General features: G+C 45.8%; 1 protein-coding gene across 1 annotated transcript; it reads right to left on the minus strand.

Moving 5' to 3' along the window:
• Window positions 1–37,254: 37,254 nt before the first annotated feature.
• On the minus strand, window positions 37,255–113,380 carry slc6a17 (solute carrier family 6 member 17). The gene is made up of 11 exons (XM_078546513.1): window positions 113,023–113,380; window positions 75,711–75,868; window positions 69,778–69,904; window positions 68,655–68,836; window positions 67,938–68,048; window positions 65,611–65,852; window positions 58,471–58,663; window positions 57,279–57,471; window positions 52,768–52,927; window positions 38,541–38,703; window positions 37,255–37,969 (listed from the first exon to the last, which is right to left on the minus strand). The coding sequence occupies exons 1-11, from the start codon at window positions 113,306–113,308 to the stop codon at window positions 37,604–37,606; spliced, it is 2,181 nt and encodes a 726-aa protein (XP_078402639.1). The 5' UTR covers window positions 113,309–113,380; the 3' UTR covers window positions 37,255–37,603.
• Window positions 113,381–144,179: the final 30,799 nt, after the last annotated feature.

Consider the following 144,179-nt stretch of genomic DNA (forward strand, 5'->3'; position numbering starts at 1 on the left):
CCCATGTACAGAGCCCTCCACCAGGAACCCTCGCGACCGGATGGTAGGACAGTACGCAATGGTGAGAGTCCCTCTTTATACTCTTCTGAGTGAAACCGTGAACAAATGAACCAATCCTTAAAGGGGCACTGTAACAAAGGAGAAGATTTTTAAAGGAACCTGATCGAATTAAATTAAATTGTTGTCTGGGGGCTGAGGAAGCTCTTCAACCCCTGCAGTATCCACTGGTCGCGGAAACCTCCAGCGTGGACACCGTGTGCTCCCCCTCCAGGGACACCCGACCACACTTGTAGCCGTGGAAGAGGGGCAGACAGCTGAGCCAGTTAACCCTCCCTCAACCACCCACTGCCTGGATCTATTAATGGCCAACTGGCCAGGTGCAGGAGCAGGCTAAGAGGGAGGTCCCTCCCACCCGCCACCCCAAAGTGGGCAGAGATCAGGAGCGTGGAGCAGAAATGCAGCCAGAACTTGAGGAGCAGCCCCAACAAATAGTTAAAAAGGAGCCGCAACCTCTCACAATCTACGTCCACGTGGAACACGGTCTTCTCAAGGCCACAGACAATACAGGCGACGTGGGAGTCGGTGAATCACTGTAGCCTGTGGTCGTACAGGACTGCTGCGTGCAACACCCTCAACACCAGGCCCCCAGTGGTAAAGGGGACGACTCCCATGTACAGAGCCCTCCACTGGGAACCCCTGCCACCTCTGGACAGCAGAATGGAACACCATGGTGTCTCTCTCTATAAACTCTTGAATTACCAGTCAAATAAAGTGGACTAATTAATCAAATTAACAAATTAACAAGTTAAGTTAAATTAAGGACCAAAAGAGGAAAACCTTAAAGGAAACTTATGTAATCAAATTAAAACGTTGTTGTTTAGGCTGGTGATGCCCCAACCGTGTGCACTGGTCACTGAAAGCCTCAAGCAAACCAGTGGACACCACGTGCTTCCCCCTTCAGGGGCCACAGAAGAGGGGCAGACATTCCAGCTGGAAAACGCCCTTGACCGCCCGCTGCCCGGGCATGTCGATGACCACCTTGGCCAGGCCCAGAGAGGAGAGTCTCTCTTTATACTCTTTTTTGATACCAGTATAACAAATTAACCAATTGGAAAAAAAAGTCAAATAAACCAATTGATGCCCTTAAGGGGCATGGTAACCAGAGGAAAAAGTCAAAGGAACCTTACCAAATTAAAATAAAATGTCATTTTGGGGGCTGGTGAAGCACTCCAGTCCCTGTGGGGCCCACCGGTTACAGAAGGCCTCAAGCATACCAGACACCATGTGCTCCCTCTCCAGGCGCAGCTGGCTTTCCTCCAAAGACAGGCAACTCCACCAAAGAGGCACTGAGACCTCTCGGGTCTATAAACAGGAGCTGCTTGTCATAGTTGAGGCCATGCACCTGGCAGAAGAAAAAGGTCACTAGTGTGCACCACTGGGGAGGGAGCTTGACATAAAGTATCGCTGCAGGGTCTGGAGACGGAAAGTCACCACTTGGGTGCAAAGGCACATCAGCACCTGACCACCCTCCTTAGACGGGCGATGCTGAGTGACCCAGTGCACTCTTATGTCCCAGAAGAAGCCAATGAGCTTCTTCTGTATTTTTGTGACAAACTCCCATTAAGAACACCTCACTCCTTGGCATCAATGACAAAGCCTTTGCCAGAGTCATTCTAGCCATCAAAATCTACCCAGTGCCACAATGTTGCTTTAGAGCAAGCTGATCCATAATAGTCATAATCCTCTCCCTGCGTCAGCTTCCAGAGAAGTGCAGCTAGAGAGCAGCAAATACCCCTCGATCGTTCTTTTGTGGATCTCACGCAAGCTGTTGATCCTGTGAGCAGCACGGGCCTCTACCAGATACTAGAGAAAATCAGCTTTCCTCCCAAGCTTCACAGTCTCATACGGTCCCTCCATGATAACACCCATGGCACCATCCAGCTCGATGGCTCCACTTCTGACAGTTTTGAGATGAAGAAAGGGGTGAAACAGGGCTGTGCCTTAGTCCCTACACTGTTTGGTATCTTTCTCTCTGTCCTACTGACCTATGCTTTCCCAGCTGACATGGAGGGAGTGTACCTCCACACGTGATTGGATGGGAAAACTCCTCAACCTATCAAGGCTGAAAGCCAATACAAAAGTTTGACCTGCCCTGATCAGAGAGCTTCCATAAGCTGATGATGCTGCACTAGTTTCCCAGCAAGAAGACCAGCTCCAAAGACTCATAGATTGTCTCTCCCATGCTTGTGTCATGTTCTCCCTCATCATCAGTGTCAAGAACACTGTAGCTATGGGACAGGGTGTTGTGTATCTGCCTGTGACCAGACTCCACAATGCACCGCTAGAAGCAGTCAGCAAATTCTGCTACCTTGGATCTATGGTGACAGACAACCTGCCTCTTGATGAAGGGCTCAGTGCACGAATCAGAAAGGCAGCCATCAGCTTTAGCCGATTAACAAAACGAGCATGGAGAAACAACAAACTGAGCAGCAGAACCCAGATGATTATCTACAAGACCTGTATCCTCAGAACATTGTTGTAGGACAGCAAAGCCTGGACACCTTACACCAGCCAAGAGGAAAGGCTCAATAACCTCCATCTCCAGTGTCTATGATGCACCTTTAGCATCACATTGAAAGATAAACTCAGCAGCGAAGTGGTCCTTTTTCAGGAAAACATGCCAAGCTTGCTAGTGCTAATCACGCAAAGAGGGCTTTGTTGGCTTGGACATGTGCATGGAGTGGAAGATGGCCACATCCCCAAGGATATGCTCTACAGGGAGGTGACCCGTGCCAAGAAACCAGCAGACACCCAAACCTCCAGTTCAAGGATGCTGCCAAATGAGACCTGAAAGCCCTCAACATCAATGATGACAATTCTAGCTGACGACCGATGCAAATGGCAGCACCAGCTGTGGGCAGGTATTCGCCACCAAGTCGACATGTGGTTTCAGGAGCTCCAAAGCAGATGCCAGCCCCACCAATCAGATATCAGCAGAGATCATCCCGCATCACTGGCAAGGGACAACTTCACGTAAGGCACTTGTGACAGACTTTGCCTTTCCAGAACTGGCGTGTTCAGCCATCAAAAGAAATGCAGCATAATCTCACCTGACCTCATCACAGTCCTGAGGCTGGATTCCTATCATCGCTCTCAGGTGGAAAAATGTCAGCCAGGTGTTGATGGAGGAAGAGCACAGTGGACAATGTAGAGATGCTGGTATGGAAAAAGTTAAACCATTGATATTTATATCACTGTCAATATTAATATTTAGGATATTAATGAGCGTGACGTGTGGAACAGTCAGTAGAATTGTAGAGAATCAATGCAGATCGATTCAGTGACCAAGAAATTTCCAAAACTATTCAAAGTGTGAGTGAGAGGAACAATGGAGAAAGGAATTAGCTACACACACATCGCGGGAAAGAATAAAAGGCGATCCTGTTGAATTTAGTGGAGCAGAAAGGCCAGGATAGAAAGAGATGGGAAGGTTGGGACTGAGGGTGATGAGAAAGCCTGGGTGTGTGGGGAACACTGTTTGCACACACTGGGGGTTGGGGTGGTCGTGGAGGGTGGGGGTTTCTGGAGGCCTAGGACTTGGACAGCCAGGGAGAGATTTAAAATGGAGTTTAAATGTGAAACACGCAACCTCATTATAATTTATTATTTCACCCCTTTCCTATTTTTACTTAGTTCTGTTGAAGGGTCATGAGGATTCGAAACGTTAACTGTGCTCTCCTCCACCGATGCTGCCAGACCTGCTGAGTTTTTCCAGGTATTTCTGTTTATGTTTTTGTTTTGGATTTCCAGCATCCGCAGTTCTTTGCTTTTAGCCTCATTATAATACTTAAATAACCAAACCGCCCAGCGCCCCCCACCCACACCCCCGCCCCCCCACCTCCACCATCCACTCTCTCATCTTCTTTAAAACCAGAAGCGATGATTTTGATGCAAATTGGATTTGCTTTTTAGATTTTTAACCGTTTTATATCCCACCCAACACAACCCGTCCGTTCTGGGGGCTCAAATACACCCAGACGTGCTGTACAGTGTTACGCAACACGAAAAGGAGGCCATTCAGCCCACTGATCCTTGCCGGTGTTTATACTCCACATGAATTTCCTTCCACTCGAATCACCACCTCTCACCCTGCCCTATATCCCTCTCCTCTCCCTCGTCCATACACTAAACCTCCCCTTAAATGCATCGGTTCTCTCTCCCTCATTCACTCCCTGTGGCAGCGAGTTCCACAATCTCAGCTCTACCTGTGCAAGGAAATTCCTCCTGAGCTCTTTACTTGTTCTGTTAGTGGCTTTTTTTATATTGATGCCATCTTGTCCTGGGCTCACCAACAAGTGGAAGCAATATCCCTACATCCAGCCTTAATACCTCTGCACAATTTAATGATCTCTCTCAGCTTTCTCCTCAGTTTTCCCTTTTTCAGAGAAAAGAACTGCAGTCAGTTTAATTCTTCCTGTCAGTTGCATCCTCTCAAATTCTGATTCTATTAGTTCAGATCTGATGATAGGTATACACCTGAAACGTGAACGGTTTTAATGTGGTGTCGCCCGTCGCAGCAAATCAGTCAATTGTGACCCAACAGCACCACCTGCAGGCCTGTCTGAGAAGCTTTCGTGCTGGAATCACAAAATCAGTGATTGATCTGCCTGCTGTCGTTTATCTGGTGACGAGTCCTGATTCTCATTCTGTGTTCCATTTGTTCTAAGCCTGCATTTGGGGTAGTGGGATTTAAACTGGAATCCCTGTGGTGAAGGGAATAATCAGCCAGGGATTCTGCCCTTGACCGAGAGACCCCCCCCCCAGGCAAGCAGAGTGCATTGAGACAGTGTTGAAGGGGGGTGTAGGGAGGAGGGAGATGAGAGCATAGAGAAGAGGAAGTCAGACGAGGGAGGGGGAACAGAGGGAGCCAAAGACATGAGGAAATGGAGCTGGATAAATGAGGGTAAGAGAAGGGGGAAGGCTTTACAGGCAGGTGATGGGGTGGGAGAGAGAATGTGGGAGAGACAGGAAGAGATGGCAAGCTGACTGGATGTGGAAGATGGCCGGGTGAGTCAAGGGGAGAGGGAGATGGGCAAAACCGGGAGAGATGAGGGAGATGGAGTAGGGGGCAGAAAACAGAGCGAGAGAGAAGTAGGGAGCTGGGGGTGGGGTTGGGGGAGGAGAGTGTGGGGGATATGAAACATGAGAAAAGAGTGACCTAAGCCAGGAGCCTGTTGTAATATGCCTTTAAGGGATGTCAGCATGACATCACTAGAAAGGAAGTGTGTCATGCGATCCAGTTTTAGTTTTACTTTGACTTTTCAGCAGAGTATGCACAGACACTCTACAGCTCTGATGTCTTCAAGCTCTATACCTCTGTATAAATGTCTCCATGTGCCTAGTCTCAATAAATGAACCCACAATTTGTTTTCACAATCCCGTATGAGCGATTGGTACCTTTATATCATTAGAACACACATGACGTGGTGTGCTGCAGTGGCTCCTTATAAACGACAAGATGCTCAGCCTGGCAGCAAGATTCAGACAGGTATGACATAGTGAACAGTCTTAGGTTGTGCTACATGGCATGAGATGACCCTAGGCCTTCTGGTCCGACTGCAGATAAGTTGTAGTGTTGGAGGGTTGAAATCGCAGCATGTTGACTGCATAGAAAAGCTTTGAAACACAGTGGCCAGAGTGCTCAAGTAAAGAGCTGGCAAGCAGATGGACCTCTCGTAGTGAGATTGCAGCGCATAGCCTGTCAGTTCCGTAGGTGAGACAGTGCATTAAGAGGACCAGCTCTGGGTTAGCTCAGTTGGGAAAGGTGAGTGACCAGGGTGTGGGCCAGATCGATAGCGAGCGAGGGGGAGTCAAACAAAAAAAGTCATAAAAATCAAGCCAGAGAATGTTGTGATTATAATGGACAGAACTTCAGAAAAGTGCGTAAAGCAGCTACAGCGACACACATCCCAAGTACTATAGGAGAAGGAAGGTCAAAAGGATACTGTCGAAATGTCCACAAAGTTCCCCAGTCTGAATTGGGAAGCAGCTGACCTACTATCTGAATTCAAAATGTTTAAACAGCGTACAGAGCCATGATTTTTTTGATTCCGGTGTGTCTGAACAGATTAGCAAGTCATAAAAATTTGCCTAGCAATTGGGAATGAAGCTCTAGACAGGCTGAACACTTCAGGATTAACAGCAGAAGAGCTTAAGGATCCCCAAAAGATATGAATTACTTTGGAAGACCAGTTCAGAATCAGGTTAAACTTCCGTACTCATTGACTAGAGCACCGAAGAGCTACTCAAGGATGGACATAAGCTCAAAGCGATCCTGCAGGTCAACAATGCTTACAGGTCCTAAGTACAACCCCAGTTGTGGACGCACTCACTAAAACACCTAAATCTAGAGAGGCATATGGGAGGTGTGGCCTTCTGCACACACCAAGGCAATGTCCAGCTTTCCATCAATTCTGCAAGGCGTGTGGCAGAAAGGGCCATTGGCAGTGGCAGTGCACTAGAGCAAAGGCTGATGCAGCTACAAAGAGCCATGCACTGATCCAAACAGACCGTGTACAACAGGTACCTTCAAGCAATAAGAATGACCATTCAGTATCCCATCAGAAACATATACATGAGGTGATTGACAAACCAGAAAATGACTCTGATGTGCATGATAAGACGATGGGTGGTGAATACAGGTTTCACACTGTCAATTCTGTAGAAAACAAAGACACTGTCACACCATCTGAAGTGTTTACTAAGATTCAAATTATCTGCCCTAAGAAAGTTGGTAATTACTCATTATTGACCAAAATTAACACAGCCAAATGCCAATATATATGCTTGCAAATTCTAAAAGACATTTATCTACAGACATGGCCATGGCAAAACCTACTGCCGTGAAACTTTAGCATATAACGGTTCCCTAATTCCATGTGCAGGATCCATAGTCCTGGAATGCAAAGTACAATCAATCCTCCTGAGTGTCACAGATGTCCTTTCTCATGGAGGTTAAAGGCCCAGCTATCGCACGTCTACCGGCACGCCGTGACCTCGATCTAGTGACGACCCATGAAATTAGTCAGACCTCATACGATAGATTAATCTCAGAAGCTACTCCTATCACCTCAGTTCACAATCTAGCATGTAAATACCCAGAATGTTTGAACAAAATTGGTAGTTTTAAGGGAGCTGCTCCATTAGACTTGCAGGAGAATGCAAGTTCATCCATTGATCCACCATTTGAGCATCCTCTTACAAGACAAATTGATGGTCAAACTAGACAAAATGGAGAAAGACAGAATCATTAGATGAGTACAAGAGTGCACAAGTACAGCTGAATTACATGTGTCTTAAAGAATGATGGATCATTGAGAGTATGACTTGATGCTCGACATTTAAATGCAACTTTGAAATGTTAAATCCAAGATTTGCAGGTGCAAAATTCTTCTCAAAGCTTGATACCAAGCATGGCTAATGGTCAGTCCATCTCACAGAGAACTCCCAAGAGTTTACTACATTTCATACCCCATTCAGATGAAACTGTTTCCAATGACTTCCTTTCAGGCTATCTATTAGCCAGGATCACTTTAAAACTCACATGGACCACATTACACACACTGTACCAGGATGCATCTGCAATGCCAATGGCTTAGCTGTTGTAGGAAGAACGAAGCAAGAACATGACCATAATCTGCACTTATTGATGCAAGCGGCACATAATAAATGATGTGTGTTCAATACCTTTTATTATACAGTAAATGGCAGAACCCTTAAGTACATTGACGGGCAGAGGGATCTGGGTGTACAGGTCCACAGGTCACTGAAAGTGGAAATGCAGGTGGATAAGGTAGTCAGGAAGGCATATGGCATGCTTGCCTTCATTGGCAGAGGTATTGAGTATAAAAGGTGGGAAGTCATGCTGCAGCTGTATAGAACCTTGGTTAGGCCACACTTGGAATATTGCGTGCAATTCTGGTTGCCACATTACCAGAAGGATATGGAGGCATTGGAGAGGGTGCAGAGGAGGTTTACCAGGATGATTCCTGGTCTGGAGGTTATTAGCTATGAGGAGAGACTGGAGAAACTCGGATTGTTCTCACTAGAGCGACGGAGATTGAGGGGCGACTTGATAGAAGTTTACAAAATTATGAGTGGCATGGACAGAGTAGATAGAAGCTTTTCCCCAGGGTGGAAGAGTCAATTACTAGGGGACATAGATTTAAGGTGAGAGGAGAAAACTATAGAGGAGATGTGTGGGGCAAGTTTTTTATGCAGAGGGTAGTGAGTGTCTGGAATTCGCTGCCAGAGGAAGTGGTAGAAGCAGGTACGATAGTGGTGTTTAAGAGGCAGCTTGACAAATACATGAATAGGATGGGAATAGAGGGATACGGACCCCGGAAGTGCAAAATGTTTTAGTTGACGGGCAATATGATCGGCGCAGGCTTGGAGGGCCGAAGGGCCTGTTCCTGTGCTGTACTTTTCTTTGTTCTTTGTTCTTTAATACTCTGAAATGTGACATCAAGGTGCAACAGATCAATTTCTTCAATTCAATTTATTCCAGCACTGACAAGTCCTGATCCAAGTGAAATCGAGGATATTAAAGCCAGGCCAACTCCTCAAGATAAGGGCGATCTTCGAAGATGTTTAGGTCTTTTTAATTTCTGAGGTATTTCTCTAATACCTTCCCAATTTCACTCAAAAATCTTCATCGCTAAGGGAATTGTTGAGAAAGGATGTGCCTATCCTGAGGCACGAAGACCACCTCTTTGAAACCGTCGTTATCAGAAACATTGACATTGTAATTTTATGATCCTAGAAAGACAACATCCCTGGAGATAGATGCCTCTCAGGAAGGCTGAGGAGCATGCATATCACAAAAAGGCAAACTGATTGCATTGGCTTCAAAATCTCTATCCATAACACAATCCCACTGCTCCAACACCAAGCAGGAAACATTAGCTTTAGTGTTTGGAATCATGTGTTTTCATCAAAAATCTTTTGCCAAAAAGATAACGGTAGTGACCGAGCACAAGTCACTGGAGATGATTTGGTGAAAACCATAGACCAGTGCACAGTCAGGATTGCGATGTCTCTTGATAAAGATTCCAGGTTATGACCGTGGGATTAAGTACAAGCCAGGTAACTCGATGGTCACATTGAATACACTAAGCAGATTGCCTAACCTTTACTGAAAACAGAAGATATATTCTTAAGTCTACAAGTTGACTTCATTGACATTGAACTTGAAGATGTTCTCCCAATTAATCTGGTGTGTCATGTGCAACACAAATGCCAGCAGTTACAAGAAGAAACGGTGAAAGATTCCACATTACAGAAACTGTAGAAACCCGTCATTGAAGGATGGCCTGACTCAATTCAGCACGTCCACGGGCTGTGATACCATTTAGGCCTTACCAGGACGAGCTAGGCATCTCCCAGGGAATTATTTTTAAAGGCAGGCAGATCATCATACTGGAATCTTTGTGACCTGATATTCTTCAACAATTTCATCACGCACACACGGGCAAAGATCGGACAAGAGGGCTCACAAGAGAGACAGTCTATTGGCCGGGTATGAACAATGACATTGAAGTCGTTGTCATGAAGTGTGAGGCATGTCAGGAGCATATGCCAAGTCAAAACATGCGCCATTGATTCCACATGAAGTTTTTACCCATCACAGAATCTCTCAATTTTTATAGTGCAGAAGGAGGCCATTCGGCCCATTGAGTCTGCACTGGCTCTCTGAAAGAGCATTCCACCTAGACCCACTCCCCTGCCTTATCCCCGTAACCTTGCATATTCTCTCTTTTCAGGTAGCAATCCAATTCCCTTTTGAATAGCTCGATCAAACCTGCCTCCACCCTCTCAGGAAGTTTGTTCCAGATTCCAACCACCCTCTGGGTGAAAAAATTGTCTTCACATCACATTTAATCCTTTTGCCAATTATTTTGAATCTGTGTCCTCCCACTCAAGAGAACATCAAGAATGAAACAGTTTGTCACTATTTACCCTGTCCATACCCTCAGGATCTTGAATACCTCTATCAAGTCTCTTCCCAGCCTTCTTTTCTCCAAGGAAAACAGTCCCAACCTTTCCAATCTATCCTCATAGCTACAGTTCTTTATCCCAGGAATCATTCTTGTGAGCCTCCTCTGTACTCTCTCCAATGTCTTCACATCCTTTCTCAAGTATGATGCCCAGAACTGGATGCAGTACTTCAGTAGAGGCCTAGCTAGTGTCTTATACAAGCTCCCAGTGACCTCCTTACTCTTGTACTCAAAGCCCCTATTAATGAAGCCTAAAATACTATATGCTTTATTAGCTGCTCTCTAACATGCCCTGCCACCTTGAATGAATTATGTACCATTGTCACGACTCACTGGGGATAGTGCGCTGTAATATCAAGCCCCACTGTGCCCCGAGCCACGACCAATGTGAAAAGTTTGACCAAACCACCAGATTGCCCCAATTCTACCTAACTGTTTAATTTAGGTTAACAGAATATGAGCACCAGGTTTGTAAACTTAATAAGTAAATAACTGTTTATTGAACAAAATGTCTTTAACTAGTGGCAAAAGAAAGAAATATGAACTGCTAACTTCTACTTCAATAACTTAAACTCTACCCCTTCTTAAACCCCTACACACACACGCGCACACGCACACACAGACACATAATATACACAAAACATGGATTTCAAGGCTGAGATAAAACAGTTCAATAGCACCAATCTGGGGTACAGGATTAGATGGGGTTGATTTTGATTGATGTCTTCCAAATTCCTTACAGTTTGTTGTTGATAATACGAGGTGGTCTTCTAGGACTTTCAGCCTGTGGTTCACTGGTTGAAAAGCTTGCTTTTCAATGTCTCTCCTGCTGAATTTTCCCCTTTTCCTCTTGACAGGGGTTATCAGAGAAAGCAGGTTACAGGGATGTGAGGGATAGCCAGCTAGCTAATATGGTAGAATTGTTGGAATCTTACAAACACAGGCCAGAGAGGTTTCAGGTCTTCCCTCTTTTCAGGCTAGGAGCTGTTCTGCCTGCACTGTTACCACACAAAACCCTGATCACCTGGTCAGGAGCCAATTAAAATGCTGTCATCAGGCATTTCCCCTTAGTCTAGAACCCCTTTCTGGCACCATCGTGTTCACTTATGGCACCCTATGTTCTAGGATAGTAACATTGCAGATATTCCTCATCCTGCTCCAGTGAACAGGTCTTAAAAACCAGTCTAGTTTTAAAGCCACAGTCCAAGAAAGATTAAAAAATAGGTTCTTTACAACATATACATCGAGGTCCCTCTGTTCCTGCACCTTCTTTAGAGGCTCTCCCTTTATTTTATTCTCTCCATATTCTTCCTGCCAAAATGATTCACCTCATACTTCTCTACATTGAACTTCATCTGCCACTCGTCTACCTAATCCACCAACATCTCTATGTCCTTTTGAAGTTCAAGGCTATCTTCATCACAGTTGACAACTTTTCCAACCTTCGTCAAAAATTGCACCCAACCTCTTTTCAACCAGTGACATGGCACTGACTTCATCTTCATTGTCATCATTGACTGCTTTCCTGTTATGACCCAGCAGTCGGTAAAGCTGAGTTATTTAAAAATCCCAGAAGGAAACTTTAAACAACTGTCATAACCTATATTTTTAAGTGGTATGTTTGAGATGCAACTCTAAATTCAGGAATCAGACCACCAGTTCTCAAGACGTTTTATATTAAACTAAATGAAACATTTTATTAAGTTACAACACATTAAACACATATACATGACAACAAATTATTATCATAACTTTTAACAAACTCCCAAACTAACCTCCATTTAGGCAACAGCACCCATAGACTTAATCAGACACCAGGCAAAACATTTTCACCTTACAAATTCAAAATGAGGTTCTTTTCACTTTTGTTCCTGTGGAGACAGTTGTAGGTTTACAGTTGCTTTGACCCTACATTGCCTCTGCTCTGCACACATGAAGAATGCTATCGGTTATATCCAGCACATCTCATTGAATGTAAATTCTCATTGTATCACCAGCCTCTTGGAACTTCATCTCTTCTAACAATAAAACCTCTTTCATGGTACCAATTTTATTAGTAATATAAACATATTGCTTGGTCTCTGCTAGCTAGGTGCCAGATTTCAACCCCACTTCTTGAATGCTCTATTCAAAAAATGTAAATGCAATCTACCTCTCTTACATCTCGAAACTAGTACACATCAAAGCACCCAGACTAGCTGGCTTTAATACAATTAAGACACACCCACAGGCTAAACCTCTATTATAAAAGAAAAATATTTTCCAATAATATTATATACATTCATAGCTTCATGACGTTTACCAAGTACCCATTATTTGACAATTGCACAATACATCAGGGACAACTGTTGAGCACACTCTTAAATGCTATTTTCCATTTATTTGGTGTGTCTGGAGAGATCATTATGGATAACAGTTTACAATTTATTGGTAAGCCACTTCAGGATAGTGTGAGAAGTGGAACATCGATCACACTACTACTTCTCCTCATTACCCTAGGTCTAACAGCCTAGCTGAACAAATGATTCACACAGTGAAATCCCTAATTCTCAAACATAGACAGATCAAGCAAAATCAACACGTTGCAATGTTACATCCGAGAACGACACCATTAAGTGCAACTATTCCATCACCAGCACGCTCATGTTTGGCAGACCAGTGTGTACCAATCTACCTAGTCTTACCCATTCTACTCTCCCAGAAACAAGAGAACAATTTTTAACACTGCAAGAGAGGATGACCAACATGCATGATTCAGAACTGCCAAGTTTCATTTGGGACATCAAGTGCAGATCCCAGATCCGACAGAAGATACGGGATAACCAAAGTGACAAGGATTTGTTTGGAACCAAGATCCTATGAAGTCATTACACATGGCATCAGCTCAAAGGTGAGCAAGGAAACCTGTTGATTATGACGTACCGCCCTCCCTCAGCTGATGAATCAGTGCTCCTCTATGTTGAACACCATTTGGAGGAAGCACTGAGGGTGGTAAGGGCGCAGAATGTACTCTGGGTGGGGGACTTCAATGTCCATGACCAAGAGTGGCTCGGTAGCACCATGACTGCCTGAGCTGGCTGAGCCCTAAATGACATAGCTGCTAGACTGGGTCTGTGGCAGGTGGTAAGGGAACCAACAAGAGGGAAAAACATACTTGACCTCATCCTCACCAACCTGCCTGTCGCAGATTCATCTGCATATGATAGTATCGGTAGGAGTGACCACTGCACAATTGTTGTGGAGATGAAGTCCCATTTTCACATTGAGGATACCCTCCATCATGTTGTGTGGCACTACCACTGTGCTAAATGGGATAAATTTCGAACAGATCTAGCAACTCAAGACTGGGCATCCATGAAGCACTGTGGGCCATCAGCAGCAGCAGAATGGTACTCAAACACAACCTGTAACCTCATGGCCTGGCAAATCCCCCCTCTACCATTACCACCAAGCCAGGGTTCTCGTTCAATGAAGAGTGCAGGAGGGCATGCCAGGAGCAGCACAAGGCATGCCTAAAAATGAGGTGTCAACCTGGTGAAGCTATAACACAGGGCTACTTGCATATTGAACAGCATAAGCAACAAGTGATAGACAGAGCTAAGTGATTACACAACTAACAGATCAGATCTAAGCCCTGCAGTCTTGCCACATCCAGTTGTGAATGGTGGTGGGCAATTAAATAACTCACTGGAGAAGGAAGCTCCACAAATAGCCCCATCATAAATGATGGAGGAGCCCAGCACATTAGTGCAAAAGATAAGGCTGAAGCATTCACAACAATCTTCAGCCAGAAGTGCCAAATGAATGATCCGTCTCGGCCTCCTCTGGAGGCTCCCAGTGTCACAGATACCAGTCTTCAGCTAATTTGGTTCACTCCACATGATATCAAGAAATGGCTGAAGGCACTGGATACTGCAAAGGCTATGGGCCCTGACAATATTGCGGCAATAGTATTGAAAACTTGTGCTCCAGAATTTGCCACGCCCCTAGCCAAGCTGTTCCAGTACAGCTACAACACTGGCATCTACCGAGCAATTTGGAAAATTGTCCAGGTATGTCCTGTACACAAAAAGCAGGATAAATCCGATCCGGCCAATTACTGCCCCAGTCTGCCAGTCTACTCTCGATCATCAGTTAAGTGATGGAAGGGGTCATCAACAGTGCTATCAAGCGGCACTTACTTAGCAATAATGTGCTCACTAATGCTCAGCTTGGGTTCTGCCAGAGCCACTCAGCTCCTGACCTCACTACAACTTTGGTTCAAACGTGGACAAAAGGGCTGAACTCCCGAGGTGAGGTGAGAGTGACTGCCCTTGACATCAAGGCAGCATTTGACAGAGTGTGGCATCAACCAAGCATTAGCAAAACTGGAGTCAATGGGAATCGGGGAAAACTCTTCACTGGTTGGAGTCATACCTAGCACAAAGGAAGATGGTTATAGTTGTTGGAGGTCAATCACCTCAGTTCCAGGACATCACTGCAGGAGTTCTTCAGGCTAGTGTCCTAGGCCCAGCCATCTTCAGCTGCTTCATCAATGGCCTTCCTTCCATCATAAGGTCAGAAGTGGGGATGTTCGCTGATGATTGTACAATGTTCAGCATCATTCACAACTCCTCAGATACTGAAGCAGTCCATGGCTAAATGCAGCAAGACCTGGACAATATCCAGGCTTGGGCTGACAAGTGGCAAGTAACATTCATGCTACACAAGTGCCAGGCAATGACCATCTCTAACAAAAGAGAATCTAACCATTGCCCCTTGACATTCAATGGCATTACCATTGCTGAAACCCCCACTATCAACATCCTGGGGTTACCATTGACCAGAAACTGAACTGGACTAGCCATATGAATACTGTGGCTACAAGAGCAGGTCAGAGACTAGGCATCCTGCAGCGAGTAACCCACCTCCTGACTCCCCAAAGCCTGTCCACCATCTACAAGACATAAGTCAGGAGTATGATGGAATACTCTTCACTTGCCTGGGCGAGTGAAGCTCCCAACAACACTCAAGAAGTTTGACATCATCCAGGATAAAGCAGCCAGCTTTATTGGCACCACATCCACAAACATTCACTCCCTTCACCACCGACGCACAGTAGCAGCAGTGTGTACCGTCTACAAGATGCACTGTAGCAACTCACCAAGACTCCTTTGACAGCACCTTCCAAACCCACGACCACTACCAGCTAGAAGGACAAGGGCAGCAGACACATGAGAACACCACCACCTGGAAGTTCCCCTCCAAGTCACTCACCATCCTGACTTGGAAATATATCGCTGTTCCTTCACTGTCGCTGGGTCAAGATCCTGGAACTCCCTCCCTACACAGGAATAATAGTATGTAAAGGCAATGACTCAATGGTACAAATGTCTATCTCTGTGCTGTAATGACTCTATGACTGATACATATATTGTGAACTTAGTTGGCCATCCATATCACCGTAGTACCTTCCAAAGGTTTAATTCCCCACATTGGAGGTTTTTGGAAGATGGAAGAAATCCATGTACTGAGAGATGTTCTGCTCTCAGTACCTTTCCTGAAGCTGGTGTGCTGTGAAGATATGTCAATGTTCCTCTGCTAGGTCAGGACTGGGACTCTGGAAGTCTGCAATTGGCCAAGGGTGATTAAGAATTAACCCAGCCATTACTTTGCCAACAGCTGAGGACAATCCCATGCCTCTTAGTTGCTAAATTTCACCTTCTCTCCTTTCTTGAAGATTGTCATCATGGCATTTTTAAGGTCACTTGGAATTTCTGATTACATGTTGTGACAGGTTCTCCAGCAGGTTCATGATCACCGTGGAGTCCTGATTAAGCAGTTTAACAAAGTGCTCTTTCCAGCAGGGGTCCACACAGTCTGTTGTCTTTGAGGAGAGTCTTGCCATCTTTAGATGCAACTGGTGTTGGTCTGTGCACTGAGGGTCCATAGATCTCTGGTTGCCTCCAAAAGGCACACATGTCACAAGCACACAAGAAATAAAGAAGTGCCATACACATCAGTGATGAGTTGAATTTCTTCAGCCTTCTCTGTCCACCATTTCTTCAAATCGTAGGTTCTACTTTGAACTTCAGCTTTGTCTGTCAGGTGGATGGGCTGTTTTATGGTGATATTTAGACCCTGTTGCCAGGTTTGGAATGCTCACAGTTTACAATTGATGAGTTTGCATCAAACTAGACTTGGTATGTTTGAGTGTCATGTCTGAGAATTTCTTGGCATGTATTAGCAATGATGGATTTCAATGATTTCTGGCCATCTTGGACACTGCTTGATGCCCAGATCATCCACTTCTATAGTTGCCAATTGATTTGCTGTTGAAAGTCCTGATGTTATTTGATAGGCCAGAAACCTCGATGTTTCTTCGCACCTGTTGAGGCTGCTAGTTCCTTTCTGGGGGCTTCCCAAGTATCAATATCTAGTGAATGAGTCAGTGATCTGTCCAGCTTTCATCTGCTGTAACCATTGCATATGTAATGTGCGCATCTTTTTGATCCCTTGGTTCTGACTATCACATAGTCTATTAAGTGCCAGCGCTTTGATCTTGGATGTTGCCAAGACGTCTTGAAATTTGGCAGAAAAGTGTGTTAGTCACCACAAGAGTGTGTTCAGTCCACAGGATAGAGAGGCATGCCCTGTTGGAAGTGGAGTTTCTAACTCCATGCTTCTCAATGGTCTTCATCCAAATGACACGTGTCTCCCACCCTGGCACTGAAATTACTAAGAAGGACAATATTTGACTGGAATGATTCCACTGCCAGAGTGTTTTAACTTTGGAATAGGAGATTTCTTTCACTTGGTCCTTGGAGTCACAGGTAGGCATGTATAAGTGCTGATGAGGGTGGCAGATTGATGCCTTTGAGCTTAAGACCGAACGTCACAAGAAGCTCATTGATCCCAACAGGGGTTCATGGACTCAATCTTTGAGAGTTTGTTTTTGATGGCAATGTCAACTCTGTGAATTCTGTTCCTGCAATCTATCTTCCCAGAATAAAGTATAACTTTCCCATGTTCATTGATGTGTTGCTTGTTTGCTCTATGGGTCTCACTAAGGGCAACTGTGTCTGTATCTAAGTTTTGGAGCTCATGAGCTACTATCATTGTTTGTCTTTCAGCTCGTTCTGAGTTACCCATTTATGACCTGATATTCCATTGCCCAATCTGAGTTGTTTTTGTGAGTTTTGATTGCAGGTTGGTGACCCTGCTGGATGTGGTTTTCCAGCTGGGTTTAGAGTGAGGGACACTAGACCCTGGGTGAGCAGAGTCAATCCTGAAGAGACACAGCTACAAACAACAAACCAGCCTTCTGCCTTGATTAGAGTGAAGGGGTTAATTAGGAACCACCTCCTTTTGTGTCAGGTTGTGATGAGAAGCTGCCAGATATCACAATCCTGTCCCGTCTCCACTAGCTTATAGCCAAACAGCTTGAGGAAATTTGTCACCTTGGAGGGGACTGTGTTTGGTGTTTTATTTTTGAGTGGGAGGAGTGTTGTACAGCAGGCCTCTCACTGTCTTGACGGGGTATTGCCTGGTTTCAATGACCAGGCGAGCCTGTGTAATTGACGACAATATCCTGCTGCAACCTTTTGTCTGCCTTCACAGCTGATCCACTGTTGAAGGATTTTGTTGGTGATAGGACTTATTGACTGGCTGTCCTTGCTTGTCATGTTACATGGTGCTGTAATGAAGGTTTATGATGTAGAGGCACCACTCTCTACCTTACCTTGCCCTAAACACCTTGCTGCTGCGGTCCACAACTGCTCATTAATCAGGAGAGCTCTCGCTTATTTTACAGCTAGCCTCCAAATCTGAAGGATGATCGGGCTCTTTGCCACCCACTGACATGGCTGGTGACTGCAGCTTGCCCGAGTGCTGGATTTTACACACTACGGTGACAGTTTAGCCATCTAACTCACTGGGTCAGGCTGCACATTTTCAAACACTCTAACCTCATTCCCAACAGGCAGATTCAGAGCCAAACCTTTTATAAAAACTGATTCAATGGGTTCACTGTTTTCTTTCTAATGTTGATAGTTTCTCCTGACTGGTACATAGGAAATAGAACTGAGGAAAAGGAGTAGGCCATTCTGCCCTTCGAATCTGCTCTGCCATTCAATAAGATCATGGCTGATCTAGTTGTGGTCTCAGCTCCACTTTCCTGCCTGCTCCCCATGACCCTCGACCCCCTTGTCTATCAAAAATCTCCCTAACTCTGACTTGAATAAATTCAATGACCCAGCCTCCACTGCTTTCTGGGGAAGAGAATTCCACAGACCAGTGACCCTCTGAGAGAAAAAAAATTATCCTAATCCCTATCTTAAAAGGGAGACCTCTTTTTCTTAAACGGTGTGCCCTGGTTCTAGTTTGCCCACAAGAGGGAAAACCTTGCCAGTATCGACCCTATCGAGTTTTCCCAAGGATCTTTCACCTTCCAATAAGATCAGCTCTCATTCTTCTAAACTTTAATGGGTATGTGGTCAACCTGTTCAACCTTTCTTCATAAGGCAAGCCCTTCATCCCAGGAACGAGTTGAGTGAACCTTCTCTGAACCGCTCCTAATGCAGTTATATTCTTTTTCAAATAAGGAGATTAAAACAGTGCACCAGATGTGGTTTCAGCTGCAGTAAAACTTCCCTATTTTTATATTCCATTCTCCTTGCAATAAACAACAACATTCCATTTGCCATTCTAATCACTTGCTATACATTCATACCAACTTTTTCTGATTCCTGCACCAGGACACCCAGATCCCTCTGTACCACAAAGTTCTGTAATCTCTCTCCATTTAAATAACACGCTGCTTTTCTATTCTTCCTGCCAAAGTGGATATGTTCACATTTTCCCACATTATACTCCATCTACCAAATTTTTGCACACTCACTTTATCTACAGCCCGTTGCAGACTCTTTACCTCCTCTTAACAACTTTCTTTCCTACCTATCTTGGTGTCATTGACAAATTTAGCTACCATACATTCGGCCCCTTTATCCAAGCCATTAATATAGATTGTAAATAGTTGACCTCCCAGCACTGATCCCTGTAGCACTCCACTATTCTCAGCTTGCCAACCTGAAAAAATTTTCTAAGTCTTCTACAGTAAAGACAGACACAACATATCTGTTCAAGGCTTCTGCCATTTCTTTGTTTTCCATTATCAATTCCCCAGACTCACTCTCTGAAGGACCAACACTACCTTTCGTTACACTTTTTCTTTTTAAATACTTGTATAAACTCTTACTATCTGTTTTTTATATTTCTAGTTAGCTTTCTCTCATACTCTAATTTCTCCCTTGTTATTACTATTTTAGTCATTCTTTGCTGGTTCTTAAAATCTGTCCAATCCTCTGAACCACCACTAATCTTTGCAGATTTGTTCAGTGTTTCCTTTAATTTGATACTATCCTTAACTTCCTTATTTAGACACAGATGATGCATCCTTCTCAAAGAGTCTTTCCTTCTCACCGGGATGCATCATTACTGAGAGTTATTAAATATCTCCTTAAAAGTCTGTCACTGCAACTCTACTGTCCCACCTTTTAACCTAGTTTTCCAGTTCACTTTAGCCAACTCTGCCTTCATACCCTTTTATTACAGTACCATTCTTATACACTTCATTTATTTCTTCTTGTATACTCTGCCCTACAGTATAGGCCAGTGTAGGCCTACACAACCGTAAGTGACCTCTTACCTTTCCTATTTCTTATCTCTACCCAGACTGATTCTACATCTTACTCTTTCGAGCTGGGGTCATCCCTCATTATTGTACTAATGTCATCCGTAATTAACTGAGCTACCCCACCATTTTTTCCTAGCTTCCTGTCTTTCTGAAATGTCAAAACCCTTCAGTATTCAGGTACCTGCCTTGGTCACCATGCAATCAAGTCACTGTAATGACTATCAGATCATTTACTTATTTCCAACTGTGGTAACAATTCATCCATTTTGTTATGATGCATGCATTTAGTTACAGGGCCTTTAACTCTGTCTTTTTACCAATTGCAATCTCTGACCTTATCTGCTAGTTCATTCTTAAGTTTGTACTCTCTCTCCCTTCCTGCCACACTCTGGTTATCATTACCCAGATCACTACCCTGCTCATAATCCCAAAGCAGAACCTGTTTCCTAGTTCTACCTATATCGTTAGTACCCACGTGGACCACGAACACTGGATCCTCCCCCTCCCACTGTAAGTTCCTCTCCTGCCCAGAGCAGATGTCCTGAACCCTGGCACTGGGCAGACAACACAGTCGTCTGGACTCTTGCTCTTTTCTGCAGAGATCAATGTCAATCCCCCTCACTATACTGTCCCCTACTACCACCATATTCCTATTAACTCCTCCCAGTTGCATGGCTTCCTGTACCATGACGCCTTGGTCAGTTCACTCATCCACCTTGCAGCCCCACACATCTAAACAAGTTACAAGAACCTCTAACTTGGTGGACAATTGCAAAGGTTGAGGCTCCTTCACTTCTACCTCCTGCATCCCCATACCTGCCTCACATACAGTCAAACCCTCCTGTCCTGACCACTGACCAAATCAGAAGACCCGAGGCTAAGGGACTTGACTGCTTTCTGGAACAAAGTGTCCAGGTAACTTTCCCCCTCGCTGGTGCATCGCAGTGTCCGTATCTCGGGCTCCAGCTCATACAGATTCTGAGCCGAAGCTCCTCATGCTGCAGATACAAACTGCAGATAAAAGCAAAATACTGCAGATGCTGGAAATCTGAAACAAAAACAGAAAATGCTGGAAAAACTCAGCAGGTCTGATAGCATCTGTGGAGAGAGAAACAGAGTTAACGTTTCGAGTCCGTATGGCTCGCTCTGAAGAAGGGCCATACAGACTCGAAACATTAACTCTGTTTCCCTCCCCACAGATGCTGTCAGACCTGCTGAGCTTTTCCAGAATTTTCTGATGTTATTTCAGACACAAATTGCAGAGGTGTTTGCCCTGGATCACACTGGTGTCCACCAGTCTCCGCATACTACAGTCGCAACACCTGCCTCATCTTTATTATCTGTTAATTGTTATGACCCACATACAGGTGAGGATACCAAAGTTGATGCTCCAGGTGAGGTCTCTGACCATCTGGCTGGGACACCTCAAATTGTTATGCCCCCGGTGAGGAGGGATGAACTCGCTGCCTGTCTTTAATCAGTCTCCCCACCTCCTGTTGGTCCCAACAAGATTTTTATACGGTCCTACAGGTTAAAAGTAAGAATTTAGCTTGAAGTAAGTGAATATATGTATGTGTGTGATATATATCTCTATATAATTCAAGATTCCAGTAGAATTGACTCCAGTCGACGGATAGTCAGTTTCGAAGTTCCAGCAGTGTTGAATTCGATAGAGAGGGATAGTCGTTTGTGAGGTTCCAGCAGTGTTGAATTCAGTAGATAAATAGTCGGTTTCGAGGTTCCAGTAGCGTTGAATTTGGTAGAGAGGGAGAGGAATCGGGCTACCTGCCAAATTGCGATTTGCAGGGGTAGTGTGTGTGGCTGTTACTTCTGAGTCAAACTTCCAGCACTCGCTCTCTCTCAGAACACCCACCAACAGATAGACACCGGGGCAGCTTTTCAGCTCACTTTTATCCCCTTCTTTGTAGATTCCAAGTGGGAAGCAAATTCACAAATCTTTCTGGGCATTGCCCACACGATTTCTTGATGAAATGATACTCATCTCCTATTATGTCCCATTGTCCCTACCAGAGGGAGCAATTAGTTTCTGGATGTCTTTAGAAGTACCTTGTCTGGCAACACGTTGGGTTTCTATTATTTCTTAGGGAGTATCCGTGTAGCATTCTAGCCAATGGCTTGTGAGCATTTTTAAAAACTCAGGTCTTATTTTTAAAGTCTAACATATCCAGACACAATCGGGTGTTTTCCCCTTCATTATTATGGCATAATTAACGTATTTGTCTTAATTATAAATGGGTGATTTTTGGGTTGGTGACTAGTGAAGTGTCACAGGTATTAGTGCTGGGGCTTCAACTATTTACAATTTAAATCAATGACTTGGATGATGGGATCTAATGTATGGTTGCTAATTTTGCTGAACTCTTGAGGTACAGAGGGATCTGGGTGGCCTGGTACATGAAATCACAAAAAATTGGAATGCAGGTGCAGCAAGTTATTAAGAAAGCAAATGGGATGTTGTTGTTTATTGCAAGGGGAATGGATACAAAAATAGGGGTGTTTTGCTAGAGTTGTTTAGGGCCTTGGTGAGACCACATCTGGACTACAGTGTATAGTTTTAGTCTCCTTATTTATGAAAGGACATAATTGCGTTAGAAGCAGTTCAAAGAAGGTTCACTTGACTGATTCCTGGGATGAGGGGGTTATCCTACGAGGAAAGGTTGGACAGGCTGGTCCTGTATCCACTGGAGTTTAGAAGAATGAGTGGTGATCTTATTGAAACATAGAAGATCCTGAGGGGACTTGAAAAGGTGGAGGCTGAGAGGATGTTTTCCCTTGTGTGAGAGACTAGAACTAGCAGACACAGTTAAAAATAAGGGGTCTCCCATTTAAGATAGAGATGGGGAGAAATGTTTTCTCTCTTGAGGGTTGTGAGCCTGTGGAACTCTCTTCCCCGGAGAATAGTGGAGGCAGGACCATTGACTATTTTTAAGGCTGATAGATTATTGATTGTCAAGGGAGTCAAAGGGTATAATTCAGGCCTATGCAACGCATGATCCACAAAGACCCCCAATGTGGCCTCCAGAGGCCGTTTTCAAAATGTTGGTAAGTGGAGTGGAAGATTCTGAAAGAAACTCGTGAGCCTATCAACCAAATGTGGGAGAGAAGCAGTCTGTGATTGGAGGAGCAACAAAGAGAGAGAGAGAGAGCGAGAGAGAGTGTAAGTGTGGGGGAAGGGGAGGAGAGAGAGAGAGAGTGAGTGAGTGTCAGGGGCAGAGTGAGTGAGTGTTTGTCTGGCTCACTCGCAGTTTCAGGATTCCCCCTCACCCTCACCCCCACCCCCACACACCATCACACTCGCACAGTGGGTCAGGGTGAGTGAGCATCAGGAGATTGGGAGTGAATCAGACTCTGTCCCTCTCACACTCTAATTGTGATCTTTATTAATTACTTGTTTTTAATTATCAATTTATTGCTTTGACATTGTTTTACTTTTGAACAGCAAGTTGTTTCTTTTCTTCATACCTCAACTTTATTTTGAGATTCATGTTTAATGTTGTGCCAAACCTTATCTTTCTGAAATTTGCTCATTGGTCTCGAGTGAGCGAAAAATGGAAATGCCCACCACACCCCACCCCCCAACGCCCCCATCCCCCCACCACACCGCCCCCCATCCCCTCCCCCATGCCCCCCTACAAGTGAAGGGGTTAGACAAGCCCACTATAGGGAGTAGGAAGGGAAGTGGAGTTGAGGCCACAATCAGATCAGCCACGATCTTATTGAACAGTAAAGCAGGCTCGAGGGGCCGAATGACCTACTTCTGCTCCTAATTCGCATGTAGAGTCACAGAGGTCTACAGCACAGAAAAAGGCCATTCGGCCCATTGGGTCTGTGCCAGTCAAACAAGTACCTAACTATTCTAATCCCATTTTCCAGCACTAGGCCCATAGCCTTGTATGCCATGACATCGCAAGTGCACATCCAAATACTTCTTAAATGTTATGAGGGTTTCTGCCTCTACCACCCTTTCAGGCAGTGAGTTCCAGATTCCCACCACCCTCTGGATGAAAAAATTCTTCCTCACATCCCCTCTAAACCTCCTACCCCTTACCTTAAATCTATGCTCCCTGGTTATTGATCCCTTCACCCTATCTATGCCCCTCATAATTTTATACACATCAATCATGTCCCCCCTCAATCTCCCCTGCTCCAGCGAAAATAACACCAGTCTATCCAATCTCGCTTCATGACTAAAACTCTCCAGCCCAGGCAACATCCTGGTAAATCTCCTCTGCACTCTGTCTAAGTGCAATCACATCCTTCCTATAATGCGGATTCCAGAACTGCACGCAATACTCCAGCTGTGGCCTAACCAGCGTTTTTTATACTGTTCCAGCATAACCTCCCTACTCTTATACTCTATGCCTCGGCTAATAAAGGCAATTATCCCATATGCCTTCTTAACCACCTTATCTACCTGTCCCGCTACCTTAAGGGACCGGTGGACATGCACATCAAGGTCCCTCTGATCCTCGGTACTTCCCAGGATCCTACCATTCATCGTGTATTCCCGTGCCTTGTTTGTCCTGCCCAAGTGCATCACCTCACACTTATCTGGATTAAATTCCATTTGCCACTGATCAGCCCGTCTATATCCTCCTGTAATCTAAGGCTATCCTCCTTATTATTTACCACCCCACCAATTTTCATGTCATCCACGAACTTACTGATCAACCCTCCTACATTCAGGTCTAGTGAGACAATGTGGTCAGGGTGTCTATTTAAAGATGATGTGAAAGAAAAAGGGCTGTGACAGACAAGAGGAAATCAGTTTAAATATGCATGGTGGGGGGCAGCGGGATTGGGTATGGGGGTGCAGGAGGGGAACTAGGAAGAGATGAAAATAGAGATGGGGGAACCAAAACTGGATTGGGAGGAGAGAGTATGGGGAAGCTGTAGAGAGAGTTAAATAGACATTCCTAGTTTTGCTAATGGACTGTGAATTCTTTCCAGTTGTTAGAGATGAGGGGAAGAGGGAGGGGCAAATGAGACGATCTAAAGGGTGGGGGAGAGTTAATCTGTAGCACAGGAAAGGAGAATGGGTTATTTTCATCTCCAGAATGTTCCGAGAATACAGACTGAGTGAAGCTCAATGTGAACAAGGCAAATGTTCGCTGAAAACATTTGTGCACCAAGTTTACAATCCACAATTTGAAGAGTGGGTGGGGCCATGCCAAGGGCAATGGGTGGGATGGAGGGGGTGCAGCAGAGATTTTACTGTAGAAAAGGAGATCATTGGTGGGGATGGAGGGGAAATAGGGCAGTGGAGGGAGAAAAGGAGGGAGAGGGTAGATGGAGGGAGGGGGAGGTGGAGGGAGTGTTGGGGAGGAGGAGGCAGGATGGGGAGGAGATGAAGGATGCAGGGTAGAGAGGAGGATGAGGGTTATTGAGCAGAAGAATCAAAGCAAATGGAAATCCAAAGGACAGGTAGTTGGGAGTTAAAACATCTAAATGAATGTAAGATTCCCCAAAGTAAAACACCCTCTCAGCATCTACCCCGTCAAGCCCCTGAAGGATTTTATATGTTTCAATTCAATCACCCCTCATTCTTCTAACCTTCAGGAATATAGGCCTAATCTTCCCAATCTCTCCTCATAGGGCAATCCCCTCATCCCAGGAACCAGTCTAGTGAACCTTTGTCACACTCCCTCTAGGACAAATGCAGGGAGGGAAAAACCAGCAAATTACAGGCCGGTAAGCCTAACATCAGTAGTAAGGAAAATACTAGAGTTTGTTACAAAAGATGTGATAACAGGACATTCAGAAACTATCACCGAGATTAGACAAAATCAACATGGATTTATGAAAGGGAAATCATGTTTGACAAACCTAATGAAGTTTTTTTGAGGATGTAATTAGCAGAATAGATAAGGGAGAACCAGTGGACATGGTGTATTTGGATTTTCGGAAAGCTTTTGATAAAGTCCCACATAAGAAGTTAGTGTGTAAAATTAAAGCACATGGGATTGGGGGTAATATATTGGCATGGATTGAGAATTGGTTAGCGCACAGGAAACAGACAGTAGGAATAAATGGGTGTTTTTTGGAGTGGCAGGCGGTGACTAGTGGGGTATCGCAGGGATCAGTGCTTGGGCCCCAGCTATTCACAATATATATCAATGATTTGGATGAGGGGACCAAATGTATTATTTCCAAGTTTGCTGACGACACGAAACTTGGTGGGAATGTGAGCAATGAGGAGGGTGTTAAGAGGCTTCAAGGTGATTTAGACAAGTTGAGTGAGTGGGTGAATATGTGGCAGATGCAGCATAGTGTGGATAAGTGTGACATTATCCACTTCAGTAGGAAAAACAGAATGACAGAGTATTATTTAAATGGTGATAGATTGAGAAATATCGATGTACAAAGGAACCTGGGTGTCCTTGTACACCAATCACTGAAAGCAAGCATGCAGGTGCAGCAAGCAGTTAAGAAGGCAAATGGTATGTTGGCCTTCATTGCAAGAGGACTTGAGTACAGGAGCAAGGATGTCTCACTGCAGCTGTACAGGACCTTGGTGAGACCATATCTGGCATATTGTGTGCAGTTTTGGCCCCCTTACCTAAGAAAGGATATACTTGCCATGGAGGAAGTGCAGCGAAGGTTCACCAGACTGATTCCTGGGATGGCAGGATTGTTGGATGAGGAGAGATTGGGCCGACTAGGCCTTTATTCACTGGAGTTTAGAAGAATGAGAGGGGATCTCATTGAAGTGTATACAATTCTGACAGGGCCAGACAGACTGGATGCAGGGATGATGTTTCCTCTGGCTGGGGTGTCTGGAACAAGGGGTCACAGTTTCAGGAAAAGGGGTAGACTATTTAGGACTGAGATGAGGAGAAACCTCTTCACTCAAGGGTGGTGAACCTGTGGAATTCTATATCACAAGAGAGCTGTGGAGGCCAAGTATATATTTAAGAAGGAAAAGGGTAGGTTTCTAGACTCTAAAGGCGTCAAGGGGATGAGGAGAGTGCGGGAGTATGGCGTTGAGATAGAGGATCAGCCATGATCATATTGAATTTGGAGCAGGCTCGAAGGGCCGAATGACCTGCTCATATTTTCAATGGGAAGGATTTTCGAGTTGGTGAGCAGGGGCGGGCGAGCGTCCTGATGTCACCGCGTGTCATTTAGATCGTCAGTTTGGCGGGCGTGCAGCCGACTCAGCTGTGCACCCACCAAACTGTCAAAGGCCACTAAGTAACTAATTAAAGTTGTTAAGAATGCTGCCTGTTCAACCTTAAGGTCGGCGGGGGGCAGGTGAAGAGCCCAGGCGGCCTTCGCATTTTTCATGAAACCTCATCCACGGGCGGGATGAGGTTTCATGAAGGGCTTATTAATTAAATAAAAATTTTTGAAAAAATTAACGTACATGTCCCAGCTCATGTGACAGATTCACATGAGGGGACATGTCCTTATTTTTTTTTTAACCTTTCTTCAATGTTTCATAAGTGAAAGTAATCTCCCTGAGGCACCTTTGTGCCTCGGAGATTTCAGCACTCTTTCGCACGCATGCGTGAAACAGCGCAGGCCCCGACTCGGAATCACACCCACCCCCCCAGCCCGCACAGGGACCGTTCAGCGCTTTCGGGTGTGCGTCATGCTGGGCAGGCCTTAATTGGCCCACGCACGTAAAATGGCGGCGTGGCCCCAATCGGGTTCGCACCCACCCCCGCCTGACCCCGCACAACCCCCCCAACAGGGGGAAATTTCTGCCCTATGTTTCCTTAGGCAAGGAGACAAAAACTGCACACAGTACAGCAGGTGTGGCCTCACCAATACCCTGTAGAATTGTAGCCAGACTCCTTTGCTCTTATGCTCCAATCCCTTTGCAACAAAAGCTAACATACCATTTGGTTTCCTAATTGCTTGCTGTACCTGCATATTAACGTTTGGTGATCCACACACAAGGACACCCAGGTCCCTCTGAGTGCAAACATTTCCCAATCTCTCACCATTTAAAAAAATATTTTGCATTTTTTTATTTTTCCTACCAAAGTGGATAACTTCACACTCCATCACATTATATTCCATCTGCTATAATCTTGTTCACTCATTTCACCCATCCATATCCCTTTGCAGTCTATTTGCATCCTGTTCATCACTTACTTTTCCATCTAACTTTGTATCATCACTCTGTCCCCCATCATTGATATCGATTGTAAATAGCTGAGGTCCAAGTGCTGATACTTGCAGCACACTGCTTGTTACATCCTGTCCATCTGAAATTGCCCCTTTATAGCTACTATCTTCTTTCTGACCAATAACCAATCCTCAGTCAATACTAATATATTATCCCAATCCCATGAGCCCCGATTCTATATAATAACCTCTTGTGTGGAACCATTTCAAATGGTTTTTGAAACATCACATGCGTTAGACAGAGCTGGTCAAAGTGGACCGGGGATTTGGGTTTAGGGATGGGTCAGTAGAGATGCAGCGGCAGATGTTTAAGGAGATATTTTATAACGTTCAGCAAAGGCACACTCCAGTGAGAAAGAAAGATTCTAAGGGAAGGATGCATCATTTGTGGCTAAGGGAGTTAAAGTATCAAATTGAAGGAGAAAGTGTAGAATTTCGCAAAGCTTAGTGGCAGGTCAGAACGATCGGACAGAATGTAAAAGGCGGCAAAGAATGACTAAAAATGAGGGAGAAATTAGAGTACAAGAGAAAGCTAGCTAGAACTATAAAAACAGATAGCAAGAGTTTCTACAGATAATAAAAAGGAAAAGAGTTGATCTTCTGGGAAATTAATTATGCGGAAATAAGGAAATGGCTGATGCATTGAACATTAATTGATGCATTAGTTTTTGTGTATGTCTTCATGCAGGGGATACAAGTAACATCCCAGAAATAATTGTCCAGATTGGCAGGAAGAATAGAAAAAGCAACATTTTATTTAAATGGGGATTGCAGAACTCTGAGGTACAAAGGGATGTGGCTCTCCTCGTAAATGAACCCTAAAAAGTTAGTTTTGCAGGTACAGCTAAGTGATTAGGAAGACAAATAGAATGTTGTTGTTTATTGCAAGGGGAATGGAACATATAAGTAGGGATGTTTTGCTAAGACTGTACAGAGTCTTGGTGAGACCACATCTGGAGTACCAGGTACAGTTTTGGTCTCCTATATTAAGAAAGGATATAATTGTATTAGAAGCAGAGAAGTCCATTCACCTGATTCCAAGGGATGAAGGAGTTGCCTTATGAGGAAAGGTTGTACAGGCTGCGTCCATTGAAGTTTAGAAGATCGAGAGGTGATCTTATTGAAACGTATAAGATCCTGAGGGGGCTTAACAGGGTAGTTGTAGAAAGGGTGTTTCCTCTTGTGGAAAAGACTAGAACTAGGGAACACAGGTTAAAATAAGGGGTCTCCAATTTAAGACAGAGATGAGGAGAAATTTTTCTCTGAGGGTCATTAGTCCGTGGAATTCTCTTCCCCAGAGAGCAATGGAGGCTAAGTTGTTGAATATTTTTAAGGCTGAGTTTCCTGATTGACAAAGGAGTCAAAGGTTATAGGGGGTAGACAAGGAAGTAGAGGTCACAACTGAGGCCACAAATGACACAAAGATAGGTAGGAAAATAATTTCTGGAGTCTACAAAAAGATATAGCTAGGTTAAGTGAGTGGGCAAAGATCTGGCAAATGGAGCATAATGTGGGAAAATCTGAAATTGTCCATTGTGGCAGGAAGAATAAAAGAGAAGCATATTATCTAAATGGGGAGAGATTGCAGAGCTCTGAGATACAGAGGGATCTGGGCGTCTTAGTGCATGAATCACAAAAGGCTAGCATGCAGGTACAGCAAGTAATTAGGAAAGCTAATAGAATGTTATTGTTTACTGTGAGGGGAATTGAATACAAAAGTAGGGAGGTTATGCTTCAGTTATACAGGGCATTGGTGAGACCACATCTGGAGTACTGTGTACAGTATTGGTCACTTCATTTAAGGGAGGATGTAAATGCATTAGAAGCAGGTCAGAGAAGGTTTACCAGACTAATACCTGGAATGGTTGGGTTGTCTTATGAGGAAAGGTTGGACAGACTAGGCTTGTATCCGCTAGAGTTTAGAAGAGTAAGAGGTGACTTGAATGAAACATAAGATCCTGAGGGATCTTGACAGGGTGGATATGGAAAGGATGCTCTTGTGAGAGAATGTACAACAAGGGGTCACTGTTTAAAAATAAGGGGTTGCCCATTTAAAACAGAGATGAGGCAAAATATTTTCTCTGAGGGTCGCGAGACTTTGGAACTCTCTTCCTGAAAAGATGGCAGAAGCAGAGTCTTTAAATATTTTTAAGGCAGCGGTAGATAGATTCTTGGTAAGTAAGGGGGTGATAGGTTGTTGGGTGTAGGCAGGGTTATTGGATGTAGGCAGGGTGCAGATTTGAGGTTACTATCAGATCAGCCATGATCTTATTAAACAGCAGAGCAGGCTCGAGGGGCTGAATGGCCTACTCCTGCTCCTTGTTTGTAATTAGATCAGCCATGTTCTTACCAAATGGTGGAGCAGACTTGAGGGGCCGAATGGCCTACTCCTCCCAATTTGTATGTTCAGATGTTCGTATTGTACCCACTGGTTTCCCTTTATCTACCCAACCAGTTACAAACTCAAAAAACTAACAGATTCGTCAAACCTTTCTGAAATTGCCCTTTCTGAAATTTGTGTCAACTCTACCTAATCAATTATGGTTTCCTATGTGCCTTGTTATCACATCACTAATAATAGATTTTCCTACCTGTTGATGTTGGGCTAAACTGCTTTACCATTCCCTATTTTCTCTCTTCCTCCTTCCTTGAGTAGGAAGATTCCATTTGCCACCTTCCAATCTGAGGCGACTATTCTAGATTCGAGGGAATCCTAGAAGATTGAAATTCATGGATCCACTATCTCTATAGCCATGAACCCTAGGATCCAGGTCATCAGGTCCATTGTGGTTTGTGTATTTTTACTCCTATTACAAGAGTTATTCTCTCTGTTAGAGAGGTATTTCTAACCTCAGATGTAGCAGGTAATGGGTTGAAGGAGGTAGACAAATAACATTGTGAAGGAGACAAGAAAATTGCCAGGATTGGTCTCACTGGAGATTGAAGCCCTGAGAATAATTAGGCTATGAGTTGGTGAGGTCATAAGGATCCAACAACATAAGAGCCAACCAGCCCTTCAAGCCTGTTCCACCATTTAATAAGATCATGGCATCAACTCCACCTTCCTGCACTACCACTCTCTCTCTTAATTCTCTTAGTACCTCAAGACTGAGAATATGGATAGGAGTGTTTATATCAATTAGAGTGATTCCAGAAGATTTAAACAACTGAGCAAATTGGGCAAAAAGTTCCCAGATTAAATCAATTGCACACAAACGAGGTAACACTCGAGAGAAAGAATGAAAGGAGATTTACATTATATGGTAATACTTTCAAAATTGTGCAGCAGAAAGAAATAAGGATTTAGAAAACAGCAGCCAGGCGCTGGCTTTTAGTAGGAGTGTGGAGATGATGCTAATCATGTACCAATCGTTGATTATCGAACAGAGAGAATCATCGCATGAACATAATCCAAAGAGTGACTCTGTAAACTCAAATACCTCAATTTTTACAGTGACTCCCTCCAGATTGGCTGCAGTGTGTACCAACCACAAGATGCACATCAGCAACTCGATAGCACCTTCTAAACCCACCACTTCTGCTGATCGATCTTCACCGATGTTTCTATTTGACTCACCGAACTCACTTTGACCACTTCCTTCTTCAGAACTGGCCGCAGCCTCAGTATTCCTCCTGCCGCAGACATTAAAATGTAACACTGTGGATTCTTCCCCAACTCCCACACTCAAACTAACATCAGCATCATCGGGGCTGGACTGGACCTGACACCAGAGGCCAGGTGGACACTCTGCCCCTTCAGGCCAGTGAGGACAATTTATTTGTGGACCAGGACTCTTGGCATCAGTGTGCAGTTATTCCTATGAGCTCCCTCCCTAGTCTCGGGAGCTGGAGAATCGAGCACCTACTCCCCAAGAGACAAAATAGTAAATAAATGATAAACACAGATCCACCATAAAAAGACATGAAGCCCCTTCAAACAATATAAAAACAAGAAAATTCTAACTCTTCCCATATAATCATATATTAAATATATAATGAATATATACAGCACCACAAAGCAACTATAGCGTGAAAATATTCAGCATAACATTTGTAAATTTCATAATTTAACAGAATGTACACAGACATATACAGTTTCAATATACAATATAAATATCTTTAGACTATTACTATATTCTCTAAGTCACAGAAATACCAAATTAGAATTCATTGTTGGCCAATATTCTACCTGTAAAGACTAGAGGTGTAACAATTGTGGGTAAATTTTGATCAGGGAGAATCGGGCGTCAAGGGTGAGGATCTGCTCCCAGATAAGATTAAAATGGCAAGGGGAAGTTAACCCTGTAGCTGCTGGCCTGACAATTGTGTGCTTCTCATGTTGCTCCTTTGTTCTAACCTTAGTTACGGTGACCTCGAATTACCCCGAATGACTGTGACCCCAAACACAGGAATACAGAGCAGATAAATCGCTGGGATAGCAAGGAATAAATAACTTGTAAAATAATTCACAAACTTTACTCCGGTGCTGCTCATTTTCTCCTGTTCAATCTGTTTCCCCACATTTAATTCTCCACGTTAAAATTTTGTTTGACATAATTATTTTGCCTGACCTATCTATGTTAAAGTCACGTATCTGCAAAGCCTGTCAACTTTTCTCTTTACAAGTTCCTTATTTGCACCGGAAGGTGCTGTGACCCTCTCTCGTAGTAAGTTCCCAACCACCCAGTAAAGGTGCTGCAGCGTCACATGTCATTCAAGTGTGACCTGTTTACGTGGAGAATTTCCATTCTAAACGTGCACACAGTCATTCAAAAGGAAAATACAGGGCACCAGCTGAAAGATAAGCTCATTCCGCTAGCTGTTCGAATGGAATGCTGCATGAGTTTGATGGCGTTGTGCTGCCAGAACTACAGCAGGGAATCCCGTGAGAAGAAAAAGACGATTAACACTGGAGTGCTGGTAGCTCCAACTAACTGCATCTCTGCTGTCTCCTATTCCTCTGGTGTCCCTGTCCTGATCAATATTTATATAGAGAGAGGGAGAGTAGTCAGTGCTGTCACAGTGACTATATCTCAAGCATTGGTTACCATGTAAAGCACCAGTTAACTGCAGGTAATCTTTTCCCTACACTGCACCATCTAGTGTACAGCTCAGAGTTTTCCATTTTTCACATCAGCCATCTATACAGATCAAAACCTGCAGTACATAAATGCTGGAATTAAACAGCAGCCTTGACAAATGCAGAAAACCCTGGAGACAGTCTCTTTGTCAGAGCTGATGGGTGACGCCCGTTCCAGGTTTAACCCTTTCAGATACATGCAAGCCAGCTTTGTTTTTCCAGAACGTTCTGCTTTTATTCCTGATTGCCCTATTCAGGGGCTGTATTTGGAGGCGTTTGACTTTCTGGAACTGGCATCAGGGTTGGGAATACCCCGACTCCCTTTTCACACAGATGGGTGTGAAGAGATGGTCAGCCTGAGCTTGATATTACTTCCGCAGTATTAACCACACCCTTCACTTTAAACTGCTAACATTAACAGATGCTCCAGAAACCTGTTTCTCCCTTTCCTCCTCCTCTTAAGCAAGTGGTAATCCCAATTGAGGGCTAGCCACACTAGTAACTAGCACAAGTCAGCAGTCAGTGGTCTCGCTCAGATCTTTCCCCAATGGCCATTCTGGTGTGTGAGGTGGTAAGGGTCAACAGAAGTCACTACGGGAAGGAGCAGGAACTCCGTGAATCCCGCAACCCCTAAACTTAAACCTGGTTCTCCAGGTCAATGTGTTTTTACCAGAGTCCTGGCTGAAAGCAGCTGGGTGATCCCAGTCTGAACATCTCGGTCCCTGAAGTTTAGCAAGTCTAGTTAACGAGCCGTGCACTGGATAACTGCCTACAGTACCATGAACCACCTGTAGATGCCCCCAGCACCACACACTGAACAATGCAGAATCTAAATAGCCACAGGCCCCACCTAAGGGCTGTAAGATGGTACTGCAAGCAACTTCCCTCTTTTGCCTCACGTTTTCAAACTTTCAATGCTATTGTCTTAAGTGTAAAGGTGTTAATCTGGAAGCAGATTCAATAGTAACTTTCAAAGACAAATACTTGTAAAAGTAAATACTTGAAAAAGAGAAAATTTGCAAGGCTATGGAGAAAGTGCAAAAGGAGTGAGATTAATTTGATTGCTCTATCAAAGAGCCAGCACAGACATGATGGGCTGAATGGCCCCCCTTTTGTGCTGTATGGTTCTATCTCTGGGTATATTGCTGCACCTCTAGGAATAATAAAGTGCAATGAACGATGATATCTGATCCATCTGATTGTACAATTTATCAACACTTTAAAGCTGAAATCTATAGATCTCTGAAAAAAATCAGGATCTTACTGCACTAAATGGAGAGAAATAGCAACGGTATGTTCCCACTGTGCTCACCATCATGTGCTAAACATTAACTGGGCTCCACAGAAACTCTAAAATAATTCCCTCCCCAAATACACATTCATACTGCTTTACCTAAAGTACCAACAACATACAGAGAACTTTTACTACTGACATCGAACACAAATTACGTCAATCTCTGGACATTATACAGAATGCAACGATTATTCTCCAGCACCAGAAATTTGCTGCTTAATTATTGGAATTGCTGTTAATTCTATGTTTTATGAGCTTTAATACTGCAATTTGTAAACCAACACTGCTATCAGTCAGTGCTGGTGAGACTAGCTGCCATCAACAAGTCAATTGTTACACAACATGGACAAAGTTTGAGAAGCTGTCAGGGGCACCTTAGGCTATGTTGGCACTGCGTGTTGATGCACTGTGTTATGGGCTAGTGCGGGGAATGAACTTTCATCAGCCAGCTGTGGCCTGTATCCTTCTGCCGGAGGCAGGGTGAAACTCAATTTGAACATCTGTATGAGAGGTGCCAGCTCACATCACATTTAAGTCTGGAATGGATCCTGTGCTTGTCTTCATGACTGGGAATTCATTCTGGGTTTGCGAGAACCAGAATGACTGCAGCCAAAATCAACTCACCATCTCAGCTTGGAGAATTACATCTTCCTCAACAGTCCCTCAACCCTAGTTTTTCATCTTCTCCTGAAAATGATAACTATTTTTCTGGTACATTCCCAAGGAGCCACTATTCATGTGTCAGTCTAGACATTGAGTGACGGCTGGCTATTCCACCATGTATGGCATTATAATTGTGTCTGAGGAAATGCAGGAGACATTAAATAGCAAACAGGAGCCAATTCTAATCAGTCTTCCCCTCTGACAGCCAGAGTAACACCTCTTGCTGCACCAACTCAGCATAAACCAGGAGCCCAAGTAATCACTCTACAAGGTGAATATCACACCAATCGGCTACAGGAGCCAATGGGATGTATATTTCAGGGAATAGAAATTAACTGAAACTAGAAAGGAGAGCAAAGACAGAGAGGGTGAATGAAAGGTAGCGTGTGTGGCAGGGAAGGGAGGGTGAGGGTGAAGGCAGGGTGAGTGAGGTGAACAGCAGGAGAATGAGGTGAGTGAAGGGGAGGGGGAGGATGGGTAAATGGAGGGGTGGGTGAGAGGAAGGCAGTTGAACAGAAGAGAGAGGGGAGGCTAAATGGAGAGGTGAACAGAGTCTGGGTGAAAGGAGGGGAGTGGAGTCGAGGCTGATTGATTGCTGTGTGGAGATTGAGCAAGCCTGAGACAAAGCAAGTGGAAACAGTGAATAGTGCAGAAGCCCAGGGACAGTTTGAGCTTCAGAGGTCTGGAATCCCTGCTCATGGGGTAAAGGGGTCAAAGTTGGAGGATTTTCTGTTCAATCTCTGTGGCGAAATTAGCAAGGTCCCATTCATTGCCCATTCCTAGTGCGCTACATCGAACAGCTATAGGAAAAGTGTCTAGTTCAATTTTTGAAAACAAATGTTTGCTCGGAGACATCCACTTTGAACTGTGCCATGGAGTTATTTACAAGCACCTGATATAGTGCTCGATCTACTGTCCCACCTGATAGACAGCACCCTTGACAGTACAGCACTCTCTCAGCACAGCACTCATGTGTCAGCTTAGGTTATGGACTCAAGTCTCTGGAGTGGGAGCTGAAGCCCTGACCATCTCACTCCAAAGTGGGAGCGTTATTACTGAACCAAGGCAGTACAACTGAGTGTGCACTAGGCCCCTTCAAAGAGCAGTTGGTTTGGGACTGGAGTCACATGTAGGCCACACCAGGTAAGAACAGCAGATTTCCTTCCCTAAAGGGCATTAATGAACCAGTTAGGTTTTTGTGACAATCTGACAGATGCATCGTCATTTTTACCGACACCAGCTTTTTAATAAAACTGAATTCAAAACTACCATGATGGTATTTGAACTCCCATTCTCCGGATTATTAGTCCAGCAACATCGACAATGCTCAGCCTTAACTGACATTCAGACTGGCCTCCTTTCAAACTGTATTCTGAACAAGTCACAACAGGTCATTCTATAGGTTATTTGCAAAGTTTATGGAAAGTTTATAGTATGGATTGTCCATGTGACAGAAATGGGGAATCAAAGGGGAACAAGGTCAGGTGTTCAGGGGAACAGTAATCATTAAGAAAAATACAATCTGTATTGAGTGTTACTTGATGCTCTTGGCATTGCAAATTCTCAGCAGCCTGCTCTTATGATTTACTGAATGTGCCAAGGTGCTACCAGCCTTTGTGCTTTGGTTGAGGGTTTTTGCTGTGGATCCTTGGTTGCTGGAGCCTGAAATATAGGAATTAATCTCCCAAGGCTGTGTGCTTTCTGGGGACCTCGAAGCCTGTGTTCCTTATACAGGGATAGTATCAGAACACACATGCTCAACCTCAGGGCCAGTAATAAATCCATAAGAAGCCTGGCACCAGACAAACTATAAGACCATTAATACAGCCTTAGTATTAGTAATGGAAACAGAGACAAGTTCAGAATGGATGCAACATCTGTACTGACACATGGCTAGTACATGCAAGACCCATACTGACACATAGCTGGTACACACAACAGCCGTACTGACACATGGCTAGTACATGCAGTGCCTGTGTTGATATGTGGCAATTATTGGCATGTATGTGCAGATACGGGCCTAATATATAAAGTATTTGTGCTAAATTGGGGCTAGTAGAGATAGTGTGTGATAATATAGGGCTATATGTGTGATATTTGTGCTGATTCAGCTCAGGATATGCATTTTCTGTGCAGTATTTGCATTGTCTGTACTAATATAAAATCAGTGTATTCATATCTGCTGCTGCAGGGGTAGAGTCTTCAGTATTTATCCTGATTCAGGGCTAGTATACTTATGTGTTGATGCAGGTTTAGTATGTGTGGTGTATGTGCAGATAAAAGGTCAGTATATACAATATCTGCAATGAGACAAGGCTGGTATATGTGGCTTTTGTGCTATTATATGTATATGTGAGTCTGTGCTGACGTGGGTGGTATATTCAGTGTCCGCTGATATAGAGCCAGATCGGAGACAGTGATTCCCATTGGTAGCATTGTATACGCAGCGCCTGCACTGCTCCGGGTCCAGTATTGGACGAGCCTATCATTGTCTAGTTTACACAATTTGGATTAGTTTTTTTACCATTGGAGATCAATGTCAGATTGACCTGATTTCAATCGATGGCGCTAGTTACAGGTTGTTTTCTCCAATTACAACTGCTGATTAATCGTTGCACCTCTTACTGTTTCACTTTATATTACAACTGCATTAGGTACTGACTCTCCTCTTCTGATCCACCTTACAGTTCTGATTCTGGAGTGCCAGCTGACAGGTAACCAATGCCATATCGCCCATTAGCAGCAGTCATTTCCATAGGTGAGGTGCTATCAGGCCCATTATAGGAGCGATGGATGGGCATTGGTGAAGGAGTTTCACTGGGAACCTTACTCAGGATGAACCTGGTCTCATCGTGATCATCCAAATTGGACATATCTTTCATCATTCGACCTCTTTTGTACGAAACGGATAAAGTGTTTGACCCATCAGACACAAGATGGAAGTGACGGACAATGAAGACAATCGGAATGGGGAGGACTCCCAGCACAATCAGAGTAACGGTCAACCCAAGGGCCCAGCCTGGGAATATCAGGTACCTCTCCATTGCCTAAACAAAGAAAAGGAGGCTCCATTTCACTGACCAATGCATTTAGCAAAAGGCAACTGGATTATCTCAGGAATATGGGCAGTGTCTACTAACCCTCAACAGCTCAGTGACATCTTAAAACAGAGGCAAACCAACTGAAATCATTGATAGCGCTGGCCCATAGAGTACCTCTGCCCCATTATAGCCTGGTGTTGACTCCTAACAGCTCACTGACACCCCCTGGCAACCCACTGACCACCCAACCCCCAACCCCTCCAAAACCTGCCCGAATCCCCCCACCCACACTGCTCCCAACCCACAAGACTTCTAGCTGACTGACCCGTCTCCCCTCAAAGGCACCTCATTGACCACCCCCCCACCCCTGACAGCTCACTGACCACCACCAACCCCCCTCCACCAACTCCCCCCACCACGACATCACAGTGATATGGTTCATGCCCCTTCTCACCCAGAGTCTCTTCTGTGGAAAATAATCACTTCTCATTGCAACTCTTGACCGACCCCCTGAATTTAACCACCGCGCCCCCATCTTAAAGAACCTTGCTGTCAGAAATATTCTTTTTCTGTTTACCTCCTCCATTATCCAGGCATTGTATCCAGGTGGAGTAATGCCCATCTGAATAATGCTTGCCAATATCAGGATTACCATGGCCAGAGGGGAGATGTACTTCCAGGTGTAATAGTAATATCTATACGGAGTGAAGCCCAACATTTCTGTCAATTCCTGCATGAATCTGGGAAAGAGCATAAACACGTTACACAGCACATAAAACTCTCTCAATATTCAGGTTCCTGCATCTCTCTCTCTCTGTTAACTGACAACACATGTAGTGACAGAGCAATTAGAATATGTACAACTTAACAACACACCCCCCAAAGTTTAATACTGCAACAATATTGGAATGACATAACTGGCCAAGCAGTTTGTAAGTTGGAGGTTGTGCTGAATATAGCTGGATGTAAGTTTCAAATGTTGACAGAAGCTGAATGAGGTGTTTAAAATCATTAAAGGAATCGAGACAGGGAAACTATTCTCTGGATGAGGAATTCAAAACAAGGGAAGGTAACCTTAAAATTAGAGTAAGGGCATTTCAAAGTGAAGCACTTTAATTATGCAAAGGGTAGAGGAAATTTGAAACTGAGGCAGTGAATGCTGCAGGTCGAATGACATACATGACGGAGATGGATGAAATTTTGGTTGGGTAAGGCTTGAAAGGCCATGGAACAAATGTAGGTAAATGTAGTTGAGTGGGGATTGTCCTTGAATGAGGGAATGGGCTTGAAGGTCAGAATGGTTTTCAGTTTTATTTTTTAAGCTTTACTGCAACTGAATGGAGCCTTGCTGGGACCACATCTGGAGGACTTTGCACAGTTTTGGTCTTATTTGAAAATGGATAGAACTGCATTAGAAGCAGTTCAGAGAAGTTTCACATGGCTCATTCCTGGGATAAAGGAGTTATCTTATGAAGAAAGTTGAACAGGTTGGTCCTGTATCCATTAGGGTTTAGGAGAATGAGGGGTGATCCTATTGAAACATACAGCTTAGATACCGGAGGATGTGGGGGGCGGGGGGGACTAGAACTAGGGGGCATAGTTTCAAAATAAAAGGTCTCCCTTTTAAGATGGAGATGAGGAGAACTTCTCACTCTCAGAGGGTTGTTAGTCTCTTTCCCCAGGAGCTGTGGAGACTGGGTTATTGAGTTTATCCAAGGCTGAGTTAGATAGATTTTTGATAAACAAGGGAGACAAGGGCTATGGAGGGAAAACATGAAAGTGGAATAGGCATAAATGGGCCTTTTTCTAGTTGGCAAGATGTAACGAGTGCTGTGCCACAGGGATCAGTGCTGGGGCCTCAACTTTTCACAATTTATATGAATAACTTGGATGAAAGGACTACATTTGTTGATGGCATATAGATAGGTGGGAAAGTAAGTTGTGAAGAGGACATAAGGATGCTACAAAGGGACACATGTAGGTCAAGTGAGTGGGCAAAGATCTGGCAAATGGAGTATAATGTGGGAAGATGTGAAATTGTCCATTTTGGCAGGGAAAATAAAGAAGAAGTTTATTATCTAAATGGTGAGAGATTGCAGAGCTCAGATGCAGAGGGATCCAGGTGTCCTAGTGCAGGAATCGCAAAAAGTTAGTATGCGGGTACAGCTGGTAATTAGGAAAGTTATCACTAAATGTGAAGGGAATTGGATACAAAAGTAGGGAGGTTATGCTTCAGTTATACAGAGCATTGGTGAGATCACATGTGTACTGGTCTCCTTATTTAAGTAAGGATGTAAATGCATTGGAAGCAGTTTAGAGAAGGTTTATCAGACTAATACCAGGAATGGGTGGGTTGTCTTATGAGGAAAGGTTGGACAGGCTAGGTTTGTATCCGCTGGAGTTTAGGAGAGTAAAATGCAACTTGATTGAAACCTTTAAGATCCTGAGGGTGGATATGGAGGGGATGTTTCCTCATGTTTTTTTTATTCGTTCACAGTATGTGGGCATCACTAGCTGGACCAGCATTTATTGCCCATCCCTAATTCCCCTTGAGAACTGAGTGGCTAGGTCATTTCAGAGGGCATCAGCCACATTGGGTCTGGAGTCATATTTTACGACAATTGGATACTAGTTAGGTGGGAATTCAAATTTCACCATCTGCCATGGTGGTATTCAAACCCAGGTCCCCAGAGCATTACCCTGGGTCTCAGGAGTACTAGCCCAGTGACAATACCACTACACCACCACCTCACCCATGTGGAGAAGCTAGAACTCGGGGTCACTGCTTAAAAATAAGGGTCACCTATTTAAAACAGAGATGGGGCGAAATCTTTTCTCTCAGAGGGTTGAGAGTTTTTGGAACTCTCTTCCTCAAAAGGTGGTGGAAGCAGAACTTCTGAATATTTTTAAGGCAGAGTTAGATAGATTCTTGATAAGCAAGGGGGTAAAATATTATCGGGGGGGGTGGGGGGTAGGCAGGAATGTGGGGTTGAGGTTACAATCAGATCAGCCATGATCTTATTGAATGGCGAAGTAGGCACAAGGGGCTGAATGGCCTACTCCTGCTCCTAATTCGTATGTTCGTAGGACTCTAAACCAATATGCCTTTTCATTAACACAGTTAATGTAATCAAATGTTCAAGGCACTTCACGGCAACATTATAAAACAAGATGTAACTTGAGCCACATGGGAGGATATTAGGGCAGGAGACAAATGCTAACTTAGGAATTTGGGAATTCAGTGCAGAGTGGGGAGGAGGTGATGCTTTTTATATATTTTTTTCAGCCTCCAGGAGCTGGTGAGTGTTTATGGTTTTAATCACGTCAGCAAATAGGTGATTGTTTCATGAGTTTTTAAGATTTTATCCCTCTAAAGAGTGGCAGTAGTTTAAACTGGTATTGGTAAGACACAAGTATTGCATTAAATTTATAGCTTAACTAGTTAAACTACTTGGTATAACTGCAGACAACAGTTGAGTAATATTTCTAGGTTTCACACTTAATTAGTTAATTTAAACACAATAAAGCTGGAGGGTAGATGATGTGTTTCATCTGTAGCATGTGGGTGCTAGTGGACATCAGTGTGATCCATGGCAGCCACATCTGCAGGTGGTTTAAGTGTCTAAGTGTTTGCTCCTCAAGGAACTTTGGCTCCAATTTGATGAGCTGGAGTCTGAACTTCCAACACTGCGATGCATCTGGGGGGGAGAAAGTTACCTGAACACTTGGTTCCAAGAGGCAGTCACAACCCTTAGGCTAGATGTTTCTGATTTGGTCTGTGGTCAGGGACAGGGGGGTGTTACTGTGAGTATTGGGATCCAAATGGAAGAGTCTCGACCGTTGCAATTGTCCAACAGATTCAAAGTTCCTGTAACTTGTGTAGATGAGAGCAGGGAGGATGAGCAAACTGACCACAGCACTGTGGTGCAGGAAGACACAAGAGAATGTTGGTGTAGTCGGGTCAGTATAGCTAGGGGATAGATACAGCTGAGAGTCACAGCCCTGAAGGCTGTGTTGCCTGCTTGGTGCCAGGCCCAAGGATATTTCCTCAGGGCCGGAGAGGAACGTTAAGTGGGAGGGGAAAGGTCCAGTTGTCATGTTCCACGTGGGTAGGACTAAGAGGAAGTTCTGTTGAAGGATTATGTGCAGTTTAGGACTAAATTAAAAAGTAGAACCACATAGGTAACAATCTCTGGATTAATTCATGAGCCTCAAGCAAATTGGTCTAGGGTAAGTAAGATCAGAGAGTTAAATGTGAGGCTCAAAGCCTGGTGTGGGGGAAATAGGTTCAATTCATGGGCACTGGCACCGGTCCTGGGGAAAGTGGGAGCTGTACCATTGGGATGGTCTACACCTGAACTGTGCTGAGACCAGGGTCTTGGGGAATCATATAACCAGGACTGTACAGAAGCCTTTAAACTAAGTAGTGGTGGGGGAGGGATAAGGGACATTTCACGCGAGGGGAGATTTGGAAAGTAAAAGGGAAAGGACAAGGCAATAGTGCAGGATAGCGGTACAGGTAATGCTGCCCAGGATAGTGGTACAGGTAATGCTGCCCAGGATAGCGGTACAGGTAATGATGGCCAGGATGGCAGTACAGGTAATGATGCCCAGAATGGCAGTACAGGTAATGATGCCCAGGATAACGGTACAGGTAATGATGACCTGGATGGCGGTACAGGTAATGATGCCCAGGATGGCGGTACAGGATAGCGATAGAGGTAATGCTAACCAGGATAGCGGTACAGGTAATGCTGACCAGGGTAGCGGTACAGGTAATGCTGACCAGGATGGCGATACAGGTAATACTGACCAGGATGGCAGTACAGGTAATGCTGACCAGGATGGCGGTACAGGTAATGCTGACCAGGATGGCGGTACAGGTAATGATGCCCAGGATGGCGGTACAGGTAATGATGCCCAGGATGGCGGTACAGGTAATGATGCCCAGGATAGCGGTACAGGTAATGCTGACCAGGATAGCGGTACAGGTAATGCTGACCAGGATAGCGGTACAGGTAATGCTAACCAGGGTAGCAGTACAGGTAATGATGACCAGGATAGTGGTACAGGTAATGCTGACCAGGATAGCGGTACAGGTAATGCTGACCAGGATAGCGGTACAGGTAATGATGACCAAGATAGCGGTACAGGTAATGATGCCCAGGATGGCGGTACAGGTAATGATGCCCAGGATGGCGGTACAGGTAATGATGCCCAGGATGGCGGTACAGGTAATCATGACCAGGATAGCAGTACAGGTAATGATAACCAGGATAGCGGTACAGGATAGCGATACAGGTAATGATAACCAGGATAACGGTACAAGTAATGATAATCAGGATAGCGGTACAGGGTAGCGGTAGAGGTAATGATAACCAGGATAGCAGTGGAGGTAATGCTAACCAGGATAGCGGTACAGGTAATACTAACCAGGATAGCAGTACAGGATAGTAGTATAGGTAATGTTAACCAGGATAGCGGCATAGATAATAATGACCTGGATAGTGGCACAGTACAGCAGTATAGGTAATGCTGCCCAGGACAGAGGTACAGGTAATGCTGCCCAGGATGGCGGTACAGGTAATGCTGCCCAGGATAGAGGTACAGGTAATGCTGCCCAGGATAGCGGTACAGGTAATGCTGCTCAGTATGGCAGTACAGGTAATGCTGCCCAGGATGGCGGTACAGGTAATGCTGCTCAGTATGGCAGTACAGGTAATGCTGCCCAGGATGGCAGTACAGGTAATGCTGCCCAGGATGGCGGTACAGGTAATGATAATCAGGGTAGTGGTACAGGACAGCGGTACAGGTAATGATAACCAGGATAGCGGTACAGGTAATGATAACCAGGATAGCGGTGCAGGTAATGATAACCAGAGTGTGACAGAAAGGGTCAGAATGTACTAACATAAGGATACACCAGCAAATAAGGTCAGTGTAGGGAAAACCGGTAAAAAGACAAAATTAAAGGCTCTTTATCTGAATGCACACAGCATTCGTAACAAGATATATGAATTGAAAGCACAAATAGAAATAAATGAATGTGGTATGATAGCCATTATAAAGACAGTTGCAAAGTGACCATAGCGGGAAACTGAACATTCAGAGTGTTTGAGGTTTTGGAAGAACAGGAAGGAAGGAAAAGGATGTGAGGTAGCTCTCTGAATGAAGGACGAGATCTGTACAGCAGCGAGAAATGATCTTAGTTCAGAGGATCAAAGGGTAGAATCAGTTTGGGTGAAAATAAGAAACAGCAAAGGAAAGGAGTCACTGGTGGGAGGGTTTATAGACCCCCAGACATTAGGACAGAATACAAATTTTTAAAAATGGGGAGTTTGTAAGGAAGTTACTGCAATAATCATGGGAGCTTTTAATTCCCTTTAGATTGGATGAATAAAACTGACAAAAGTAGCCTGAAAGATGAGTTCACGGAATGTATTCGTGAGTTTCTTAGAACAAACACCATGGGAAGAATAATACGCTCCCAAATCAGGAGCATCCCCTGCTTTCGGAGTTGTATTATTGGGCATGATGATGTCGAGTGGCGTTCCCGACATCATCACACCAGTTTTGTATGATACGGAAAGTGGGCGGGCTTAAATGTTATGAAAATGACATTTAAGAGTGTATTTAAGATTGTGTATGTAAGACCCAATTGACTGCCATAATATGGTGTGAATGCTATAATTTTCCTTTAGAGTTAGATTCAGGCCCATGTGTGGTTCCTGTTTTTTCAGGGGAAGCTTGTTAGGCTGGGTTTAAAAGTCACAGCTGAACCCAGAGTCTCCACTCAGCAGTTAGTAGATGTGTAACTGCTAGGAGTGCTTATTTGAATCAGCAGAGTATCCACTTTAAAATCATACGAGTTAGAGGTCTTTCCCCGGCTGTTGACTGGTCTGCTGAGTGCCATATTTTGTTCCTGGCCATCTCCCAGGGCTATATAGTATCAGGGAGAGGTGGGCATTGAGGTCTCCATGGGAGACACAACAGTGAGGAGGAGAGGAGGGTGAGGTGGAGGAGGAGGAGGAGAATGAGAGGCAGAATAGGAGGTCCAGGATACACTGGTGGTGCATGAAGGGGCCAGAGCTGTGCCAGGCCAAAGGGTCATGAGGGCCTCAGACATCCTCAGCAGAGGCGCAGAAGGTCTTATGCAGCCCCTATAGTCTGCAGACAGAGACTGAGCTATCTGTAAATGTCAGAGATTCAATGCAAGAGAGGGCTCAGGCTAAGAGCCACAGTCACATGCACGCAGGGTATATCGCCACCTGCGTTGGGGGGCACTCAATGCCTGTAGCTCTAAGGGCTAGTGTCACGTTCAGCTTCTTCACAACAGGCTCCTTTCAGGCAGTATGTGGAGACCTCAGTGGCATAATACAGTCTGCTGCACACCACTGTATCAACATCTTCACTGATTCTATGTTTCAAAGGGCAGGCTATTACATCTCCTTCACATTGGATGACCAGAGTCAACTCAAAAAAGCCAGAGGGTTTGCGGCAATTGCAGATTTCCCCAGGGGACAGGAAGCCATTGATTGTTCTCACATCACCATAAAGGCCCCTGCTGGACAGCCTTGCACCTTCTTCAACAGGAAGGACTTCCACTCGCTCAACGTCCACTGGTCTGTGATCATCATCGGTGGGTCAGGCAGGTATGTGCCAGGTACCTGGGCAGCAGCCACAACTCCTTCGTTCAGCCAAACTCACAGGTGCCAGACTAATTCAGCAGCCCTAAAGCCATGGATGGGTGGCTTCTGGGGGACGGGGTTACCCATTGAAGAGATGGCTCATAACGCCAGTGAGGGCGCCCAGAACTGATGCGGAGAGGAGATACAATGACAGCCATGGAAGCACCAGGGCCAGCGTCAAATAGACCATCAGAGGTTCAGGTGCCTTGACAGATCAGGAAGGATATTGCAGCACGCTCCATCATGGTCATGGTCTGCTACGCCCTCCATAACCTCACTATTCAGCGAGGGAATGACCTTGAGGAAATGGGCATGGCAAATAGGGCCATTCATCTGAGGGTGATGGCAAGGACAAGGTGAGGGAACATGGCGACATTCAAGTGGAAGGCCCTGGACGTGATCGCATGGGTGACATTGGTTGCTCCCGTCGGTTTGAAACAGCACACAGAAGGGCTCACAGGGAGTCATCATTAAATTGAGGGTCTGGTTTGCCCCTCCTCCTCTGCCTTTCCCCTCGCTCCAATGGCTCTGACATCTCTGGAGGGGAACATGCAACAAGGAGACAACTTCTTTATGTTAAGATGTGGAAAACTTGTCCTGGTTCAAAATGAAAGCCACAGCTGCTAATTGGCAAACTTTGGACACATCAGATATTGCACAGATGTGCAATTACCATAAAGGCCCACAAATATCTCCTGTTCAAAAATGCTGCAGAACTCTGCTCAGTGCAGACATTTGCTGGGTCCCCATGCCAGTGCACCCTTTAAATTACTGGTCGTGACCTTGTTCCAGGTCACAGCCGATGACCTTGGAGGTCAGACCCGGCGCTTGTAGGCCTCAAACCCACCTGAGTCAATTAGCGGCGAGTTTGAAGGTGGCTCTGGAAGTCGGTAGGCTGCCTACTTCTGGGTGCGGGTACCACCCCCATGCCAGAGGGTATTTTTCAGCCCTGTGTTTCCTGCCAATGCAAAATGGCCATCTGCGCATGCGCACCGGTCTGTGCAGGTGTCACTCTGCCATGCCGTGTCTGCCAGAAAGCTTGCTTTAAAATAGTTTCCTGCCAACAGATGATGGCCAGGCAAGGTGGCCGTTGATATTTGTCTGTGCATGCGCACTTGTCCGCGCATGTGCAGAAAACCAGGAGAAACAGTGCCAGCAAAAACCTGACTGTTATGAGCTTCCTCACAATGGTACTGGCAACATAATTTTCCAATAATGAGTGTTGTATTGGAGTAGCCAGCTGATTTCTGAGATTTACATTTCTTGAAATTAGCAGAACACAAATAAAAACTGAAAGCTTAACCAGCAAAGGGTAAAAGGGTAAAAGAATAATCTGTAAGCTGAAAATGCTGCACAGAATGAAGAGGTCCTGCAAGCACTTGTGTAGGGGTTCAGGTTAACAGGTCAAAGTGCTGAACCTTGTCGAGGACAGAGCTAAATCCCAGATTTCTCACCAAAGATGCAACTGCATTTCCCTTTCCTTTATTTCTGTCCTGGCTGCTGCTTATTCTGTCACTCACAATGACATCACGGTGCAACCAATGCAACTGCACATGCACTGTGTTGGCAGTAAACACAGCCTAGAACAAAACATTCTGTAACCATACAGGAAACAGACTATTTTAGCCTGATAATGTCTAATTCAGTCAGTCTAATCGCCTCATTGTAAAGGATCCTCCTGGTAAAAGTGATCATAACATGATAGAATTTCACATCCAGTTGGAGAGTGAGGAACATGGGTGTGAAACTAGTGTCATATACTTAGATAGGAGCCCAGCCATCTTCAGCTGCTCCATCAATGACCTTCCTTCCATCATAAGGTCAGAAGTGGGGACGTTCACTGATGATTACACAATGTTCAGCACCATTCGCAACTCCTCAGATACTGAGATAAAAGCAAAAAACTGTGGATGTTGAAAATCCAAAACAAAAACAAAAATATCTGGAAAAACTCAGCAGGTCTGACAGCATCTGCGGAGAGGAGCACAGTTAACCTTTCGAGTCCGTATGACTCTTCAACAGAACTAAGGAAAAATAGAAAAGAGGTGGATATAAGTTGGTTTAAGGGGGTGGTGGGACAAGTAGAGCTGGATAGAGGGCCAGTGATAGGTGGAGATAACCAAAAGATGTCGTAGACAAAAGGAAAAAGAGGTGTTGAAGGTGGTGATATTATCTAAGGAATGTGCTAATAAAGGTACAGATAGCCCTAGTGGGGGTGGGGTGGGGGGAAGGGATCGAAATAGGCTAAAAGGCAAAGATAAAACAATGGATGGAAATACATTTCAAAATAATGGAAATAGGTGGGAAAAGAAAAATCTATATAAATTATTGGAAAAAAGGGGGATCATAAAGGGGATTGGGATGGAGGAGAGAGTTCATGATCTAAAATTGTTGAACTCAATATTCAGTCCGGAAGGCTGTAAAGTACCTAGTCGGAAGATGAGGTGCTGTTCCTCCAGTTTGCGTTGAGCTTCACTGGAATAATGCAGCAGGCCAAGGACGGACATGTGGGCATGAGAGCAGGGTGGAGTGTTGAAATGGCAAGCGACAGGGAGGTCTGGGTCATGCTTGCGGACAGACCGAATGTGTTCCGCAAAGTGGTCACCCAGTCTGCGTTTGGTCTCTCCAATGTAGAGGAAACCGCATTAGGAGCAGCGAATGCAGTAGACTAAATTGAGGGAAGTGCAAGTGAAATGCTGCTTCACTTGAAAGGAGTGTTTGGGCCTTGGACGGTGAGGAGAGGGGAAGTAAAGGGGCAGGTGTTGCACCTTCTGCGGTTGCATGGGAAGGTGCCGTGGGAGGGGGTTGACGTGTAGGGGGTGATGGAGGAGTGGACCATGGTGTCCCGGATGGAATGATCCCTGCGGAATGCCGCCGAGGGGGTGAAGGGAAGATGTGTTTGGTGGTGGCATCATGCTGGAGTTGGCGGAAATGGCGGAGGATGATCCTTTGAATGCGGAGGCTGGTGGGGTGATAAGTGAGGACAAGGGGGACCCTATCATGGTTCTGGGAGGGAGAGGAAGGTGTGAGGGCAGATGCGCGGGAGATGGGCCGGACACGGTTCAGGGCCCTGTCAACCACCGTGGGCGGAAAACCTCGGTTAAGGAAGAAGGAAGACATGTCAGAGGAACTGTTTTTGAAACTGGCATCATCAGAACAGATGCGACGGAGGCGAAGAAACTGAGAGAATGGGATGGACTCCTTACAGGAAGCGGGGTGTGAGGAGCTGTAGTTGAGGTAGCTGTGGGAGTTGGTAGGCTTGTAATGAATATTGGTGGACAGTCTATCACCAGAAATTGAGATAGAGAGGTCAAGGAAGGGAAGGGAAGTGTCAGAGATGGACCATGTGAAAATGTGAAAATCTGTCCTCAGATACTGAAGCAGTCCATGTCCAAATGCAGCAAGACCTGGACAAAATCCAGGCTTGGGCTGACATGTGGCAAGTATTATTCGCACCAAACAAGTGCCAGGCAATGACCATCTCCAACAAGAGAGAATCAAACCATCGCCCCTTGACACTCTATGGCAATACCATCACTGAATCCCCCATTATCAACATCCTGGGGCTTACCATTGACCAGAAACTGAACTGGACTAGCCATATAAATACTGTGGCTACAAGAGCAGCTCAGAGGCTAGGCATCCTGTGGCGAGTAACTCACTACCTGACTCCCCAAAGCCTGTCCACCACCTACAAGGCACAAGTCAGGTGTGTGATGGAATACTCTCTACTTGCCTGGATGAGTGCAGCTCCAACAACACTCAAGAAGCTTGACACCATCCAGGACAAAGCAGCCCACTTGATTGGCACCCCTTCCACAAACATTCACTCCCTCCACCACCAAGGCACAGTAGCAGCAGTGTGTACCATCTACAAGATGCACTGCAGAAACTCACCAAGGCTCCTTAGACAGCACCTTCCAAATCCACGACAATCTAGAAGAACAAGGGCAGCAGACACATGGGAACACCACCTGCAAGTTCCCCTCCAAGCCACTCATCATACTGACTTGGAAATATATCGCTGTTCCTTCACTGTCACTGGGTCAAAATCCTGGAATTCCCTCCCTAACAGCACTGTGGGTGTACCTACACCATACGGACTGCAGCAGCTGAAGGCAGCAGCGCACCACCACCTTCGAGGGCAGTTAGGGATGGGCAATAAATGCTGGTCTAGCCAGCGACACCCACGTCCCATAAACAATTTAAAAAATGAAGACTGTTATTTAAAGTGGACTTGGGAAAATATGTTAAAAAGGTGAGATGACAGAGAAGCAGTGTGCAAAGAGATATTTCATAAGTCTCAACAAAGATATCGCAATTGAGGAAGAAAAACGTTACAAGAAGGATACACAATCCGTAGGTAACTAAGGAAGTTAACAATGGTATTAAATTGAACGGAAAGCTACACAGTGCTGCGAAGATTAGTGATAGGCCAGAAGGTTGGGAAAACATTAGAAGCCAGCAAACGATGACTGAAAAATAAAGAGGGAGATATTGGAGTATGAGAGTAAACTCGCAAGAGTTATGAAAGCAGACAGTAAAATCTTCTACAAGTATATAGAAATGAAACGAACAGCTACAGTCAGCATTGGTCCCTGAGAGAGTGAGACTGGGGAATTAATTATGGGAAACAAAGAAATGGTAGAGACTTTGATAAGTGTTTTGTATCTGCCTTCACAGTGGAAAACACAAAAAGCATCCTGAGAATCATTGAAAATCAAAGGCAAAAGGGAGGGAGGAACTTAAAACAATCACCATCACTGGAGAAAAAGTACTGGGATCACTAATGGGACTAAAAGCTGACAAGTCCCCTGTACTTGTTGGTCTGCATCCTAGGGTCTTAAAAGAAGTGGCTGCAGAGATCGTGGATGCATCGGTTGCAACCTTCCAAAATCCCCTAGATTCTGGAAAAGTTCCAGTGGATTGGAAAACCGTAATTGTAGCACTTCTGTTCAAGAATGGAGGGAGATAGGAAGCAGGAAACTATAGACCTGTTAGCCTAACATCTGTCAGCGGGAGAAAGCTAGGATCCATTATTAAGGAGATAATAGAGGAACATTTAGAAAATCATATTACGATCAGGCAGAGTCAACATGGTTTTGTGAAAGGGAGATTGTGTTTGACAAATTTATTAAAGTTCTATGAGGATGTAACAAGCAGGGTGGATAAAGGAGAATCAGTAGATGTGGATGAGTTTCCCAAAGACATTCGATAAAGTGCCACATAAAAGGTTATTGCATAAGGTAAGGTGTTGGGAGTGATCTATTAGCATGGATAGATGAATGGCTAACAAACAGGAAGCAGGGAGTCAGGGTAAATGGGTCATTTTCAGATTGGCAAGCTGTAACTGCAGGATCAGTGCTGGGACGTCGACTATTTACAATCTATATTAATGATTTGGATGAAGGAACTGACTGTTTTGTAACCAAATTTGCTGACAATACAAAGATAGGTAGGAGAGCAAGTTGTGAGGAGGTTACAAAAGAGTCTGCAAATGGGTATGGATAGGTTAAGTGAGTGGGAAAAAAATTGACAGATGGAGTATAATGTGAAACATGTATAATGTGAAATGTGAGGTTGTCCATTTTGACAGGAAGAATATAAAAACAGAAAATTATTTAAATGTAGAGAGACTGCAGAATGTTTCAGGACAGAGGAATCTGGGTGTCCTTATTCATGAATCACAAAATGTTAGCATGGTTGTACAGCAAGTAATTAGGAAAGGAAGGAGTATGAAAGTAGGGAAGTCTTGCTACAATTGTACAGGGCACTAGTGAGACCACATCTGAGTACTGTATACAGTAAAGTAGGGGAGACGGTGGGATATTGGTAATGTCACTGGACCGGAAAACCAGAAGCTGAGATTAATGCCCTGGGGACATGGGTTCAAATCTCACGACAGCAGCTGGTGAAATTTAAATTCAATAAATAAATCTGGAATATAAAGTTAGTCTCAGTAATGGTGATCATTGATTGTCGTAAAAACCCATCTGGTTCACTAATGTCCTTTAGGGAAGGAAATCTGCTGTCCTTACCTGGTCTGGCCGACATGTGACTCCTGCCCACAGCAATGTGGTTGACAATTAACTGCCCTCTGAAATGTCCTGGCAAGCCACTCAGTTCAAGGGCAATTAGAGATGGACAACAAATGCTGGCATTGCCAGAAATGACCTCATCCCACGAAGGAATTTTTAAAAAATTTTGCTGTCTTTACTTATGGAGGAATATACTTGGATTGGAAGGAGTTCAGAGAAAGTTCACTAGCTTCCTGGGATGAAAGGGTTTGTCTTATCTCTCATTGGAGTTTAGAAGAATGAGAGGTGATCTTACTGAAATATTTAAGATTCTACGGCGGCTTGACAGGGTAGATACTGGGAGGATGGTTCCCTTGTGGAGCAATTTATAACTAGGGGGCACAGTTTAAAAATAAGGGGTCTCCCACTTAACATGAAGGTGATGAGAAATTTCTTCTCTCAGAGTCTTTGGAATTCTCTTCCGCAGAGAGCAGTAGAGGTTGGGTCATTGAACATATTCAAGGCTGAGTTAGACAGGGAGTCGAGGGTTACGGGGGAAAGACAGGATGTGGAGTTAAGGCCACAATCAGATCAGCCATGATCTAATGATATGGTGGAGCAGGTTTGATGGGCCCAATGGTCTACTCCTGCTATTTTTCATGATCCTATGACCAAAAGCTTGTTCAAGGAAGTTGGTTTTAATGAGTTTTTTTGTGTATTAAAGAAGGTAGAAGTTTGGAATTCTCTGCCAGAAATGATAATTCATTCTTGATCAACTATAACTTTTAGATCTGAGGTTGACTGATTTTTATCATCCAAAGTTATTAAAAAGGACAGAGGCGAGTTTACGGAGTTTGGTTGTAGATCAGTCATGATCTCATAAACTGGCAGAAGAGGCTCGAGTGGCTAAATGGCCTCCTCCTGTTCCTATGTTCCTTGGACTTTAGCGAGCAGAGATTAGGGCTGTACCAAGCGGAATGGCCAGGGCAGGTAGAGTAATGGGTTTAATGGGAATCAAATACATGGACATGCACCTGGGATTTGTCTTTGTTCATAATTTCATGGGACTTCCAGGAGTAGAGAATCAGAGGAAACTTACTTTTTTGTCCCATAAACCCACGAAACTGAGATGTTTTCCAAAATGACCACAATTGTGAGGGGTAATGTGGCGGAATAGTCATCAAACATTGTGACAAAATAGTTTCCGGATCGTTGGACAAAGATGAGTCCGACTGAGAAAGCGAGGATTGTGCAGCCGACTGTGGGAAAAGAGCAAATTAATCAGAAGCATCAAGAACAGAAATTCAAATGAATCAGAAATATTCACTATAATTAACAGACAAACTTTTTGTAAACAGCCTCAGAAGCATGGATAGTTCAGATCTGTGACAGTCTCTGTTTCACTCAAATTCTCCCATTAAACCCCACCTCTCAGTGCATTGTGAAGTCTCTGGCAGTATATTTTTCAAATATTCTAGACATTTATAGCTACTTTACAATTTTTTAACCATCCTGAACAGTCCTAATATATAACTCATGGTGTGGAGGCAATCCAGTCAATGAGATTATACTGAAGATTCCATCAACATTTTTTTATTATTTGTTCACATGATGTGGCCATCACTGGCAAGGTCAGCATTTATTGCCCATCACCAGTTACACTTGAGAAGGTGGTGGTGTGCTGCCTTCCTGAACCATTGCAGCACATCTCATAGACACACTACTGGCACTGTGTGTCAGTGGTGGATAGAGGGAATGCATAAGATGGTGGATCAGATGTCAATCAAGCAGGCTGCTTTGTCCTGAGTGGTGTCAACCTTCTTGAATGTTGTTGGAGCTGCATTCACCCAACACAACAGGCCATTCAGACCCACCAGTCCAATTGGTTTACCCTCCACACAAGCTCTGTGCTATATCTGCCCTTGGAGTGTTTGATGGTCTATATTCTCTGGAGTTTGGAAGAATGGGGGAGTGATCTCATTGAATCACACAAGATTCTGAAGGGAATATATGCAAAATACTGCAGATACTGGAGATCTGAAGTTCAGATTCCAAAGAAGAATCATATTGGACTCAAAACGTTAACTGTTTCTCTCTCCACAGATGCTGCCAGACCTGCTGAGTTTTTTCATTTCCTGTTTTAAGATTCCGTAGGGGCTTGACAGAGTAGATACTTGAGAGATACAAACAGAAAGTGCTGGAAAAACTCAGCAGGTCTGGCAGCATCTGTGGAGAGAGAAACAGAGTTAACATTTCAAGTCCAATATGACTTCTCTGCAACAGGAGAGAGGTAGAAATGTGTTGGGTTTTATGCTGTTGAAAAAGAGGGGGAGGGGCAGGTGGAGCGAAATGGAAGTCAGGGATAGGTTAGAAGGTGAGGGAAATTAAATGACAAAGATGTTACGGAAGACAAGGCAAAGGGAGTGGTAATGATAGTATTAAAGACTAAAGGTGGTGTTGATCGCAGAATTGTCAGCATTATTACAGAACGTTAACTCTGTTTCTCTCTCCACAGATGCTGCCAAACCTTCTGAGTTTTTACAGCATTTTCTGTTTTTAATTCAGATTTCCAACAGACGCAGTATTCTGCTTTTGTTTTAGATACTTGAGAGATTATTGCCACTGGTCAGGGAATCTAGAACCCGGGATCCCAGTCTCAGGATTATTTAGGACCAAGATGAGTAGAAATTACTTTACTCAAAGGGTTGTGAAACTTGGGAATTCCCACCCCAGAAGGTTGTAGATGCTCCATCATTGAATATATTCAAAGCTGGAAGAGACAGATTTTTGGTCTCTCAGGGAATCAAGGGATATGGGGAATGGGCAGGGAAGTTGATTTGAAGCCCAAGATCAGCCATGATCATACTGAATGACAGGGCAGGCTCGATGGGTCATAGGGTCTAGTACTGTTCCAGTACTGTTCCCATTTCTTATACTCTTGTGTTCTGATTGGACAGTACAGAGGGAACTTCATTCTGTGTCAGTCGTGGCTCAGTTGTTAGCATCTCCTGATCCTGAGTCAGAAGATTGTGCGTTCTGTTCCATTCCCGGACTAACTGGAAGAGGAGGCTTGACAAATATTCCCATCCTCAATGATGGGGGATTCCAGCACATCAGTGCAAAAGGCAAGGCTGGAACATTTGCTACAATCTTCAGACAGAAGTGCCGAGTGGATGATCCATCTCAGCCTCCTCCGGAGGTCTCCAGCATCACAGATGCCAATCTTCAGCCAATTCGATTCACTCCATGTCATATCAAGAAATGGCTGAAGGCACTGGATAGTGCAAAGGCTATGGGCCCTGACAATATTCCAGCAATAGCACTGAAGACTTGTGCTCCAGGACTTGCCGCACCCCTAGCCAAGCTGTTCATGTACAGCTACAACACTGGCATCCACCCAGCTATGTGGAAAATTGCCCAAGTATATCCTGTACACAAAAAGCAGCACAACTTAAACCCAGTGAATTACCGTTCATCAGTCTACTCTCGATCATCAGTAAAGTAATGGAAGGGGTCATCAACAGTGCTATCAAGTGGCACTTGCTTAGCAATAACTTGCTCACTGACACTCAGTTTGGGTTATGCCAGGGCCACTCAGTTCCTGACCTCAATGCAGCCTTGGTTCAAACTTGGACAACAGAGCTGAACTCCAGAGATGAGGTGAGAGTGACTGCCCTTGACTTCAAGGCAGCATTTGACCGAGTGTGGCATCAAGGAGCCCTAGTGAAACTGTAGTCAATGGGAATCGGTCGGGGGTGGGGGGACTCTCTACTGGTTGGAGTCATACCTAGCACAAAGGAAGATGGTTGTAGTTGTTGGAGGTCAGTCATCTCAGTCCCAGGACATCACTGCAGGAGTTCCTCAGGCTAGTGTCCTCGGCCCAACCATCTTCAGCTACTTCATCAATGACCTTCCTTCCATCATAAGGTCAGAAGTGGGGACGTTCACTGATGATTGCAAAATGTTCAGCACCATTTGCGACTCCTCAGATACTGAAGCAGTCCATGGCCAAATGCAGCAAGACCTGGACGGTATCCAGGCTTGGGCTGACAAGTGGCATGTAACATTCGCACCACACAAGTGTCAGGCAATGACCATCTCCAACAAGAGAGAATCTAACCATCGCCCCTTGATGTTCAATGGCATTACCATCACTGAATCCCCCACTATCAACATCCTGGGGCTTACCATTAACCAGAAACCGAAGTGGACTAGCCATATAAATACTGTGGCTACAAAAGCAGGTCAGAGGCTAGGAATCCTGTGATGAGTAATGAGTAACTCACCTCCTGAATCCCTAAAGCCTGTCCACCATCTACAAGGCACATGTCAGGAGGGTGATGGAAGACTCTTCACTTACCTGGATGAGTGCAGCTCCCATAACACTCAAGAAGCTGGACACCATCCAGGACAAAGCAGCCCTATTGATCGACACCCCGCCCAGAAGCATTCACTCCCTCCACCACCGATGAACAGTGGCAGCAGTGTGTACCATCTACAAGATGCACTGCAGAAACTCACCAAGGCTCATTAGACAGCACCTTCCAAACCCATGACCACTACCACCTAGAAGGACAAGGGCAGCAGATAGATGGGAACACCACCTGCAAGTTCCCCTCCAAGCCACTCACCATCCTGACTTGGAAATATATCGTCATTCCTTCACTGTCGCTGGGTCAAAGTCCTGGAACTCCCTCCCTAACAGCACTGTGGGTGTACCTACACCACATGGACCGCAGCAGTTGAAGGAGATGGGTCACCACCACCCCTTCAGGGGCAATTAGGGGCGGGGCAATAAATGCTGGCTTAGCCAGCAATTCCCATATCCCACGAACGAATAAAAAAACCTTGAGCAATACTTCAAGGTTGACATTCTGACGCAGTAGTGAGGGGATGCTGTCAGAAGTGTCATCTTTCAGATGAGATGTTGAATTGAGACCCTGTCTTCTCTCTGTGGTGGGTGTAAGAGATGCCATGGCTCTGTTTCAGAGAGGAGCAGGGGAGGTCTTCTTGGTGTCCAGGCCAATATTTATCTTTGTTATACCTCTGTCTCAGGCATACAAATAGTCGTTTGGTAGTACAGAACTTGAGTATTGCTGAAAAAAGAGACATGTCGAAGCTTGCCAACCAATCAGCACTCTCTTCACATACAGTATAAATTGTTGTTTTCCCCTTATATTGGTATTCATATGGAGTGTCCTGATGAGTGCAAGACGAAAAGCTGCAACACATCTCTTTTTTCAGCAATGCCCAATATTTATCGTTCAATCAACATCTAAAAAACATGTTATTTGCTCATTGGTTGTCTCATTTTCTATATTAAAATGGTGATTACTTTTTCAAAAGTAGTTCATTGGCAGGGTACTTTGTGATGTCCTGTGGTCATGAAAGGCGTTATATAAATGCAAGTCATTCTTTCCTGCATCTAATCCCTGATGTATAAGTGTTTCATACTGATACCACATGACAATACTGGTCCTCTTTCAATTTTACAAGCATAAATATTCACAAAGATAAGTTGAGTAGTACAAAATTCTAATTCTGGGCAATTAGTCTTTACTCCAACATGTAATTGGCAATGTCCCGGAATGCACTGGTGGAGACTCTTACTTGTCAAGAACTCTTTGCGAATTTTAAAAGTGTCAACGATTGGTGAGATGATCCCTTCCATGGTTCCCATCATGCTGCCCAATCCCAGGTTAATGAGCATCAGGAAGAAGAGTACGGACCAGAAAGGAGAGGCCGGGAAATGGGTCATTGCCTCTGTGAAGGCAATAAACGCTAAGCCTGTGCCCTGTACTGACTGCAAGAGATCAAAAGAATGGCAGAAATTTAAAAATCATTATTGCAGCCAGTTACTAAATGACATGTTAATATCAGAGCATTATCAATCAAATATTAAAAACCTAGTCAAAGTTTCCACTTTGGGCACAAATTGTGTTCGTTTACAAAATGACTTTTTTTTTAACTGAAGTTTCTGCTCAAAACCTATTTGCATGTTACTAAACAGAACCTCTTTAAAGAACCAGCAAAACTGGCAACATTTTAGAATTTTTATTTATTTTAATTGTGTTAAATATTTCTTCTCAATATATCTAAACCAGGCTTGTCCAACCATTTCAACTTCTGTCTTGGTCAAGAGGCCGATGAACAAATTTTGGAAAGATAGGATTTGGCACAACATTAAATGCGAATTTTAAAATAAAGTTGAGGTATGAAGAAAAGAACTTGCTGAGCAAAAAAAAAAAGCGCAATATTAAAGCACTAAATTAATAATTTTATAAAATGAGTAGTTAATAAAGATGACCATTAGAGGGTGAGTGTGTCTGTGTCTGGCTCACTCCCAATCTCAGGGTGCTCACTCACTCATCCTCACCCACTGTGTGAGCAAATGAGAGTGTGTGTGTGTGTGTTGGTGTGTTGAGAGGAGGGTGAGTGAGAAACCCGAGACTGGAGGTGAACCAGACACGGAACTAATTTTTCCTTTTCAGTATGGCAACTTTCTCCACTTTTAAATTTACTGCAACAATTTATTTTAATATTCCATTGTTTAAAACCATAAATGTACAAAAGGTAAAAGCTCTCCTCACAGCCCATTAGAATCAGTGATATTAGTGGAAACAACAGGGCATTGTATAAATCATAATTAATCTTAACCCTTCCCATCAGGCAAATTAAGAAGAGTAAAATAGAATATCAGTAACAATCCATATCAAAGATTCATTCTTCATCTTCACCTCACTCTTCATCCTCAGTTGCCTCATTGTTTCCACATTCCACTAATGGATTCCCATAGACTCACCTTATTCAACTCATCCTCCAGCTGACACGTGTCCAACCCGAGTTCACTGAAATGATCTTCCTTTACTGTCTTTATGACACTGTACATCTCCGAGTAATCAGAAGCTGTGAGATGCGAGAAGTTGATGTGCGGTGGAATCAGATCATGGCTCAGGACTTTGGAATTCAGGTATCCAATAATCTTTTCAGAATTTCTGCCAACAGATAAATAGAAAAAGATCCAAACCATATCTTGTGGGGTCAAACACAGGTCAGTGACGAGACAAGGCATTGGTGAAGAGCACTGTCCGTGTCTCACTCTCAAACATCAGTAAGATACCCAACCACGTGAAGTCAATCACAATAGAATCAATTTTATAATATACCACACTTCAACCACATCTCCTAAGTGCAACCAATCAGATCTCAGAGAGCATGATCCCTTTAACCAAGAACACAATATAAGACCAGAACTAGGGGACACAGTTTAAAAGTAAGGGGTCTCCATTTAAGATGGAGATGAGAATTTTTTTCTTTCAAAGGGTCATGAATCGTTGGAACTCCCTTCCTGAAGAGAGTGGGTTGGCAGGGCAATGAATATTTTTTAAGGCAGAGGGAGATAAATTCTTGATTAACAAGGGGGTGAAAGGTTATAGGGAGGAGGGGAATGTGGAGTTGAGACCACAATCAGATCAGCCTCTGATTTTATTGAATAGTGGAGCAGGCTCGAGGGGCCGAGCAGCTTACTCCTGCTCCAAATTCGTATTTAACACAAGAAATAAGACCACACGGCCTGTTGAACATGCTCCACCATTCAATATGATTATGGCTGAACTTGTGCTTCAAGTCCAATTTCCCCCCTGCTCCCCATATCCCTTAATTCCCTGCAAGGCTGAAAATCTGTCTATCCCAGCCTTGAATCAGTGATGGAGCACCCACAACCCTCTCAGGTAGGGAATTCCAAAGATTCACATCCCCTTGAGTGAAATAATTTCCCCTCATCCCAGTCCAAAATGATTGGCCCTTTATCCTGAGACTGCACCCTCGTGTTTTAAATTACCCAACCAGCGGAAACAATCTCTCAGCATCCACCCTATCAAACCCCTTCAGAATCTTACACATTTCATTGAGATTGCCCCTCATTCCTCTAAACTCCAAGGAATATAGGTCCAATTTACTCAGCCTTTCATCCGAGGACAATCCCCTCATCCAGGGACCAATTCAGTGAATCGTTGCTGTACTGCCTCCGATACAATAAAGGCCAATATGCCAGTTGCCTTCCGAATTGCTTGCTGCACTTTTTTTATTCATTCATGGGATGTGGGCTTTGCTGGCTGGGCCAGCATTTATTGCCCATCCCTAGTTGCCCTTGAGAAGGTGGTGGTGAGCTGCCTTCTTGAGCCGCTGCAGTTCATGTGGTGTAGGCACACCCACAGTGCTGTTAGGAAGGGAGTTCCAGGATTTTGACCCAGCGACAATGAAGGAACATTTCCAAGTCAGGGTGATCAGTGGCTTGGAGGGGAACTTACAGGTGGTGGTGTTCCCATCTATCTGCTGCCCTTGTCCTTCTAGATGGTAGTGGTCGTGGAGTTGGAAGGTGCTATCTAAGGAGCCTTGTTGAATTCCTGCAGTGCATCTTGTAGATGGTACACACTGCTGCTACTGTGCATCGATGGTGGAGGGAGTGAATGTTTGTGGATGTGGTGCCAATCAAGTGGGGCTGCTTTGTCCTGGATGGTGTCCAGCTTCTTCAATGTTGTGGCAGCTGCACTCATCTAGGCAAGTGGTGAGTATTCCATCACACTCCTGACTTGTGCCTTGTACATGGTGGACAGGCTTTGGGGAGTCAGGAGATGGGTTACTCGTCGCATGATTCCTAGCCTCTGACCTGCTCTTGCAGCCACAGTGTTCATATGGATAGTCCAGTTCAGTTTCTGGTCAATGGTAGTTCCCAGGATGTTGATAGTGGGGGAGTCAGTGATGGTAATGCCACTGAACATCAAGGGCCGATGGTTGGGTTCTCTCTTTTTGGAGATGGTCATTGCCTGATGCTTGTGTGGGGCGAATGTTATTTGTCACTTGTCAGCCCAAGCCTGGATATTGTCCAGGTATTGTTGCATGTGGACATGGACTGCTTTGGTATCTGAGGAGTCGCGAATGGTGCTGAACATTGTGCAATCATCAGCAAACATCCCCACTTCTGACCTTATGATAGAGAGGTCATTGATAAAGCAGCTGAAGATGGTTGGGCTGAGGACACTACCCTGAGGAACTCCTGCAGTGATGTCCTGGAGTTGAGATGACTGACTTCCAACAACCACAACCATCTTTGTGCTAGGTATCACTGCAACCAGTAGGGAGTTTTCCCCCTGATTCCCATTGATTCCAGTTTTGCTAGGGCTCCTTGATGCCACACTCTGTCAAATGCTGCCTTGATGTCAAGGGCAGTCACTGTCACCTCATCTCATCTCATCTCAAGAGTTCAGCTCTTTTGTCCACGTTTGAACCAAGGCTGTAATGAGGTCAGGAGCTGAGTGGCCCTGACAGAACCAAAACTGGACATCAGTAAGCAGGTTATTGCTAAGCATGTGCCACTTGATAGCACTGTTGATGATCCCTTCCATTACTTTACTGATGATTGAAAGTAGACTGATGGGACAGTAATTGGCTGGGTTGGATTTGTTCTGCTTTTTGTGTACAGGACATACCTGGGCAATTTTCCACATAGCCGGGTAGATGCCAGTGTTCTAGCTGTACTGGAACAGCTTGTCTAAGGGCGGGCAAGTTCTGGAGCACAAGTCTTCAGTGCTATTGCCGGAATATTGTCAGGATCCATAGCCTTTGCAGTATCCAGTGCCTTCAGCCATTTCTTGATATCACATGAAGTGAATCGAATTGGCTGAAGACTGGCATTTGTGATGCTGGGGACCTCCAGAGATGGCCGAGATGGATCACCCAGTTGGCACTTCTGGCTGAAGATTGTCGCAAATGCTTCAGCCTTATCTTTTGTACTGATGTGCTGGGCTCCCCCATCATTGAGGATGGGGATATTTGTGGAGCCTCCTCCTCCAGTGAGTTGTTTAATTGTCCACCACCATTCACCAATGGTCGGACGGCAGAGCTTAGATCTGATCCGTTGCTTGTGGGATCACTTAGCTCTGATTACCACTTGCTCCTTAGGCTGTTTGGCACACAAGGAGTCCTGTGCTATAGCTTCACCAGGTTGGCACCTCATTTTTAGGTATGCCTGGTGCTGCTCCTGGTATGCCCTGCTGCATACTTCAGGATTCAGGGTTGATTCCCCTGGCTTGATGGTAATGGTAGAGTGGGGGATATGTCGGGCCATGAGGTTACAGATTGTGTTCAAGTACAATTCTGCAGCTGCTGATGGTCCACAGCACCTCATGAATGCCCAGTCTGTTCGAAATCTATCACATTCAGTATGGTGGTAGTGCCACACAACACAATGGAGGGTATCCTCAATGTGAAGGCGGGACTTCATCTCCACAATGATTGTGGTCGCTCCTACCAATACTGTCATGGACAGATGTATCTGAGGCTTTGTAGTGGTTTGATGCAACTGAGCGGCTTGCTAGGCCATTTCAGAGGGCATTTTAAGAGTCACATGTAGGCCAGACCAGGTAAAGACGACAGATTTCCTTCCCTAAAAGGACATTAGTAAACCAGATGGGTTTTTACAATGATTGCATGGTCATCATTAGACTTTTAATTCCAGGTTTTTGAATTCCACCATTTACCTTGGCAGGACTTGAAACCAGGTCCCTAGAGCATTACCCTGGGTCTCTGGACTAGTCCAGTGACAATACCACTATGCCATCGCCTCCCCTGCATACTAATTTTGTGTTCCTTGTACAAGCACACCCAGTCTCCTTGAGCATCACCACTTACAAGTTTCTCACCTTTTAAAAATTACTCTGCTTTTCTATTCTACAACCAAAGTGAATAACTTCACACTTCCCTACATTATAATCCATCTGCTATCTTGTTGCCCACTCACTTAACCTGCCTATATCTCTTTGCAGCCTCAGTGTCCTCCCCACAGCTTACCTTCCCAACTAGCTTGGTACCATCAAACTGTGATACATTACTCTCTCTCCCTTCAGCTAGGTCATTAATATAGATTATATATAGCTGACGCCCCAGCACTGATCCTTGTGGCACTCCACTTAGCAGAACTGGAATCAATGGGAATTAGCGGGAAAACTCTCCACTGGTTGGAGTCATACCTAGCACGAAGCAAGATGGTTATGGTTGTTGGAGGTCAGTCATCTCAGCTCCAAGACATCACTGCAGGAGTTCCTCAGGGTAGTGTACTCAGCCCAACTATCTTCAGCTGCTTCACCAATGAACTTCCTTCCATCATAAGGTCAGAAGTGGGGATGTTGGCTGATGATTGCACAATGTTCAGCACCATTCGCAACTCCTCAGATACTGAAGCAGTCTATGTCCAAATGCAGCAAGACCTGGACAACAGTCAATCTTGGACTGACAAGTGGCAAGTAACATTTGCACTACACAAGTGTCAGCCATCTCAACAAGAGAGAATCTAACCACCCACCCTTGACATTCAATGGCATTACCACTGCTGAATCCCCCACTATCAACAACACGGGGGTTACCATTCACCAGAAGCTGAACTGGACTAGCTATACAAATACAGTGGCAGCAAGAGCAGGTTGAGGCTAGGAATCCTGCAACAAATAACTCACCTCCTGACTCCCCAAAGCCTGTCCACCATCTACAAGGCACAAGTCAGGAGTTTGATGGAATACTCCCCACTTATCTGGATGAGTGCAGCTGCCATAACACTCAAGAAGCTGGACGCCATCCAGGACAAAGCAGCCCCGCTTGTTGGCACCACATCCACAAACATTCATTTCCTCCAGCACCGACACACAGTAGCAGCAGTGTGCGCCATCACAAGATGCACTGCAGGAATTCACCAGGGCTTCTTCAACAGCACCTTCCAAACCCACGACCACTACCATCTAGAAGGACAAGGGCAGCAGATAGATGGGAACATGCCAGCTGGAAGTTCCCCTCCAAGTCACTCACCATCCTGAATTGGAAATATATCACCGTTCCTTCACTGTCGCTGGGTCAAAATCCTGGAACTCCTTTCCTAACAGCACTGTGGGTGTACCGACACCACATGGACTGCAGCAGTTCAAGAAGGCAGCTCACCACTGCCTTCTCAAGGGCAACTAGGGATGGGCAATAAATGCTGGCCTAGTCAGCGAAGCCCACATCCCGTGAATGAATAAAAAACTCTCCCCTATTCACTGCCTGCTAACTTGAAAATGCCCCATTTATGCCCATTTATTGTCCCCTGACTGTTGACCGTTCCTCTATCCATGCTAACATATTACCCCTAACTCCATGAGCCCTTCTCATCCATATTAATTGATCAGAACAATTACTGGGGTTTAATTGGTTTCTGGTTTTGAGCTCTGATGAGTTGAAAGATGCTGGAATCTGATGAGTACAAGTTCTGAGGTGCGATTGGTTGAAGAAACTCCACAATGTTGCTCACTGCACTCAGAGACACAAAACGTTTAATAATATAAACAGGAAGATTTGATCTGTGTTCACATTTACAAATTTGACTACACCTAAAGCAAAGAAAAATCTTCAACAAAATGGATTTGATTGGTTACTGTGTTGTTTATAATGGCAGACATCACAAGAGTTATAAGAAATGTGAAATGACAATAGATTTACCTAGAACTCCCTCCCTAACAGCACTGTGGCTGTACCTACACCACATGGACTGCAGCGGTTCAAGAAGGCAGCTCGCCACCACCTTCTCAAGGGCAACTAGGGACAGGCAATAAATGCTGGCCCAGCCAATGACACTCACATCCCGTGAATGAATAGAAAACAAATATCATGATGCTGGGGTTGAAAGTGAGAAAGATAGTTGGGAAGAGTCCAGAAAGATTTACTCTGCATCTCTCCTTCTCCTGGGCCTGAATTTTCAGTTCGGTGGGTGGATGGGCACAATCGGTGGGCCCAGGATCGGCCAGGAAATGGACTACCGACCGCGATTGGCCCCCGACCATGGCCAATTAACGGCCAGCTAGCATGTAACGCACGCTGGAAAGCTCAGCACTGCTGGGGTGGAGGTGGGAAGAGGGCAGGTGAAGATGACGTCAACACGGGCGGGGACCAGCGCTGACAGAAAGCTCCCTGGAGGCAGGGAGTTGCCTCAGGGAGCTGGGGAGCTGAAAAAGCAAAAATAAGGGTTTCAAAAACTGAAAAAAAATGTCTATGTCCATCAGTCACCTAAAAATTTAACAAACGAAAATGCTGTCCACAGAAATTGATTTATATTTTATTTCATTGCTGAAATCTCATCCTGCCCTTGGACAAGGCTTGATGAAAAATGCAAAGGCCACCTGGCCAATTCGCCTGTCCACCAACCGTAAAGTTGGACAGGCAATGAAAAATCAGAGTCAATTGTGCCATTTAGGAGTACTTGAGATTAATAATGACCAAGAGTGAGTGCACAACTCAAACCTCTCATGAATTATTGTAATAAGCTTAGAAGGTGCAAGAGAAAGGAATGGAAGATAGATTCCTGAACATCAGAATTTTTAGGGTAGAAAGATGTTATTCAACACAAAGAGTCCATCCCTCATTGGCTGATGATGGTCTAACCATGGTTGAGCAGTCAGATTCCTTTTTTCTGTAACTCCAGTGTCATCAATTTGCAAAGATTTATTCTTTTCAGTAATTGTAGTGAAGTCATTAATACCCTCTAAAGAACTGCAATAAAATACAGTCACATCAAGAGAAACTCAGGCTTTTGTTGCCAGTATAGTGCTACTCACACTGGCTTTTCAATCTGTCAATCTGAACACTTGCTCCACCAGTAAACATTTGGAAATTCTCAATGATCATAGCTGTGTTTATGCTGTACTTACATCACAGCCCCCAACCACACCTCCATCCCCAAACTGACCTTGAACCCACTTGTATATTGCCTGCCCTCACTCCTCATGCCCACGTCACTAACGGGTTCTCATGGGAATACATGTGATTCGCACCAGGTCAGAAAGCTCTGGACATCATCATTGTTCTAGGTTTTCATTCTGTTCTTCTATGCACAGACTATTCAGTAAAATTCTGACAAACTTACGTTATGACACATTTCTCATTCATCACATTAGCTTTGAATCCCAGGACTGCAAACACCACGAGTGTCGCCAGGACAGAGGTGAAGAAATTAATGAAAGCGACCAGGGCTGCATCAAAGTGACAGTTGTTGTCTTTCTTGTTGTAACTCGAGAATGCGATGACTCCCCCAAAGCCAAGGCCGAGAGCGAAGAAGACTTGTGTCGCAGCTTCCCTCCATACCTGGGATTCCATCATCTTCTCCAGCTGTTAGAAAAACAAAACCAACAACATCCAGAATGGGCAGCTTCAGGTAAAAACAAGGCAGCCTCACTCTCCATGGCAATGGGTAAGGTCAGGGCCTGCAACCAGATAGGTCAAAGTTGCAGGTTCACTTGGTGCTGAGTTAACTGATCTTAGTAAGATAGCAGCTTGGACTTTACGACTAGTCAAAGCAGGAAAGGGGAGATGACTGCACGGGGTCCCTGAACTGAATGCCCATTCATTGACCCACGTGGGAAAGTGTTTGCACATTGTCCAGCTCCACATGGTGAAACCTATGAGAGGTCAGGAAACATGTTCCAGTTTGTTTCAAATTGATCCAGGAGAGAACAGATGCAAAAAGGAGAAAATATTCCAAAGAAATTAAACTATACAGGGCATTGACTTCACCCGGGTGCACCAGCCAGTCCCACGCAAGGGGCAGGATCTTTTGCTCTCACTGGTGGTGAGTTTGGAGGTGGGAAGGGGGATGTAATCAGGTAGGATGGTGGCCGACCGGAATCCCACTGCCTTCCCGTCTCCGCCCGAATTATGTTCTGCTCGAACTTTCCATCCCACTGCCAATTGAGGCCAATAAGTGACAATTAATGACCACTTAAGGGCTTCAGCCTGCCACCACTGATACTAAGCCAACGGCAGACAGGCCTGTCACCATGCAGCATGCAAGACACGCAAACCTGTGCAGGCTGCTTGTCACCCCTGGGGTATGCTGGAGGGGTGGGGGTGGGGGTAGGGGTTGGGGGGAGGGGGAGAGGGGGTGTGGAGGGCGCTGCGGGAATTCCCTTAATCAAAGGCATTCAGTACTTCATCGGGGGACTGGACCTTGGAAAAGAGGGACATGCTGAGAGCCACCCTCTGCCCTTGCTGCTGATGCCCCCACGCCTCTCTCACCATCACTCCCTCCGCCATATTACTCACCTGTGGCCTGGTCACTCCACGATCCTGGGGCGCCAGTTGCCGGTCCTTCCGGCAGCAACCACGAGTTCCCCTCTGGTGCTGCTGAGCACAAGAGCTGCTGACCGCTGACTGGCGAGTTCTTCTGCACCCGGGGTCTTGATTTTAGGGGAAGGCCCACCGCTGGCCTCGCTACTGCCTGATTGGTGCGTGGGTCGGTGGGCTTTTCGGAAAAAGGGCAGCGCGGCTCTCTCGCCAGCACCAGTGTGGCTCTGTCGCCAGCGTGGCTTTGTTGCCAGCGCAGCTCTCTCGCCAGCGCGGCGCTGTCGCCAGCGCCCCAGCAGGCGGGACTCCTGGTGCGTCAACAAGATTCTGCCCAAGGAGTCAATCCCATAGCAGGACCCAATCCGGCCGTTGTTAACTTCAATTTAGTTACCCAAATCTGAACCCCTTCACTCATTGCTGCTACAGAAATTAATACAATTCCCTTTTTAAAGAATCAATTTTACCAATACCAGAACCTTTTTTTAAAAAAAAATTATTCATGGGATGTGGGCGTCGCTGGCGAGACCAGCATCCTTAATCGCCCTTGAACAGAGAGGCTTGCTCGGCCATTTCAGAGGGCAGCTAAGAGTCAACCACATTGCTATGGGTCTGGAGTCACGTAGACCAGACTGGGTAAGGGCGGCAGATTTCCTTCCCTAAAGTACATTAGTGAACCATTACTGAGACTAGCTTTATATACCAGATTTATTTAATTAAATTTAAATTCCCACAGCTGTCATGGTGGGATTTAAACCCCTGTCCCCAGAGCATTAGACCAGGCCTCTGGGTTACTAGCCCAGTGACAATGCTACTGTACCTCAGCAACAAACAATTCTGAGAATGGAAAAAAAGTTATTTTTAAATTTAAACTTAGTTAAATTTACAAAATGATGAACTGAAAGGAATTTCTTCCCGTCACTGTCATCAGGACTGCCCAGCCCCCAGCCTCTCCCCCTTAGCCCAACCTCACCCACCTCGGGCAGCCTCTGACACCCCCAGCCTCCCCCTCCCGAACTCCCACCCTCCATCCCAGTCTCAGCTCCCCCCAACCGCCCATCCTGACCCTTCACCCAGTAATGCCCATTTACTTCCTAAAGTGAATTACAGACCATAATGTAAGAGCCAGAGTACCTTAGGAGTAAACATGTGAAGAATTCCATCAATCGAGCCTCTCAGGAGAAGGCTTCGAATCAGAAAACATATCAGAACGACATATGGAAATAGAGAACTGAAGTACATCACCTGAAAAGGGTTAAAAAAAATAAATATGGAATCGCATCTACTGAGTTACAGGCACAATTACCTTGATCACTGCGAACTACCAGAGGCATTATCAAAACAAAATTTCATTCAACACAAAAATACTGAGTTCATCCAGTTTCAGAATCTAAAATAAAAGCAAAATACTCCAAATTCTGGAATTCTGAAATAAAAACAGGAAGTGTTGGAAAAAGTCAGCAGGTCTAGCAGCATCTATGGAGAGAGAAACCATTTGTTGTTTCAGATCCAACATGTCAGCTTTTTCAGTTCCAAAGGAACCGGCTTGAGTTTTTCCAGAGCTTTGTTTTTATTTCAGAATTGGACTGCTGCACACAGAGCAAAGCTCCCTCTACACTGCCCCAATCAAACACCCTCAGGACAGATACAGCACAGGGTTAGATACAGAGTAAAGCTCCCTCTACACTGTCCCCATCAAACACTCTCAGGACAGGTACAGCACAGGGTTAGATACAGAGTAAAGCTTCCTCTACACTGTCCCCAACAAACACTCCCAGGAAAGGTACAGCACAGGGTTAGATACAGAGTAAATCTTCCTCCACCCTTTCCAAAGCAAACTAATGTACTTACTTTGCCTGATGACTGGATGCCTTTGATTGTACACAATCCTACGAGAAACCAGGCAGACAATAGACACAGAGTCATCTTCCAATTCAGGCCTCCTCCTTCATTAATGTTATTTGCGATATTCAGAGTTTCTCTGTACCAGAAGTAGGTTGTGGCTGAACTCTTTTCACATTCTGGCTCCACAACTGAAGTGAGACACATTCACAGTTAGTGTCATCATCAACTTTATTGAGATTATTTTATTGTCAAATGTTGGTGTGGCTCAGTTTGCGCAAATATATGCAGGCATAAAAACACAGAGTGCACTGGAGGGAGTATGTCTGCCATTGTGCAGCACTGGCGTCCATTAGCACTCAGTGGGATCCGGTCTGGCCGGAGAGACCCTGTGAACGCTGTTTGGTGGGGGGGGGGGTGCTCAATTGGGGGCAGGATAGGTGGGAGGGACAGAGACCCTGTTGGAGGGGGACAAACCCTGTTATTAGTAACACTTCTCTGGTTGATGTTAAGGAAGATGTTATAAGAACACCAAAAGGTCAAAGTACATCCAACTTCCGGGAAACCCTATCTCCTGTTTGTTCATTGACTGATTTTATTCTTTCATTTCTCATAAGAAACATGAGTTGACCAAGTGGCCTTGAATCAAGAGACTAACACATCTCCTCCCTCAAGCCACAGCTTCTTGTCACCACCTAAGTGCAGAAAGAAAGCAGCCTTGAAAATACAGAACATGGGGCACACTGTTCCTTCAAGATCTGTCCCCAAGCTCTGAGACAGCAAAGAGCACAGAGACATGAGAATCTCAAGTTCAGCAAAAATGAAACTGGATGAGGCTCTCCCTGCCAATGCAAGGCCTGACTCCCACTCTCATTTCGCTTTGGGCATCAGTGGCCAGTGATCAGGAAACCATAACAATGATTCAAATAATTTCACATGTTTTTACCTTAGACAAAACTATCCCATTGCTGCACCATTGATCCAAGCTCAATTAATCACACAGAGTGAGAGCCTAACCTGGAATCTCAACATGTACAAGAGGAGAAAGAAATGGAAGAGACAGGACTAAGGTCTATGGAATTACGTTAAAGGTTGGGAGCAAGCCCTCCCCTGAATCAAATATCTTACTTACTGGTAACAGTGCCATTGGTGATCAGAGGACACTCACTCCATGGGAGGGGAGATTGAAACGATTTAAAAAAATAAAAAATACTCCAACCAATGATGACATTGTAATAAAGTCCAACGAAGAAACAAACCTAGGGAGAGAGAACAGAAAGCTCTAACTGAGTAACAGACAGGGCATCAAGAATCAAGGAGGGAAGAAGAGCAAGGGAGAAGGGTTAACTGGGGGAAGGGAAGGAGGGAGGGGGAAAGCAAAAGGGAGAAGAGGGAGGGGTCATTGGGTTGGAGAGGGTTGTTAATGGTTGGTTGATTATGTGGTTAAAGATACACTGATGATGGGTATTGTTTGATTAAGAACTGAGAGCACATATAAGGAGAGTCTGCTGAGGCACTGAGGAGATAGTCAGTAGGCAGAGATCTGTAATGCTGCAGCCTACGAATAAACTTAAGACTGGAGTCTTGTTTCGTACTTCACCATCCAGCTTGGATCCATTAACAAAGGTGATGGCAGGAGGATATTAGGAAAAGAGGGAGCTGGAGAACATATGAACATATGAATTAGGAGCAGGAGTAGGCCACTCGGCCCCTCGAGCCTGCTCCGTCATTCAATAAGATCATGGCTGATCTGAATGTAAGCTCACCCCCACATTCCTGCCTACCCCCAATAACCTTTCACCCCCTTGTTAGTTAAGAATCTATCTGGCTCTGCCTTAAAAATATTCAAAAACCCTGCTTCCATCACCTTTTGAGGAAGAGAGTTCCAAAGACTCACAACCCTCAGAGATAAAAATTCTCCTCATCTCTCTTAAATGAGCAACTCCTTATTTTTAAACAGTGACCCCTAGTTCTCGATTCTCCCATCCTCTCCACATCCACCCTGTCAAGGCCCCTCAGGATCTTAAAGGTTTCCATTAAGTCGCCTCTTACTCTTCTAAATTCCAGTGGATACAAGCCTAACCTGTCCAACCTTTCCTCATAAGACAACCCACCCATTCCTAGTATTAGTCTAGTAAACCTTCTCTGAACTGCTTCTAATGCATTTACATCTTTCTTTAAATAAGGAAACCAGGACTGTACACAGCACTCCAGATGTGTTCTCACCAATGCCCTGTACAACTGAAGCATAGCCTCCCTACTTTTGTAATCCATTCCCCTCACAATAAATGATAACATTTTATGAGCTTTCCTAATTACTTGCAGTACCTGCATACTAACCTTTTGTGATTCATGCATTAGGACACCCAGATCCCTCTGAATCTCAGAGCTCTGCAATCTCTCAGCATTTACATTTTTTTTTTGTTCTTTTTTATTCTTCCTACCAAAATGGACAATTTCACATTTGCCAGATCTTTGCCCTCTCACTTAACCTATATCACTTTATAGCCTTCTTACGTCCTCTTCACAATTTAATTTCCAACCTATCTTTGTCTCGACAGCAAATTTAGCAACCATTCCTTCGCTCCCTTCATTCAAATTATTTATATAAATTGTAAAAAGTTGAGACTCCAGCACTGATCCCTGTGGCACACCACTCGTCTCATCCTGCCAACCAGAAAAATACACATTTATGCCAACTCTCCGCTTCCTGTTAGCTAACCAATCTCCTATCCATGCCAATATGTTACCCCCTGCACCATGAGCTTTTATTTCCTGCAATGACCTTTGATGTGGCGCTTTATCAAATGCCTTCTGGAAATCTAAGTACAGTACATTACCGGTTCCCCTTTATCCACAGCACATGTGATTCATTCAAAAATCTCCAATATATTGGGTAAACATGATTTCCCTTTTACGAAACCATGTTGACTCTGCCTGATTGCCTTGAATTTTTCTAAGTGCCCTGCTATAACATCTTTAATAATGGCTAACATTTTCCCTATGAAGTTGCTAGGCTAACTAGCCTGTAGTTTCCTGCTTTCTATCTCCCTCCCTTTTTGAATAAAGGAGTTACATTTGCTATTTTCCAATCTAATGGAATCTTCCCTGAATCTAGGGAATCTTGGAAAATTAAAACCAGTGCATCAACTATCTCACTAGCCACTTCTTTCAAGGCCTAAGGGTGAAGTCCATTTGGACCTGGGGATTTGTCATCAACCAGCCCCAACAATTTGCTCAATACCACTTCCTTTGTGGTTGCAAGTTTCCCAAGTTCCTCTCTCCTATTTCCTGATTTACAGCTATTTCGGGATGTTACTTGTGTCTGCTATAGTGAAGACCAAAGCAAAGTAACTGTTTAATTCATCTGCCATCTTCATACTTTCCAATATCAATTCCCCAGGTGCATTCTATATAGGACCAATGTTCACTTTGTTAATTCTTTTCTTATTTAAATATAGAAACTCTTACTATCCATCTTAATATTACTAGCCAGCTTTCTCCCATACTCTAATTTTTCCCTCCTTATTAACCTTTTTGTCATTCTTTGCTGTTCTTTATATTCTTTCCAATCCTCAGACCTGCCACTTGTCTTTGCATAATTATATGCTTTTTCTTTAAGTTTGATACTGTCTTTAACTTGTTTAGTTAACCACAGACGGTGGGCCCTCCCCTTGGAATCTTCCTTTCCCATTGGGATGTATATATTTTGTGTATTCTGAAATATCCCTTTAAATGTCTGCCACTTGAACTTATATTGACATATTCCTTAACCTCATTTGCCAGTTCACTTTAGCTAGCTCTGCTTTCGTGCCCTTATAATTGACCCTCTTTCAAGTTTAAAATACTTGTTTTGGACACACTTGTTTCTCCCTCAGAATGAATGTACAATTCAATCATATTATGATCGCTGCTATCTAGGGTTCTCTTCACTAGGAGGTTATCAATTAACCCTATCTCATTGCTCAACACCAGGTCTAGTATAGTCTGCTCTCTGGTTGGCTCTAGAATGTGCTGTTCTAAGAAACTATCCCAAAAACATTCTATGAAATCATCTACGCTACCTTTGCCCATCTGATTTTTCCAGCCTATGTTTAGATTAAAATCCTCCATGATTATTGCTGTAACTTTCTGCCAAGCTCCCATTATCTCTTCTTTCATACTCTGTCCTACCGTGTAGTTAAAATTAGAGAGCCTTACAACATGGTGGCAGCTCATGTACGAACCCAGAACTGAAGAAGCTAGTGATGGACCCAGAACCTGAAAAACTAACGGAACAGCATCCTGACCTGACTGGAGTGCGCCTGCACCCAAGACACAGCTGGAGGTCACCTAAAAAGAAGCTTCATTGCCGACATGGAGGCTGAAGGGCAGAAGAAAAACCCACTGTGCAGCTAAGGGGCTCTGCCAAAGCAGATGGAGGTCCATTGTGAATCCCCATCAATTGCAGAGTCAAGGGACCTAGAAGGATGGGCAAAAATTCATTTCTAAGGCTGAACTAGCGGTCAGAACATCGTGTGGTTTCAGGCCATTAATCAGCCAGAGCAGCCCATTTCTTAATTCACTGTGGCCGGCCCAGTCAGTGCCATAACACGTGGTGACCGAGCTCCGTTAAAAAAAAGCGTTAAAAACTCAACCAAAGCTGGAATGTCTTTTAATCGCACAAAATACTCAGAAAACATTCTAAAGGGCCCAAATCTTGGATTAAAAATTCGCTGCAAGAAATAGATCCCTTTGAGGTCGGGTTCACGCTCGCCATGGGGAGCTCGCCAAAACCTGATGAGCGCGTGGGAAGAAGCACTGATAAATGGTTACTGCAGCGCCATCTTTCACAGAGATACAAGGTTTAAAGCTGTACTCCCCTGTGCTGAAAGGCAGGCATAGATAACACATTAACCCTACCAGATCAATTTGGGTTGTTACAAGCACAGGCCAGGTGCAAAACTGGGGGCTTTGATGAAAAAGATTTAAGATACATGATAGCTTCAGAACTAGTTAAGAAGACAGAGGCTGAACAAGTGAATACCCTACTGTACTCTGTAGGTCTGACAGCTGAAGACATCATGGCGCGGCAAGAAATAAATGATAAGTTTGAAGATGAACTGAAATAGTTGTTTGGCAGTCAATGTGCCTGTTCAAACCACAGAAAATATCTCACCCACTCATGAAGCAGGTGCAGCAACGAGATGACCAAGATGGGGGTCACCTCCCCCGTTACTCAGCTGACCAAATGATGCTCTGGGATGGTCCCAGTTCCAAAGCCAAACGGGTCCATTTGCATCTGTGCCAACCTGACACAACTTAACAAGGCAGTGGGGAGAGAAGTTCACCCAATGTCCTTAATGGATGACAGCCTGGCCAAGCTCTCCAAAAGCAGAGTGTTTTTAACGCTCAATGCTAACAGCAGCTTCTGGCAGCTTCCAATCGTTGAGAAATCCAAATTGCTGACCACGTTTATCACCCCTTTGGCAGATTCTGTTTCAACCGTTTGCCATTCAGCATTACCCCAGCATTCGAGATATTTCAATGCTTGATGTCGTCCATTTTACAAGGATCGGAGGGTGTTATCTGCCATATGGATGATGTTTTGGTCCATGGCACAGCTGTGGAGGAACGCGACAGGGTGCTCACGCTGTCCTAGTGCACTTACAGGAAACAGGGCTGGCACCGGCGCCCGGGCCCAGCCTGCAGCACGGTGCCCGGGCCCAGCCTACAGCGCGGCGCATGGGCCCAGCCTGCAGCACGGCGCATGGGCCCAGCCTGCAGCGCGGCGCATGGGCCCAGCCTGCAGCGCGGCGCATGGGCCCAGCCTGCAGCGCGGCGCATGGGCCCAGCCTGCAGCGCGGCGCATGGGCCCAGCCTGCAGCGCGGCGCCCGGGCCCAGCCTGCAGTGTGGCGCCTGGGCCCAGCCTGCAGTGTGGCGCCCGGGCCCAGCCTGCAGTCTGGTGACCAGGCATATCAAGGGCCATTGAAGAAATGATCTCAAACTGCCAGCTGTGTGCCGGACCAGAGAGAGACCCTCATCCCCACACAGCTCCCTACCAGGCCATGAGTATGGAAGAATTGTCAATCCTCCATGCTGTCTGAATTTATAAAGTCAGAGACTTGAATGGGGAGAAGTGAGTAGCACTTAAAGAAAGATTATACTGTAAATGTGTTGGGTAAAGACTTGGCGGGGGAGGTGTACAATAAGGGTGTTCAGTGTAGCAAGGGTTCATGTGGGACTGAAGAACAGTACCTCCCACGGTAGAGAGACACATGACAGGAGAATGTAGACAGAGTTACATGGAGCAAATCAAGGAGAAGTCAGCATGGATTTAGCTCCTAGTTTGGGCTATACTTTGTACATATGTAAATAGTTATGTGTTACCACTAAACTCTACAGTTCAACATCATGAGCCTCTGAGCTTCTTTGTGAGACCTACTCACAAACCCTTACAACAAGAAAGTCATTTGCACCATCGTGCTATACAATTAGCCCCACTCCCCTGCTCTTTCCCCACAGTCCTGCAGATTTTCCCTTTTCAAGTATTTATCCAATTCCCTTTTGAAAGTTACTATTAATTCTGCTTCTACTGCCCATTCAGGCAGCATATTCCAGATCAGAACAAGGTGTCATGTTAAAAAAACTCTCATCTCTCCCCTGGGTTCAGTTACCAATTATCTTAAGTATATGGCCTCTAGTCATGGACTCTCCTGTCAGTTGAAACAGTTCCTCCCTATCTCCACAATCAAAACCCTTCATCATTTTTAACATCTCCTTTAAATCTCCTCTTAACCTTCTCTGCTCTGATAGAACAATCCCAGCTTCTCCAGCCTCTCTACATAATTGAAGTCCCTCATCCCTGGAATCATTTTGGTAAATCTCTTCTGCACCCTTTCCAAGGTCTTCACATCCTTCCTAAAGTGTGGTACCCAGAATTGGACACAATAATCCAGCTGAGGCCTAACAATGATGTATAAATGTTTAACATAACTTCCATGCTTTTGTGCATAACGCCTCCACTGATCCCACTTGCTTTTTTTAACAGCTTCTCAACCACTAAGCTCAGCAATGGTACTTACAACACAACTTGCAAATCCAATGCCCCCTAGCCTGGGGCAGACATAGTTCCAAACACCAATGCTCCCACGCCTTATTCTCTGGCCCACTGCAAGTTCCAGGAAAAACAAAGGTATTCCAATGATGAGAAGCAGGATGAGGTAGGGAACGAGGTAAGCACCTGCAAATAAGACAGAGATTTAACACGAATTAAAATACATTTTAAAATCCATTAAAGTACATTACACACCGTGCTTGTAACATTCAGGTGAAATGTTCTCAGGTTGATGAGAGTCTGCGAATTCTCTGTTCCTTGCAACTGATTCTGTGTTTGAAGGGCAAGTGTGATCAAAGTTAAGCTCTTTGCTTCCTCCAGAATTTCATCCAGCTTCCACATTACAGGGGCTAAACACCAAAATGTTTCTCGCAGTCTACTCTCTCTTTCCTCAAAAGTATCAATTCAAAGTTCCTTACTCAAGTGTCCATTCCATTAGCCTAATATTGGCAGGCTGACTACCACAGGCTTCACATCAATCCCAATCAGATGCACCATTTTCACATCCCTAATCTTCTATTTTACAGTTTTACGGCTTCGCCTCAGCTTTCACTTCGGTCTGTAATCTACAGGCTTGTATCATCCTGTTCCCCTGAACCCTGACCCTTCTCTAGATCCCAAAACCCTGCCTCCTAACCCCAACCCCAACTCCTCCCCTGCTCTACTGATCCCAGGTCAAAACCCTCATCCCTTACCCCGATCCAACTCCCAGGCCGGGCAACACCCAGATCCCACTGCCCGACCCCTGAACCCAACTCCTGCCCTGATCCTGCTGCAGACTCCCCATTCCTGAGACCACTGCCCATTCCCTAACCTGCCTTAACCTCTCTTGCCTTCCACAATCCTTACGCATGTCTCTAGATTTTTATTTGTTGCACTAGATAGGGTGGGGAATCAGCAGGCACAGACCATAATATTACACTGCTCGTGGTTTCAGCTGTCTGTCTCCAGGGCTCCTCAAAAAGCCTTGCTTTAAAGCAGAAAATCTGAATCTCCAGGTAGGATGGTTCAGCTTTATTATACATAAAGATAATGGAATTCATTCAAGGATTAGCAACTTGCATTGATTAAGCATCTTTAACATAGTTACATTTCCCAAAACAATTCGCAGGAACATTATCAAACAGAATTTGACACTGAGCCACATAAGGAGATATTAGGACAGGTGACCAACGCTTGGTTAAAGAGCTGTTGTAAAGGTTGTTTGGTGTTTCATGAAGAGGTTTGAAGGCTTGAAGGTTGAACATAAATTGTTTATTGGTAACCCACAACTATATACATCTCAAAGGTACAGACCCACATGGGAGCTGTCTCCATGCTGGCTCCTTCCAGACTCCTCTACAGTCTATCATCATGTGACTCTCTACATCATACCGTGAGTGGTACCGTTCTCTAGTCCCACATTAACCCTTGTAGAATAAGGGTGTTTAGCAGAACACCTCTCACCAAGCCCTTATCCAAAAACATTTACAAAACAATCCTTACTTTATATGATAAAAACCTTTCTTTCGCCCCTCAAGTCTGTCTGAATTTATAAAGTCAATCTTGAGGCTTGACAATTCTTCCAGATCTTGTTCTGTCATGTTTGGAGGAATGGTAATCTCAGTTGATTAGAGTTGACTTTGTCAGTTTGGCATTGAAATTGTAGTACTGTGTTTCTGGTATTTGGTTGCCTCATTTGATTCACTTTTTGTGCTCCTTCAAGTTGCATTTCTCTTTATCGACAGCCTGTCTGCTTCATTCGGACACTGTGGGTTTGTCCCATTCCTTCCAAGGGGATATTCACTCTATTCATTCCTAGAGTGGACTTGGATTTTCTTCTTCCGTGGGGTCTGCCATGTTCTTTCTGGATATTGATATTTCAAAAATGGAACTTTCACTTCCACTTGTTTCACAATTTCAGCCATTTCATTTTTCAACAATTCAATGGTTCTCATTACGTTTAAGGCATCCAGTGCTTTTTCTTCTAGTTCCTTGCGCATCAGCATCGGATTTACATTTCCCAATCTTGTTTCTGTCTTTTCTTTCTCTGTCTGCAGAACTTTGTCCTTGTCCTTCATTTTGGTTTCACTGCTAGCCAGGTATGTCTATGGTGAACTCTCAATTTGTTTCAGTTCTGTAACTGTGCTATTTATGGCTTCATTATCCACTCACAGCTTGGAAAGTTCCATGACTTTTCCTTTAAATGCCTCCTCTTTACCATTCAGCTGGTCCTTTAGCTCTTCAGTTTCTTTGTACCTGTTGGCTTGTTCCTGGAATGTAGAACATTGCTGAGTCTTCTCTGCCAAGTGGTTCTTCAGTACGGTCAGTGACAGAAAATTTACTTTCCTTCTCTTTATAATTTTCCTGAGGAACAAACTTTGACTTGAGGGATCCTTGTAACATGGGAAGATCCTTCAACAGGTTTTCCTTTCCTTTGTGGAGTGCAATTGCTTCATCTTGAGCTTTCCTGTATTCAACAAGACTCCAAGGAGAGTGCGAGAGGAGCACCCTGGGACAGGCAGTCAGCAGCACCTAAAGGATCTAGTCTATCTCGAGGGTCTAGCTCTAGTCTAAACTCAAGTAGGAGTAAGGGTAAAATAAAAGCAAGGGTCCATATTGTATGCAGTTAAGATACGTCTGGGGAGCTCAGTTCTGTGATTTGCGCATCCTGCGCTATGTGGGAAATCCTACCTACTCCTGGCGATCTGTATGACCATGTGTGCAGGAGATGCCTCTGAATAGAGCAACTCGAGCTCTGGGTTTTGGAGCTTGAGCAGCAGCTGGGGGCACTATGGTGCATTCACGAGGCTGGGAGGTTCGTGGATAGTACATTTCAGGATGTGCTCACCCCCGCAGCTTAAGAAAGTGCAAGCAGAGAGGGAAAGGGTGACTGCCAGGCAGAAGAAGGGGACCAGGCAGGTAGTGAGGGAAGCCCCCGAGTGCATCTCGCTCGCAAACCATTTTTCGGCCTTGGAAAACGGTGAGAGTGATGGTTCCTCTGTGGAGGCCAACCAGAACCAAGACCACGGCACTATGGGTGGTCCAGCTGCTTGGGGCGGGAGGAAGGAGTATGGAAGGGCAATAGTGGTAGGGGAGTTGTTTGTGAGGGGAGTAGACAGGCGCTTCTGTGGCCGTAGATGCCTCTCCAGGATGATATGTTGCCTCCTGGGTGCCAGGGTCAAGAATGTCACGGAACGGCTGCCGAGCATTCTGAAGGGGGAGGGTGAACAGCCAGAGGTTGTGGTCCATGTTGGGACCAATGACATAGAAAGAAAGAGAAATAAGGTTCTGCAAGCAGATTTTAGGGAGTTAGGTAGGAAATTGAAAAGCAGGACTTCAAAGGTAGTAATCTCCGGATTACTCCCGGTGCTACGCAGTAGAAAGTATAGGAACAGAAGGATAGAGCAGATGAATGTGTGGCTGGAAAAATGGTGCAGGAGGGAGCGCTTTAGATTCCTGGGGCATTGGGACCATTTCTGGGGGAGGTGGGACCTGTACAAGTTGGATGGGTTACATCAAAATCCTCGCGGGGAGGTTTGCTAATGCTGTTAGGGCGGATTTAAACTAAATTGGCAGGGGGATGGGATCCTGAAAAGTAGTTCAGAGGGGAGAGAAGCTGAGATGGAATTAGAAGTTAAAATGCTAGTGAGTCTGGAAGGCAGAGGAAACAGGCTAGATAAGAAAGAAGTGAGTTTAGCGAGTTTAAATGGAATATATTTTAATGCAAGGAGTCTGAGGAATAAGACAAAGGAGCTGAGGGCACAGATAGACACGTGGGAGTATGATCTCATAGCAATGATCGAGACTTGGCTAAAAGGACAGGATTTGCCGCTCAACATTCCTGGTTATAGGGTATTCAGACGAGATAGAGAGGGGGATAGAATAGGAAGGGGGGAGGGGCGGATTTGCAATATTGATCAAGGAATCAATTATAGCAGTGAGGAGGGATGATATCTTGGAAGGATCATCAAACAAGGCCATATGGGTAGGAGTGAAAAAACACAAGGGGCAAACACACTATTGGGTGTGTACTATAGATCCCCAAATAGTCAGGGAGAGATTGAAGATCAAATATGTAATCAAATTTCAGAGAAGTGTTAGAATAATAGGACAGTAATAGGGGATTTTAACTACCCAAGTATTAATTGGGACAGTCTTAGTGTGCATGGTAGGGAGGGAGCAAAATTCTTAAGTTGCATCCAGGAGAAATTTTTTAGCCAGTACACAGAAAGCCCAACAAGGGAGGGGGCAGTTCTGGACCTAATATTTGGAAATGAGCCTGGGCAGGTAGAGGGAGTATCAGTAGGGGAGCATTTTGGAGATAGTGACCATAACTCTGTTAAATTTAGGATAGTTATGGAAAAGGATAAAGTTAGGCCGGGAATAAAAGTTCTAAACTGGGGAAAAGCTAATTTTACTAAGATGAGATGCAATTTGGCCCAAGTGGACTGGGGGCAGCTACATGCAGATAAAACTGTGTCAGAGCAGTGGGAGGCATTCAAGAAGGAAATAGTGAGAAGCAGGGCAAATATGTTCTCGTAAAGACAAAGGAGGGGACCAAGTCCAGAGAACCCTGGATGTCAAGGGGAAAAAAGGTTAGGATCAAGATAAAAAGAGAAGCTTATGGCAGATACCGAGGGCTCAATAGGGCAGAGTCCTTAGGAGAGTATAAGGAGCGTAGGGGGGGAAAATGAAAAAGGAATTTAGGAAAGCTAAGAGAGTGCATGAGAAAGCAGGACAGTTAAAATAAAAGGAAACCCGAAGGGGTGTTTTAAAATATGTAAAGTGCAAGAGAATAACTAGGGAAAGAGTAGGGCCAATTAGGGACCATAGAGGTAATCTGTGCGTGGACCCAGGAGACGTGGGTACAGTCCTCAATGAACATTTTGCATTGGTCTTCACAATGGAAAAGGACAACGCAGATATAGACATCAGGGTAGAGGACTGTGTAGTATTAGAGGAAATTAAGAGAGAGAGCGAGAGTGAGAGTGAGAGCGAGAGCGGGAGTGGTGGCACTGGCAGGTTTAGTGGTCTTAAAAATGGATAAGTCCGCAGGCCCCAATGAGATGTATCCTAGGCTGTTGAGGGAGGCAAGGGAAGAAATAGCAGGGGCCCTGGCATTAATTTTCAAATCCTCTCTGGCCACACGTTGTCCCATTATTAAAGCAGGGAGGAAGGGATAGACCAGGAAATTACAAGGCAGTCAGTCTAATTCGGTGGTGGGGAAGTTACTAGAAAAAATTCTGAGGGACAGAATATATCTGCACTTGGAGAGATAAGGATTAATCAGGGATAGTCAGCACGGATTTGTTAAGGGAAGGTCATGCTTGACAAATTTGATCGAATTTTTTTTGAGGAGGTAACCAGGAGTGTTGATGAGGGTAATACATTTGATGTGGTCTACATGGACTTTAGCAAGGCTTTTGGTAAGGTCCCTCATGGCAGACTAGTCAAGTGCCCATGGAATCCAAGGCAAAGTGGCGCATTGGATCCAAAACAAAAACAAAAATAGCTGGAAAAACTCAGCAGGTCTGACAGCATCTGCTGAGAGGAATACAGTTAACGTTTCGAGTCCATATGACTCTTGGTTCTGATGAAGAGTCATACAGACTCGAAACATTAACTATGTTCCTCTCCGCAGATGCTATCAGACCTGCTGAGTTTTTCCAGGTTTTTTTGTTTTTGTTTCAGATTTCCAGCATCTGCAGTATTTTGCTTTTACATTGGATCCAAAATTGGTCAAGAAGCAGGAAGCAGAGGGTGATGGTAGTGGGATGTTTCTGTGGCTGGAAGTCCGTTTCCAATGGGATCCTGCAGGGCTTTGTGCTGGGGCCCTTGCTGTTCGTGATGTACTTAAATGATCTGGGCTTCAATGTAGGGGGTATGATCAAGAAGTTTGCAGATGACAAGAAAATTGCTAAGATGATAAATAGTGAGGAGGATAGTCGCAAATTGCAGGAGGATATCAATGGACTGGTCAGGTGGGCAGAGCAGTGGCAAATGGAATTCAACCCGGAAAAGTGTGTGGTAATACGCTTGGGGAGGGCTAACAAGGCAAGGGGTTACACTATGAATGGTAGGATCCTGGAAAATACTGAAGATCAGAGGGATTTTGGTGTGCACATCCATAGATCCCTGAAGGTAGCAGGGCAGGTAGATAAGGTGGTTAAGGCGGAATATGGGATACTTGCCTTTATTGGCCGAGGCATAGAGTACAAGAGCAGGGAGGTTATGCTGGAACTGTATAAAACACTGGTTAGGCCACAACTGGAGTACTACTGGAGTTCTGGTCACCACATTATAGGAAGGATGTGATTGCACTGGAGAGGATGCAAAGGAGATTTACCAGGATGCTGCCTAGGCTGGAGGGTCTGAGCTATGAGGAAAGATTGGATAGGCTGGGGTTGTTTTCCTTGGATCAGCGAAGGTTGAGAGGGACCTTGTAGAGGTGTATAAGATTGGGGGACATAGATAGGGTGGATAGGAAGTCACTTTTTCCATTAGTAGAGGGGTCAATAACCAAGGGACATAGATTTAAGGTAAGAGACAGAAGGCTAAGAGGGGAGTTGAGGAGAAATTTCTTCATCCAGAGGGTGGTGGGAGTCTTGAACTCACTGCCTGAAAGGGTGGATGAGTCAGAAACTCTTGTAACATTTAAGAAGCATTTAGATATTTACTTGCATTGCCATAGCCTCCAGGGCTATGGGACAAGTGCTGGAAAATGGGATTAGTGTAGCCAGATCTTTGTTGACAGGTGCAGACATGATGGGCCAAATGGCCTCCTTCTGTGCTGTAGACGTCTATGAGTATATGAGTTTATGAGTCTACTCCGAGTTTCTTCTGTTGTTCTTCCATTCTGCTGTTCAAGAGAGTCTTAATTTCTTCATGCTGCTGTAGGGTTAAGTACTCCTTTTGCATTTGATCATAAAGAACAATCAGCTGTTCATTTTCTTGTTGACCTCTTGCTAACTCATGCTGTGCTTTATTATGTTTTGTCACTATGGTTAGCTCCAATGCTGCATTTGCTGAAGTAGTATTCAACATCTTTTTTTAACCCCTGATGTTTTTCCATGGCTACATATTGATTCTTCAAAGGGTCTTTCAGGGCACTGATTCCTTTGACTACCTTTTCTTCCTGCTGTTGTGTTTAGCTGTACTTGTCATTAAGTTCCTTCAACTCAGCTTTGATATGAACATTTTCCTGTGGAACAGCTTCATTTTCTTGGGTAGAACTTTCTGCTCATCGGGTGGGCGCGAGCTCGACCAGAACAAGCGTAAAATGATGTGCGATGACATCGGGCGAGTGTCCTGATGTCATCGCGCACTCACGTGATATTTCAGTCAGTGGGCGTGCGTAGGAGTTTGAGCCACGCCCACCATAAATTAAAAGGCTAGTTAAGGCCCTTAAGAACCCAATTGATGCCAATTTAACGTTGCCCGTGTGATTTTTCGCTCGGCGCAAGGGCAGACGGGCGGCCGACAATTTGCAAAACCTCATCCATGAGCGGGATAAAAAAGGTCAGCAGCATTGCCAGTGTGAGTAGTGAGGGGTGTTGGAGATAGTTTGCTGCTGGTTGCATATTGGTACTTGCCAGCTTCATCTCTGTTCGGGGCTTCATTCTTAGCATTTCCAGGCTTCATCTCATTGGTGACTCCAAGGCCCCCTAAGGATTTGGAACTTGTGGACCCTTCCACGTATCAGACAGCCTTCTTTTACCCTGGTAATGGGGATTGTGGTCTGCGCTGGAGGCACCTCCTCTGAGGAGGAAGAGAGGGGCAGAAGGGAGAGGAGGCCAGGTGTCCCAATGCAGCTTCCAGGGGAGGGACCTGTGGGAGGAGAGGTGTAGGCACAAGGGGCGCAGGGCCAGCAGGTAGTCCAAGGCAGAAGGTGCTGCAGAAGCTACCACTATCCTGCTGCCAGGGTTTACAGGCAGTGATGCAGCTACCTCAATATGTCCGAGGTGTAATGTCGAAGGAGACTCCACCTCTCAAGGGAGACAGTGACCTCCATTTGTCAGATGATCGGCCCTGAGATCAACTCCGACTGTGCGGGTGGACACCCCATCCCAGTGGCTCTGAAGGTCACAGTGGCCGTCAACTTCTGTGCCTCTGGCTCTTTCCAGCGCTCAGTGGGGGACCTTTGTGGAGTCTCCCAATCAGCTGTACACAGTTGCGTAAAGCTGGTGACAGATGCTCTGTTCAGGTGGGTACTGACCTTCATTCACTACTGCATGGATGAGGCCAGCCAGGCAGAGCGAGCCAAAGGCTTCGCAGCGATTGCTGGGTTCCCCCGCGTCCAGGCTGCCATCGACTGCATACGTGACCACCAAGGTGCCAACGGGTCAGCCAGGTGCCTTCATTAACAGGAAGGGATTCCACTTGATGAATGTGCAGATAGTGTGTAGCCACAAAATGCAGATTCTACAAGTCTGTGCAAGGTACCCAGGCAGTTCCCATGACGCATACATCCTGAGACACTCCCAGGTGCTGAGGTTGTTCAGTGCTCCAGCCCGGCTGGATGGATGACTGCTGGGTGACAAGGACTATTCGTTGAAAAGGTGGCTCATGACGCCTCTCTGCCACCCAAGAACAGAGGCAGAGCAGTGTTACAATAGGAGTCATGCCTCCACAAGGGTAGTGGTAGAGAGAACCATAGGTCTTCTCAAGATGCGTTTCCGTACCTGGACCATTCAGGGGGCGCAGTACAATATTCCCCAGAGCGGGTGTCACTGATAGTGATTGAATGCTGCGCTCTCCACAATCTGGCACTGGCAATGGGGGGACCCACTGGAGGAAGAGGATCTTGACACAGCTGCACAGGCCACAGAGGATGAGTCCAGTAGTGAGTCAGAAGAGGAGCAGGGTGAGGAGAACACTGAGGGTGTGGAGCCAGACCTCAGTAGCCTCCAGGGAGGCAGAGGCACAGTCCTTCAGCTAGGCTGCCAAATAAGAACCACCACCTCATGCCAGGGCTACCTCCATCCTGGATCGCAAAAATAACCCTTTCCTTGGCCTCCAAGGTACACTCAGTGCCTGTGCAACAAAATTTCGAGCCACCCACGTCCAGCATTATATATTGGCCTACCCTGCACCTACAAAACAAATGAAGCCTCCTCAGGCCAATAACACAAAAGCAAATGTAATATAATGTTAGCACACTCAGATTATGAACAGAACATGTCAGGTGTTGCTGGTCACACCAGGCTGTGGAGCCTGTGCTGACCCTGCCTGGGAGAGAGCAGCCAGTGCCATGGCTGGCACCTCCCCATTTGCCGCAGCCTCCTCAGATGCCACGGTCACTGACAGAGGAGCAGAGGGGCTGCTGCCGTCATCCAGGGCACCCTGAAAGGAGCCCAGAGAGATGACAAGCAGCTCATGCGCCAACATGAAGTTACTTTGGACCTCCCTGTTCACCATTGATGGACGGGCATCTAGTTGCCCCATCCATCTCACACACGGACACTGACCACCTTAGGTCATTGCCTGTGTGAGGGCTTGCAGTCCAAGTGCAAGCCCAGGAACCTCTCATTCTGCCCTGGGAGCAGCCTCTCCATCAGAGTCGCCACTCTCTCCATGGAGGAGGCAGTGTGCTCGGCCATGAGGGTCAACACAGTGGTCATGCTCCGCAGGTATTCCTCCACAACAGAGAACATGGCACTTATTCCCTCATGTTTCCCCGCCAGATCCTCCCGTACACCCAGGTGGACATCCAGCATCTGCCGCCTAATGGACGATTCCAGAAACCCATCATCAGCCTTCGACTGAGCATCGTCCTGGTCCTGAGCAGTCCACCGACTGCCGGTGCCCTGGGCACTCTCTACTTCCGCCTGCTCCTCAAGCGAGTGTGAAGGGCCCTCATAAATGTGCACCAAGATATTAGCCTCTGATCTAATGCCCACCGCGGTGCTGGTATTTGCACTGGTGCCTGGTTAAGAGAATGGGTGTGACGCAAGTGCTTCTGGAGCCTGGTGGTCCTCCAGTGTCAGGGGTAACTCCTGGAGGCCCTAAGATTGGTTGTTTGGTGGCAGGTCTAAGGGAGAAGAAGGACATGTCATTAGTTGAAGTCATCACACTGTCACTGTGCATGTCAGGCACCCTGGTGAGACAATAGAGATCTGCATCATGGTACCATCGTCTTTCAATGATCAATGGGGAATCCAGTTTTGAGACTCCCATCAATGAAGACACTACAGAAGATTGTTTGCACCATCCGAAACTCACCTCAGTGCACTGCACTCTTACCTCCACCTGACATCCCAGCCTCTCCGCGGTCGGTTGACCGAGGTGCATGGTGCTTCTCCAGCTCCAAAGCCTCCTGCTCTTACCGAGAGAGGATGAGGTGGCAAGGAGGTCCTCTGCCAGTCCACGACCTCGCAATGTTGTTATGGGATGTCTTCAGATAGGAGAGAGGAGCATGGATTAGTCCACTCTCTACCTGCAGCGCCCTTGCAGCCTGGCCAACCCCACCTGAGGAGCACCTGGCAGGGCATATTAGACTCGTGGCCCTCGAGTCACAAGGCACTCAGTCCAAGCACCAGGGCTCACCCTCTTGGCCAGCTCCAGCGTGATTGACAGTTGGCACTCATACTAAGTGAGCTCCGGTGGGGAGGATGAATGGCTGGCCCTTAACACACAGTACTCATCCTTCTTGAGCGCAGGTCACTAAACCTCTTCTGGCACTGCACCCAGGTGTACCACACCACATTATGGCTACTCACCCAGGCTTCTACCTCCTCCCATGCCCTCTTTGTGAGTTGTGGTGGCCTGCTCCTCCCATCTCTGGGGACAAGGGTGTCCCTTCTGGCAGCCACTTCCAGGAGGGCGGGTGAGGTACTCATCCAACAAACAGGGGGCCAAGTGACCAGCCAACTTCGCCTCCCGCCTGGCATTAACATCTGCATTTGCAGCTATGTCCTTGCAGCAACTCCGCCGTGGGCAGCCTCCCTAGGGCTGCCTGCGCCGCTTTTGAGCCAGCTGCCGGGTCACCTTTGGACCCAACGGCCAACAGGCCCCCACCCACACCTTCTTGAACATTCTGCAACCAGCGTTGGCGCTCAGTGGGCCTTAATTGGTCCGCGTGAAATCGCAGTCACAATCCGATCGCGGGCAGAGGTCTGTTTTGCAGCCATTACCGTTCGCCCTCGCCAAGCCCGAAGGCAAAATTCTGCCCCTAGGATTCTTCTGGGTTCTCAGATAGCTTCCATTCGTTCGAAGCCATCTGTTCATTCCACACTGCCACCTGCTGTTGCAGTTTGGGTACTGCATTAGCATTTTCAAAAAGCTCTATTTTCAAGGCATTCAGCTGCTTCTCAGCCTCTTCTTTCTTCTGCACTAAACTCTTCAGCTCGTGCACTTCATTGCACTGACATGGTCTGCCACCATCTTGCGGTGAAGTTTTGAAACCCCTCACTTGTGAGCACTGCCCCATTATCGGGCACGATTACTTCAGGCAAACCATGAGTTGCAAAACAGTGCCGCAGCTTTGATGGTCTCCATTGATGTCGGTGTCTTCACCTCAAATTTCTATACATTTAGAGTGTGCATTAATTATGAGGAGAAACATCATACCCATAAATGGCCCTACATAAAATCGACATGGAAGTGGACCCATGACCGCCCAGGCCATTCCCAAGGGTGGAATGGAGCTGTGGCTGGCAGGTTTTGCTGCAACTGGCACTGTTGGCAGTGCCTTACCACGTTCTCAATATCAATGTCGATTCCGGGCCACCATACTAACTCCTGGCTAACATTTTCATTTGAGATACCAGGGTGGCCACTGTAGTTCCATCAGGAGTAGCTCCCTGCCCGGCACAGGGACAACCACTCGTGTTCCCCATAGCACAATATCATCTTGTCAACTAAGTTCATGTTTATGGATGGAGTAGGGTTTCATGTCCTCTGAAACTGCCTCATTTCCCCATCCTGTAAGGGTTTTATCTCGTACTCTGGATAACAGTGGATCCCGACGGGTCCAGGTTTTGATTTGTTTCACACAGACTGGTAGTGTATCCAAAAAGTTTAAGGCCAAGACAATTTCTTGAGTAATAGGTGCACATGTAATACTTTCTCTCAAGGGCAGGCGACTCAGGGCGTCCACATTCACAATACAACCCCCCGGTCAGTGTTCGAAGATATAGTCGTACGCGGCCAGGCTCAATGCCCACCTCCGGATCCTCACAGAGGCTATTGGTGGAATAGCCTTGTTCTCCTGAAAAAGACCCAACAGCGGCTTGTGGTCATAAACAATAGTGAAATGTCTCCCATGTAGGTATTGATGGAACGTTTTGACACCGCAAACTACTGATAGGCCCTCTTTTTTGATTTGTGAATAGCCCTTTTCAGCTACTTGTAGGATATGTGTCAAGAAAACTATCGGCCTTTGAGCCATCAACCATTTCATGGGAAGACATTGCCCCAACACCATGTGGACCGGCGTCACACGTCAGTATTAGTTCCTTCGATGGGTCGAGGTATACAAGTAGGCTTGAAGGCTGCAGCAATTGCTTCACCTTGTTGAAAGCCGTTTCGAGGAGTTCCCCAAGGCCAGCAGAGGTGCTTCTTTAGCAGGGTGTGTAAAGGGCCAGCACAGTGGATAGACTTGGCAAAAAACCGCCCGTAATAATTGACTATTCCTAGAAACAATTTAAGTTCAGACATGTTAGTGGGGGAAGGTGCTTCTTTTACGGCCCTGACTTTCTCTTTGACAGGGAGTAACCCTTGAGCATTGATCCTGTGATGCAGGTAAATCACCTCCCTGGCTTGAAAAGTGCGCTTTTTCTTTCTTGAGGTGAACTCCGACCTCCTGAAATCTTATTAACACCTCTTCTAAATTTGTCATATGTTCAGCCTCTGTGGCCTCTGTGATGAGTATACCATTGAGGTATACCACAACCTGGGGCAACCCCTGTAGTCGGCTCTCCGTTGTGCGTTGGAATATTGCACATGCTGACGAGACACCAAAAGGCAGGTGCGTGTACTGAAAATGCCGTTTGTGGGTGTTTGTTGTGACATATCCTCAGGAACTGTCATCCAACTCAAGCTGTTGATAAGCGTGACTCATGTACATCTTGGTGTATGACTGGTTCCCAGCCAGTTTTGCATAAAGATCTTCGATTCGTGGAAGGGGATACTCGTTCAGCTTTACAGCCTGATTGATGGTTTGTTTGCAATCACCGCAAATGCGGATACTTTGTCGGGCTTCAAGACGGGGACGATAGGTGCAGCCCATTCCAAAAACCGAACCAGCTGGATAATACTTAGTTCTTCTAGCCTCTTTAGTTCAGCTTCCATTTCCTCCCGCAGGGCATATGCTATGGGTCTTGCTCTGAAAAATCATGAGGCTGCTTTCAGATTCATGTAGGTTTTGGCTTGTAGCCCTTAATGTTGCCTAACTCGTCCCTGAAGATATTGTCATATCTTAACAATCCTGACAATTCCCCTGTCCTCATCTGGAAAATGTCAAGCCCAATTTAACTTTATTTTCTGGAACCAGTCACAGCCTAGAAAGCTTGGTCCTTTACCCATTAGTACTACGATAGGTAGCTGGGCAGACTATTGTCCATAGCCTACAGGTTTAATGGTGGTACCCCTCACCTTTACTTCTTCTCCGGTGTATGTTTTCAGTTTGGCTGAAGTGCCCTCTAAATTTAAAGGGTGGGCACCCCCTCTCAAATACTGGAATGTGTGCTCACCCATCACAATAACTGATGCACCCGTATCTACTTGCATATTTAGAGGTTTCCCATTTACACAGAGTGTTACGGTGATTGGGTCTGGCTTAACATCCTTGAGGTTGCAAAGAGGGTAAATATTAGACTTACTGGTACCAGGGTCTTCCACAGTGTGCACTTGTAACATCTTAAACAAAAACAGAATTACATGGAAAAACTCAGCAGGTCTGGCAGCATCGGCAGAGAAGAAAAGAGTTGACGTTTCGAGTCCTCATGACCCTTCAACAGAACTTGTAACATCTTGTTGGATTGGTTATTCGGCTGCCAATTCGGACCTCACCCTGCATTGTCTCAAGTGTTTTTTTTCCCCCGCAGTAATAACATTCAGCTCCTTAAAATCAATAAGATTCAGGAGTGTGGCTACTCCCACATCGATAACATTAGACCTTAGGAATCACTGCTGGACTACCTCTGCTGAATCCTTTAGTTCTATAGCTGACAGGAACCACTTTCCTTTTTCTAGTGGCTTCGGCCGATTTGGCTGCCGGTTCCTGCCCTAACTGGTGTACGGCTCCACTTTGCGCACCCTGCAGCTCCAATGCACCTGCCTCAACGCTTTCCATAGCGAGTGCAATCTCCATCACGCATTTGAAATTGATATCAACTTCCACTAACAACCAACATTGTATGGTATCATTGCACACGCCACAGACTAATCAATTCTGCAGCATATCACTCAGGGTCGTACCAAAACTGCAATGCTCTGATAATTGTTTGAGTTCACAACTTACGGCGCAATCGACTACCCCTGGTCTCTCACTTGCAAATTAAACTTAAAGCATTGCATTACGACTGGAGGTTTCAGTTGCAAATGACCCCATTCCTCTGCAGAGGAGTCAAATGGGCCAATCCGGCTGAAAAGCAGCACCTCAGTGAGTAATATAATTTCCTATTCACAGTCGTCGATTAAACACAATACTTACAGATGCAGGCGAGAGACAGCGCCAGGATTGTTTTTTCCTCATTGCCAGTTATAGAAACACACTCTCGGAGGCTTCTTAGTCAAACAAAACAAACTTTATTTATACGGGAGCTTCCGTGGCTGCTTATATCCAGCCAGCCCCTCAGACAGCCATCTTTTCCTAGGGAATCCCTCCCTCGAATTTATTCCCCCCGCGCTAGCCACACAGTGGCTGAACAAATCACGTGACCCCCTACTCAGTTGAACTGATCTTAAAGTGACAGTTATCACACTGCCCGTGATTCAGTGAGTTAATCAGGCATCTTACGCTTGATAACAGTGAGAGAAAGATTAACGGGTTTGATTTAATCTCTGTATTTATTCAGTACATTTAGCCACAGTCTCTGAATGTGTAAATGGACTTGGCTCTTTTTTAATTCATTCACGGGATGTGGACTTTGCTGGCTAGGCCAGCATTTGCTGCCCATCCCTAATTGCCCTTGAGAAGGTGGTGGTGAGCTGCCTTGAACCGCAGCAGTCCATGTGGTGTAAGTACACTCACAGTGCTGTTAGGAAGGGAGTTCCAGGATTTTGACCCAGCGACAGTGAAGGAACGGTGACATATTTCCAAGACAGGATGGTGGGTGGCTTGGAGGGGAACTTCCAGGTGGTGGCGTTCCCAACAAAGGTTACATTGGATCAGGTGAAGATGGTGGAGGGAAAATTCAGCAACATGGCAGAGAAAAGAAGATTTTCACACAACGAGCGGTTCAGGTCTGGAATGCACTGCCTGGAAGTGTGGTGGAGGCAGGTTCAGTCGAAGCATTCAAGAGGGCATTAGATGATTATTTGAATGGAAACAAAGTACAGGGGTACGGGGAGAAGGCAGGGCAATGGCATGAGGTCATAATGCTCATTTCGAGAGCCGGTGCTGACACAATGGGCCGAATGGCCTCCTTGTGTGCCGTTAGGATTCTGTGATTCTGTGGCGATGTGGTGAAGGAGCGCCTGGACCCCTGTATACGCAGGGACGAACTGAGCACTTCACATTCATCTAGAAATGAACAGCTTGAGCAGTACTTCCCAGTAGGGGAGGAGGAGGGGCTGTGAAATTTCCCCATGAAGGGGGAGTTGGGTGTGAAATTTCCCTGTAGTCCAGGGGGGGGCGGGGGGGAGAATGGGTTGTGTAATTTCCCATGGCGGGGGAGCTGTGTAATTTCCCCATGGGGGAGGGTGTGTGTGTAATTTCCCCATGGGGAAGGGCACAGTATAATTTCCCCATGGGGCGGGGGGGGTGTAATTTCCCTGTGGGGGAAGGGCACAGTGTAATTTCCCCATAGTGGGAGGGGGCTATGTAATTTCCCCATGGAGGAGGGTGTAATTTCCCTGTGGGGGAAGGGCACACTGTAATTTCCCCATGGTGGGGCTGTAATTTCCCTGTGGAGGAAGGGCACAGTGTAACTTCACCAAAGTGGGAGGGGGCTGTGTACTTTCCCCAGGGTGGGGGCTGTGTAATTTCCCCAGGGGTGTGTATTTCCCTGTGGGGGAAGGGCACAGTGTAATTTCCCCATGGGGTGGGGGTGTGTAATTTCCCTGTGGGGGAAGGGCACAGTGTAATTTCCCCATTGGGTGGGGGTGTGTAATTTCCCCGTGGGGAAGGGCACAGTAACATTTCCCCATGGGGGTGTGTAATTTCCCTGTGGGGGAAGGGCACAGTGTAATTTCCCCATTGGGTGGGGGTGTGTAATTTCCCTGTGGGGGAAGGGCACAGTGTAATTTCCCCATTGGGTGGGGGGGTGTAATTTCCCTGTGGGGAAGGGCACAGTAACATTTCCCCATGGGGGTGTGTAATTTCCCTGTGGGGGAAGGGCACAGTGTAATTTCCCCATAGTTGGAGGAGGCTGTGTAGTTTCCCAGTAGAGAAGGGGCTGTGTAGGTTCACTGAAGCACTTGCCCTCCACATCAGGAGCTCGGAGGCAGAACTGGTTTAAAATGAATCCGAGCACCAATAGTCTGAGGTCACATTGAGCTGACGGGCTCCCAGACTGACAGCTTTCTCCTCTTCTTTGTTTCACAGAATTCACTGGCCCATCCTCCCCTCCTTAGAATATTAACCCCTTGCTGCTTTAAGTTGCATTAAACACTCTCTGCTTCCTCCATCCTGGAGTAGCAAATTGATGCTAATTTATTATTGATGTATTTTATTGCCAAATTGTTCAGTATTTAATTATTTAAATGGACCCAAACATCCCTAAATTAGTAGGATAAGTTGAATTCTTTTGAAGGGTAATTGCCCTCAGTGTTAAAATTTAACACTCACTGATCCTTTCATAGAGAGCTCTGGGGGTTGGTGATTGTTAGCAATGTTGGACATTCATTCACTCAGAATAATGGAAATCCAAAACAGAATTCCTACCAAGTGGAACATTAAACAATTCCAGAAGCCCAAGATTCCCCTGTTGATGACAATGGACTGTTAATGATTTTCATTGCATGACAGTATTCAAAAGAAAGTTCTTTCATGACAAGTGTATAAGGTCAGGACTCTGCAATAAGCAGTTGGCATTTCATTGAGACAGGTTTGGAATACACAAACTGCTGCAAATAACCAGCAGCGAAGAGATCGGTGAAAAGATCAAAGCAAAAACAAAAACAAAAATTGCTGGAAAAACTCAGCAGGTCTGACAGCGTCTGTGGAGAGGAAGACAGAGTTAACCTTTCGAGTCCGTATGATTCTTCATCCGAACTAAAGAGGAATAGAAATGTGGGGAAATATAAGCTGTTTAAGGGGTGGGGGGGGGAAACAGGTGAAGCTGGATAGAGGGCCAGTGATAGATGGAGGCAAAGGAGAGATTGCCAAAAGGACAAAGGAGCGTTGACGGTAGCAATATTAACTAAAGGATGTGCTAATGGTGACATTAAGGGTAGAAAGCAGGACGAGCAAGGGACAGATAGCCCTAGTGGGGGTGGGGTGGGGTGGGGCGAAGGGATCGAAATAGGCTAAAAGGTGGAGATAAAACAATGGATGGAAATAAATTTTTAAAATAATAATAGAAATAGGTGGGAAAAGAAAAATATATATATGAAAAATATATAATAATTATTAGAAAAAAGGGGATCAAAAAGGGGGTGAGGATGGAGGAGAGAGTTCATGATCTGAAGTTGTTGAACTCAATATTCAGTCCGGAAGGCTGTAAAGTGCCTAGTCGGAAGATGAGCTGCTGTTCCTCCAGTTTGTGTTGAGCTTCACTGGAACATTGCAGCAGGCCAAGGACGGACATGTGGCCATGAAAGCAGGGTGGTGTGTTGAAATGGCAAGTGACAGGGAGGTCTGGGTCATGCTTGCGGACAGACCGAAGGTGTCCCACAAAGCAGTCACCCAGTCTGCAGTTGGTCTCTCCAATGTAGAGGAGACTGCATTGGGAGCAGCAAATGCAGTAGACTAAACTGAGGCAAGTGCAAGTGCTGCTTCACTTGAAAGGAGTGTTTGGGCCCTTGGACGGTGAGGAGAGGGGAAGTAAAGGGACAGGTGTTGCACCTTCTGCGGCTGCATGGGAAGGTGCCGTAGGAGGAGGTTGAGGTGTAGGGAGTGATGGAGGAGTGGACCAGGGTGTCCCGGAGGGAACGGTCCTTACGGAATGCCGACAGGGGGAGTGAAGGGAAGATGTGTTTGGTGTGGCATCATGCTGGGAGTTGGCGAAAATGGCAGAGGATGGTCCTTTGAATGCGGAGGCTGGTGGGGTGATAAGTGAGGACAAGGGGGACCCTAACATGGTTCTGGGAGGGAGAGGAAGGTGTGAGGGCGGATGCACGGGAGATGGGCTGGACACGGTTGAGTACCCTGTCAACCACCGTGGGTGGAAAACCTCGGTTAAGGAAGAAGGAAAACATGTCAGAAGAACTGTTTTTGGAAAGTGGCATAATCGGAACAGATGCGACGGAGGCGAAGGAACTGAGAGAATGGGATGGAGTCCTTACAGGAAGCGGGGTGTGAGGAGCTGTAGCCAAGGTAGCTGTGGGAGTCGGTGGGCTTGTAATGAAAATTGGTGGATAGCCTATCACCAGAAATTGAGACAGAGAGGTCAAAGAAAGGAAGGGAAGTGCCAGTGATGGACCATGTGAAAATGATGGAGGGGTGGAAATCAGAAGCAAAGTTAATAAATTTTTCCAGGTCCAGACGAGAGCATGAAGCGGCACCGAAACAGTCATCGATGCACCGGAGAAAGAGTTGTGGGAAGGGGCCTGAGTAGGACTGGAACAAGGAATGTTCCACATACCCCATAAAGAGACAGGCATAACTGGGGCCCATGTGGGTACCCATGGCCACACCTTTTATTTGAAAGAAGTGAGACAAGTTTAAGGAGAAGTTGTTCAGTGAGAGAACAAGTTCAGCCAGACGGAGGAGAGCAGTGGTGGATGGGGATTGCTTGGGCCTCAGTTCAATGAAGAAGCGGAGAGTCCTCAGATCATCCTGGTGGGGGATGGAGGTGTAGAGGGATTGGACATGCATGGTGAAGAGGAGGCAGTTGGGGCCAGGGAACTGGAAATTGTTGATATGATGTAGGGCATCAGAGGGATCACGGATGTAGGTGGGAAGAGACTGGACAAGGGGAGAGAGAGAATGGAGTCAAGATAGCAAGAAATGAGTTCCGTGGGGCAGGAACAGGCTGACACGATCGGTTTGCCAGGACAGCCATGTTTGTGGATTTTGGGTAGGAGGTAGAAGTCTGAGGTTGGGAGACTGAGGTTGGAAGCCGTGGAGGGAAGATCTCCAGAGGAGATTAGGTCAGTGACAGTCCTGAAAACAATGGCTTGATGTTCAGTGGTGCGGTCATGGTCCAGGGGGAGGTAGGTGAAAAGATCAGCGCAGCCCTCATCTGACAACCCACTCATCCAGGGTTACTGAACAGCCTCAGGAGCAGGAATGATGGCCAATTTTCCCTTTCCCAAACAAGTGGTCCAGGGACTAACTATGAGGCCCATGGTGGAGACTAGCTCATTCACAGGCCAGGGATCAAACACAGGTGCATCCAGGATTTCTCGGATTTCATTATCCGCTGTCTTAACCAGGAGGCCGGGGAGCTTGAAATTACGAATTTAAATCAATTTCTGTTGGCACTGCAAAAGAGTCACTAAAACAGAAAGTCAGACAAGCATGAAGCAGGTTAGTGTTCAAATTAATAGTTGTTCATTAGCTCCAAGTGACAGAGCACCAAGACTGAGAGCAGCAACACTAGGGTCAAACGTTCAAAGTAAAATCTAAGCCTGTTTCTTCTGGCTCAACATTCAGATAAGCTGTCCTCAGCCTCAATCCACCTCTTAATGACTGTTGCTGCTTTGATCGCTCTACAGTCAGAAAACTGACCACAGCTGACAAGGCAGATGCCCAATTTTGTGACTGGACCTAAATCGGCCTTAGGATCTCGATCTGCATGGTCAATCTGTTTCGGGTGTGCTGGACGACTACAGCACGGAGTGTGGCACAGAACCAGTAGAGGAGGAGTACATGGCACAATGGCACGCAATATATTGAACCCTTCAACATCCCCCTGAGAAATCCCCCTGCCCAAACCCATTTATAAACCTGCAATTCTGTCTAACACTGTTTAGGTTCCAGCTAGAGGATTGTGTGCAGTTTTGGGTTTCCCATTATAGGAAGGATGTTGTGGTAGTTGTAGCAACCACTTGTATGTATATAGTACCTTTAACATAACAAAATACCAAAGCAGTGTTACAAAATTAAAATTTGAAACCAAGTCACCTAGGGCCAAAAGTTTTATCAAAGAGGTAGGTTTTAACGAGCATCTTAAATGAAGAGAGAAAGGTAGAGAGGTTTAAAAGGGAATTCCAGAATTCAGGGCCTCAGCAGCTGGACACTATGCTGGAGTGCTCAAATCAAGAGTCCAGAATTTAAGGATTGCCAGCGCCTCAGAGGGGCTGAAGGAGGTCACAAAGGTAGGGAGGGGCGAGGCCATGTTGGGATTTGTAAACATGGGGAAAGAGGTCAGTGAAGGTTCACTAGAATGAGAACAGGAATGAGGAATTTCACTTATGACCAAAGATGTGAAAACGTGTGGTTCCTTTCACTGGAACAGAGAAATTTAAAGAAAGATCAAATAGATGGTTTTTAATACTCTGAAGGTTTCGAGTAGGTAAATTGCGATATTAATTCCAGTGCTTGGTGAATCAGTAGGAAAGGGTGAAATCCTGTGCCCACCGCCATGGCAAGTCTCAGAAACTCTCGTAACATTTAAGAAGTATTTAAATATTCACTTATGTTGCCATAGCGTCCAGGGCTATGGACCAAGTGCTGGAAAATGGGATTAGTGTAGTCAGATCTTTGTTGACTGGCATGGACACGATGGGCTGAATGGCCTCCTTCTGTGCTGTATACGTCTATGTGTCTAGGTTTGGTGGCAGGGGCCATTTAATTGTGCAGGATGGTGGCAGGCGGGGAGGCCGCTACCTTCCCACCTCCTCCCCGATCAAGTCCAGGGTGGGAAGGCCCAGGGGCAGCCTTCCCACCACGTTGCCAATTGAGGCCCTTAAGTGGGCAACTGATGCAAATATGAGAAAGTCACCCCCTCACAGAGGGATGTCAAATAGGCTCCTCAATGAGCCAATTGACATCAATTATCCCTGAGCCCATAGGAGGTTAGTGGTGGCTCAGATATTAAATGGGAGTTGCAAGGCTCTCCCATGCACCCCTATCAGGTTTTTCTGTGCCCTTGGAGAGGTGAGATCCCATGTAGTCAGGCACTCTGTGCACAATCAAGGGATCATGCTTTGAAAAGTGGGGGGGCATTGAAAGCCACACTCCAGCCTTTGCCTCTGATGCCCACCCACAACTACCTCCCCAAAAATCCCACCCTGCGCTCACTCACACGTGTCCAGGAATCCAGCGAGGTTCCCTGATGAGATCTCTGGAGCATTACCAATAGCAGCCACCACTCCCAGTGGCGCTGCTGGCATTGGAGAGCTGCAGGTCTCTGATTGGCTGGCAACACTATGGGCGGGATTTACACCCCCAGGGTCCTAAATTCTGGGAAAGGCCAGATGCTGGTGAGTTAAGCGCCTGACAGGTACTTAATTTGATTGGACCTCCCCCACAGAAACGATATAGGAATCCCATCAGTTCCCTAACCGGTGGGTGAGACTCCACCCACCACTGCCCACATTAAATCCAGGCCCACATGTTGTAAAATATTCCCCTTATTAATAATAGCCCATGTGGATTAAGAGCATTTTCTAACTTCTTTGCTCATCTTCAGCCTGTGTCCTTGGGCAGAATCTCACGGGGACGACAGGAATCTCTGCCGCTGGCTGGTGAGCTGGCACGACCCCTGCATTGCCTCTCTCCAGGAAGGCCTGCCACATCTTGTGCTTCTCAAGCAGTTAACAGGCCAGCGGCAGGCTTCCCCCTGGGATCAAGGGCCCCGGGGGCTGAAGTCCCGCCCACCAAGAGCTGCTGGCAAATCAGAAGACCAACAGCTCCTCTGTACTCAGCACTGCCACTGCTCTGGGCAGCTGGTGGCTACTGTTGGCATTACACTCACCAGAGAATTCCAACTGCGGAGAGGCCCAGGCACAGGTGAGTGATGGTGGGAGGGGTCTCACAGGGTGGTGGCCACAAGGAGGGGGGAGTGAAGTGGGTCACTAGCAAGGGCAGGTGGTTGCCTCTCAGAGGGCCCACCATCCCGACGCCTGGTTCTTTGATCAGGCACTAAGTATCTTTGAACAAGGGATTTCCCCCCACCACCACCCCCCCCCACCACCTACCCCCCAACCCCGTCTCCCAATCCCAAGAGCCCACAAGCAAATACGCCAGGTTCTGCTGTCATGCTCTCACATGGCAAGTGCCCCATCCACCATTGGGTTAATACCAGCAGCGTCAGGGTGAGGTCCTTTAAATTCATTTTTAATCCAAATTAATTGTGGGAGGGTCACCTGCCATTGACAGATTGATGCACCGCTTCTCCCGTCATTAAGTGGGTCGGACACCATGTTTCCTGACTCAACGAGCTGCATTAAATTCCATCTGTGGTTATTAAATGTGACATCAGTTAAAAGTGGAACGGGATAAATATAGAAAAATGAAGAATAGGGAAGGATATGAGGAGAGAGCACCTGTAGCTAAATTCAGTGGAAGAGGAGCACACATTTCAGCCTGGTAATGCTGCAAATATAGCCCCAACAAGAGCACGCAAACAGATGAGTGACAGAAATCAGCACAAAACCTTTCAACAGTATTGCTGCAGAATAACCAGGGCACAAATTGTTTCCAGAAGGTTAGGAAATTATTTCAGACACCCGACAGTGAGGAAATCTCAGTTTCAGATTGCAGGATGCAGAAAAGCATATGATGAGACGTTGACCTAGTTTAACGAGAGTGTTGGCAGCTGCAACAGAGAACAAAGGAAGGACGGCAAAATGGTGAACAACTCCCATAATCATCTCCTACTAAAATCTTCCCCCTCTTTTTACCCTTTCTCCCCATTGCCCTGTAAACTTCAAATTAATCCCACTGTCCCACTCTCCCATCGCCCTGTTCCTTGTGCTGCTTCAGGTATTTATTCAATATTCTAGTAAAAAGTTCCATTCATCTCTGTCTCAACCTTTCCCTCTAACAAAGAATTTCATATCTCGGAGTAGAAACATTTTTCTGACTCGCGGTCTCCTCACTCAATGATAATTTTAAATTAATGCCCTCGTCACTGATCCCCACCCAGAAAAATACGTTATCCCTATTCACTTTATCGAAACCCTTCATAATTTTAACACCTCAACTAAATCTCCTCACTCTTGCTTGTTCTAGTAGAAACAGCCCTTGTGTTTCCAATGTCTCCTCATAATTCTAGTTTTCTATGGCCTGGCATCACCCTGGTGAATCTACACTGTCCACTCTCTGGCTCATGTCCTTCCTATCATGGGCTCAAAACTGAAATTCTAAGTGCCTGGCCAACGTCTTATATCAATTATGGAAAAACTCAGCAGGTCTGACAGCATCTATGGAGCGAGAAACAGAGTTAACGTTTCAAGTCTGTATGGCTCTTCTTCAGCTCCAGCTCTGAAGAGTGATACAGACTTGAAACGTTAAATCTGTTTCTCTCTTCATAAATGCTGTCAGACCTGCTGAGTTTTTCCAGCATTTTCTGTTTTTATTTCAGATTTCCAGCATCCGCAGTATTGCTTTTGCCTTATATCAAGTCATCGTTGCCTGTTTATTGGTATTCTATGGTCTCAGTTATTTACAAAAAGTTCAAAATGCTGTTTACCTTTTTATGGTTTGATCTTCCAACGTCTGCATTTTCATAGAATTGCCTGTCTTTCCTGGGCCAGTTCTTTAGTTATTCAATTAATCTCTAATCCCTGTTGACCTGAAAATGTTTTCCCATTCGAGCATTGAATCAGTGTCGAGAGAATTGTGTATTTGAATCTTTCATTCGGCTGCAGCAGCAGAAGGCAGGCTGAACCTGGATAAACCAACATTTTCCCACGGCTGCTTGGCATGCCAATTTGCCACCACGGTCCTGCCTCCTGGCCGTTTTCATGAAGGCAGGTTCGGGGTGGGAGGAGGGGTGATGGCTACCTGCCCTCAGGCAGCAAGGAGCCAATACAGACAATTAAAGGGAATATCAAAGCCACTCTGCCAATGCCAATTGGAGTTTTCCAATCAGTGTGCGGGCCCCCTGTTGAGGCTGAAACATGGACAAGGGTAGTCATCCGTCCAAGCTAGAAACACCGCCCGCCTCTCACACCCATGAAAACTAGAGGTCACTGCTGCAGCCACTGGCAAGCCAGTGGAGGCATTTCCCCCTATATGCTAACGGTTTGGAAGCTGTGAGCTCTTTGTAACTTAAACTCTTGAAAAATCTTCAGAGGGTGCTCCATTTTAAAGTGCTCTCTCTTTCACTTACCTACATTGACAGCTCTCACCTTTTGACAGTGGAGCTACCGATGTGTCAATATTAATGGGCCCCCTATTGGCCCTCCAGCCTCTGGAGCACACCCGCCGTGCTTAATCAGACTGAGCTCCTGGAGGTGAACACTTAATTGGTCAGATCTTCAAATATCGCTTCCAGGGTCCTGCTGTTGGGAGTCTGGTTCATGAGCCAGAATTCAGCTCGGCAACAGGATCCTGAAATCCAGCCCAAGATCTTAACTCCATTTCCTTGCCCGTTCCCCATAATCCCTCGATTCCCTGACAGATCAAAAATCTAAATAAATGCCAATTTTGCCCATGTCACTCACATCCTGAGATCGAAAGAAATGAACAATGTGAGATTCCAACCCTTGGATAGATGGATGCTGATCTGTCAACTTTGTATGTTAGGGACAGTGATGAACAAGGTACAATGCTGGGTGAACAGGCTGCATTGGGACATTAAAATGATCCAGCTATGGAATCCTTGTCATTTCCCCCTTTCTTTTCTATATCTGCCCTCTTGGTTTCCACAATCCCCATTAAACAGTGCACAGCCATTGGCTGGAGAACACGGTGGGGCGGGATTGAAAAAGTGCACAGCGTTCTCAATGCCTGTCACCCAGGACTGCTCCACTGAAGACATGGCCCCAAAAGCCAAGTAGACGGCAGCCCTCACTGGAACACCTGCTGGATGCAGTTGCGGCCCGCCACAATGTCCTTTACCCCCACTCTGGCCGCAGGAGGCCCAGCAAGCCCAGCAATCCAGCTTGGGAGATGGTGGCAGCAGTGGTCAGTGCCAAAACTGCGCAGAAGAGGTCAGGCACACAATGCAGAAAGAGGACGAATGATCTGATCTGTACCGCCAGGGTAAGTCAACCATCTCATCACTCAACTCACACACTCACAAGCCCATCACTCATTCACTGGCATCTCACTCACTGCAGGCTCAAGGGACATCACCACTCTCTCTCTCACACACACCCTCACATCTCCATCTGCCCTCATCCCCTCTGGAGATCGGGTCCTCATCCCGTCCATGGCTCCCCTCACCACTGACACATGCCAGGCATCCTTATCATAGAGTTATCCAGCACAGAAACAGGCCCTTCAGCCATCATGTCCATGCTAGCCTTCAAGCACCTATCTATTCTAATCCCAATTTCCAGCACTTGGCCCATAGCCCTGTATGCTATGGTGTTTTAAGTGCTCATCTAAATACGTCTTAAATGTTATATGGGTTCCTGCCTCTACCACCCCCTCAGGCTGTGAGTTCCAGTTTCCAACCACCCTCTGGGTGAAAAATATTTTCCTCAAAACCCCTCTAAACCTTCTGCCCCTTACCTTAAATCTATGCCCCCTGGTTATTGATAGCTCCGCTAAGGGGAAAGGTTTCTTCTTATCTACTCTATCTATGCCCCTCATAATTTTGTATACCTCTATCAGGTCTCACTTCAGCCTTCTCTGCTCTGAGGAAAACAACCCTAACCTATCCAGTCTCTCTTCATAGCTGAAACGCTCCAGCCTAGGCAACATTCTGGTGAATCTCCACTGCACCCTCTCCAGTGCAATCATATCTTTCCTATAGTGTGGCGACCAGAACCGCACACAGTACTCCAGCTGTGGTCTAACTAGCATTTTCTACAGCTCCAACATAACCTCCCTGCTCTTATATTCTATGCCTCGGCTAATAAAGGCAAGTATCCCATATGCCTTCTTAACCACTTTATCTACCTGTGCTGCTGCCTTCGGGGATCTGTGCACCACAGTCCCTCTGATCCTCTGTACTTCCTAGGGTCCTACCATTCATTGTGTATTCCCTTGCCGTGTTAGTCCTCCCGAAATACATCACCTCACATTTCTCAGGATTAAATTGCATTTGCCACTGCTCTGCCAACCTTACCAGCCCATCTATATTATCCTGTAATCTAAAGCTTTCCTCCTCACTATTTACAACACCACCAATTTTCGTGTTATCTGCAAACTTACTGATCACACCTCATACATTCAAGTCTAAATAATTAATGTACACAACAAACAGAAAGGGTCTGAGCACCGATTCCTGCGGTACACCACTCGTCACAGGCTTCCAATTGCAAAAAACAACCTTCGACCATCACCCTCTGCCTCCTACCACTAAGCCAATTTTGGATCCAATTTGCCAAATTGCCCTGGATCCCATGGGTTCTTACGTTCTTGACCATTCTCCCATGCGGGACCTTGTCAAAAGCCTTACTGAAGTCCATGTAGACTACATCAACTGCACTACCCTCATTTACACAACTAGTCACCTCCTCAAAACATTCAATCAAATTTGTTAGGTACGATCTCCCCCTGACAAAGCCATGCTGACTATCTGCCAGAGAGGATTTGAAAATTAGTGTCAGAGCCCCTGCAATCTCCTCCCTTGCCTCACATAACAGCCTGGGATACATCTCATCTGAGTCTGGAGATTAATCCACTTTTAAGCCTGCTAAAACTTCCCCCCTTTCAATGCTAATTTGTTCAAGTATATCACAGATCCCCTTCCTGATTTCTACACCTACATCGTCCTTCTCCATAGTGAACACAGATGAAAAGTAATCATTCAAAACCTCACCTACATCCTCCGGCTCCACGCACAGATTGCCACTTTGGTTCCTAAAATGGGTCCTACTCTTTCCCTGGTTATCCTCTTGCCCTTAATATATTTATAAAATGCCTTGGCATTTTCCTTTATCTTGCCCATCAGTGTTTTTTCATGCCTCCTCTTTGCTCTCCTAATTGCTTTTTTAAGTGCCCCCCTACACTTTCTATACTCCTTTAGGGCTTACGCTGTTTTCAGCCCTCTGTATCTGCCATAAGTGTCATTTTTTTACCTTATCCAATCCTCTATATCCCATGACATCCAGCATTCCCTAGACTTGTTGGTCTTACCCTTCACCTTTATGGGAACATGTCAGCCCTGAACTCTCACTATTTCCTTTTTGAATGACTCCCACTGGTCTGATGTAAATTTTCCTACAAGTAGCTGCTCCCAGTCCACTTTGGCCAGGTCCTGTCTTATCATATTGAAATCGGCCTTCCCCCAATTCAGGACCTTTATTTCCAGTCCATTTTTGTTCCTTTCCATAACTACCTTAAATCTTACAGAGTTATGGTCACTATCCCCCAAAAGCTCCCCCACTGACATTTCTACCACTTAATTCTGTAAGATTAGGTCAAGTACCGCCCCTTCTCTTGTAGGACTTTCTATGTGATGGCTCAAAAAGCTCTCCTGGATGCACTTTAAGAATTGCACCCCCTCTAAACCTTTCACACTAAGACTATCCTAATTAATATTGGGGAAGTTGAAATCCCCTACTATTATCACCCTATTATTTTTACACTTCTCTGAGATTTGCCTACATATCTGCTCCTTTATCTTCCCTGACTGTTTGAAGGCCTATAGTACACTCCCAGCAAAGTGATTGATCCCTTTTTGTTTTTAAATTCTACCCATAATGGTCTCATTTGAGGAACCTTCTAAGATACCATCCCTCCTTGCTGCAGTAATTGACTTCTTGATCAATAGTGCAATGCCGTCTCCTCTATTACACCCCCCACCCCACCGACCCATCACGCTTGAAGATTCTATACTCTGGAATATTGAGATGCCAGTCCTGCCCTTTCCTCAACCATGATTCTGTGATAACAACAATATCATATTCCCACGTGTTAATCAACACCCTCAATTCATCTGCCTGACTTGTCAGGCTCCTTGTGTTAAAATAGATGCAATCCAGTCTTGCATTATTCCCTTGTGCCTTAACAGGTCTATATTTGCTCTGCCTTCCAGACTGACTTAGTTTCTCTTCTATATTTGGCTGTGCATCACCCACTACTGTACCTCCACTCTGTATCCCATCCCCTTGCCAAATTAGTTTAAACCCCCCCTTAACAGCACTAGCAAAACCTACCCGCAAGGATGTTGGTCCTATTCTGGTTCAGGTGCAACCCGTCCGACTTGTACAGGCCCCACCTTCGCCAGAAACAGACCCAATGATCCAGGAAACTAAAGCTCTCCCTCCTGTACCATCTCTTCAGCCACGCATTCATCCTCTCTATCCTCCCATTCCTATACTCACTAGCATGTGGCACAGGGAGTAATCCAGAGATTACAACCTTTGAGGTCCTGCTTTTTAATCTGCTACCTAGCTCCCTAAATTCTTGTTGCAGGACCTCACCCCTCTTTCTACCTGCCCTGGCATGTGTCTTCCTCCCACTCTCTCCATCTGTCTTCATGCAGGACAGGATCGCACACAATCGTAGGGAGAGATCCCCGACTGGGGGTGGAATGCCGGAGCTCAAGGTACTCTCTCAGTTCGATAACTGAGCCATTGAGCTGGCCGGAGAGGACGTGGATTGTGCCTGCAGCAACGGTGAGGTTGGCGGCAAACACCCAAGTGGGGATCCTGCACCAGCTCATCCCTCAGACAACCAAACTGTGAGTGCATTAGTCTGTTTTAGAGTCGCCTGCCATGCATTATTTATCTATTTTCTTTCATAGGAACCTCAGCCGAACACCCAACAGCCTCAACCAGCCAGACCCTTAGCTCGAGCCCCGCTGATACCGCAGGTGAGGATCCTGAGGACAGCAGATGCGTCACAGCGCTCACCCACACCCTCCACCAGTGCAGACACATACCTTGGTGGGACCTGGTTCCAGAGTAGGACCAGGGTCACAATCTGGTGAGCACAGCACACAGTTCGGTCCACAGTAAGTGGAGGCAGGGACATCTGAGGTCACCAGCATTCGGAAGACAGCTAGACGCCAGGATTCTACTGAGTCCGAGTCAGATGACTTGATTCCTGACTCAGTCCTAATTCAATTGGTGGAGCTGCAGCGACAATCACAGGAACATCAGGAAGAGATGTCAGCTGCTTTCCTCAGATTGCAACAGATACACAGGTACATAGATCCTTGTTAGGCAAGGGAATCAACGGTTATCGGGTGTAGATGGGAATGTGGAAATCGAAACACAAACAGATCAGCCATGATCTTACTGAATGGCGGAGCAGGCTCGAGGGGCCGAATGGCCTACTTCAGCTCCTATTTCGAATGAGTCTTTCTGTGTTCAGTCTGAGGTGATAGTGTCGATATTGATAGCACCGAGGTGAACACTGGCAGAATGGCGGCCGCCATAACCAACAAAGGGTCCAAGACATCAGTCCTGCAGCTGCACTCCATTGCTGTAGCCCTTGGTGACATCCATCAGTGGTCATGCAAGAGGGGGGCTGGACACCTAGATCTCACTCCAGCTGCCCCTTCTCCTCAAGCCAGGGGTCAGCCAGGGGCCCTCGGGCACCCAGAGGGAGGAGGACCAGCAGCTGGACGTCCCGGGGCCATCCACACAGGTGACTCCAGGAGTGCCCAGCCGATTGCAATACCCTCTTCCTGTGACCCCATTACCTCCAGCTCCAAAGGCCCCACAGCAGGACATCCAAAGCAGGCTAAGGCCCTCCAAGTCTTGGCGCTCCAGAGGACACCTGCCAAAGTCATCACAACAAAGCGTAGCAGTCAGCAGGCTGCCTCCAACTCTGCTGTGGATGTCGGGGATGCACCCAGACGTAGTGATAGAGTTAGGAAGATCAAGAAAGTTTAGGAGCACAATGGTGGCATGGGTGTTCACAACATGTATATAATGTTCACAAATGTAAACAGAATCACTCCCATTTCACATCTCCTCTTGTGTATGCCTCCTTTTTATGATGAGCTGCGTTGAGTGTGCTTGTGGAAGGAACATCTTCACATGCTTTGCAGGGTCACGTCATGTTTATTCTTGTCTGTGTGAGAGTGAGGTATTCTCCCATCTCATCTGCATTCTTGAAAGGTGACGGTGTAGTACACAAGGAGAGATGTGTTAATGCATGGAGACGGGTCATATATCCTGCAACTCCATGTGCTCTCTATCTTCCAGCAGGGTTTTCATGCCTTAAGCCCACACTCAGAGCTCATGTACTCTCCTGTCTGCCAATTGCATTTCCAAGCTAAGCTGACGGTAAGTGGGAGGACCCTGCCACCTCAAGGTGCCAAAGCTCTGACCCTCTCAGCCACATTATTGCCCTGGTGCTCGAACCTACAACCTTGATTGTTTCTCATCCTGTAATTGTTTGTATTGTGGCCACACAGCCCTGCTTCCCTAACTGACAGTGCCGGATGTTAATGTGATGGAGAAGGTGGTGACACAGAGGGCTGAGTCATCTCTGATTAGATCCACACCTGTGGAACATCCTCGGCTGCCTTGGCCCAAGGGTCACTGATCAGTTTCACCATCGTGATTACACAGAATGTGTCGTTCCATTGCTGGAGACGGGTCTCCTTGAGGGGCTTTGTCAGACTGAAGGCAAATAGCTATGAGCCCACTGAGGATAGTGGAACAGCTCCTGGCTGTTTCACCACATTTCTACTTCCCTTTAGTTCTGAAGAAGAGTCATACGTACTCGAAACGTTAACTTTGTCTTTCTCTCCACAGACGCTGTCAGACCTGCTGAGTTTTTACAGCATTTTTTGTTTTAGCTCCTGGCTCTTGTAGGCTGCCTGGAGCTAAAACTGAGGTGTTGAAGAGACACTTGAAGAGGGAGAACCTTTTGACGTTTGATGCCAGGACTCCCTACTCTAGTTAGCGCCTCATCTCAGCAAGGACACACGCTCCCAAGGCTTCATCATTATTCAAAGGATCAGGACAATGTGGGCCTGATGTGTAACTACTCACTCTCAGTCTGAAGTGCCTGGGTGGAATTTGATGAATGGCAATGCTGGTGCTCACACTGGCCCATGACGGAGTGCTCTGGTCCAAGAGGGTACTCACTGCAACTCCTCATCCTCCTCATGGAATCTGGTGGCTATCAGGGCCTCGCGTGCACACCTGCCTCGCCTGGCCTGTGCAATGGTCTATTCCGCTCCTGCCTCGGCTTCCTTGAACTCATCACCTTCATTGCCTCCAATGTGCTCTTCATTGGAGGAGACGTGCAGCTCCTCCATGTTGGCATCTGGCAAGTCCTCCCCACTTTGCAGTGCCAGATTGTGCAATGCACAGCGAGACAGGATGATGCGCGAGATCCTCTGGGGACTGTAATGGAGTGCTCCACCACATCTGTCCAGACATCGGAATTGCATCTTTAAGATGCCAAAGGTCTGCTCCACCAATGCTCGGGTAGCAGGATTCTGAGTTCGCCGCACGGACATCATCAGCCATGTCCTTTGTGGGTACGCTTTGTCACTGAGGAGCTAGCCCTGGATCCTGTGTGGGCCCTTGAAGATGTCTGGGATCTGTGATCTACTCAAGGTGTATGAGTCATGGATGCTTCCTGGATATCTGGCAGAAACCTGCTGGATCAGTTTCTTATGGTCACAGACCGGCTGTACATTGAGTGAGTGGAAGCCTTTCCTCTTGATGTATTAGAGTTCCTGTTGCCAGAGAGCTTTTATAGCCACAAGAGTGCAGTTGATGGCACCCTGCATCTGGTGGAATTCGGAAATCTCAGCAAAGCCCAGCGCCAAGCGCCCTGGCTTGCTTGATCTTTGTCAAAGTTGACGTAATTGTGGGCCTTGGGAAAAAGGATGTCTGTGACCTCATGAATGCATTTGTGCGTGGACACTTGAGAGATCCCACAGAAATCCCCAGTGGAGCCCAGGAAGGAGCCATTGGCGTAGAAGTTCAGAGCGGCCGTTACTTTCACAGCCACCGGCAATGGATCCCCCCTCCCCCCAGTCCACGTGGCACCAATTCCTGGAGAATGTGGCAAATTTGAATCACCAGATCCCCGGACATACAGAGGCATCATTGACACCGTCTCTCACTCATCTGCACATAAGACATGTCATTTCTGTACACCCTTGGTCTTGTAAGACACCTACACACAACATCTCTGTGTGCCTCATCCTATGTGTCTAGAGGGAGCCCCGGTTTTGAGGGTTTAGCTCCCCCCTTTGGCAAGCCTGGCGCCTCCATCGCAATCTTCCCCTTCTCCTATCCTGTCTGTATGCGACTGTGCAGCAGCAATAAATCCAGGCTCCAATTTCCTGTTGGGCTCCTGTCTGCAGCATCAATGAGAAATAGACATGAGTCAGCATCAGTCTCCAAAGGGCCTATTTGTGTCGATGACTCATCAGTGAATCTGGATTCAAGGGCTTTGTTCCAGTAGAACGGAAACTAATCACCCCAAAGTTCCAGCCAGCGCCGGGTCCATTTGAAGGTGCACCTTTCCCTGCCCTATCACTGGCCCTCTATCCAGCTCTACCTTCCCCACCCCCCTCAACCAGCTTATATTTCACCTCATTTCTCTATTTCCTTAGTTCTGATGAAGAGTCATACAGACTCGAAATGTTAACTGTACCCCTCTCCGCAGATGCTGTCAGACCTGCTGAGTTTTTCCAACTGTTTTTGTTTTTGTTTCAGATTTCCAGCATCCGCAGTATTTTGCTTTTATCTTGGAATTTTAAGAGTCAGGCATGGAAACACAGGTGAGTGAATTTAGCATTTCACACCACTGGCTGTGTCATAAAGATATTAATGTGTATAATGTTATTGGAAATTATTTTTTAAAATAGAATTCTAGTGGGGATCTGTGTCTAGGTGCGTGTCTGTGTCTGTCTTAATTGGATTAAAGCCAGCTAGTCTGGGTGTTTATGGGGTATGTGGAACATTCCTTGTTCCAGTCCTACTCCGGCCCCCTCCCACAACTCTTTCCCCGGTACATCGATGATTACTTCGGTGCTGCTTCATGCTCTCGTCTGGACCTGGAAAAAATTATTAATTTTGCTTCCAATTTCCACCCCTCCATCATTTTCACAAGGTCCATCTCTGACACTTCCCTTCCTTTCCTTGACCTCTCTGTCTCAATTTCTGGTGATAGACTGTCCACCAATATTCATTACAAGCCTACCGGCTCCCACAGCTACCTCAACTACAGCTCCTCACACCCCACTTCCTGTAAGGACTCCATCCCATTCTCTCAGTCCCTTCGCCTCTGTCGCATCTGTTCTGATGATGCCACTTTCAAAAACAGTTCCTCTGACATGTCTTCCTTCTTCCTTAACTGAGGTTTTCTGCCCACAGTGGTTGACAGGGCCCTCAACCGTGTCTGGCCCATCTCCCGCGCATCCGCCCTCACGCCTTCCTCTCCCTCCCAGAACCATGATAGGGTCCCCCTTGTCCTCACTTATCACCCCACCAGCCTCCGCATTCAAAGGATCATCCTCCACCATTTCCGCCAACTCCAGCATGATGCCACCACCAAACATGTCTTCCCTTCACCCCCCCGGCAGCATTCCGCAGGGATCGTTCCCTACGGGACACCCTGGTCCACTCCTCCATCACCCCCTACACCTAAACTCCTCCCACAGCACCTTCCCATGCAATCGCAGAAAGTGCAACACCTGCCCCTTTACTTCCCCTCTCCTCACCGTCCAAGGGCCCAAACACTCCTTTCAAGTGAAGCAGCATTTCACTTGCACTTCCCTCAATTTGGTCTACTGCATTCGTTGCTCCCAATGCAGTTTCCTCTACAGTGGAGAGACCAAACGCAGACTGGGTGACCACTTTGCAGAACACCTTCGGTCTGTCCGCAAGCATGACCCAGACCTCCCTGTCATTTGCCATTTCAACACTCCACCCTGCTCTCATGCCCACATGTCTGTCCTTGGCCTGCTGCATTGTTCCAGTGAAGCTCAACACAAACTGGAGGAACAGCACCTCATCTTCTGACTAGGCACTTTACAGCCTTCCGGGCTGAATATCGAGTTCAACAATTTTAGATCATGAACTCTCTCCTCCATCCCCACCCCCTTTCCGATCCTCCCCCTTTTTTGCCCCAATAATTTATATAGATTTTTCTTTTCCCACCTATTTCCATTATTTTTAAATGTATTTCCATCCATTGTTTTATCTCTACCTTTTAGCCTTTTTCGATTCCTTCACCCCACCCCACCCCCACTAGGGCTATCTGTACCTTCCTTGTCCTGCTTTCTACCCTTAATTAGCACATTCCTTAGATAATATCACCACCTTCAACACCTCTTTGTCCTTTTGTCTATGACATCTTTTGGTTATCTCCACCTATCACTGGCCCTCTATCCAGCTCTACCCCCCAACCCCTTAAACCAGCTTATATTTCACTTCTTTTCTATTTTTACTTAGTTCTGTTGAAGAGTCAAAAGGACTCGAAACGTTAACTGTGTTCCTCTCCGCAGATGCTGCCAGACCTGCTGAGTTTTTCCAGGTATTTTTATTTTAGTCTGGGTGTTTGATGTTTAGTATCTTTGAGATGTTAATTGGGTGAACAGTAAGGAGAACAGTAAGGTAAAGTGTACATACGCATTTGTTGAATAAACCATTCGAGACTGCGGGTATAATCTTGCACCTAGCTAGAAGAAGCCAAACAATGTGCTTATTTTTTCAGCTTATTAATAAAATTGGTGCTATGAAAGGGGTTTTATTGTTAGAAGAGCTGAAGTTTCAAAGACCTATTGATACAATGGAAAATTTACATTCAAAGGGAAAGCTAGGTATATAAAGAAAGGAGTTTGTGTGTGTAAGAAAGGGGCATTTGAGACCTAACCAGCCTGTACGCCTCCAACCAATTTGCAAAAAAAACCTCATTCGGAATTCATAAGGTCCAATGTGCTTTGCCTGGTGTCTATTTAAAGCCTATGGGTTACTGTTGCCTTAGGGGAGATTAACCACAAAGTGATGATGGTGATTAATTTGGGGATTTGTTAAAAAGTTATTATAGCAGTAATTTGTAGCCATGTGCATGTGTTTAATTTGTTGCTAAATTAATAAATGTTTAATTTAATATTATATAAAAACCACGAGACTCAGCGGTCTTATCCCGACTGAATTCAAAGTCTGCATCTCAAAATTACAAATTGCAAAAATGGGTTATGACAGTTGTTTCAAGTTACCCTCTGAGATTTGAACAACTCAAGACTTTACCATCGGCTGTGTCATAATAGGCTGGCACACCGGTTCCCCAGCTTCATTCTTCCCCTGGGCCACTTTCACGGAGACAGGATGGAGGGGTGGAGGGGGCAGCAGGGTTACCCGCCCACAAGTAGCAGGTAGCCAACTGAGCTGCTTAAGGGCTGATTAAGGTGCGTTGTCAGAGACCGACTAGGATTTTTCAGTCATTCTCCAGGTCTCCACTGGCACAGGGGACAGGGCAGCTGCCTGGAGATGATAGGCCAGGGCCCAGCACTCCAGGCAGGTTTAGAGGCCCTCCTTGTTTGTCTGGGTTCAGGACAGCTGTAGGTTGCTCCGTGGAGGACTCCCAACTCACCCTTCACCAACCCCCAGAATGTTTTCTTCAATCTTAAATATTAAAGACGTTGGAGGGAGAGGGTGACTTCATCTTGGAGTGCCCTCTCTCTCCCACCTGCTATGACAACCTGCTGCTACTTCCAAACTGGAAAGCCTCCTATTGGCTTCCAATTTTGAGAGCCCGCCACTATCCTTAATTGGTTAATCCAGGGACAATCACAGGTGAGTGATGTTCCCCACACACTACGGGCTTCTTAACCCCCAACTGAGCCTAACGAAAGTTCGCAAAAAAAGTCTGGCCCTCTTTGTCTGGAGTTGAGCAGCAATCCAATGTGAAATTTAACTCAGCAGTCACCGCCCAGAACTGGAAACGCTTATTCCAGGCCAACAAGCTTCACCCATCATTAAAAAAATACCCCACTATTGCACCCCAAACACTCATCGCTTCCTTCCCTTCTCCAATGCCACTGCCACCCCCTCACCCAAAAACGTACCCACGAAATGTACCTGGATGCTGCTTGCCCTTTGCCCTGTTGAATCTGTTCATTATTGGTTGACCTTGCTTTCCTTGGCAGTTGTGGAGCAGTTATTCAATTGTGCGTGCTGATCAGGACAGGTACCCTATCCAGACAATGTTGCTGATGACTCCATGGAACTAAGTCAAGTATTTGCACCCATGTTACACACTATTTTAGCAAATTACTAAAACTATAACCTAGTAAGTAAAGCACAGATGATGAAAAACATCCACAGCCGATTTATTGCCGTAACATTTTACCAATAAACACAGATACTGAGAGATGAGTTTTGAGATCACATGACCAGCACAATGATTCATTTTTAATTACTAATTAAAATGCAATCAGCCACATCTAGACAACCAATTAGCCGTATATGGATAGTAACTAACAACGTTCTAATGGACAGCCCTCCATAGCTCCAGCATCTTTCGTTCCTTACTTGCATCTCTATTTTATCAATATTATTATGATCGTTCCTTCTCCAAAATTTCCTCTTATTTCTTCAAGGCACAATTCTTCCCTTTCTGCCCCTGGGCAACACACTCCCTCCCTCCATCTCCCCCACTTCGTTCAAACTGACTCATTGCATTGCTCCCAAGACCAAACCATTCTCTAGGACCCTAAGTCATGGGAGACTCCACCTCCCTCAGTCTCCTCCCCCACCCCCCTCAGCCTCCCCTCCCAACTCCCTCAGCCTCCCCTCCCAACTCCCTTCCCAATTCCCTCAGCCTCCCCTCCCAACTCCCTCAGCCTCCTCCCATCTCCCCTCCCACCTCCCTCAGCCTCACCTCCCATCTCCCTCAGCCTCCCACACCAACTCAGAGATTTTTATTCCCAGTCTGACCCAACCTTCTTTCCAATTCCACGATGTGTGGAATTGTGGCCCTTGGCTACAGTTAAAAACCCTCAGAAGGTGTATGGATTCCAGAATCTTCTCCTTACCTCCACCATTTTTCTGACACAGGTAGGGGAAACGCCAGACATTTCCCAGGCCCACCGAGTAGCCAATCTGTGCCAGGATGTACTGTAGCTTATTGTTCCAGACTGGCCGATCGTCGCCCTCTATTGCTTTCTCTCCATCCTTGTCCTTCGTCACTGGGACTCCTCCTACATTCAGTACACTGTGTTTGTAGTCAACAGGTTCTTCCCCAGCGAGTAGGTCGGCAACAGATTCTGTGACCGGGTCATTGCTGTGCTCTCTCTGCGTAACTTTACTATTTTTCGGCATTGGGCAGACCTACAGGCCAAACTTCATAAATGAGAAACAGAGGCGGATGCCAGAGGTTCTGGAATATTCCGGGCCTCCCGATATTGCTCTAATCAGTAACTGTCTTCAGCTGGATAATCCTAATTGCAAAAAATATTTACAAGTTAGAACTAATGATGAACACAAATTCCACACTTCCCCCAGAGGATCCCACACATCCCCCAGAGGATCCCGCACTGCTCCCCAGTGGATCCAACACTTCCCCCGGTGGATCCCACGTTGCTCCCCGGGGGATCCCACGCTTCTCCCCAGAGCATCCCACGCTGCCTCCAGAAGATCCCAGGGAATCTCAAGAATCCCACAAATACTAACACACACTCCACTATAAACACCCAGTCTGCATTCCAAAAGGAATATTCATGTCTGAATATTTCCTGTAATGGGCATTTTTGGGAGAGTTGAGGAATGAGGCTCAATGGTGTTTGGAGATACAGGGATGGGGTCCAGAATTGGGCTGAGTAAAGGGGTGGGGTATAATGGTGAGTGGAGGCACAGGGATGGGGATCAATAGAGAGCCAGGGTACAGGGATGGTGAGTGGGGGCACAGGGATGGGGATCAATGGGGAATCATGGCACAGGGATGGGATCGATGGAGAGTCAGGGTGCAGGGATGGGGAGTGGGGACACAGGGATAGGATTCGATGAGGAGATAGGGTACAGTGATGAAAATGAATAGCCAGTGGGGAAACAGGGATGAGGATCGAGGGGGTACTGGGGACACATGGATAGGGAGTGATGGGAAGTTGGGGTATAGGGATGGGGATTAATGGGGAGTGGGATAACAGGATGGGGATCAAAGGGAAGTTGGGGTACAAGAATGGGCTTTTAGACTATAATGCTTTCCTCATGCCCTAATACAGATACATTGTGGAACAGCAGAACTAGTAGATGCTTGGAAGGAATTTGACAGTGGATCAGAAAAAAAGAGAGCTCCTCAAACATTGAAACCTTTCACCAGAAAATTGACAAATATTCACATTGAGGTTAATTTACATTAAATATTTTTAACAAATCCTAGGGTGAAATGCTCATGTCATTGTTGTAGAATAACAGGACATTTCCCCTTGTGGGGGTTTTAATCTCATCTCTGACTAAACAGCTGGAAAAAAGCAGGTTTCTCAGCTGTGGGACAATGTTGAAGACTTTGTCTTAGAGCCATTCACTGAAAATATTACATCAATCAGTCAAAAGTTCTGTATCCTGGAATCCTGCTTTAGAAACGCAATACAGTCCATTGGTTTCTTATCTCCTCAGAATTTCCTGCATTTGTCATTGTCTTAACATCCAATCAAATAACATGTTAAAAATGTTGGCGGAGGTGAGTTCAAAATCTCTGACATTTTCTCAAAGCAGTTTTCCTCAGTCTACCCAAATTAATCATTGTTTGTATCCATCTCCTTGATCCGTTCCTTTTGTTCTCCATTGTCAGTCATTTTGCTACTTGTCATTTATTCCTTTCCTTGGGCTGTCCAGGATTTTGCTTTCACTGAGCCTGTAGGTGTGCAGACTGGGGATGAAACTTCCCAAACTGAGCCCCTGACCTGGAGCCAGGGCTATTGGGAGACTACACTGGGAACAGGCAGTTGGATTCCCTGGGGTTTCCCAAGAACAGGAGGTGTGTGAAACATGCACATAACTTCTGAAATGCATTCCAAGTTGTAAAGCTCCTGCCAAGAGCTCACATTCTCAAAAATTTACACAAAAATTGCAATCCACCTGTATGTTACTTCTTATCAAAACCCTTCATGATTTTGAACCCCTCAGTTAAATATCCCATTAACTCTAACTCTGCTCTAAGGAGAACAAGCCCATCTTTTCCACTCTCTCCACATCACTGAAGTCGCTTGTCCCTGGTACAATTGGGGTAAAATACTCTGCTCCCTGTCCAAGCGCTTCAAACCCTTCCCAAGTGTGGTGTCCAAAGTTAGGCACAATATTCCAGCTGAGACCTAAGCAGAAATCTGTAAAGGTTTCAGCAAGCCATCCTTGTTTTTGAATGTAATGCCCCTGTTTCCAAAGCTCTGCAGTATTTCATTCTGATTATCATGAATGTATGAGGTCAGACAGTAATTCAGAAAAGCAAACAAAGAGAAAGCTGAGAATCATCCAGTGCATAAGAAGTGCTTTGTGTTGAGAGGCAGCACTGCACCATGAAATGGCAATGCATGAGTTTACATGGGATCTTGTGGCGAGCCTCGAACAGCAACACTGCTGATCGGGATTCTGGTTCCACAAAGCATGGGTGAGCAGGTACCTAGCTGCAGATTGGGGATGTGTGTTTGATGGGGACAGTGTAGCGGGAGCTTTACCCTGTTTCTAACCCTGTGCTGTACCTGCCCTGGGGGTGTTTGATTCTAAAAAAGTGGATCATTATTCTCTTTCACCTTGAGAGATTATTTCTGAAGTGAGAGTTAAAGAAGGCAGACGGTGAGAGACACAGTGAGAGTTGATAATTTTCACTCCATCACAGCCAAGTGAGTGAAGGTGACCTCCTGTCAATGCAATCATCTGACATTCCACTGAAGAGGATTCTGAAGGGCCAGTCTGCTGGGACAATGCTGTGACAACCACAGATTTCTCCCCATTACAGACACACAAACAGTGCAGGCTGTGCAACGCTAATATCAGCAGGTGCTGTACTGAAGCTATGCATCATTCGCTTTCCAGTTGTAGCAAATTCTGCTCCACCCACCTTCTATCTCTGGAATGGCGGAGGGTGGGGTGTGGGAAGATAATCTGAGAGAAAGAACCGGACCAGGCTTATTGTCTTTTTTATTCTTTGTTATAAATACATTCCTGGTGCCAGTTGCCACTGCACTGGCTCCAACCTCTTATAAACAGGGATCTTTTCTCCATGACTGAACTGAATGCTGGTTGTAGTGGTACACACAGCAGCTGCGCTCAGTCCTGTTTTCATCTGTTCATCTCACACATGCCACCCCCTTCAAACACACTACACACCGCCCCCTTCACACACACTACACGCCGCCCCCTTCACACACACTACACGCCGCCCCCTTCACACACACTACACGCCGCCCCCTTCACACACACTACACGCCGCCCACTTCACACACACTACACGCCGCCCACTTCACACACACTACACGCCGCCCACTTCACACACACTACACGCCGCCCACTTCACACACACTACACGCCGCCCACTTCACACACACTACACGCCGCCCACTTCACACACACTACACGCCGCCCCCTTCACACACACTACACGCCGCCCCCTTCACACACACTACACGCCGCCCCCTTCACACACACTACACGCCGCCCCCTTCACACACACTACACGCCGCCCCCTTCACACACACTACACGCCGCCCCCTTCACACACACTACACGCCGCCCCCTTCACACACACTACACGCCGCCCCCTTCACACACACTACACGCCGCCCCCTTCACACACACTACACGCCGCCCCCTTCACACACACTACACGCCGCCCCCTTCACACACACTACACGCCGCCCCCTTCACACACACTACACGCCGCCCCCTTCACACACACTACACGCCGCCCCCTTCACACACACTACACGCCGCCCCCTTCACACACACTACACGCCGCCCCCTTCACACACACTACACGCCGCCCCCTTCACACACACTACACGCCGCCCCCTTCACACACACTACACGCCGCCCCCTTCACACACACTACACGCCGCCCCCTTCACACACACTACACGCCGCCCCCTTCACACACACTACACGCCGCCCCCTTCACACACACTACACGCCGCCCCCTTCACACACACTACACGCCGCCCCTTCACACACACTACACGCCGCCCCCTTCACACACACTACACGCCGCCCCCTTCACACACACTACACGCCGCCCCCTTCACACACACTACGCGCCGCCCCCTTCACACACACTACACGCCGCCCCCTTCACACATCACACACACACAAACACACACGCCCATGCACACACAGCACCCACTTGTACATCACGCGTGCACACACACTGACGTGCAGACATGCACACGGACACAGGAAGACATGCACACAGGCAGACACACGTGCACAGACACACATGGACACTTTTCTAATGGAATCAATGCACAGTAAACCGAAACAGTTGAACCTATCTGTTCAATGGGTCCAGCCACATGTTTGATATCACAAAACTCAGCACAGTGAGAGTGGTCAGCAGCAGCCTCCACCACCCCCACCCCCACAGCAAGTCTGTAAAACTCAGGATCACATGGGTGGCGCACTGACCCACTGAAGTAGTGTGACGAGAAAGTGTGGAGTAATTTGGTGAGGTGGGCTGAGGGCAAGCGAATGTTACTGGTTGGTTTTCTGGTAGTCATTGATTGTAGAGATCATCATTGACTTAAACACTGCAGCAGGTTTCTTCCTAGTTCCCCAGCATCATAGGTGCCAGTCTTCAATCAATTTGATTCACTCCTCGTGATATCAAGAAACGGCTGAAGGCACTGGATACTGCAAAGGCTATGGGCCTTGACAATATTCCGGCAATAGCACTGAAGACTTGTGCTCCAGAACTTGCTGCGCCCCTAGCCAAGCTGTTCCAGTACAGCTACAACACTGGCATCTACCCGGCTATCTGGAAAATTGCTCACATGTGCCCTGTACACAAAAAGCAGGACAAATCCAACCCGGCCAATTACCGCCCAACTTGTCTACGCTTGTATACCTGTTAGTAAAAAAGGACAGCTGATCATTTATAACATACTACTTAACACCAGTTCTACTGCTGCACTTCTACACCAGTAAAGTAATGAAAGGGGTCACCAAGGGGTGCTATTATGTGGCACTTGCTTATGCTTAGCAATAACCTGCTCATTGACGCTGATTTTTGGTTCCGCCAGGGCCACTCAGCTCCTGACCTCATTACAACTTTGGTCCAAACATGGACAAAACAGCTGAACTCCAGAAGTGAGGTCAGAGTGACCAACCTTGACATCAAGGCTGCATTTGACTGGGTGTGGCATCAAGGAGCCCCAGCAAAACTGAAGTCAAAAGGAATCAGGGAAAAAACTCTCTACTAATTGGAGTTATGCCCAGTACAAAGGGGTATGTGTGTCAAAATCCTGGAATTCCCTTCCTAACAGCACTGTGGGTGTACCTACACCACGTGGACTGCAGCGGTTCAAGAAGGCAGCTCACCACCACCTTCCCAAGGGCAACTAGAGATGGCAATAAATACTGGCCCCGCCAGCAAAGCCCACATCCCACAAAGGAATAAAAATAAAACAGGTCAAAGAGTACGAGCAGGGAAACAGGCTGAAATGGATGACCTCACAAACCTGCAGCTTTCTAACTCTGAAGTCAGATCTGCATAAAAGAAGGCCAACATAAACAATGACCACCTCATCACTGAGCTGCATTTGAGGCTCCAGGAAATGCAGACAAATGTACCAGTCTTTTGGGGGGAGAGGGTTGGTCAATAGGCACCAGGATCATTGGTCACTATGTTTGTCAAACTGTTTGGCACAAAGAGTTTCCAGAGCAGATCTAATCTCATTCGAATAGGGTGAAGACAGAGCAATGAGCATTGAGGTGAGGTGTAATCTGATTCACAGGCAACACAAGTACATCAGTGAATAGAGACTAGTCAAAGAAAACAAACAGTTTGTCAAAGCCACACTCTGTGACCAAGGGCTAAACTTTACCTGGTAGGAAGTCACGTGGTGTGTCCAACATCTTTCTGATGCCGTGACGGTTTGCCAGCGGCAGACAGGGTGCCAGACAGCCCAAAGCCCAACTAAGCCACGTAAGTGGCCAATTACAAGCCTCTTTCCACTGCTGCTGACATTTTACCAGCTGTGGGGAGGAGAGGGGAGAGGGGTAGGGAGGGAATTGCCCTGTACCACACAGGACACTCCATGGCCTACAGAAGAGCCTCCCAGAGGCAATGGCTACCCCCACAGCAACTGCACTGTCTGCTGTCAGCGATCTGCCTCCCCCCATGCTCGCCAGGGCCTGCCTGATTGACCCCGGTGCCCCAGATTCAGTTACCTGACCGAGGTTGCATGGCCATCAATGCTCCATTATCCTACAGGTGCATCTCAAGCAGCAGCCATCACACCTGGTGGCACTGCTGAGCTACCAGCCCTCTGATTGGCCAGCAACTCCTGGGGGTAGGGAGACTGTTCTTATAACCACTTTATTTGCTGCTGTCAAATGCACCCTGGGTCCCAGTGCCCACTGAAATGGAGTCAACCCCCTACTTTCAGCCTCACCAGCAGGACCCCAAATACCTTTGTAAACTTGAGCCCCAAGATTTATTGCAAGTGCGTGCATGTGTATCTGCCCACACATTAATGAGTCTGCATGCTCATATCGACATGCAAAGTAACTCTTCCATTGGACCTCTAAGTGTAGAATCCAAAGTGCTTCTCTTCAGTAACTTAAATTGTTTTCTGAAATATTTCCAGCAATGCTGCCAGAATATATCAGCCATATATCAAGAGTCAGTCAAACACTGCTTACTACTTCATTATTCACCTTGATAGCTTCTGGAAATGACAAAGTGAACACATCCTCAGCCCCACCCAAGGTCATTTTCCAGTTTGGGAATTTCCTGCTTTTCTTTACAAGTTTTGGTGTTTCATCATAGCCCAGTAATCCGATCAGCTAACTACATCCACATCCTGTTGCCTCCATTTCCACAATGCACCCACTCTTATAATGCTGCATTCTCAACTTTCCACCTCAGGAAACTCCTTTTGCCCTAAAAGCAATCCCAGTAAATCACTAGTTGATTCATAATGTCTCCAATGGCTCAAAGAAGGGCAGGACTGGGTGTTAAATATTCCTGGATACAAGGTGTTCAGGCAAGATAGGAAAGGAAGAAAAAAGGGAGGGGTGGTGGCATTGATGGTGCAGTGCTAGAGAAAGGGGATGTCCCAGAGGGGTCAAAGACACAATCTATTTGGCTAGCGCTAAGGAACAAAAAAGGTACAGTTACATTGATTCGTGTAGTCTTCAGGCCACCAACTAGTGGGAAGGATGTAGAGGAACAAATTTGCAAAGAAATTACAGAGAGTTGCAAAAATTAGAGAGTACTTATAATGTGGGACTTTATCCAAATATAGCCTTGGATGGGAGTACTGTAAAGGATAGAGAGGGGAAGAGTTCCTAGAGCATGTATGTTTCCAGTCCTATAAGGAAGAAGGCACTGCTAGACCTGGTTCTTGGGATTGAAGTGGGCCAAGTAGAGGTTGTGCAGGAGCAGAGTGGCCTGTGTGTATGTGTATATAAGTCATTGAAGGTGAATGGAATAACAGTGGAGGAGAAGCAGAAAGCAATTCTTTTAAGTGTCTGTCGTAGCAAGACATATAACCTCATCCGCAGTCTGACAGTCCCAAATGTGCCCAATTCTAAATCATTTAACAAATTGGTGGATCTCGTGAAGACGCATTTTCAGCCGAAGCCATCGGTAATTACACAGAGATTTAAGCTTAACTCCAGGATAAGGGCCGTGGGAGAGTTCATCGCAACTTACATAGCGACGTTGAAGCAGTTAACTGAGCACTGTGATTTCGGAGTTACTCTCAATGACACGTTGCAGGACCGGTTGGTTTGTGGCGTTCATGATGACACCATCCAGCACCGTTTACTTGCAGAAATTAACACTGATTTGAAGCGCTAGAAATGGAGAGTGCTGAGAGGGACTCGCAGGCTTTACACAGTGTGCAATATGACGCTGTTCTTCAGTTGGGGCAGGAACCTACTGCCAGGTGTGGCGCGAAAACCAGAGAGACAGCCGCGAAGCAGGAGACAGTCTCTGCTGCTCGAAAAACGAAAAGACATAGTGGAAACATTACTGCAACAATTCAAAAATTAATCTGTTAACAATGAGGGGGTAACCATGTACCGGAAACTTACAGTTTTAAGGAGGCAGAATGCCATTACTGCCACAATAAAGAGCATATAATAAAGCAATGCAGGGCAAAATCAAGTCAGCCAGTCAGACAGCAGACCAAGATGATTGAAGTGCACAACATAACTGAACCAGAAGTTGTGATACTGATATCTACTCCCTATACAATGTCAAAGCAGTAAAAACTGAACCAATCACTGTCACCCTTCAAGTGAATGTGAAACCTCTAGTCTTGGGAGCCTCAACCACAGTGGTAGGAGAACACACATTTAAATACCTAAATGAAGGTACCCAGCCACTGAATCCGGAGCAAACCACGGCTCAGCTGTAGGCCTACACTGGAGAGTCAATACAGGTAAAGGGCATCATCACAGTAACTGTGTCCAGTAGGCAACAGACAGCCCAGCTTCCAGTGACCATTGTAACATGTGAAGGGCCTAGTCTTCTGGGTTACAAAAAATTAAGCTCAACTGGTCAGAAGTATTTCAAGTGAGAACAGGAGGAATTCCTGAGCTGTTGAGGAAGTATGACAGCGTATTTCGTGATGAATTGGGAAAGATAAAAGGCCTACAAGCAAAAAGATATGTAGATTCGGAGGCAACACCTTGGTTCTTTAAGGCCAGACCTGTGCCTTATGCCCTAAAGGAGAAGGTGGATACAGAATTGTACCACTTAGAGAAGCTGGGCATTGTCCAACCAGTCCAATTTTCAGAATGGGAAGCGCCTATAATCCCTGTAATGAAACCAGATCAAACTATTCGCATCTGTGGAGACTACAAATTAACTGTGAACAAGGCTGCCAGATTAGATAAATATGCAATCCCAAGGCTAGAAGATCTGTATGCTAAGCCAGCTGGAGGAAAATCCTATACCAAACTGGACACGAGCCATACATACCAACAGCTAGGGCTGGGCAGCATATCTAGAGGATATGTAACCATCAATACACACAAGGGTCCGTATCAATATTCACACCTACCATTTGGTGTACCATCTGCCTGTGCAATCTTCCAAAGGACCATGGAAAGCCTACGATAAGGACTTCCCTGAGTTGTAGTGTACTGAATGACGTCCTGATCACAGGATCAATGGAAGCCGAATATTTGGCCAACCTAGAAGCGGTTTTAAGAAGGTTTTTGGAAGCTGGTGTATGTTTGAAGAAAGAGAAATGCACATTCCAAGCAACTGAAGTCACTTACTTGGGTCACTGGGTGGATGCCAAAGGGTTGCATACAGCAGAGGAGAGAGTCAGGACAATCAAAGAGGTGCCCTGTCCTTCCAGTGTCACTGAACTCAAGTCTTTTTTGGGCATGATAGCCGCTTCTCGCCAAACTTGTCAACAGCGTTAGCGCCTTTACACGTATATTGAAAAAGAACCATCGTTGGTCATGGAAGGCGCAACAGGGAGAAGCATTTGTGAAAGTCAAGAAGCTTTTACACTCATCAAGTCTCCTAGTACATTATGACCCAATATGGAAGATGGTTCCGATAGGACAATATGTTATGTCTCCAGAATCCTCTCTGTAGCCGAGAACGGTTATTCCTTAACAACTTGAAAAGGAAGGTTGGTCAGTAATATTTGGATTGAAGAAGTTCCATCCACACCTGCATGGACAACATTCCACCATAGTGTCAGACCATAATGGGTTTATTTAGTGAAGATAAAGCCATGCTACCAATAGCCTCAGCCAGAATTCAATGTTGGGCTTTGATTTTATCAGCGTATGAGTACACATTTATGCACCGTCCGGGTGTGCATATTGCAAGTTCAGACACACTCAGTCATCTTCCATGGCCAGATGGCATTGTACATGCTCCAGTGCCACAAGAAGTTGTACTTGTGCTGAATTTCTTGGGCTCTTTACCAGTCTGTGCAAAGCAAATAAGAAATTGGACAAACAGGGATCCAATTTTGTCAAAAGTCGAAGACCAGGTATTGCAAGGATGGTCGAACTCATCAGTGTCGGAAGAGATAAGACCATTTCATTCCCATAAAACAGAGTTAAGTTGTCAAGATGGAATCTTGTTGTGGGGATCAAGAGACGTTGTCCCTTCACAAAGTAGAGAAGAGCTTCACAGTGCACATCCAGGCGTACCAAAAATTAAAATGTTTGGGTGAAGCTATGTCTGGTCGTCAGGCGTAGACAGTGACATTGAAAGCATGGTCAAGCACTGTCTCCAGTGTCAGCAACAATAGAAGTTGCTCACTTCAGCTCCACTGCATCCGTGGGAGTGGCCTGCTGGGAGTGGCCTGGTCAGGTCCATTTTTAGGTACCATGTTTTTATTGATCATCGATGTACATTCTAAGTGGATGGATGTGTATGAAGTTAGATCACCAGTATCATGTGCAGCTATTGAAAATCTGAGCCAATGTTTTATTATACATGGTCTACCAGAAGCCATTGTTTCGGATAACGGTACTGCCTTCACTAGTACAGAGTTTCAGAGATTCATGAGTTTAGGTGGAATTAAGCATATTAAAATGGCACCATATCATCCCTCTTCAAATGGGTTAGCTGAAAGAGCAGTGCAACTTTCAAATCAGGAATGAAGCAGTTATCCGAAGGTACTTTAGAAACTCGATTTTTATGTTTTCTTCTCAATTACCATACGACTCCTCGTACAGCTATGGGTTCAACACCGTTTGAATTACTGATGAAATGCCACCTTCTGTACAAGGTTAAGTCTGGTGTTTCCAAACTTAGAGGGAAGGTAGAGAAGAATCAGAGTAGTCAGAAATTTAATCATGATATTCATAACAAAGCTCAAAAACTTACCATGGGAGATACAGTTTTCATCCGGAATTTTGGAAATGGTCCTAGTTGGGTTCCTGGTACAATTATCTCTGAAACTGGACCCTTGTCATTCCAAGTGGAAGTGACAGACCAGATTGTTCGAAAACATGTGGATCATTTTAGGAATAGAGAGACATTCCTACAACCAGCTATTCTACCTGTTATTGATGTCGAACCTTTAACCCTCGAGGTGACAGATTGACCTAGAATAGACATACCTGATGTCTCTGTTGAATTACCTAATCCTTAACTGCAATTGTCTAAGGATGTCCCTGATGCTGCAGTTCCTGGTCATGTCAATCCCGTGGGAGGATCTCGAGTGATAGTGCTACGCCACTCTAACCAAATTAGAAAACCATCTCAGCAGCTTAATCTTTAATTGCATGATCTGTGTATATATGTTTATGTTGTGGATTAAAATATTCTTTGTAAACAGGAAATGAAAAAAAAACTAAAGGGGGAGTAAATGTAGCGATTATAGGTATAACCTTTCCTCCTGCCTTTAGGAGTCATGTGATTGTACTGACAAATGACCCCTAAGTGTGGGTAATCTTAGGGGCGGAGCTTTCTGGTTGTGGAGTTGTTGGTTCAAGCATGTAGTTTCTATAAGAACCCTGTAATAAAGTTACCTGCTTCAAGTAAGAAACCTGTCCAGTACTTCAAGTTCATTAGAACAGCAAGTGGTTAGGGTCTGGAATATACTGCCTGAGAGTGTCGTGGATGCAGATTCAATCAAGGCATTCAAAAGGGAATTAGGCTGTTAAGTGACAAGGAAGAATGTGCAGGGTTACAGGAAGAAGGCAGGGGAATGGTGCTGAGGGAATTGCTGATTCAGAGAGCCAGTACAGAAATGGTAGGCCGAATGGCCTCCATCTGTGCTGTGACATTTCTGTGGAAATTCTGTCTCCCAACTCTCTCCATGGGATCTTGTACCCAGTGCAGCTCTTGCCTTCTGATTACATCACATACTCCAAATCAGTGCTGGGTCTTTGGGCTTAATCCCAATTTTAAGAAAAGTCCCTAAAGGTCAATGGGTAACACAAGATATGAGCCTGTTAAAGGGCATTCTGGGCAACTGTTACTATTTCTTAAACTAAGTATCAATCCAAATGCATGCACTATCAATGCTGCAAAACAAATGGGAATCTTTTAAACCCAAGCATTAATGTTTTATAGTTTTGCTTCATTCTGCAGACATCCAATAGTTTTGTAGTAACCAAGGGTTAGGGTGTGGTGACTGGGTGACATGGGGTTATTTCTGTGACCTGGAGCTAAACCAGGCTGCTAGGACAGGCTCCGGTGTGAAGGTAAACAGAGGTAAACAAATCACTCAAAATCTCATAGCAAATTGGGTGTTGTGTATATAGATCAGAGAAATAAGGTGGAAGAAGTGAAAATACCAAACTTGCACCCAGGGCTGATATTGGACAAGAGGAGGAATATTGCAGCAATGAAATCCTTCTCTGCAATTAACATGCCTTGATTTAGCTGATGAGTCAAGACACTAATCAAATCCTATAACTAGGGGAGGTGCTGGCAGTGTAGTATTGTTACTGGGCTAGTAATCCCGAGACCCAGGGTAATGCTTTGGGGACCCGGCTTCAAATCCCACCATGGCAGATGGTGAAATCTGGGTTCAATAAAAATCTGGAATTAAAAGTCTAACGAAACTATTGCCAATTTTCATCAAAACACATCTGGTTCACTAATGCCTTTTGGGGAGGGAAACCTGTCGTCCTTACCTAGTCTGGCCTATATGTGACTCCAGACCCACAGCAATGTGGTTGACTCTTAACTGCCCTCTAAACAAAGGCAATAAAAGCTGGCCTAGCGAGTGATGCCCACATCCCATGAACGAATAAAAAAAAAATTCTATAACTGACATTACCCCTGACTCTGCTGTCCATATCCTAACAAGCACCAAGTTCTTTACACCGATTACCTCTGTGTTTGCTAATATGCATTGGTTCCCAGGTCAGAAACACCTTGATTTAAAAATTCTCATCCTTCTGCTCAAACTCCTGCCGGTCTTGTCACCATAGTTGTTCCAACATTAGCAGCCATGCCTTCAGCTGCCTGGGTCCTAAATTCTGCCCTTCTCTATCTCTTTCTCACCTCCTAAATCTATCTCTTTGACCAAGCTTGTGGTTACCTGTTGTAATAGCTCCTTGTATCCTGTGAAGCACTATTATAAATGCAAGTTGTTATTGTTTTATTGCTGTTCTTCATGGAAAGCTCATTACTGTTCTTACCATTTCAACAGTTTTTCACTTTGAACTTAGGGTTATCTGAATTGCAATGTTTTTTTATTCCCTGAATTATACCTCTTTTGAAGAACCCATAAACAATTAATGTTTTGGGACACTTCATTAATGCAAATTCTGGCAAGGGCAGGCACTCAAACCCACGCCTCCAGAGCCTTAATCCAGCACCTTAGATCACTCAGTCACACAGTAAAAGAGCGCAACTCCAACAGTGTAGCACTCCCTCAGTACTGCACTGAAGCACTAGCTTTTTGATTTTTCTACCCAAACCCTGGAATGGGACTTAAGCCAGTGGAATTCAAAGACAAAAGTGCTACTAACTGAGCCACCACTCCTGTCTGAGTTATAACCACATGGCATAATTGAGAATTTATACCCCAAGGTTAATGTTTAATTATGAAAATTTATGTGATGGGCGTGGATTTTACCAGTAGCACTGAGAGCACAATAATATAATTAACTCACGATTATCAGCATGACAGGAGATACTCTGACAACTTTAATAACAAAGGGCAAAGATATCACATTATTCTATATTTAAAAACCTTAAACACCTTGATTAGACTCCAGCCTGTAATTCAGTCCCGGGTGTCAGTTATTCGATACATAAACATCACCCTTCTCCCCAAACCCCTCAATTACAGTCCAGTCTTTCAATCACTCCTAGGTATCCGTTCTGGGCAGGACAAGGTGATTTAAACAGCATACGGGTCGCTAGAATTTATAAATAGAGGCAGAGCATGCGATCAAAGAGTTAATGCTCAGAACTTCATAAATTCAAGGGAGTTGTACAGGAACTTGAGGATGAGAAAATTACAGGTTCACGGATAAAATGTGGGGGGGAGGATGGGGAGGTGAGCGGTTAGGGGGTGGGTGGTAGGTGGTTAGGGGATGGGTGGTTGGGGGTGTGTGGTTGGGGGGTTGGGGAGGTGGGCGATGGATGATTGGGGGATGGGTGGTTGTGGGGGTTGAGGAGGTGGGTGGGGGGTGTGGTTGGGGGAGTTGGGGAGGTGGGGGGTGTGGTTGGGGGTTTGGGGAGGTGGGCGGTGGGTAGTTGGGGGGGGTGGCGAGGTGGGTGGTGGGTGGTTGGGGGGGTTGGGGAGGTGTGGGGGTTGAGGAGGTGGGGGGTGGGTGGTTGGGGGGTTGGGGAGGTGGGGGGTGGGTGGTTGGGGGGGTTGGGGAGGTGGGGGGTGGGTGGTTGGGGAGGTGGGGGGGGTGGGTGGTTGGGGAGGTGGATGGAGGATGGTTGGGGGACGTGGTTGGGAGGTGGGCAGTGAGGAGTTGGGGAGGTGGGTGGTGGGTGGTTGGGGGGGGTTGGGGAGGTGGCGGTGGCTGGTTTGGGAGTTTGGGGGTGTTGGGGAGGTGGGCGGTGGGTAGTTGGGGAGGTGGGCGGTGGGTGGCTGGTGGGGTTGGGGAGGTGGGTGGTGGGTGGCTGCGGGGGTTGGGGAAGTGGGTGGTGGGTGGTTGGGGGGGCGTGGTTGGGGAGGTGGGCAGTAGGTGGCTGGGGGGGTTTGGGGAGGTGGGCAGTGGGTGGTTGAGGGGCGGTTGGGGAGGTGGGTGGTTGGGGAGGGCATGGTTGGAGATGTTGGGGAGGTGGGTGGTGGGTGGTTTGGGGGGGCTTTGGGAAGGTGGGTGGTGGGAGGTTGGGGGGGCGTGGTTGGGGGTGTTGGAGAGGTGGGCGGTGGGTGGTTGGGGAGGTGGGCAGTGGGTGTTGGGGGAGTTGGGGAGGTGGGTGATTGGTGGTTGGGGGGGGTGTGGTTGGGGGTGTTGGGGAGGAGGCGGTGGGTGGTTGGGGGGGGTTGGGGAGGTGGGTGGTTGGGGGGTGCGTGGTTGGGGGTGTTGGGGAGGTGGCAGTGGGTGGTTGTGGGTGTTGGGGAGGTGGGTGGTAGGTGGTGGGTGGTTGGGGGGGTGTGGTTGGGGGTGTTGGGGAGGTGGCAGTGGGTGGTTGGGGTGGTTGGGTAGGTGGGCGGTATGTGGTTGCGGGGTATGGCTGAGGGGGTTTGAGGAAGTGGGGTTGGGGAGGTGGGTGGGTACGCGGTGGGGGGTGTGGTTGGCGGGGTGGGTGGTACTTAGCACGTCAGCTCTCTCAAAGAAGTTGCTGCAAGTTTCTATGATTCACTGATGTATAAACCCCTCGAATCCCTCAATAGATTTCAGCCTGAAACTCGTATTGCTGGGTCTCAAACTGCTCATGTGGAGTATTTTTAGAATTCAGTATGTTAATAATTTCAGACATGATGTACGGTGAGTGCAATGTGCTCGGGGCGAGCAGGTGACTTTGTGCCTATTGTTCCCAAAGCTCTGCCCGACTGGGGGTTTTCCTCACCTCATGTCTGGGGCTGTTGTAAACTCCATTATTATTGTATCATATGGCCAGTAGGGTTGTGGAAGGAGAATCTGATAGATCCTGGTCTATTTTCATTCAGCAATTCCTACCTCCCTAGTCACTATCAAAACCTGGGGGTTACCATTGACCAGAAACTGAACTGGACTAGCCACAAAAATACTGTGGTTACAAGAGCAGGTCAGAGGCTAGGAACCCTGCGATGAGTAACTCACCTCCTGACTCCCCAAAGCCTATACACCATCTACAAGGCACAAGTCAAGAGTGTGATGGAATACTCCCCGCTTGCCTGGATGAGTGCAGCTCCAACAACACTCAAGAAGCTTGGCATCCTCCAGGACAAAGCAGCCCGCTTGATTGGCACCACATCCACAAACATTCACTCCCTCCAACACTGATGCACATTAGCAACAGTGTGTACCATCTACAAGATGCACTGCAGCAACCCACCAAGGCTCCTTAGGCAGCGCCTTCCAAACCCCTGACCTCTATAATTTAGAAGGACAAGGGCAGCAGATAGATGGAAACACCACCACCTGGAAGTTCCCCTCCAAGCCACTCACCATCCTGACTTGGAAATATATCGGCCGTTCCTTCACTGTCGCTGGGTTAGCATCCTAGAACTCTCTTCCTAATAGCACTGTGGGCGTTTCTACACCACATGGACTGCAGTGGTTCATGAAGGCAGCTCACCACCACCTTCTCAAGGGCAATTAAGGATGGGTAATAAATGCTGGCCCAGCCAGCGAAGCCCAAATCCCATGAATAAATAAAAAAAATATAAATCCGTGATTAGATTTCAGCTTGTAATTCATTCATGAAATGCCATAAAGAAAAAGATTTACATTCTTATAGATCTTATTTCATGATCTCAGGACATTCCAAAGCCCAACAGCCAATTAAGTGCTTTTGATGCGTGGCCCCTTTAGAAATTTCTGCACCCAAATTTCTCCCACCAAGAGCAATGAGATGAATCATTTTGTTTTGGTGATATTGATTGAGGGTAAATATTGGCCTGACTGCTGGGGAGAACACCCCTGCTCCCTCCTTAAATAGTGTCAGGGAAACTTTTACATCAACCTGAGTGGGTAGACATGGCCTTTGGTTTTAACATCTCATCTGAAAGGCAGCATCTCCAGCACGAAAGTGTCAACTAGGATTTCGTGTTCACCCCGGAGCAGGGCTCCAAACCACCACCACCTGATTCAGACATCATAGTTCTCCCGAATGAGTCAGCAGAAACCTTAATTTATATTTTTATGAGGTATATAATTTGGTATTTTTACAAGTAAAGACCCTGTCTGAAATAAATTCCAATGTGACCTCTGCCCTTCCTGAGTTGATGGTGCAGTTTATAACAAATCACATGATAGGTAGATGACAGAAATATTAAGCAATTATTTTGCTTTGGTATTCAGCAGGGAGCTAGAACAGGTCAACAAGACATTGAGTGATGAGATGAGCAATGATCTCATTAAGGGGATATATTGAATAAACTAATCAAAATCAAAAAGGATAAAGGCCGTGGTCCGCTGGATTACATTCACATATATTAAAAGGATCAAGGGAAGAGTTAGCAGAGGCATTACTACTCAAAATTTAATCATTTGTTAGACAAAAGATGTAGTGCCAGAGGATGGGTGCATAGCTGTACTTAAGAAGGACGACAGAATATGTCCAGGGAATCATTGATCAGTCAATTTAACATCAGTGGCAGGGAAAGCCATTGAATCCTTACTAAAAGAGAGAAGAGAAAAACATCTAGGAAAGAAAAATATAATAATCAATAGTCAGCACGGATTTACATGCGAACATACGAATTAGGAGCAGGAGTAGGCCACTCGGCCCCTCGAGCCTGCCCCGCCATTGAATAAGATCATGGCTGATCTAATTTTAACCTCAACTTCATTTTCCTGCCTACCTCCGATAACCTTTCACTCCCTTACTTATCAAGGACTTCTGTCTTAAAGAATCTGCCTCAACCAACTTTTGAGAAAGAGAGTTCCAAAGACTCATGACCCTCAGAGAAAAAAATCCTCCTCACCCCGGCCTTAAATGAGCGACCCCTTATATTTAAACAGTGACCCCTAGTTCTAGATTCTCCCACAAGAGGAAACATCCTTTCCACATCCACCCTGTCAACACCCCACAGGATCTTGATTGAATGTTTCAATCAAGTTGCCTCTTACTCTTCTAAACTCCAGTAGTTTAGATACAAGCCTAACTTGCCCAACCTTTCCTCATAAGACAACCCATCCATTCCAAGTATTAATCTAGTAAACCTTCTCTGAACTGCTTCTAATGCATTTACATCTTCGCTTAAATAAGGAGAACAGTACTGTACACAGTACTCCAGATCTGACCAATGCCCTGTACAACTGAAGCATGACCTCCCTACTCTTGTATTCAGTTCCCCTCGCAATAAATGATAACATTCTATTAGCTTTCCTAATTACTTGCTGCACCTGCATACTAACCTTTTGCAATTCATGCACTAGGACACCCAGGTCCCTCTGAATCTCAGAGCTCTGCAATTTCTTATCATTTCCATAATATACTTCTTTTTTATTCATCCTGCCAAAATGGACAATTTCACATTTTCCCACATTATCTTTAATTTGCCAAGTCTTTGCCCACTCACCTATCTATATCCCTTTGTAGCCTCCTTATGCCTCTTCACACCTTACTTTCCTTCCTATCTTTGTTTCATCAGCGAATTTAGTAACCATGCCTTTTGTCCCCTGATCCAAATCATTTATATAAATTGTAAAGAGTTTAAGTCCCAGCACTGATCCCTGTGGTACACCAATCATCACATCCTATCGACCAGAAAATGACCCATTTACGCCTACTCTCTGTTACCGGTTAGACAGTCAACCTTCTATTCATGCCAATATGTTACCCCCCCCTACCACGAGCTTTTATTTTGTGCAATAACCTTTAATGAGGCACCTTATCAAATGCTTTCTGAAAATCTAAGTACAGTACATCCACCAGATCCCCTTTATCAAGCATCTGCTACTTCTTCAAAGAACTCTAATAAAATGGTTAAACATGATCTCCCTTTCAAAAAACCATGGTGACTCTGCCCAATTACCTTCAATTTTTCTAAGTGCCCTGCTATAATGTTCTTAATAATAACTTTAACATTTTCCCTGTGACAGATGTTAAGCTAACTGGCCTGCAGTTTCCTGCCTTCTGTCTCCCTCCCTTTTAGAATCGAGTAGTTACATTTGCTATTTTCAAATCTAATGGAACCTTCCCCAAATCTAGGGAATTTTGGAAAATTAAAACCAATGCATTTCACTAGTCACTTCTTTCAGGACCCTAGGATGAAGTTGATCAGGACCCAGGCACTTGTCAGCCCGCAGCTCCAACAATTTATTCAGTACCACTTCCCTGGTGATTGTAATTTTCCCGGGTTCCTCCTTCCCTTCCAATTCCTGATTTACAGCCATTTCTGGGAAGTTACTTGTATCCTCTCTAGTGCAAATCAATGCAAAATACCTGTTCAATTCATCTGTCATCTCCTTATTTTCCATTATTCACTTCCCAGACTCACTTTCTATAGGATCAATACTCACTTTGTTACATTTTCTTTTTAAAATATCTATAGAAACTCGTACTATCTGTCTTTATATTTCTAGCTAGCTTTCTCTTGTACTCTAATTCTTTCCTCCTTATCTTTTAGTCATTCTTTGCTGTTTTTTATATTCTGTACAACTTTTTGACCTATCACCTATTCTTGCGTAATTATATGCTTTTTCTTTAAGTTTGATAATATCTTTAATTTTTTTAGTTAACCACAGATGGTGCGTCTTTCCCTTGGAATCTTTTTTTCTCGTTGGAATATATTTATTCTGTGTATTCTGAAATATCCCCTTAGATGTCCACCACTGCAGCTCTATTGACCTATCCCTTAATCTCATTTGCCAGTTCACTGTAGCTATCTGTGCTTTCATGCCCTCATAATTGTCCATATTTAAGACTAATGTTTTAAACTTAAACCCACTCTTCTCTCCCTCAAACTGAATGTAAAATTCAATCATATTATGATGACTGCTACCTAGCGGTGCCTTCACTATGAGGTTATCAATTAATCCTATTTCATTGCACAATACCAGGTCTAGTATAGCCTGCTCCCTGGTTGGCTCCAGAATGTGCTGATCTAAGAAATTATCCCAAAAACATTCTACGAATTCCTCATCTACTCTACCTTTGCCCATTTGGCTATTCCAGTCTATATATAGATTAAAATCCCCATGATAATTGCTATATCTTTCTGACAAACTCCCTCTATTTCTTCCTTTATACCCTGTCCTAGCATGTGGTTACTGTCAGGGAGCCTGTACACCACTCCCACAAGTGACTTCTTGCCTTTATCATTCCCCATCTCTACCCAAACTGCTTCTATATCCTGGTTTCCTGAACTTAAGTCATCCCTCTCCATTAATGTCATATTTGATTAACAGAACCGCCCATCCACCCTTTCCTAACTTTCTATCATTCCTTAGTGTCACGTACCCTTCAATATTCAGGCCCCAATCTATGCCATCCTGCAGCCATGTCTCTGTAACAGCTTTTAGTGCAAATAGAGATTAATAAGTGCGATCTATCAGTTCATCTGTTTTGTTTCGAATGCTACATTCATTCAGATACAAAGCCTTAAGTTTTGTCCTTTTATCATTTTTGTAACCTCTAGCCTTATCTGTTGATTTACTCTGAGACATGTACCCTCTGTCACGGTCTGTTTATCATTTCCCATGTCAATACTTTTCTCTCTTCCCTTGTTTCTACTCTTTGATATACCACATCTGCCCACATTTGATCCCTTGCCCCTACTATTTATCTTAAGACCTTTTCTACTTCCCTAGTCATGCAGTTCACAAGAACACTGGTCCCAGCATGGTTCAGGTGTAGACTGTGCCAATGGTACAGATCTCACTTTCCCCAGTACTGGTGCCAATGCCCCACAAACCGGAACCCGCTTCTCCCACCCCAGTCTTTAAGCCACGTATTCACCTCTCTAATTTTATGCACCCTATGCCAATTTGCCCATGGCTCAGGTAATAATACAAAGATTATAACCTTTGAGGTTCTGCTTTTTAATTTAGTACCTGGCTCCTCAATCGCTATTCTGAACCTGTTCCTAGTTCTACCTAAGCCATTGGTACCTACACGGACCATGACAACTGAATCCTCCCCCTCCCACTGCAAGTTCCTCTCCGCCAGAGCAGATGTCCCATACCCTGGAACCGGGCAGGCAACACAGCTGTCTGGACTCTCATTCTTTGCTGCAGAGAAGAGTGTCAATCCCCCTCACTATACTGCCCCCTACTACCACAATGTTCCTTTTTGCTCCCCCCACTTGAATGGCTTCTTCAACCACATTACCATGGTCAGTTTGCTCTCCCACCCTGCAGCCCCCATTCTCATCCAAACAAGCTGAGAGAACTTCAAACCTGAAGAAGAGTCATACAGACTTGAAACATTATGTCTGTTTTTCTCTCCACAGATGCTGTTAGACCTGCTGAGTTTTTCCATCATTTTCTGTTTTTGTTGAACCTCAAACCTATTGGACAATTGCAGAGGCTCACACTCCTGCCCTCTGGATCCCCTTATCTGCCTCAGCATCAGTCACACCCTCCTTCCCCTGACCACCTTCCAAATCAGAAGACCCTACCTTAACAGGTATGACCGCTTTCCTTTCCCCCTCCCTGATGTGGTGCAGTGTCCGCAGCTCAGCCTCCAGCTCAATGACTCCTCAAGCTGCAGACACTTATTACAGATGTGCTTGCCCTGGATGGCACTGGTATCCAGGAGCTCCCACATGCTGTAAGCCATGATACATCACCTGTACTGCCATCTTTAATATGTTTTAATTAATTACTTAATTATGTTATTAATTTATTTATGTTGCTTTTTTATATATTTTAATAACTTTACCACCAGTTTGTATGCTATTTTAAACCTTAGGATTGAAGCAGACTATAACCACTTACCAGGTACTCACCAAACTCCTTTTCCTGTCGTAGAGAAAGAACCAATTCCTACAGGGTGAGAAAGGTAGAAAAAGCAAAAGGAAACAAACACTTCCTTCCCGCACCTCACTGAACTCCCCCACTCACCAAACTCACAGGCTTGCATTTAGATCCTCAGCTGCACTCACTTGCCTTAGGTGCACTAAAGAACCCAAAATTCATAGAAAACTGAAACTGGGGCTAGAAAAAACAGATTCAACCAGTTAGTTAATTAACTACTCAACTCTCTCAGCAGAGTGTGTTTACCTGTCTAAGGCTGCAAAATCTTTTCTGACCAACCTCATTGACTATTTAGAGGAGGTAACAGAGAGAGTAGAACATGGTAATGTAGTAGATGTAATTTATCTGGACTTTCAAAAGGCCTCGATAAGGTGCTCCATAATAGACTAATGAATAAGGTCAGGGAATGTGAAACCAGGGCACAAGTGGCAGAATGAATTGCTAGCTGGCATAATGACAGAAAGCAGAGAGAGGGAGTACAGGGCTGTTATTCAGAGTGGCAGAAGTTGAGAAGTGATATTCCAGGAGGATCAGTGCTGGGACCACTGCTGTTCACAATTTACCTTGACAATTTGAACTTGGGAATTTTCTTTTTTTATTTGTTCATGGGATGAGGGCATCGGTGGCAAGGGTCTGTTGCTGAGCCAGATACCCTATATAGCACAGGGCTCAGTTTCCACAGTTTCCAACTTGGAAACAACACCATGCCCACTTCCAACTGTGATTGGTCGCTGGCTAAGTCCTACATTTCTGATTGACAGGGAAAGTAGCCAAGCGACTGAGGGGGCGGGGGGGGGGGGGGGGGGGGGGGGGGGTGGAGGAAGCTCCCGACAAGGAGCCAATGGTGCCCTGGGATGGGGATGTGGGGGGAGTTGAGGGGGATGGACAGGGATGGGGTGGTTGGGTGGATGGGGAATAGGGCAGACATGTGGATGGGAAGGGAAGGGGATGGGGGTGGAATGGGCAAATGGGGGATGGAAGGGAGGATGGTGGTGGTGTGGTGTGGTGTGGGGTGTGGTGTAGTGTGGGGTGGGGTGGGGACTGGATAGCAAGTGAGGATGGTGTGAGGGTTGGATGGGATTAGGATGAGGGTGGATGATTAACTCCAGAGGTGAGAGTGACTGCCCTTAACATCAAGGCCACATTTGACTGAGTGCGGTTAAAAGAGCCCTAGCAAAATTGGAGCTAATGGAATCAGGGGGAAAACTATCCACTCGTTGGAGTTATATCTTGCACAAAGGAATAAGATTGTGGGGCTGTTGGAGGTCAATCATCTCAGTTCCAGGGCTTCACTGCAGGAGTTCCTCAGGGTATTGTCCTCAGCCCAACCATCTTCAGCTGCATCAATGACCTTCCTTCCATCCTAAGGTCAGAAGTGGGGATATTCGCTGATGATTGCACAATGTTCAGCACCATTCATGACTCCTCAGATACTGAAGCAGTCCATGTCCAAATGCAGCAAGACCTGGACAATATCCAGGCTTGGGCTGACAAGTGGCAAGTAACATTCGTGCCACACATGTGGCAGGCAATGGACATCTCCAACAAGAGAGAATCTAACCATTGCCCCTTGACATTCAATGGCATTACTATCGCTGAATCCCCCACTATCAACACCCTAGAGGTTACCATTGACCAGAAACTGAACTGGACCAGCCTGAAACTCACCAAGACTCCTTAGACAGCACCTTCCAAACCCATGACCACTACCACCTAGAAGGACAAGGGCAGCAGATAGATGGGAACACCACCACCTGGAAATTCCCCTCCAAGTCACTCACCATGGTGAATGGGGAAAGGGGAGGGAGATGGAGAAAGGGGGGTGGGAGATGGGGAGAGGAGGGGGGGGGAGATGGGGAAAGTGGGGGGGAGATGGGGAAAGGGTGGAGATGGGGAAAGGGTGGAGATGGGGAAAGGGGGGGAGATGGGGAAAGGGGGGAGATGGGGAAAGGGTGGAGATGGGGAAAGGGGGGAGATGGGGAAAGGGGGGAGATGGGGAAAAGGGGGGGAGATGGGGAAAAGGGGGGGAGATGGGGAAAAGGGGGGAGATGGGGAAAGGGGGGGAGATGGGGAAAGGGGGGCATCTGTTATATTTGGGTTGATAAACAGTTGGATGTGAAACACTCAACATCTGGGAGTTCTCACTTATTGATGCAAAGTGAGAATTGTTTTACCGTCAGTAATTCCAGCTTGAATATAAAAAACCCTGTCTTTTAAATGGAAAAGTTCTGGCAGTCACTGATAAACCAGATTCGGTATACTGGAACCAACTGGAAACTTCGCTGAAGAATAATAACGACTGATGGTTAATGGTCACAAACTGAAACGTTAACTCTCCTTCTCTCCACCGCTGCTCCTAGACTTACCGACCGTCCCCAACATCTTCTGTTGATTGCTGCAGACAACGGAAGTGAGTCTGGACATGGCCAGAATTGTGAAATCGAATCGAATCCGAAGTAGAATTGTCCCTTTCGTATCTTCCGAGACAGACTGTGCCCTAAAGGCGCAGCGGGTGTTTGGGGTGACCTTTCCGAGTTCCGTTCACTCAGGACAGGGGATAAATGTAACACTGAATTGGCTTTAATCCCCTCTGCTCTCAAACCCACCCCGCCAGGTTGGATAAGAACAAGACTCCAGTCTCTGAGCCTCATTCACTGGAGTCGAAAGTCACTGTCTTGCCCTTAAGAGGGGGGAAAAAAAAACATCACCGACACCCTTCCCATCTAAACCCCATCTCTCCAAACAAACGGAAATTAAAATGCGAAAATTAACGAACTGGAGAGTAGGTTCCCCCTCCCTCCCAGTCTCACATTAATGTTCGAGGTTAATTCCAGCACATACAACAATTCGAAATATTTTGATGAACAGCGTGTTTTCCAAAACCCGAATCTAATGTCCAGTAAATGGTTCAAACACGTTAATCTCGAAGTGATACACAAATAAACTTAACCCACTTTCAGCCAAATAGGACTGGCAGTCATGAAGCATTCACTAACCTTCCATCCAGCGCCTCACTCAGACAGCAGCACCATTAATAATTCAAACATGTGCTATTTCTGCTCGGTAGATTTAGGGTTATTTATTCGCTATTTCTGTAAGGAACCGGTTGAATATCTTATCGAGGTTCCTACATAACGAAGGTGCAAAGTGAAGGAAAAAAAAACCCGAGTCTCAGTAAACAGACAATTCTGGAACTTACCTCCGAATGATAAGCGTTGGATAAAACCCAGGGAAAGGAGGCGGAACTGGAGCAGAAATTAATTCTACAGGAAGAAGAGGCAAAGGATTTCGGCGTTAAGATAAAAAAAAAGCAAACAAATAACAATCCCAAATAAAAATCCGGGTAAACGTCCTCACGCATTGACGCCAGCAGAACATCATCTGGGACTAAGAATAGAACTCTCTGTGAAGGAGCAAAAAAATGGGAATTTATAAGAAGGGAGGGGTTGAGTTTGAGAACACTGTACCAAGCTGCCTTAGAACCTGCAGTATGTGAGTGCGTCACTATTTCATGCAGAAAGCTGTGCAAATTGGCCGTGCATTGTGATCTGATATTAAAGAAAAACAGTCTTTGTCCAAACCAAGAGATTGACGCACGATTGAGTTAATAGGAATGACGTCAGCAATGGTCCTGAGACTGATTGTGGAGCAGGTTGGGGGGGAGGGCTGGGTTGGATGGAGGGGGTGTGGGTTGGATGGACTGAGGGGGCCTGGGTTGGATGGAGGGGGTGTGGGTTGGATGGACGGAGGGGGCGTGGGTTGGATGGACGGAGGGGGCCTGGGTTGGATGGAAGGGGTGTGGGTTGGATGGAGGGGGTGTGGGTTGGATGGAGGGAGCCTGGGCTGGATGGAGGGGGTGTGGGTTGGATGGATGGAGGGGGCGTGGGTTAGATGGATGGAGGGGGCCTGGGTTGGATGGAGGGAGTGTGGGTTGGATGGAGGGGGCCTGGGCTGGATGGAGGGGGCCTGGGCTGGATGGAGGGAGTCTGGGTTGGATGGAGAGGGCCTGGGTTGGATGGGGGTGCTGGGTTAGATGGATGGTGCGGGGACGGCTTGGATGGGGGGGGTGGGTGATGGGTTAGATTGGGGTGCTGGGTTGGATGGGGGTCCTGGGTTGGATGGAGGGCTGGGTTGGATGGAGGGGCTAGTTTGGATGGAAGCGGGGAGAGGTGGATGGTAATCGCATTTACAGCATTTAGAGGGTGTGTTTATCAGTGCTGAGTAAAATATTTTCAGTTATGCTTTCTGACTACACGAGTGGAGAATATGTTTAATAAATTGTGAGATTACTAGGTTAACAAGTGGGGAGGTAATATGATTAATAAATGGGTTAATAAGCCTGTAGTTAGGCCAGTTAATAAACAGGTTAATAAGTGGGTGAATAAGATGGTTAGTAATGGTTAATAAATGGATTGATGCCTTTTCCACAATTATACTGGGATTTGACATTTACTAATTGAATGGTGATACCACATAATGCCCACAAACTTCAGCTCCATTGGGCCAGAATATTCAGTGCTATGGGTGCTACATTTGGTAAAAGATTTGGTTTGTACCATTCCCAACCCTTCCAGTGAGGCCCATGCCAAATGCCATGTTGTTAATTTGTGGTGCTGTTGAAAGTCAACACAAGGTAATTAGGCTTTCCTTTGTTTGAGGTGACGGAGTATGAATCTTTGGTTTGAAGGAGGAACTCCTGCCAGGATGTCCTGAGGCTGAAGTGCTTGAACTCCTGAAAACAACCAGCCGGAAAATTCTGCTCTGTAGTGCCCATACATTTGGCATTATGGGCATTGATTTGGTGCCATGGCTTCTGCACCAATCACACTTTTGGCGTGACCCACACCAAATTCTATCTTGGTGAGGGTGTTAGCATGAGTCGTGCGTCCGTGTGCCAGAAGGATGCAGAGGAGGCAGGTTGTGACATCAATCTGCATCGAACATCAATTTGACACCCAATCTGCCATTTTCAACCTCATCCCTCTTGTTAAGGTCCTCTCCTAAATTCAGCAGTATGAGGGACTGCACCCCCCCCACCACCAGTGCTATTTAAGGGCATCATCACCCAACTCACAGGTTAGTTTTAATTACTTTCTATTAAGGGAAGGACCATCCTCCAGCAGCTATAGGCCTTAAAGGCCCAGCTTCCAACTACCATGGGTGGCAGAAATTTGAGTGGGCTGATGGAATCCTAAGTGTCAGATACATTAATTCAGTGATTTAAAAATATTTATTATCTAAACCTCTTTAATCATTAAGGGCAAAACTTTACATCCCATGGGTGGGTGTGCGCTCGACCCAATCGGGCGTAAAATCACCCAAGAGGACGTTGGGCGTGCGTCCCGATGTCATCGCACAGTCACGTGATATTTCACTCAGCAGGCGGGCGCAAAAGTCGGAAGCACGTCTGCCAACAATTAAGAGGGCAATTAAGCCCATTAACGGTGAAATTGTCTCTGATTTCTCATGGCCCATCCAACTTTACAGTTGGCGGACTGGCGAATCGGCCAGGCGGCCTTTGCATTTTTCATCAAACCTCATCCAAGGGTGGGATGAAATCTCCATTATGAAATAAAACAAAGATAGTTATCTATGGACAGCATTTTTATGAGGTACATTTTTAGGTGCTTGATTGTGATGCATTGACATATTTTTGCAGCTTTTTGAACTTTTATTTCATCATTTGCAGGTCTGCAGCTCGCTGAGGCAGCTGTCTGCCTTCAGGGAGCTGTCTCGCAGCGCTCACCCACGCCCGCGGTGACATCATCGCCCACCCTCTTCCCGCTCCAGCAGCGCTGAGTTTTTCAGCGTGCGTTTCATGCTGACTGGCCATTAATTGGCCAGCCAGCGTGAAATCGCGGTTGGCGGCCAATCACGGTCGGCAGTCCATTTCCCAGCCGCTCCCGAGCCCACTGATTGTGGGTAAAATTCAGACCAAAGGCCAGAGGTAGACGGCCGACAACACAAGGGAGGAGAGATAGTTAAGTTATGTCAAATACATTAAATCAGTGATTTAAAAATATTTCTATCTGGGAGTCTGGCATTCCTGGGAGCACATAGCCTTAACATGCGAATGAGTGGGAATGGAAAGTCACATGGTGCTGCCATTGCAAAATACATTTACAGCAACAGAAATAACCTGTCCACAAGTACAGAAATCTGATGCTATGAAACCCGGGCTTGAAAATCTGCCCAGAATGGGCACTAATTCAAGAAATTTCTGTATGTCTCTGAACACAGTTGGTATTCCTTACAGTAACGTAAAAGTTCCCATCATTTTGCAATTTCCTCATCAGAGAGACCATGATATATAGAAGTTAGGAGTATTTATCTGGGATGGGAAAGTTCTACATGAGGCAGTTAGTGGTTTGACTGGGTTCCACGGTGAGATTTGGGGTGGTGAGGGGGGGATTGTTATATGGGAAATGTTTGAGACCAGACTCTTAGAATAATTGAAAAAACACTTGATGAGGATGGGAGACAGGACAGCTGGGATTGTAGAAAGGTAAGATCTAAGATCCCTCCTCCAAACCCGACTGTCTGCTTTAATTTCATCCAATTAAGAGTAACTACAGCAATGTATAAAGCTGGAATTTGTTATAAAATGTGTTGATTTACTGGCACAGCACAGGCTCATTATTGATATGACAGATATTGGAAATTAATTAGAAATTTCAGCTCTCAAAGGGTTAATGTTCTGTAAATGAGAGAAATGTCAAACATGGAACAAGGCCATTTTTCATTCTAGTGGAGAAGGCTTGCAGCCTGTTGAGCTCTCATGTCTGTAGATCTCTTGCTGGATGCTGGGCTCCCAGTCACTGACAGATGGTGAAGGAAGACTGAGAGCTACTCTTTTCTTAGCCTTGATAAGCTGCTTTGCTATTCTGCTTTCAATCAGACCGTCCTGTAAGGACAGAGGCCACATCCATGGCCTATATGTCCTGAGTTCCATAGTTTTGCACATCAGTTACCAATGATACAATCATGCAAACAATGACCGATGGCAAAACACCCTCTGGTCCATCCTGCCTGACAGCACAATCATGGGACCTTGTATATCACAATATATCTACTCCACACTCCACCTGAAATCATGTGACCTTCTGGATGAGGCGAGAAACCAGAAAATATCTTAAACACAACTTAGGCCACAGCATGTAGCATCACCTAAACAAACAATGATGAATATTACAGCTGAATAACATCTGGATGCTAAATGCAGGAAGCAGCCAGGCACAGCTATACAGCCACAAGAATTTTCTAGCTTGTGAGATCAGAATGAGCAGCACTTCTTCATTGGATCCCTGTCCACTTAACACAGCACAATCTTCCAACTGACTGTTTGGACGACTATAAGAGCCGGCTTAGGCATGATGGCCATGTGGCCCCCTTCTGTGTTGTATTATTCTGTAATAAAGTACTCTTGCACAAAATGCTGAATTAAATATATATTATAATATATGGTAAAATATGTAACTAGGCCCTGGTATGATTTTCCAGTCTGGAGCTCTGTTTGCCCAACTGCACTGGGTGACAGCAAGCTGTGTACACTAGTGGGCAGGACCTTGTCTGCTATTTTTACCACATCTCTTTGCTGCTTCATTTTGATCTTTTTTAACCTTAGCAGACAAGGGAATAATTCTAAAGGAACAGACCAGGTAAATGCCACCTGCAAAAAATCACTAGTAACGCCAACAGTAACTAAATTATTTAGCAAAGTTCAAAGAACAAGGGGGTGGAGAGGATAGGAGATTTGATAAGATGTTGCAATTCACTCAACTCTGGGAGTGGCAAGACATCAGACCACCAGCTACAGACAGACATATTAGAAAATGTTCTAATTGCAGTATTCTCGGGGTGAAATGGTATTAGATGAACTAAAATTTTGAGATCAATTTGGTTCAGAGCACTGCAGCTTTCACCTATAATTGTTCTACATGCCTGGCACATTGACTTAATCCTAGCTGATGGGATATGCCGCTGCAGGCTCTGGGTCAGGGCGGAGGCAGCTGCATAGAGTATCAGCTGTTGCAAGAAGACTTGAAGACAACTGCAGTACAGTGGTAGGAGTGCCAGTCACAGTCAAGGCCACTATGACCTTCACCCCTCCCTGCTTTCAATTCCTTCTGGACTGGCACTGTGGCATCTGCAAATATTCTGTCCATATATTTATTAAACAGATGATCGTCAGGTTTCCATCCCCACTGAATATTGACAGAAGTTTGTTGGCTACATTCCAAAGGCACTGAGGGCCAAGGCAGAAGTGTGAGCACTTCTTGCTCCCACTCATTCTGGCACTTTGACACATTCAGTGCTGCCTCCTGAAGTTGACCAACCACATCCTCTGAAATCTGTGTAGCTGTCCTAAAACTTGCAAACTTTGAAGAAAGAGGTATTTTCATTATCTCAATTTAACTATCAGTTTTTAGGATATGGGCAAAGAGGCATAGAAACATAGAAATGTAGAAAATAGGAGCAGGAGTAGGTCATTCAGCCCTTGAATGCTCCACCATTCAATATGATCATTGCTGATCTTCTATCACAGCGCCATATTCCTCCATACCCCTTGACGCCTTTAGAGTCTAGAAATCTATTTCCTTCTTAAATATATTCAGTGACTTGGCCTCCACAGTCCTCTGTGGTAGAGAATTCCACAGGTTCACCACCCTCTGAGAGAAGAGGTTTCTCCTCATCTCAGTCCTAAATGGCCTACCCCATATCTTGAGACTGTGACCCCTTGTTCTAGATCCCCCAGCCAGAGGAAACATCCTCCCTGCATCCAGTCTGTCCAGCCCTGTCAGAATTTTATACGTTTCAATGAGATCTCCTCTCATTCTTCTAAACTCCAGTGAATACAGGCCTAGTTAGTCCAATCTCTCCTCGTACGACAATCCTGCCATCCCAGGAATCAGTTTAGTGAACCTTCGCTGAACTCCCTCTGTGACAAGTATATCATTTCTCAGGTAAGGAGACCAAAACTGCACACAATACTCCAGGTGTGGTCTCACCAAAGCCCTGCACAGCTGCAGTAAGACATCCTTGCTCCTGTACTCAGGTCCTCTCGCAATGAAGGCCAACATACTATTTGCCTTCTTAATTGCTTGCTGCATCTGCATGCTTGCTTTCAGTGACTGGTGTACAAGGCCACCCAGGTCCCTTTGTATATCAATATTTCCCAATCTATCACCATTTAAATAATACTTTGCTATTCTGTTTTTCCTACCAAAATGGATAACTTCACAATTATCCACATTATACTGCACGTGCTATGTGTTTGCCCACTCACTCAATTTGTCTAAATCACCTTGAAGCCTCTTAACACCCTCCTGATTGCTCACATTCCCACCTAGTTTTGTGCCATCAGCAAACTTGGAAATATTACATTTGGTTCCCTCATCCAAATTATTGATATATATTGTGAATAACTGGGGCTGAAGCACTGATCCCTGCAGTACCCCACTAGTCAACACCTGCCACTCCAAAATAGACCCATTTATTCCTACTC

Source organism: Cetorhinus maximus, chromosome 8, assembly GCF_964194155.1.
Source record: "Cetorhinus maximus chromosome 8, sCetMax3.hap1.1, whole genome shotgun sequence".
NCBI classification, from domain to species: domain Eukaryota; kingdom Metazoa; phylum Chordata; class Chondrichthyes; order Lamniformes; family Cetorhinidae; genus Cetorhinus; species Cetorhinus maximus.

Excerpts from the sequence above, each read along its gene's own strand:
- slc6a17 (XM_078546513.1), bottom strand. The coding sequence starts at position 113,308 with ATGCCGAAAAATAGTAAAGTTACGCAGAGAGAGCACAGCAATGACCCG. Across the intron at positions 68,837-69,777 it reads CACCAATGGCACTGTTACCA|TTGTGGAGCCAGAATGTGAA; the intron begins GTAAGTAAGATA and ends GTCTCACTTCAG. Across the intron at positions 57,472-58,470 it reads TGGAGGATGAGTTGAATAAG|TCAGTACAGGGCACAGGCTT; the intron begins GTGAGTCTATGG and ends GATCTCTTGCAG.